The 107,819-nt window shown below is 31.1% G+C and overlaps 9 protein-coding genes across 13 annotated transcripts; 6 read left to right on the plus strand and 3 right to left on the minus strand.

Moving 5' to 3' along the window:
* Positions 1 to 14,299: 14,299 nt before the first annotated feature.
* Positions 14,300 to 16,610, plus strand: LOC114195950 (early nodulin-93). Its single transcript, XM_028086404.2, has 4 exons — positions 14,300 to 14,498; positions 15,075 to 15,136; positions 15,454 to 15,529; positions 16,455 to 16,610. The coding sequence occupies exons 1-4, from the start codon at positions 14,414 to 14,416 to the stop codon at positions 16,535 to 16,537; spliced, it is 306 nt and encodes a 101-aa protein (XP_027942205.1). The 5' UTR covers positions 14,300 to 14,413; the 3' UTR covers positions 16,538 to 16,610.
* A 4,809-nt stretch (positions 16,611 to 21,419) lies between these two features.
* Positions 21,420 to 23,224, plus strand: LOC114164438 (uncharacterized). 3 transcript variants are annotated; one of them, XM_028049109.2, is made up of 4 exons: positions 21,420 to 21,549; positions 21,945 to 22,263; positions 22,860 to 22,930; positions 23,023 to 23,224. In XM_028049109.2, exons 2-4 carry the CDS (start codon positions 21,950 to 21,952, stop codon positions 23,034 to 23,036), a joined length of 399 nt encoding a protein of 132 aa, XP_027904910.1. In that variant the 5' UTR covers positions 21,420 to 21,549; positions 21,945 to 21,949; the 3' UTR covers positions 23,037 to 23,224. The 3 variants fall into 3 exon arrangements, with proteins under 3 accessions (XP_027904910.1, XP_027904911.1, XP_027904912.1); XM_028049110.2 differs by having other exon boundaries at positions 21,451 to 21,549; positions 21,935 to 22,263; XM_028049111.2 differs by having other exon boundaries at positions 21,455 to 21,549; positions 21,931 to 22,263.
* Positions 23,225 to 28,674: 5,450 nt separating this feature from the next.
* EMB3142 (nuclear pore complex protein (DUF3414)) lies at positions 28,675 to 57,258 on the plus strand. Of its 2 annotated transcripts, none has more exons than XM_028047290.2 (45): positions 28,675 to 28,986; positions 29,086 to 29,181; positions 31,957 to 32,031; positions 32,400 to 32,504; positions 32,601 to 32,711; positions 33,281 to 33,440; positions 33,569 to 33,654; positions 35,744 to 35,866; positions 35,961 to 36,188; positions 37,338 to 37,427; positions 38,192 to 38,341; positions 38,639 to 38,755; positions 38,846 to 39,052; positions 39,446 to 39,547; positions 39,681 to 39,824; positions 42,122 to 42,252; positions 42,351 to 42,470; positions 42,725 to 42,848; positions 43,511 to 43,708; positions 44,378 to 44,496; positions 44,605 to 44,755; positions 44,856 to 44,968; positions 45,047 to 45,128; positions 45,248 to 45,334; positions 45,421 to 45,498; positions 46,330 to 46,533; positions 49,379 to 49,471; positions 49,596 to 49,700; positions 49,831 to 50,001; positions 50,616 to 50,671; positions 50,774 to 50,846; positions 50,949 to 51,139; positions 51,226 to 51,352; positions 51,442 to 51,519; positions 52,314 to 52,478; positions 54,317 to 54,484; positions 54,556 to 54,693; positions 54,900 to 55,043; positions 55,327 to 55,449; positions 55,566 to 55,661; positions 55,784 to 55,921; positions 56,030 to 56,130; positions 56,245 to 56,364; positions 56,519 to 56,651; positions 56,789 to 57,258. In XM_028047290.2, exons 1-45 carry the CDS (start codon positions 28,846 to 28,848, stop codon positions 56,867 to 56,869), a joined length of 5,643 nt encoding a protein of 1,880 aa, XP_027903091.1. In that variant the 5' UTR covers positions 28,675 to 28,845; the 3' UTR covers positions 56,870 to 57,258. The 2 variants fall into 2 exon arrangements, with proteins under 2 accessions (XP_027903091.1, XP_085522595.1); XM_085666469.1 differs by lacking the exon at positions 28,675 to 28,986 and adding an exon at positions 30,388 to 30,490 and having other exon boundaries at positions 29,101 to 29,181.
* Positions 57,259 to 62,633: 5,375 nt separating this feature from the next.
* On the plus strand, positions 62,634 to 65,670 carry LOC114163333 (heme oxygenase 1, chloroplastic-like). Its single transcript, XM_028047579.2, has 4 exons — positions 62,634 to 63,351; positions 64,132 to 64,355; positions 65,162 to 65,269; positions 65,445 to 65,670. Exons 1-4 carry the CDS (start codon positions 62,940 to 62,942, stop codon positions 65,535 to 65,537), a joined length of 837 nt encoding a protein of 278 aa, XP_027903380.1. The 5' UTR covers positions 62,634 to 62,939; the 3' UTR covers positions 65,538 to 65,670.
* Positions 65,671 to 69,769: 4,099 nt separating this feature from the next.
* Positions 69,770 to 71,058, plus strand: LOC146883483 (uncharacterized). The gene is made up of 4 exons (XM_085666379.1): positions 69,770 to 70,282; positions 70,407 to 70,585; positions 70,661 to 70,918; positions 71,004 to 71,058. Exons 1-4 carry the CDS (start codon positions 69,770 to 69,772, stop codon positions 71,056 to 71,058), a joined length of 1,005 nt encoding a protein of 334 aa, XP_085522505.1.
* A 2,688-nt stretch (positions 71,059 to 73,746) lies between these two features.
* Positions 73,747 to 78,945, minus strand: LOC114162727 (protein BUNDLE SHEATH DEFECTIVE 2, chloroplastic-like). 2 transcript variants are annotated; one of them, XM_028046689.2, is made up of 5 exons: positions 78,785 to 78,945; positions 78,567 to 78,658; positions 78,373 to 78,436; positions 77,582 to 77,678; positions 73,747 to 74,111 (listed from the first exon to the last, which is right to left on the minus strand). In XM_028046689.2, exons 1-5 carry the CDS (start codon positions 78,840 to 78,842, stop codon positions 74,033 to 74,035), a joined length of 390 nt encoding a protein of 129 aa, XP_027902490.1. In that variant the 5' UTR covers positions 78,843 to 78,945; the 3' UTR covers positions 73,747 to 74,032. The 2 variants fall into 2 exon arrangements, with proteins under 2 accessions (XP_027902490.1, XP_027902489.1); XM_028046688.2 differs by having other exon boundaries at positions 78,567 to 78,661; positions 78,785 to 78,944.
* A 5,831-nt stretch (positions 78,946 to 84,776) lies between these two features.
* On the minus strand, positions 84,777 to 87,850 carry LOC114164353 (amino acid transporter AVT6A-like). Its single transcript, XM_028048991.2, has 4 exons — positions 87,220 to 87,850; positions 86,814 to 87,017; positions 85,452 to 85,917; positions 84,777 to 85,200 (listed from the first exon to the last, which is right to left on the minus strand). The coding sequence occupies exons 1-4, from the start codon at positions 87,791 to 87,793 to the stop codon at positions 85,062 to 85,064; spliced, it is 1,383 nt and encodes a 460-aa protein (XP_027904792.1). The 5' UTR covers positions 87,794 to 87,850; the 3' UTR covers positions 84,777 to 85,061.
* A 3,787-nt stretch (positions 87,851 to 91,637) lies between these two features.
* On the minus strand, positions 91,638 to 94,842 carry LOC114162878 (putative pentatricopeptide repeat-containing protein At1g68930). Its single transcript, XM_028046866.2, is given in 2 exon segments — positions 91,638 to 93,859; positions 93,861 to 94,842. Coding segments are annotated over 2 exon segments (2,223 nt in total). The 5' UTR covers positions 94,781 to 94,842; the 3' UTR covers positions 91,638 to 92,556.
* A 9,126-nt stretch (positions 94,843 to 103,968) lies between these two features.
* LOC114162469 (2-alkenal reductase (NADP(+)-dependent)-like) lies at positions 103,969 to 106,851 on the plus strand. The gene is made up of 5 exons (XM_028046377.2): positions 103,969 to 104,281; positions 104,750 to 104,927; positions 105,667 to 105,833; positions 105,914 to 105,996; positions 106,116 to 106,851. Exons 1-5 carry the CDS (start codon positions 104,048 to 104,050, stop codon positions 106,492 to 106,494), a joined length of 1,041 nt encoding a protein of 346 aa, XP_027902178.1. The 5' UTR covers positions 103,969 to 104,047; the 3' UTR covers positions 106,495 to 106,851.
* Positions 106,852 to 107,819: the final 968 nt, after the last annotated feature.

Consider the following 107,819-nt stretch of genomic DNA (forward strand, 5'->3'; position numbering starts at 1 on the left):
GTTAAAATAGTTGAGATATGGAAAGTGCATTGGTTAGAGTCATGATGAGGAAAGAGAAAGAAACAAAAATGATGTAGAAGTGTAGGTTGTGTGGACCATTATGAATGCAGTGATGATAGCAATGGGTTTTATATTGTATAAAAAAAAACGAAAGTAAATGGATGAAAATGTAAGAGGAATATGCTTTCATCGAAGCCATCAACTATATGAATCACACCCAAAGTTTTAATTCTGTCTTCAATTTGAGTCAGAATAACTGTGAACAGTCACATTTAGCATTTGCCAACTCTTGTCTCTTTGTGCCTGCGTATTAAAAAGAAGAGTCCCGTGTTACACTTTTCAAGAAAAACTGTTTCTGTTTTGAAAAAAGAAATTATTACTAAATTTTTAGGATATTTTCTTATAATCTTAAGTGTATTTTTTAAATGGTTTTTCATTTTTTTATTTTCAATATTTTAAAATTATTTAGAAAATGTCACCTTATATCATAAGAAAAAGTTATCAAAATTTAATACTCAAAATATCATAGATTTTTCTAATTTTCTTCTTCGTCGCAAAATATTGAAATGGTGGAATGGTTTATACAAAGGTTGATGCTAAGATGAACTAGTATTGACACTCGTGTTGCAAGCATATTAACTACCGAAAGATCGGTTTTGACATCAACCATGAATCACAAATGTATATATAGGATTTCTTTTTGTAAATAATTTGAAAGAAAAAATAAAATAATGTGTTAAGAAATGTAAGATTTAATGGTTAATATACAAAAGATAGTACAATTAATATAAAATGATTTTATCGTTTTTTGTTAAATATATTGGATAATAAAATTGTCATGTTTTCTAATAACATTCCTATCAAGTATTTAAATGATTGTTCCATCACTACTAATGATTAGACTGTTATTATTATTCAACAAAAATATTAAAAGTTTTTTTGTTATTTTACATTAATTGTAATATCATTTTTATATTAATTACAAAATCTTATAGTTAAGAAAAAAAAATTAAATGTTAGAATTGAAAAATGTAAAAATTTGAATGAATATCAATAGACTAACAGGAATGGGACGAAGGTATCCAAATTTAAACTTAATTATACATTAATTTTATATTGAAACTAATTAAAACTTATTGATAAGTTTATTTTATTTTTATTTTAGAAATATTTAGAAAAACTTATAAAAAGCATGTCCCATTTGTCTCCAGAATACAAATATTGAAAAATGGAGTTAACCCTTTATTATTGATATGGTATATATGGTAGATGAAAGTTATTCTCAACTATATATATTGCATTGTTGATTAATGGAAGAGTTGATTTTTCACAAATCATGCGCTTCCTTTTCCTTCATAATTGCATACCCTATTTTCCTCTCACTGAAAGAAAAAAAGAAGTTTGATGTGGTTTTGACTCACTCCATAAAGGGGAGGATCTAATTTTAGACCTTATCCTGTGTACTCAAATGTGTAACTTTTGTCCTATTAAAATAAAAGGAAAATAGCATAAATACGAACTTGGTTTTTTATTCTCACAGAGGATAGTACAGCATTAATGGAATAGCATCAGCTTTTATCATAACTTTCATACACCTCTTTAAACATCATGAGCTGTAAAATGCTCAATGCATGTGTTCAAATAAATGGTCAACTTATCCCTCATTTTATTTATGCTATTTTTTCAACTTAGTTTCGAGGGACATAGGGCACACATTTTGAAGTTAAATGAATTTAATTTTCAGACATTTATATGATTTGGAGTTATATGTTTTAATTTCGTGTGGTGTTTGCATATTTTGTTGAAGAAACAAAAAAAAAAGTTTTGAGGTTTTAGTTGAAGGTGTATTAAAGTCTTCTCTTATGTACCTTCATTATAGAAGCATTAATGTCAACCATAATGTTGAAGTTGAAATGTGTGCAACGAAGGTGAAAAGTTATAATCTTTTATGTTCCGAACAGTGAGCAAGAAATGATGATGTTAGGTCACTTTCATGGATAAATTTTTAAGACATACCTGTCTACATAGTATTAACTAAATATTGGGAAGTGAAACTTGGTGTTTCGTTGCAATAATTTCCAATTCAAAAATCATTCCTCAAAATAAATAAATATATATATATATATATATATATATATATATAAGTATAAAGAAAGGTGTCTTTACATACGCACGCGAGCTTGTTGAGTAGTACATTGTTAAATATAAAGAATAAAGAAAGGGACAGGCACAAGAAAGATGCATATGATGAACACAAACACATATATAGGACAATTTCACCCTCCTCAAAAAAATCTAATAAATCATTGCTTCATGGAACACAAACATATCAAACTCTCAACTTTCACCAAATAATAACCAACAACATTCTAATCATGCAAATAATGTCTAACATTTCATGCTTTTTTTTTTCTTCATTTGATTGGATTGCCCCCTTCCTTTTATAGTGATAAAAATAATAATATTTTTGTAACAATTACTTAATAATTAATTAATTAAACAAAGTTCTGTACTTAAATAAATTTCTTAATGTATCATTGATCACTCATGTGATGTGATCTAATTCTTCAATCTATGTATTTGGGATAAAGTTTCGGGTAACCAGATGATAATAATGATTAATAATAACTTTTATATGTGAAAAGAAAAAAAGGTGGAAGTACTTTTCAATTGTTGATTGAGTAATGGTTGTTAAAATGCTTTTAATGAGAATGTTTTTTATATAATTAATACTTATAAACATGTATATCATATAAAGTTTTAGCATGTTAATATTTCTCACTATTACAACTGTTTTCCAATATCTAATACTTTGTTCTCTCAATAGTTTATTAACTATACTATTTGTTCCAGTTTGAATTTTACAATTATTTCCCCGTCTTTTCACGACTATTATTAGTAATCTTTTTAATTAAAAAATATGTCATTTGTAACAAATTTAAACTGATAATAAAAATATATACAACATGTATTTTTCTTACCTAAAGTAGAGAAAGAGTGGTAATATCAATATATTGAGTAAATTTGGGTTAAAAATATTTTTATTAATAATACCAATTATTAATAATTATTTCCATTTTGATCATATTTTAAAATTTGGGTTACTTAATATATCCTATCCCACGAAATATTTTAAAATGTTAGTTTTAATTTAAATAAAAGTTAATTACATTATTTTTAATAAAATTAACAATTTGAAATGTTTTTGAGAAACTAAAAAATACTGCATGTTTTTGTTCAATATTAGGACAATCAACTACCAAGCTTCGTACCATATGAAGAAGAAAGCGAAGAGAAGATATTGCCTTCCAAAAATATAATATAAATTAATTACTTGAGTCAAAGATATGTTTATTAAAAGAATAGGTAAATTTAAATATATAGATTTCTAATTATTAAAATGTAAACAATATAAAAAACAATCTTCACCTCTAAATAGCTAAATAGCATAACTAATCATGATCAAACGAAACACAAAAATATTTTTGAGTTAGAGTAATATATAAGCAGTTAAAAATAGTTAAAAAAAACTTATATTTAAAAAAAATATCAAAATAAAATTAGATTATTCCAATCACAATCTTAACTCATCCCAAACTTCATTAAATTTAATTTTAATCTGAAACTCGTTAAAATTAACTTTTAATTCAAATGTGAGATTACGAACTTGGAACTCGGTTTGCATAAATTACTATTTATATGATAATAAATAAAGAAATATGTTATTGGAAAAAAAATTAGATAAGAAAATTAAATTGTAATTACTTATTTCAATACATTTGACTTAATCCATAATAAAAAACAAATAACTTTAGTTCAACTCAAATTATCAGGTTTTATTCTAATTTAGTTCAAAATGACTTGTCAAAAAATTATATTATAAAAGGAAAATATTCACATATGTTAAAAAAATTATATTAATACGTAATATATATTTAAAAAAATAAATTATAAATTATATAATGTAATAAAAATAAATAAATATAGACAAAATTAAAATATATGCATATATCATAAATTAATGAGTGATGTGAAATTAAAAGCATGTGAAATGAATATTGGGAGTCCCATAATTCCCTTCCTTGGGATATTCGATTGTGATTAAACTAACGAATATGTTATGTAAGAGAATCTTAGGACAGAGTTGAAAGAGACCAAACTAAGTAGATTTGTTGCACGTAGCTGCTAGCTGGAATTTAACACATCCGACATTGATACCTCCTACCTCGGACAAACCAAACCATATAAATAACAGTTCATATTCAGAATATTACAACATGTGCTATGCAAAATTCTTAATGCAACCTGTCATCAATCATGAGGTAGTATTAATTTCATATTAGATGCATGCAACAAATATTTATGTTTTTGCTGGCATTGAAAAGAGGAAAAAGAAAGACTAAATTTGAAATTGTTTGTACACAGAGAAAGAAAACACAATCTGAAATTAAGTATATAATTCAATAGTTTATTTTTTTATTTCATCAAATCTAAAATAATTAAATTAGTTTAAGGTTAAGTTAAATTACCAAAATGTCTTTGACTATAATTAAATAAGAATTAGTAAGAATTAAAATTGAAAGAAAATTAATTATAAAATACTTATTTTATAAAATTAAAAGTAATAGTAAAAAGTATTTAAGATGTAAAAATTTATTTATTTAAGTAATTTATTGCATATTGTGTCTAGTTTTTGTTTCACATATTAATTTTAAAAAAATTAGAATATAGTAAAATTAATTCACAAGTTAAGTAATTAAGTTTAAAAATTATTATAAAATGAATTACTAAATTCTAAAATAATTAACTCCGTATAAATAAAATAATTTAATAATTTATTATTTATTATTGTAATGTTTTTATGTTAATTTTATTTATATTATTATAATAGAATATAAAGATTTTATTATACATAAGTATAATGAATTATCCCTTTTAACACAATTAGTTATATGTGTAAATATAATATTCATGAAATAATTTATCATGTTAAAAATACAGTTAATTATCATAAATATTTTATTAATATTTATAATATAATTAATTAAATTGTAAAATATAATCAATTATATATTTTTTCATAAATCTTTGAAAGAAGGTAAAATATTAAATTACATGTTAATATTTTAATGTTCTTCATAATTTGTAAAGAAGAACTAGTCATAGCCCAAATTTGGACTATTATTATTTATTACACAAGCTTTTTTAATCTAAATATTTGTAAAAATTGTTAAAACTTATTTCAAAAATTATCAAATGAAGTATAAGTTATTGTTTTCATTATTATTGTTTATTACATAAGTTTTTATATTTGTGAAAATTGTTGAAACTTATTTTTAAAAAAAAACTATGTCTACCACAGGACTTATTGCAAAAAAGAATTCCAAGTTTTTAAATTTCTACTCAAATTTTTTCCTTTTAGATGTAACCTATTATTTCACATATTTGTGGAAAAAAATATCTTTTAATGAATTAGTGTTTATTAAGATATAGGATACCAATTTATTTATAATAAAAATTACAATAAATAATTGCTTTAAAATGTATAAATTATATTTTCAATATGTGATAAATAATTTGATTAGAAACAAGATTTTTTTTTTTAATATTGATAATCTAAAAACTATTTGAATTAAAATTGAAATAAGAAGGAGACGAATATATTAAAAGAAATACAAAGTTATAAAAATTCATAAAACTTTTCTTTTAAAATGAGATAATAAAATGATCTCATTGAAAGAAGACAAAGTGAAAGTGAAAGGTAGTAAATACTCAAGTCTGTTCACAATATATTAATGCACTATTTAATAGGTTCGTAGTTCAAATTTTCACATAAATGAGTTCTTCATAAATTTATTTGCTCGCATGCAAAGTCCTTTCATACTAGATATGAAGAATCGTTTGTATGGATGTACCAAATGTCAAATATTTATAAAATATTTTAAGTAAGCATATCTTTTTCAAAAGCTCATTTGTATGAAATTTTTAATTAAGAAACTATTAACTACTACACTCATCTTTTAGCAACCAATTTAGATAATCATCTCTTAAAAATCTCTTTCATTCAAAATTTGGTTGACTATTTAAGAAATATGTAAACAAAGTAAACATACTCATACTAAAAAAGAATTTATAATTATGATATAGAATATGTATAAGGGTTTTTAATCTTTAGATGTGTAGTTAGACTTTTATAAAAGTAGTTTTCTTAAACATATTTTAATATTTTAAGGAATTGACCCACTTTGAAAAAAAAATCCTTTAATTTTGAAAGTACTAATTAAATTTGACATAAAAAATTGTGTTTCTTTTCTGTAATAATATATATATTTTTTAAAGAAGAGTGATGGAGATCTCATTAAAATTATGTGTTTTTTTTAATAATATTATGTTTTTTGTTGGAAAAAGACTGATGGAGATCTCATTAGAGGAAGTTTTTTATACTTAAAAAGAATAAGAATGATAGTATAGTTTTTTTTTAAAATCAATTGTATAATTTCTTTTATTTTAAAATATTTTGTTTTATAATAAAATGAATTATAACTATCATGACTTTAATTATAAAAAAATACAATATATCTTTCTTATTAGAGAGTCTAAAATGGATAAAGATATTTTAAGAGGATTAACATTTATATATGTTTCAGAACAAAAAACCATCAAAGGAGGACATGGGACCCGGATGAGCCAAAACCATGGGTTGAACCTATTTTTCACAAAAAATCATCAAAGGTACATGATTCATTGACCCAAATGGTTTAATCTTAAAAAATAGTATTTTAAAATAAAAAAAAATGAAATACACATTTAATTAATAAAAAAATAAAATCTACCTTTTGAAATAAATAAATTAATGTTCAGTCTATATTAATATAATTATAACCCCCGTAATTTTTTTATTTATGGTTTTTGAGGTGGGCCAAGAGGCACTGAACATAAAGTCCATGGTTTTTTTTTCACCTTTGGGCTAAGAGACAGCTGAGTTCACTTCTGTATCGAGGAATTTCTTCCTCCCACACCCCCATATTTTTTTAAATTCTAACTATATCTCTATTTTAATTATAGCTTTGAATTGAGCAATCCATAGATGTTCCCAAATGTATAATTCGTAATGTAAAATAACAATTCGGATTATATAATCCTAATGCAAATTTATATTTCAAAGTATATAAAGTCTTTAATGCTCATTTACATTTTAGAATGTACATTTATAATGTATAATTACATTTTTTATTGTATAATTTGAAATATAAATTTGCATTACAGATTGTGAAATCTGAAATTTATATTTCACGATTTTTATTGTTTATTCTCATTTTTTTCTTTATATTTCATATTATTATAATATTTATATTTGTTCTAATGGATACTAATGAATGTTTTTTAGGGTGGAGGTGAAAAAAGATGATGGGGGTGGAGATGGAGGTGTAGGTGGAAGAAGATAAGATGGATGTGAAAGAGGAAAAATAGGGTGGAGGTGAAGGAAAATATGGAGGTCTTGTGAAAGAGGAAGAAGAAAAAAGAAGACAAAATTGACTTTTTAACTCTTATGGGTGCAATAAGAAAAAATGGGGTGCAGGAAGAAATTCTTGTATATTGAACATATTATGGCCATAGTTGGGCATATTCTTCCTACAACCCCTTATCAATAATAGGTTGGGGTGATTTACAGTAGTGGAGGAAAGAGGTAAGAAGGTTGTTTGATTTGCAAAGACAAATTTAAGAGATTAAGGTTTCTTTGCATGAATGAAGAAAATGAAGAGAAAATGGCATCAACACATCTTAAATTACAAAGATACCCCTTCTCTTTTGTACCATACCTTTTGCTTTTTCACATTTTAATTTAATCTAACTCTTAATAACTCACATTTCTTAATAATAATAATAATAATAATAATAATAATTTTATTTAAATTAATCACTCACCCACGTTATATATGAACTTAATTCTCTACCCATCTAATTTATATAATTTTTTTATTTTAATTTTTTATTTATTTTAAATAATAACTCATACTTCATTCTAAAATAATTTACAGTCATTATATTTTATTTTAACTTATTTTTATGATAAGGATAAAATAGCAAAATTTTAAATTTAACAATTAAAATATTATTTTAATCTATCAAACCTATCATATTAGTCACAACATTTTACAAATTTTCTTTCCAAAACCCTTCATTTCTTATTATATATATATATATATATATATATAATTAGATTTAGACTTTTTTAATATAATTTAAATTGGGTTAAATGTATATTGAATTCATTTTGTCATTAGATTAAATCAAATGAAATCAATATATTATGTTTAACTTATCGATATATTTTTTTACCTAGATCGACTCAACTCAACACAACCTTCAATATGGGTCGACTAAACTCGATCTTGGATCCAGACGGAGACAACTCAACCTTTGACCTGGAGTGAGTCAACTTGATTTTTTAATCTAAGCCAACTCAACTTGATTCTTTAGTTCAAATCGACTCGACTTGATTCTTCGATCCAGGTCGTCTCCTCTTAACCTTCATATTTAACAAATTCAGCTCGACCTTCAGTTAGGACCAATTTAACTCAACCTTCGATCGAGACCTCTTTATTCCTATTCTAGCATAGAATAAGTTATTTTAGGAATTCGTAGCATATGCTTCTTTTCAAAATTACTTTTTTTTCATAAACCCATGATTGGTGACTCTTAATTCTCCTTTGTCATGCCATTCCTTCTATAAATAAGTGTTAAGCCTATCATAAAAATTACTTTTTAATATTGGATGAAATTCTCGTTGGTGAAACAATTTCGATGAAATTTTCATTTGTGAAACAATCTCAGAGAATGTTTTACTCTTATTTTGATTCTTATTTTGAAAGCATTTTCAAGTCGCGAATCTTTTTAGCACCTATTCTTTGGGAGTCTCCTTCAAAGGCAATATGTTCTCTATACTTTTTTTTTTCTAGTTGATTTTTCTATCTCTTTTTTCAAATTATTGTTATTTGCCATTTTTTTTATTGAGTTGTAGATTTGAAACCCATGGAATTCTATGTTTTTACGATCTTCTTTTGTTCTTCCATTATTATTTGGTTCTCTAGCACTCGTCAAGTTAATGATTAAATATATTTTTAGTTATTTAACTTTGATGCGAAATTGGAATTCATCTATATATCAAACTTTGATGCAATTTGATTTTAGAACTTTAATAATGGATAAATGTAGTACTCCTAACCCAATTGAGTATTTTTTTTTCTTTGTCAAAAGAAGTTTCAGATTAACATTTAAGTTGTTTACACCGTTTGACACATATTTTAACTCAAATATTAGTTTAAAACATCGATTAACATATAAAAATAATTTAACAATGTTGAATGACATTTATTCAATTTTAAAATTAAAATTCAAATGTATTAATATTTAAAACAAAGAGGAATTAAATTTTTATGTCCATATTTAAGTTGTACAACCATATTTACACCTTCAGTTAATTAAGATCTTCTTATCTTTCCAAGTACATAAGCTTGACCGAAAAGTTGAATAACTTGTCATGAGTTTGGATGACTTCCAAATACTCATTACTTCCTAGTCTTTTGACCGAGTTTATTGAGAAAAATACAAAAATTACTATTTGCAAATATTTTATAAATAAAAGAAAGTACAATGAAAATAAAGTTTAATTTGAAAAACTATAAGTATTTTTTACTCTACAAAAAGCATTTTAATTTATTCACAAGCTATTAAAGATCATCTCCATTAACACATTCATCACCCTGATGTGAAACCTTAGAAAATGATATTTTAGTAGTGATAGAGGTTTAAAAATAGTGAGACTCGATTATTTTAATATTAAAAGGTTCTAATATAAATAGAATCGTTTTAAAAGAGTTTCATTATTTTAAAACACACTATTTTTCTAAAAACCACTTTTTTAAAGCTCTCTAACTTCTCTCTATGATTTTTGTCTCTCTGGTCATCTGATTGAAGAACCAAGATCGTAGGATTGATCCTCTCGGCGAGCTCTTCAAGTTGGACCAATCAGTTTCTCTGTTCGCATAAGTTGAGTTTTTGCCCTCTTTTTGGTCTAATTATGTTTTCTCTCGCATGTGAGCCATCGTTCGCTTGCATGCCTTGTTTTAATCATTAGTACGAGTCTTTGTTGACCAGTGATCATAATGGTAGGTCCTGATCGTTCTTGTGATGTTTCTATGTGTAGATAAAGCATCCTGTAGAGTTATATGCATTTTGGTGTTCTTTGAGCGGTTTGGGTTTGCATAGTCGCTTTGTGAGGTAAGGGAAGCTAATAGCTTTTAGAGTGAGTGAGTCACATCTTGTATGATTGTGAAGTATTTGATATGCTATGATGAATTATTGATGCTTATGATTATGATATGTTGATATTTTAAATGATTGAATTGAAATCGATTGTATTGTTTGAATTGAGAGTATTTGAGAAAGATGGAGTTGTTGGATCATTGATCTAATTTGTGCGACCTAATATAATTTAAAACTCTTTTTGGCAAAAACTGCCTATAGTAGAAGTACCAATTGGAGTAATGAAACAGGTCCAGATTTGTTAAAAAACCTTAATTTGATGTTGTTGATATTTGATACAAGGCTAAGCCTCATGTGGCAGCGCTGAGCGCTCGTTTTTACGAATCGATTGGCGCTAAGCGCTGGCCAGGTGGCATTGAGTGTTCATTTTTGTGAATTGATCAGTGTTGGGCGCCACTTTCTGGCACTCAACGCTACCCAGTTTTTAGCTCTGCGTCTTATTGGTAAAATGAAGATTTCTGCTTCGTTAACCGTCAGATTAAGCTGAAATTTTGATAGCTGATCCTAGACATGTGAGTCTGCATTTTGACTGATGCGATCTTTGTTTTGTAGTATGTGGTTAGAGAAATGATTTTCACCATTTGGGTGTATTTCATGTATAGCGCCAATTCTCTATTTTCTTGTTTTTGTTGTTTTGGTTACTATGGATGTTCTGTGTATACTTAAACTGGATTCTATAGTCCTTATTGATATGAATTGAGATAAAAATGTCATTGTGGGTATATAAGATGACAATTGGTATGAAATGTTGTGTGAGCATGCAAAGTTATGATGTTTAAGGAATTTCAAGGAGAAGTTCCTAGTGGTGATGGTTGTGGTGGTATTTTAGTGTATGCAATGACATAAAGACTTGGTATTGGTTGGTATCATGATGCTCTAATAATCATTAATGCTCAAATAGAGTAGAATGAGTTGTGTCATGAGGAGTAGCAGGAGATCCTAGTCACTGGACTTGATCAAGTCCTAGGCGCGAAGGGGATTTACCTTGTGAGTGGTTGGGTGATAATCCCTTGAGGCCAAACTTTGCAAAGTTTGGGAACCACACACAGGTGCAAGCCACCGAGACATTTGATGTCATTAGCATGTATCCGGATAATTGAGTTTAGTGTCAAATGTATCTCTATTTATATGTATGCATATGTGTGTTATGTTGGTAAACTGAGTTAAGTTTTCACATGAATATTTCTTTGTTTACATTAGCTTACCCTTCTTTTGTGTTTCTGTGTTACTTGTCTTTCTTTTGTGATGATCACCTATTCGGTGGGAGCAGATGTAGTTGCAGTGTCAAAGGCACCTGTAAAGGTTGATGAGTCATCTTTTAAGTTGATAGAATGTTTAAGTGGGAGTTGTTGTAAGTGAGTAGTTTGTGCTTAGAATTAGAATTGGTCTTTTTAGTTGGTTTGTATAAATGTTATGCTTTTATAGTCCTATCTGTTCTAGGGTTGTATTAATATACTTTATACATTGGATTTTCTATTTTGACTACTATGGTGAAACAATCATATTTTATTAGTTTTTATGAAGCTGCTAAAATTGGAATGTTACACCTGACACTAGGGATGGCAACGGGGCGGGGCGGGGACGGGTTTCGCTATCCCATACCCATCCCCGTAAAAGAAATTCATCCCCATCCCCACCGGGTAACGGGTATAATCTCGTACCCATACCCATACCCATACCTATTTTCTTACTACTTTAATATTAATTTTAATTAATTTTAATAAAATAAAAAAAAAATTACGGTAAAGGAAACATAATATTTTCAAATATTTAATATTAGGAGGATGGTTGTTTCTTCAATATCAAATACTTTGAAATAAATTATAATTGTTTACATTTTAGATTATAATACCAAATAAAATTTCATGAGAACATAAATATTTATTAAATTTGCAAACATTAATGAAACCTAGTTGATAAAATTTAAAATTATTTTAAAAAATATAAAAGGAAAAATATTCAAATTAAAATATATTTTAAATGTTTATTTACTTCAATTTTTTAAATTATAATGAATCTTTTTTTTATACACTAATAAAAGTTATAATACATCACTTTATCAAAATAACGCAAAGAACAAACAATAACCATAATAATAAAATTTTAACATAGATCTTGTATCTTTTGAACTCCAATATATGTTGGATGATGATAAAAAAATATTCATAGCAATTACATTAAATTTTTATATTGTAGTAAATAAAAATTATGTATACAATTACAGTGAAAAAATTAAAGTATGATTGTAATGAGTTAGAAAATAAAAAATAATTAGATAAAATATATCGAAATAGTATTCTACATTATGCAAATAAACAAAAAATAAAAATATTAAAAAATTAACAAATGTGTATCTTATAAATAATTTGGAGACTATTGAAAGGAATCGCACAAAGGAAAACAAATATATAATTAAGGGTATGATAAGATGAAAATCTTAGAGATCTAAGAAAACTTTTCAAATATCAACATATATACTCAATAGTTGAGAAATAACAAAAATTGTTTTAGCGAAACAAAAAAGTTCTTCAAATGAAACAAAAATTAATAATAATAAGTAATTTTTTATATATATTACTTAGTAAATAAAATGTTTATGTTATTAAACACTTAAATTGAGAGTATTAAACATTCTCATGTGAAAGGAAAATGCAATAAATAAAAATATTAAAAAATAATAAAAATATTCAAATGTTAGAAATAATTTTTTTTAATTGATATACATCATTCTAACATAATTACACACACACACACACACACACACACACACACATATATATATATATATATATATATATATATATATATATATATATATATATATATATATAAGATAAAAAATATATTGGAGATGCGAATGAGTTTCATAATAAACTAAATAATTAAAAGAAATAAAATATAAAATATAAATATATATATATATATACATATATATATATATATATATATATATATATATGTATATATATATATATAAATATATATGTATATATAAATATATATATATATATATATATATATATTTATATATATATATATACATATATAAAATATAAAATATATAAATATAAATATAAATATATACATATATATATATACATATATATTTATATATGGTTACTTAATTAATTGTAAATATTTTAATAATTTAAACGAGGATAGAAATATGACGGAAACGGGTATTATGGCGGGGATATGTATATCCCCATCCTCATACCCAATTGAAAAAATCGGGGATTCTCTATACCCATACCCATACTCATATCCAGTCAATGTGGGAATTCCCCGTCAAAATGGAGACAGGTTCGGATAATACCCACGAAGACGGGCTTATTTGCCATCTCTACTTAACACTTCCATTAGACTTTATTTAATGTTGTAACATCAATCTTATTATTTGAGGAGGTAGTATAATAATCTTGTCTACTTTATCTTTGTATATAAAGCATTTATATCTTCAACAAAAAACTTACTCCCGATCATAATTAAATTTATTGTACACTAAATAAATACATATACCAACGAATATTTAAAAAAATTATCTTATATTACCTTAACTCAATTTTATCTTAATCCAACCAATTAAAACTAAATTTAGACATCGAAAAGTCCTTATCCATTCTTTTAATACCAAATTTATGCTTTTTATTAAAAATAAATAAATTTAATTTAATCTTATCAAATTAACTTATCAAATTTCCATTCACTTGTATATTGTAAATCGAATTTACTGTTATTTTACATCACAAATGCATTCTCAAGTATATTTACATATCTCATAAGAATGATAGCTATATAAAAATGCAAGTGTAATATGTGAAACTACAGGTAAGATTAATAGTAATTTAATCTTAATTTCTTAAGTTGAATTTTGTAAATGATTAAAGTGTATTATGAATTAGCACGTATCTGTCATAAAAATGAAGTGTTGTGAAAACAATGGTCTAAAGACGTTGGATTGTTATGAAACCATGAACTCCAACCCCTCGCACCAAATATTCCTATAAGTATCCAACCAAAATTCTAACCTTTCCTCTCACAAAAACTTACTTCAATTCCTTCATTCTTTAACAATTTTTCTTTCAAGATGGCCAAAGGAAATTATCCATTAGTGAGGCCTACCTTCGCTTCAATCGATCAAAAATTGGCCTTCGCCAAGCGATGTTCTCATGGTACATCTAAACCTTTCATGTCTTTTTTTTTTTTTTTCTTTTTCTTTACAATTCTGCATATGCTGCAAATTCTGTGATTGCATATTCACGTACTTTTATTTTTCTTTTTACTAAGCAAAAGCTATGTTCTTTAAACAATCTTTTCTGACTATCATTTTTAAGACCGATATGTAATATACAATCATATAAGAAGTCACATCGATTAAAGATAAGATAATTTTATAATATATAAGTAGATATAAATTTCACTTTACAAAAAAGGTTTGTAGATTTTGTGGGATTGAGTTAGACTTAAAGTCCATTTCTAAAATACTATCAGAACCATAATTAAAGTCTATTCTAGTAAAATTTATGTTTCTTTATATAATTTTACTTCTTATTGAACCACTCGTTAATGTCTAGTCTCCAAATATAAGTAATGTTAAGAAAGAAAACTCACTTAACATTTTAATTAAATTTTAAAGTGAGGTAATTCTAAGCATTATTTTATTAATTATCTTGAAAATAGTAATCCATGACAAAATTTAAAATTAGCTCACAATATGTACTTACCATTTTATGAATATATGTGAACAGAGAGTGTGTTAGCCGGAGCAAAGGCAGCAGTTGTTGCATGTGTTGCCACCGCCATTCCAACTGTATGTATTCTTCCACGAATTCAAATTTTTTACCGAATTTTTTTTGTGTTATTTTTTTTATGTATTTTTAAAATGCACTGATGTTATTATTTAAAATTTTTTTGAATATATTTTAAACATCAAAATCAATAGTGGTCAATATATTTTGAAAATACAGTAAAGTAAAAAAACTCAGTAGAATCCAAATTCATTCTTTCACCCATTGACTCATACAATATAGGTTTAATTAAATATTAATTATTTTATAAATTTAAATATTTTTTATCAAAAAATATTTTGGGTAAGAATTGATGAGAATTGTGGTTGGTGTTGTGCAGGTGGCTAGTGTGAGGATGCTGCCATGGGCAAGAGCCAATCTCAATCACACAGCTCAAGCTCTCATAATCTCCACAGGTTTCATTTATCATAACCACCATCTTCTATTTCAAAAAATGCCTGAAATATAAGAAAATGCATAATTTCTTTTAGTTTTTATGTTCACATATGTTTTACTCTGCATTTAGAATGCCTAAGCATTTTCGATAAACGCTAGACATCCTCTAATATTTTTTAATTTGATTTTGGGTTAAGGGTGATTTTACTTCTTGAAATTTAACGTGAAATAATTTTTTTTTTTGAAATTTGTATATATTTTAATTGTCAAATTTTAAAAATAAATAAATATAATATTTTTTATCTTAATGATAAATTTTGTTAACGTGTTAAAATCATTTCATACCAGAATATTTTAAATTATTTACACTTGACATATGTTTTAATAGTTTTATAAAAAGTATATTTGATAAGTCAAACAAAATTTAACGTAAAAGAACTACATTTACTAATTTTAAAATTTAAATACTAAAATATATCGAAATTTCAAATATAATAAATTTTAATTTTATATCAAATTTCAGAAACTAAAACTAAAAACATAATTCACCGTGTGATTTTTGTCATTCTTTAATAAGATTCTCTAAAGATTATCACTAAAGATGATCTAGATTTTTTATAATAGTTTGGAGAAAAATATATATTTAATTCAAACAATTTTAAATGTGATTTATTTTAAGTTAATAGTTTATAGTTCAAATATGACTTTAACTTTAAATTAAATAAAGATAAATCTGAAAAGCAGTATATAAGAAGAAAAAAAGTACACATATCACCATTTTAAGATTTCACACTAAAAATAATATACTATTATTTTTTATATATAAAATATTCATTGCTTTGTGTGAAATCTTCTAATCTTTTGTTTATTCAACGAAACCCAATATTTTACAAACCGAAAATTATTCTCATCAATCCTAATATTTCCTTCTTCTTTTTTTTTTAGCGACGGCAGCGGCATATTTCATAGTAGCTGACAAGACAGTTTTAGCAACTGCAAGAAAGAACTCCTTCAACCCTCAACCATGAATTCTCTTCCATTTTATGTAAATCAAATCACATTGCACTTATTTATCCAAATAAACATATTTAATTTTCATCACTAAGACTTTATGTACCACACTTTCATAATATTATTTATTTTCCGTCACTTATAATATAAAGTCAATTGTTTGTCAAAAATCAAATATTTATTTTAGTCTTTAAATATGCAAAAATATCCACAATTAAGTTCCATAGTTAAATTCTACAAATATTTATAATCATTATAATGTTATTTTAGAGACCAGACACATTTTATATTATATGCATATCTAACTCGTAATATTCTTAATTTAAATAAAATTAACATACTTATTAAAGCGTGGTATCCATCTACGTACATAAAATGTTATTAATTAGGTTATATATTAATTTAGGACCCAATTAAATGAATTGGAAAAATGAAAATACATAATTAGCGTTGTGGTACCTTGATTCTCAAAAGTAATATTAATTAAATTAGAAAGTGATGCCCTTTGGAAATAGTGAAACAGTTCTACGAGATAATTATGTAAGATAATAATCAACATCATCGTTGAATCTGATGAGATAATTATAAACCATATTTTAATTTTATAATATCGTTTCAATTAGTTTAGTGTTACACTTTATTCGAATATGTTAAACAAATAAATTCTAAATCTAATTTTATGTATTTGAAGATAAAGCGAATTATAAGTCTAATTTAACTTTATACATTTCGATTTGTAATATGATAAAATTATGTATATATTATAAATATAATTTTAATTTGATATTATATTAAGAATTAAATTATAATTTAATTTAATGTAGTAAAACTAACTTATAATATAAAGTTTGTAATTATTTATATTATAAATGATTCTTTTTCTCTAGAGGAACTTCTAACAAAACAAATAAATAATTAATAACATAATATGCAAAAATGTGTAAAACTTATTATTGTTATGGCAAAATATTGAACTCCTAACTCGTGGTTACATCTATAGCTAAGGTTGGTATACATCTTTATATTAAATAACAACAATTACTAAAATATAAATATAAATCAAACTATATTTTAAAAAGTTAAGTTGAAGCATTAGTTAAGATATATGCTTCCTTAAAAATCTATATGTATTATATATTTAGAAAGGTTATAAACATAAAGAGTGAGATTGTTTGGTGGAAAACATATAGTATTATGGTTTTTTTCTGAAAAAATATAAAATGAAAAAGCGAGTTATTTAATTATTGTTGATGGAATATTCATTCCTGTCTCTTGAAGATTGATGATTAGGATTCTTCCTTATCGAACCTAGCTAGGCAAACGTAAGCAAGAAAATATTGATATTTGATGCCACTATGAATTTGACATAGAGATGTCAATTTAACTAATGTGGCTGCGTATTTTAATATACTTTTAGTTTTTTTTATTATTATTATTATTATTATTAAAACAATGAACGAAAGGTTGGGAAAACTTTAATTCTCAAACCCTCAACATAAAATAAGTGAGTTTTTTTTTTAATATTTTTTAAAGTGCGTATTTTTTAAAATATTTAAAATGATTTATGTATATTTTATATTAGATATAAATAGTATTTTATTATTTCCAATTTAATTAGAAGTTGAAGATACAACTTAATTTGTCCAACTAGGTTGATCCAATTCTACTTATGTTCTGTCTGGCTTAACTTGGCAAAAGTATAATTTTTGTATTGTTTGTATAAGTTTGATCATGGTAACCTTGCCTCAACTTGATCTAGCTTGGTTTAAACTTAGTTTGAAGGAGGTTTGATTTTACTCAATTTGTTGTAAGCCTCACTCTAGGTAAATTTGACACAATTCGATCTAACCTAAATTTGATACAAGTTGACTTAACGTGGGACCGAATCAAATATTTTAATGTGAGTCTCACTCGATTTGACCTAACATGGACCCAACTCAACCCAACTTGACACAGACCTCTGACTTAATTCAGCTCAAAATTTGCTTGACTTTACTTTCTATAACATCAACCTCATTTGACTCAACCCAAGGTGAGTCTAATTTGACTTGCTTAAACTTGAGCCCATCTCGACTTAGTTTGAAGCGAGCCCAAGTCAACTCGACCCAACATGGATCTAACTCGATTAGACCTGACATGAACTTGATTTACCAAACCTAACATGGACCCAACCCAATAGAGTTTAACATAGGTTTGACTTTACTTGACCTACCATGACTCAACTTGACTGACCTGATATGGTCCAACATGACTCAACTTGATGTGGATTTGACACTTAACATGGGTTTGACTCAACTAAACACACCATAAATCAGATTCGGCAAAGCTTGACTTTATCCTAACTCAACTTCAAGTAACGTAAGTAGTATAATTATTAAGATATATGTGTATTAGATATTTATATTTGTTATCATCAAAACTCTTAAAACAGTAAGTATCTAATACAACTGAATGACTAAACATTAATGTATATGTCTTAGTTTAAGGGGTGTCTTAGTGATCTCACATCAACAAAAAATAAAACTGATTTACAATATATAAATGGGTCTAAACGTAATTTTAGAGTTGAGTTAAACTTAAAATCTATCTCTTAAGATTTAGGATAAAAAATATACAAATATAAAATATTTTGCTTTCATCTTGAAAAAGGTATAGAATAAAAAGATACAAATTAAAAATATTATTTTATCATTTTGAAAATAGTGTAAAAAAAAAGTTAGAGTTAAAAACCAAATTACGAGTTAAAAGTCTCAAATCGATAGAAAAAAAAATAGAAAGTTAAGTAAAAAGGAAAAAAAAAGCTCACAAACACTAATCCTTTAAATTTTATGTGAAAGATGATATTTAGTCTTTTATAGGTAGTTCATTTGTTACTAGAAGAAGTAGTGAATCTTCTTAATTATTCTCTAAAAAAAATCATAACAAGTTAAGAGTTTATACATTTTTTTAATATTTAGTATGAAAAATAAATTCTGTCCATTGAGAACGGCGTCTGGTCGCCGCGATCCTTATTCTAAAACATATTAATACCAATCTCACTTTACAAATTAAAAAAAAAAAAGAAAAAGGGAAAGAACTAACAAGTAAGGCATGGTTGTATTCTTTGAATGGTGGCATGTGACGATGTGGCAGTGCGTGAGGAACCACCACATTGAGAATCATGTCCTGAGCCTATAATTTTCAACACACATTAGGATTCATCATAGTTGTTGCATGTGAATCTTCGAATGGCATTTCTATTATTGGCATAAAGTAATTCATAATGGATGTGCATGAAACATGAATCAATTCTCCATCATTTTTTCACACTGTGCGATGCATAAGCCTACCCAGTGAAGGTTTATTTGAAACTAACACATTTTTTATAACATTTTTTCATCCTACTATTACTTAAAATCGATCAATGTTTCATTAGTTTCACATCAAATTATGAATAAGGTAAATATGTTTAGTATTACCATGAAATTTTTTTCAATATGAATAGTTTCTTCGAAACCAAGTATCTTTAGTTTTTATTTTTCATACTCTTAGTCGGTTAGAAATAGAATTTAAATTTAATTATGTAAGATGAGATTTAAACTCCAATTATATATTATACAATTTATCTTATCTATAATCAACGTGAAACGTCCAAAATAGTCTTCCTACAAAATATATTTCAATTATAATAAATACCACTTTATTTTACCTTAATAACTTATTTATACTATTAATCGTTGACTTTTATCTTTATGGAACCTAACTGAGGTTCAATGACTTCTTAATTGCTTTTATCTCAGATTAGTTGCATAATGATTTTACTAATAATTTATATTGATCTTCTCAATATCGTACCAAACAGAAACATATTATTAAAAAGTCAAAGTTAAAAAAATTATGTTTATTTATTTATTTTTTTAATTTTTCTATATTTCTCTTAATAACAAAATTAAGATGAAATTCTAAATTTTAAAATGAAGTATTTGTTAAATATTCCGATTGACTAGAATGAATTTTGGTGTATCGGTTCGTTAATAATAATATTTTGGTGAAGGCAATTGGATTCGGTTGCAGTCTCTCACATAACAGCTTCCCCTCATAAAGCCTCAGTGCCATGGATATGTTCTGCAATAATGCATTGGAATAATGTAAAGAAGGGTATTGTAGGGAAAAAAAATATATATAGAGGAAAGTGTGGACATCTATGCATTATTACAGTTTCTTGATGTAGTTAATCAATTTAATTAATTCTGACTTTCCATTTTATTTAATATTTGAAGAGAAAATTTTAACTACTATAGCATTTTTATCTGACTACATTAATGTTATTTCTAATAAAAGATATTTAGGGTTTATTAAAAATTTTATTATAGTTGACCTACAATCATAAGTCCGCTTCCCTTCTCTCTATGATGCAAATTTAATCCACAGGAAGCAATAGAGTGATGAAAAAAATTTATATATGCATGCTCAATATAATATATTCTTAGTAAAATTAACATTTCTCTTAAAGGATACTCATGTTATCTTTTGGTGTTGGAATTAAATTGTGAGTTTAAGTCTTATACTGAGTATAAATTAAAAAGTAAAATATTATATAAAATGAAGAACATAAACTTATTGTCTTAAGATTTTCGATTAAAGTTGTGTCAATCCCTTATATGATTGGAATCATGTCTCATTGAAATTCAGTAAAAATTTTCCTTCTCAATAGACCTAACATGATAATAGACTACAAAAATAATACAATAAAATTAAAATTTCAATATTGAAAGAAAAAAAGAAACAACATATTTTATGATAAAAACAGAATAACATCTAAAAAAGTTTTCTATGCAAAAGGTTAAGCTTTAACAAGGATAGTTGTTTGATATCTAGATTACTAGATAACTCATAAATGATGTCCCTACCCACAATATCTTATCCTAGGCCAATATATATAGCCCTTCACCAAAGCATTCAATTCACCATCTCTTTCACAACCAGCTTCTTTGAAAACAACAAACCTTTGCTTCTGTCATATTTCTATAATCGTTTACTCTCCAACAAGGTAAACTTTTCGTATGTGCATTTACAATTCATACCACAAATAATTTATCAATCATATCATATACAAATTTCTTCCATATATATATATAAATAAGACTTAATTGCATGGCTCAACCTAAGGTTTTAAATTGTAGACCCCATTACATATATAGCACCAACATCAACTATGAGCTGCAATGACAGAGTACGCTATCAATTGCATGATAAAACATAGGAGAAAAACTACTAACAAAATTGTCAAATACACCCTCTGTAACATATGTTCTATTATTAGTAAAATTTGTTTTCTTGTTAGGACGTGATAGTTGAACGCATGCACATGAAGTTGTGGTGTGTCTTTTTTCTGACTTAAACAATCATCATTAAAACTAAGAATACATAGATAGATTTGAACAGGAAACATGAGCTGGTCTGGAGGAGATTGGATGTGTGGTGCTTGTCAGCACATAAATTTCAAGAAGAGAGATTCATGCCAAAGTTGTGGATACCCTAAATTTGGAGGTCCTGACCCAGCAACTTACAGATACAACTGGACTGAAACCTTGGCAGGGGACTGGTATTGCACTTCTATCAACTGTGGAGCTCACAACTATGCCAGCAGATCAAGCTGCTACAGATGTGGTGCATTCAAATTTGGGGGAAACATGGATCCCTGTGGAGGATATGCTTCTGATTCTCCTCCTGGTTGGAAAACTGGTGACTGGATTTGCAGTAGGTTAGTTCACATTATCATCATCATCATCTAATTTTCTTATAACTCAATATATCGATGAAATTTATCTAAGTACGAGTCTAATTCAGAAAAAATATAAAGTTGAGTATTATATAAGGATAAAGTTTTATAACCTCATTGTTTAAGGTTTTGAATGAGAGGTAATATTGATACTTTATGTGTATATTAAACTTATGTCTCATCAGTGTTGTGTTTCTTGAATCTGACTCAAAAGACACATCACTGATAACCTGCATTTTTGTTCTAATTATAAGAAAGTGAGGAGTGCAGTTTAAAACATGCAAGTTTACACATTAAAGCTACATTTCATGAATTGAATGCTCTTTTCTTCCACTCAGAGATATAAAGATTTATTCTTTGACTTGCATGTGACTCATGTACAACAGCAACTTTAGTAGGTAAAACATTAAAAAAGAGAGTATTTGGACCATAAGCCCATAACAATAATTGAGAAAGAATAATACAAATGGTGGTCATAGTTCAAAATGAAATGACATATTTTCTTATATATTACACAAAAAGAAACATGAAAGAATCGAAAAAAGAAATTCGTTGACCTCTATTTTCTTGTGTATCAGAATTGGGTGTGGAGTCCATAACTATGCCAGCAGAACAGAGTGTTTCAAGTGCAAAACACCCAGAAATTTTGGTGAGTATAATAAGTTTAACTCTAATGAAGTTTTGTTTGTAATTATTTGAAAGCTTTAGCTCCATGTGACACGTTTATTACTTCTATTTCAGGTGACGCCGACTGAGAGGGGAAATTTGAACCACCGCTAACTTCACAAATCTTTGTTCTGAAAACTTGTTTTCCCCAATTAAGGTCTAGAGTAATCATGGACAAAGGTCCTTTGATAGAACGACGACCAAGCTTTTGAAAGGGTTTCCTTTCGTTGTTGTTTACTGCTAGATGTTTTGACATGAAACTTATATTTTCCTTCAATATCTTGTTTCCACAACTTTTATTTTTAATCGATATCATATGACTGAGCTTTAAATTCTATGAAGCTCGTAGACCGATACAAACACAAAAATGACACCGACATGGACAATATACCACTAAATTAAAAAATATAGAATACGAAATACGTCGTGTATATATATATATATATATATATATATATATATATAATATGAGGATTACGCAGATACAATACTAACGAGATACAACTCACACATACACATAAATAATTGATATCACCTTAACTCAAAATATTTATGTTGTATTCCTTTGAACGGATAACACTGTAGTTGCGAGACGGAAATAAGATGATTTGTCTTGTTTGCATCCACTTATTTGAAGGTGAGACGTCGGACAAATTTGCGAGATTATCCATAATTTGCATCTTTCTAATGAGAAGAGATTTGTAAGGGTATTACCATATTCTCTTTGCATTTAATGTTAATTTCAAGTGAAGAGAAGGATTGTACATCTCCAATGATGACTAAATGGCTACATAAAGAAGGGTCGTAACCCATTACATAGTCGGTTATCACCTTCACCCCACCACATAACTAATTAGGTAATCAGTGCCCTCCCACCACACCACATATTAACCCAAACCCCTTACCTTAACCAATTAAGTAATGGAAAATGATTTTTTAACAACAAAATTTATACAACTTTCTCTTACAACCAGAGGTGGTATCTTCTTAGTGGTTTCCCATCTTTCTATTTTCTTATTTCTCTATATTTCAAAATTATTTAGAAGATGTCACCTCAAGTTGTAAGAAAAAGTTGTTAAAATTTAATTGTCAAAATATCATTGTCCTTAAGTAATCGGTGCACCCCCAAACCCACACACACACACACATATATATATATATATATATATATATATGTGTGTGTGTATATATATATAATATTAATAATTATTGATATTATTAAGTTTTTTATTATAATTTATTAAATAATTTTCAGAATTTAATATTTTTAACTCATTCAAAAATTATTTCATTTTAATTTTACCATTAAAGATAATTTAGTAATCTTTATATTCTAACTATTAATTTCTTAATCTATCATATTAGTCAAATTATTCACTAATTATCTTCAAATTCATCTTCAAATCCACTCATTTAATTAAAGACACATTTAAATGTCATGTAGCTTGTAATTTTCAAATCAATAGACTATAATTGTAATGTTACTCCAAAATTTATGAGAAATTGAGCTTGTATGTGAGTGGTCATATACTATGGATCTATTCTTAAGCACTTAAGGCATCTCCATATTCAAGTTTTACTCTTCTATTTTTATAAGTCTCTTCCACCTTTAACTTCTTTTCTTTTGTTCTTAATAGTCTTTTTTGTTTGTTCTTATTTTTACCTTCTCATTTTTTTGCCAATTAATTGTTATTCCTCACATCTTTTGAATTATGTACACACACTTTTTTAAATATTAGTCATCTCTTGGAATCAAACATGCACACTTATATAATTCTCTTGGGTTTTGAGTTAAATGATTTTTGACATGCAATAAGGAAAGTTGAAGAAAAAAAAATCAAATGGTGTCTGGTGAATTATATGCTAATTTAATTATTTGACATGTTTTACCATTCAAATTTGTTAAGTATTGAGTACTTAGGACTTGGATAAGTTATTTGAATCTTGACGTGACTATAATTTTTGAAAATACTATCAAGAGTGACATATTTATAATATTTATGAAAGAAAAAAAAAACATGGTGAAAGAAGAGTTGAATAACTTTACAAATAGGATTTGTTTAACTCTTGATTTATGGACATCTTGCACTACTGAGGGTTATATAAATTTGACAATGAATCATATTGATTCAAGTTGGAAGTTAAGTGGTAAAATTATTTTTGTCATATACCTCAACATCATACTGGATTTTGAGTTGTCTGAGAAGATAAATGATTTTTTGTCATATATCCTCTTTGATGTGAAGTAAAGTCGGTGAAAATAAAGAAAAAATTGTGCATGTTTTTCTCTCAATATAATCCCAAGTGTTCAGCTTCAAATGTTCTAAAGTTCACCATCTTTTTGCTAGAAAATATGGAAGCAATTATTTGTAATACCAATTGGAAACATGGTTTTTGTGATGGTAATTTGTTTATTTTAAATATAGATTTTATAGTTTTTCTTACAAACAAATTTTGTGTCTTTATTTATTTTTTTAATTTCATGTGATGTTGAAGATGATAAAAAAAGTGACATAGATGAGAGAGTGGAGCAAACTTGTTCCAAGAAGTTGATTAATGATTTGAATTTCAACAAATGTTTTGTCTTATCGTGGTTTGTGATTATTTTTTTTATGTTGAGTTGTTGATAACTTTAACTTTACTTTGATTTATGTTTATTGTGGTTAAACTATTTTATGTTCAATTATTGATGACTAAACATTGCTATGATTTATGTGCGAATTTAACTAAGGACAGTTGAATTTGTGATACTTATTGTTTTTTTTTTGTTGTTGTTGTATTTGTTATGCATTCCCATTATATATGATGTTTTTGGACATGAATGTCGAGCTTTTGGAATAAAAGTCAATTGTTGTCAATATTTTATATGAAACATTATATACATTAATTTCTTTATATATCATTTGATTTACAAGAGTATTGTTCATTTTGACCTTGTTTTGTTAGGCATTAAACCTTGTTTGATTAGAATAATCAACTTTGATTCAATTTTATTGGTGTCATTTGCATTTTGACTCTCCAAAAAGTGATATAAACGCCTACAAGCAAATAAATAGGACCAAAAGCAAAAAAAAAAAAAAAAGAGTTGAAAAATGGTAGGCTATCCCATTAGCCTATCCATAGGGAGCCAACTCTCCTTTACCTATTTTTGGTCGACCAATGTTACACTTACTTTTGACAAAAACAATTGCTACACCTTTTAATTTTGGACATGTTTGTAAAATTTACAAAAGAGTTTGAAAGTTTCATCTTTATGGTTCAAGAACTTTATCCATGTTTATTCATATAATTCATCTATGATAACTATATAATATACTTTACCATTGAAAAGATGTAGTTTTGTTGGATTGAATAAGTCTATCAACTTAAATGGTTTTTATGCATAAACTTCATTTATTTGGTTTTAACCTGCTTGGCTTTTATACATGTTTTAAAATAAAATTATCATTTAAAGACATTCTGGCAAACTTCTTATAAGGTTGTGATGTTGCAGAGTAAGTTAATCTTGCATGATAATACTATGTCAAATCCAATTATCTTCCTTCATAACTACGCGGCATAAAACTTTTTTAGACAATAACTTGTTTATCTCGACATTGTACAAGTTAACTAGTACATTAGCAATAGATAATTGAGTCTCATAAAAGTTTATGACTACACATTAGTCTTCATTGAACCTATCATTACACTACTATCACATAATTAGCTTATGTAGTAAATTGTATTTCAAACATGTATTGAAAATTTTTGGTTCTTATATTGAAAATCTTCCTTGAGTGGCATTTCTAAGGTTGCATATTCTATCTATCTTGTTACCTTTAATCCATTTTGTAATTTTTTGGCAAGTTTTTCTTCTTCTTGCCTTGTTTTCTCCATTGCCACAAGCATCCATATGAAATTCCACAAAGATTACTTTTTCTTCAACACCTATTTGAACTTAACCACAAAAATACAAGAAGTTGAGAGGATAAGCTTTTAAAGAAAACAAAGTGGAAGGAACAACGAAAAAGGCTAAATAGAGAAAATCAAGATCAAACTTAAAGCCAAAGTTGACAAAGAAGGTGCTACTACCTATTTGGTCAAGACTTCAAACCATTAAGTCGCTTTTAGCACCACTTTCACCAAATTCTTAGAGAACCATCTAAGTGGCCCCTCCGAGTGTTGCATCTCCAACTGCGAACATTAAGGACTCCATCCACAAATGGTCAATGATGCCTTTCAACAACATTGAGTAAAGACATAAACACAACTCTTAGAAGTTTAACATTAAAACAAAAGGATTAACATTGCAACATCTATTCAAATGACATAATTGCAAACATATATGACAAATGTTTTTGACAACAATAACAAATACTTCAATAATGATTAATCTTGTACTTTAAGGCTTAATTAATAATTTGGTTCCTTTATCTAGGTTTATGATTCATTTTGGTCTCTATATTATTTTTATTCAATTGAGTTCCAATATTTGTTAAATAATATGAATTTGGTCCTTTTTGTTAATTTAGAGTTAATGCCATTTGCAAGTGTCACTTGTCAAAGTCTGATTCATCTCCTACATTGGAACTCTTGTGTTTTTTTTTTTGTGTTTTTTTTTTCTCCTATCTTGTAATTCCTATGTGTTTTTTTTGTGTGCGTGTTTTGTTTTTTTTTTTCCCTTATTCTTACTAAATTGAGTCTCAAAATTTATTAAATAATATGAATTTGGTCCCTTCTCTTAAATTAGTGTTAATGCCATTAGCAAATATCATGTATCAAAATCTAATTCATCTCGCACTTTGGAACCCTATGTGTTTTTTTTTTTTGTGTTTTGTTTTTTCTTCTTCTTTTACCTTCTTCCACCTCCTTCCGTCTCCCCCACCTTTCTCTCATCACCTTCATCTAATGAATGTAGTCACAAAAACAAAAATGAGATTTCACGGAATGTAGTTAAGAAAACAAAATTAAGATTTTAAACAAAATTGAGATTCCACCATTAAGTAAGAATGTTGTTTTTGGAATTGTATAAATAAGGTTAGCTTTTTGATACGATGGTGTTTTATCATCTAAAAATGGTGCAAAATGAATATTTAGTGAGAGGTGGAGGGAGAAAAAAAGAACTAAAAAAAAGAACCAGAGAGATTATAGGATAGAAGAGATTGATCTTGACACATGAAATTTATAAATTATGTTATTGTTAACTTAATGTGAGAAACCAAATTAATTCTATTTAAGAAACGATGGAACTTAATTGAGTAGAAAACATATATAATCAAAATGAATATCAAATATAAATATAAAAAGTAAATTACTAGTCAAGCCTATCCTTTACTTACCCTGTGTACACTTCAATTTTAGAGTGATTTCACATAGAATTAATGATTCCAAACACTTATTTTATATTGCTTCTGACTTATAATAAATCCTTTGAATCTCAAATGAAGAAGGAAATTCCCAAATATTCTTTAATACTCTTATTCTTGAATTTCAAAAATAAAATGTTGTGTATTTTCTTATAAATTATTACATACGATAGATTTATTAATTTTATTTATCTTAAAAATCATACCAAAGCTCAATCTTTATTAAATGAATAAAACTATTTTAAATATTAGTTGTGTATGCATTCCATTATTTTCTTTAACCAATTTGAGAAGAAAAAAAATTGTTTCCTTCCTTTCAATTTTTTCATGGCTTAAAAGATGATGGTTTGAATTTTAGTTTAGTTTTCTCAAATTTTCAAACAAGAGGGGGTTTATAGGGTTTAAAGCTGGCATAAGAGCGCAAACCCGGATCTTCAATCTTCACTGAAACCCCACTGCTTCATTTCCCGCTCTAGTGGCCCTAAGGGAACGCACCTCTCTCTTTCCGCGTTCTTCTTCCAGCGTTAGGGTTTCACCGGCGACTGGTGAAAAAATGGTGTCTCCGAAGCAGCTCCTAGGCACCATCGAATCCGCGCTTCTCGGCGCTTCCTCTCCAACGGCGGCGCAACGCGTAGAACTCTTGCACGCTCTTCGCACTTCCGTCACCTCCTTCCAGTCCCTTCTCTCATATCCAGTACGCTATTAACTTCCATTTGTGTTTTCTTGTTTTCAATTTCAAACTAAAATCAAAACTCTTTTGTTATACTTTTATTTTCTTGTGTCTGTTCTTTAGCCCCCAAAGCCCTCTGATCGAAGCCAAGTTCAGTCAAAGTCCGTTAGGCTTCCCGATTCTCCTCCTATTTCACTTGACGACCAGGATGTGCACATTGTAAGTTCCCATTCTGCACTTTTTCTGCGCTGCTCGCATTTAACATGGTTTGTGTTCAGTGATAGTCCGGGACTTGGATACAGTTTCGTTGCTTATGTTTTTCTATGAAGAAAATGTATATCTCGTTTATTCTATGAATAGAACGTTTTGGTTTGACCAAAATGCGAGGTGACTGAAACGGGAAGATAGTCAATTTCGTTACTTTAGTGGTGAAACTTTGATTGGGAAAACCAAATAAAAGACGTTAGAGCTAGGGATCATAGTGAAACCCCTTTGTCCACTTGTAATCTATACCTATTATGTTTGACCCTTGGCTTGCACAATGCTCACATTTGTGTTAAATATGATAAGTGATAATGGAAATCGAGCAATGGAAATTTTTACTGGCTTATGTTCCTGTGTAATGGAAATCGAACTACATATGTATGCGTGCATATATGAGCAGAAGACACCTCTGATTCCTTGGGGTAACATCATGGAGATTGATTTTCATTGGTGATAGAAAAATGATGACACAAATGAAATAGGAGTTGAATGATTGGAATCCCTTAGTGCTTTGGGTTTCTTGGATTTTGTCTATTTGAGCTTTTCATTGTTCTTAAATATCCCCTCTTGAAGCACTTGTTTGGTTCAAAGTTATTTCCTTCAAAATACTCGTTTTTTTTCTTGAATTTACTGGATTTTGGTAAGAAAATCAATTATTTCTATAAATACGTTGAATGAAATATGCACTAATTCTTTGGCAAGTCAAATTGGATTTTGAATGTCTATATTGATGAGGTCAATATAAAATTATTAAGGGAAGCGCTGTTCTTAAAGTCTAATATTTTCTACCAGCAACATGCAGCAATTTTTCTGATCTTATGCTTGAAGGTTCCAAGTAATTTTACTCTTTATGTTGATATCATGAGAAATTGTGTGCCATGACGAATCATGTTAAAAGGCAATAACACTTAGACCAAGTGGTGCCAAAACAAAAGAAAAAGAACCACGCCACAAGTAAGCCAACTTTTCAAATTGTAAGAAAAAGAAAAGTTTAATATGCTGAAAAATGCTAAAACGCTTACCTCAGAATAGAAGCGCAAATCAAAACTAAGAAAGTGCCTATTAGTTCAACTGATGGCTGATGTGTTTTTCTCCTCTGTTTTACTTAGCTTGAATTGTTGAATGACTCCTGCAGCCACTGTCTTTTAAATTTAATCATAGGGCTTTTATTCGCTTGGCCTTGCCAAATCCACCAGGAAGGTACCAATGGGGGCAGTGCATCTTCTATTATGAGGCACAACTGCACAAGCGCCTTGAATGAAAGGTGCGTGCCTCACCTAAGGGGAAGTACCTTAACCAGAAGAAGGGGCTGGACCCTTTTTTTGTCCTGACTTAGTGTATTAGGCTAACTTCACTGGATGTATTTATAATTACACATAGTTTTTTTATCTTTGTTGTATGGTATGTGTTTTGGTACTTTTCTCTTTTTAAGATCACTTTTTTGTATATTTAATTATTTAAAGTTCTGACTTGTTTTCTCTTTAAATTGCTAGTTGGGTACAATTCTATTATTTTCGGGATTTGTTGATGAAGTTTTACGATTTTATTAATATGATTCTTGCCACTAATGAGTAGCAATTCTGTTTATCTTGGTCATATGTAGAGGTGTCAATTTGGCCAATGGTCCATGGGCCAGTCCTAGCCCACTCCTTGCTAAGCTGCCTTTTGAAGGGGGCCCCAATGAGAAGGCCAAAAAAAAGCCCAAACCTCCAAAGTCCCCTCTCAAGTGGGTTAGGGCCAGGGTCATGGTGAGTTTGGCCCACTAAAATACTTTAACTAATTCTTAACAACAATATTTTGAGTTTGAGTCATAGATGGAGTCAAGTCATCTCGGCTTGACCCGGACAAAAGGTCGAGACTAGCTGATCGGGCTAGGCCGAAGCAAAGACCGAGACAAGCTGGCTTGGGCCGAAGGCCGAAATGTACCTTCCTGGGCCAATGGCCAAGACGAGCCAGAACAGTTTGGATAAACAGTGGAGAAAGGCCCGGTCGGGGTGACGAAAGACACGGGCCAACTCAGGTCAACGAATGAGACATGCCAGGCTAGGCCCACAGTTGATACGGACTGGCTCGAGTCGACGATTGAGACAGGCCGATAGTTGAGATAGGTCAGGCGGACAATCAAGACGGGGCAACTCGGGACCAGGGTTGAGATAGACTAGCTTGAGCCCATGATCAAGAAGGGCCAGTCTAGGCCCATGATCGTGACGAACCAGGATGACGACTCGCGACTGAGACGGGTTGGGCCAACGATCGAGATGGTTTGTACCGGGTCAACAGTCGAGACAGGCTGACAATTGAGACGGGTTGGCCTAGGTTCATGGTAGAGATGGGTTGGTTCAGGCCCACGCTTGAGACCGACCGATCTGACGACCAATATTTGTCGAGTCGGGCCGATTTACGAGACTAATGGTGCAAGGTCGATTCTTGAGACAGACAGGCCAACCCAATCCAAAATTTTAATAATATATTTAAGAAAATAATATATTTTTCATGTTTAAAAAGGAAGCCCATGGGCTGGCCCTATGGGCTTTTTGGCCCTATGGGTTTATTAATTGGGAGCTTTTTGGCCTTGTGGGTTTTTTTGGCCCCAACCCATGTGGGCTAGGACCAAGCCCTGTGGGCTGGGTCAAATTGACATCTCTAGTCATATGTGTGCACATTTTGTTTGGGGTCTTATTGCGGTTTTTATCTTTCCTTTTTCCTAACGACAGCTTATATGACATGTAGGCGCTCAAGTTGAGTGATGATCTCCATCTCAATGAAGTAGATTCTGTTCGTTTGCTTGTATCAGCTAATCAAGAGGTAGACTTCAACTTTTTATTTGCTTTATATACATTAACAGAGTTAATGGCACAAACAATGGATGGCCATATGATTTGGGTACATAAATTTTTTATTTTTATTGTTACCTGATTCATCATCATTTGCTATTGATTTTAAATTGTGGTTTTAGTAAAGAAAATAATTCATATAATTTTATTAAAATTAAGAACTGAGTGGAAATGTTGAAGGTGGTTTAGTTTAGAGATGAGTTAGTTTTAGTTGTGGTTATTTAGTGCATTTAATTTTCCTGGTTTTATGTTGGACTGAGAAACCATGATCCCATGAATGATATTGTCAATACATGTGCATCTTTTTTATTTAATTCTTTGCTTTGGTTTTATCTGTAGTGGGGCTTAATGGGAAGGGAACCACTGGAAATTTTACGGCTTGCGGCAGGACTCTGGTACACAGAGAGAAGAGATTTGATAACAGCCCTCCATTTGCTCTTAAGGGTATTTTTTTTCTGTTTAAGGAATCATTCAAGTTCATTTGGCCATTATTTAATTATTTATCTTGTGGTTAATACCTCTGTATTGTTTTCTTGGCAGGCTGTGGTGCTAGATCAGGGACTGCAAGATGATATATTGGTAGACATTCAGAAGTATCTAGAAGATCTTATCAGTTCTGGACTTAGGCAGCGGTTAATTTCTCTTATCAAGGTTTGATTTGTAATGAGTATTATTTAATGTTTTGTTCTGTAACTTCCAAGATTATATTCTGATTTATGGTAAAGCCTCTTAGAAGGTGGGTATTGTTTATTGCCACTTTCAAGGAGAGGCAAGCTATTGTCAGAGTTGACCAGATGTTCTTCATATAGTGGCTTTAACAGACTTTGCCTGAGTTGTGGCTTACATCTGTTAAAGCACTTAAAATTTAACATAATTGGTCGTAATAATTAATATTTATACATTTGTAGTGATTTGGTTTAAAAATACTTAAACATACTTTTTCATACTGTAACTAATTGAAGACATTTTTTGATGCACAAGTATGTGTCAGGTACGCTGGGGTTGATTACTATGTTAATTGTCTCTTGAAAGAAACATGATCGATAAACTATCTAATCTTATAAGCATAATAGGATTGCCAAGTTAACAACCAATGTGGTGGTTTATTTTCTTAATCTTGACTAGAGTATCTTATATATGATGCTATGTGAATATGTAACTTTTGGATTAACCTTAATTGTAAACATAGTTTTATATAAGAATTTGCTTTCTGAATGTAGGAACTCAATAGAGAAGAACCTTCTGGTTTGGGTGGTCTTCAGTGTGAGCGCTTTATTCTTGATTCAAGAGGTTCTCTTGTGGAGAGGCAGGCAGTGGTCTCTAGAGAGAGACTTATTCTTGGGCATTGCCTTGTCCTTTCTATTCTAGTTGTTCGGACAAGTATGTTTAGTGGTCTTTCTTGTCTGCTGAGGCTTTACTTGGTTTATTGTATTTTTGTGACAGATTATACTTCTTGAATACTTGATTAATATCATGAAAGAAAGTTCATCGACAATCTCTGTTTTCAGGTCCAAAGGATATAAAAGATATTTTTTCTGTTTTGAAAGATAATGCTTCTGAAGTTAGTGAGATCAATACCATTGTCAAACATCAGGTGCATTTCTATACTAGCCGAGCTCAATTTTATATGTTTGTTTTTTGGTAGAAGATTAGAGTTATGTTTTTAACTCATAATTTCTTTGGCATTAAAACTATCCAACCAATTTCTCATGGTAAGAAGTTGTTATTCAGGGTACAAATTTCATTCGTCTTCTTTTTGAGTTCTGTGCTGTATGATTAGGTTCACTGTCTGGCATGCTAGACCTCATATTGTTTGTTAGTGTTAACTTTATTTTGTCATTTCCAAGAATCATTTCCTTAGATGAAAGGTATAAATAGAGGCATGCTTTTTGCAGTTTTTCCAATATCCGTTACTAAAATGATGATAAATGTATTCAATGGTTGTTATCTTCATCTCTAAATCTATTTGGTGAAACTAATGATCTGAAAATGAAGAAATTTGTCAGCTTTTACTATAATTGAAAAAAAATTGATGCAGAGTTGAAAAAAGGATAGAAGGAAGAGAGGATATATGTAACTGAAGAAATCTAATCCAATGCTATTAAAATTTTTGTAAAGATCACATACTCATATGATACAATGGTTTTCTTGCCTAATCATGTTCAAGATTTGTTGCGGGACTGTTTTTCTGTAAGATTCTTAATGTGATCTACCTGATCCAAGGTCATGCAATCTCCGCGGACTTGATCTTCCTCTGGATTTTAAGTGAATCCCATTTAACCTGACCCTGTTTCTCATCTCAGCCTTAACTATTGCTTGATTTGTCTCTATCATAATATAACAGGGATCTTCTTATTGTCGTCTTTGTCTAACACTCTTGAAGCTTTTGCTTGCTTATTCTGACATAAGTACTACTCCTAGTTTCTTCTTATTGTCTTCTGCTGTCGCACTTTTATCTTTGTTGTGGATTATGAACATATTATCTGTCTGATTTTGTCTCTCATTCTTTGTGATAGGAAACTCCTTTTATGCTTTGATTTATCGTGGTTGTAACTTGAATTCATCCATTTTTTGCCTAGAGGCTGTTATGAAATACCAGCATAATTTGTAAAATACAAGCTTACTTTCCTACAATTACATACACTAGTTTTACTTATTTGTATTTATTACATTATGTTATATGATATATATATATATCACGTATGCATATATAGGGATAGATAAATAGATAGATAAAGGGCATATGAGGTTTGGTGTAGATATTTTTGAGAACTATTTTTCCCCTAAAACTTCCTCTAAAATTTTTATATTATTTCTGTGAATAAACTAGTCAAACCACCAATACCCTAACTGCATTCTCAAAACCAACCACGTTTATTAACCTTTTAAATATATATATATATATATATATATATATATATATATATATATATATATATATATGTTAAAATACTTGAATGGTGTATTTTAATATTATTTATTCATGGTTATGAAATTAACATATAGTTATCAAGAATCCCTGATCTGCAGTGTCTTAACTCATAATATCAAGTTATGCATAAGTCACGGTTGGAAAATTAAGTAGTTATACATATTAATGAGTACAAGGAAACTTACCCATATAAATCCATGGATTTTTTTTTTTTTGGTTTTACTTTAGTTCAGTTTGTCTTTTGCGTTATTTATATCACCTTTTCACATGCATATCTGTATGTATAATTTTCCTATTTCAGTCTTATTGTTATCCTTAAAATTATGATCTTTCATCCGATCCTGTGTAAGATCTTTATTTTGACAACATTGATTTCAAAATATACTAATTGAGCCAGCAGATTGCTTAACTTGGTACAAACTTTTTTCCCCTTAAATTAAAAAACAAAAAAATGCCCTTGCTATGTGTCTAATTCATCATTCAAATATTTTGTATTTTGTTCAGAATCAGCAGTTAGATTGGTGATGTAAAAATGAGTAACTTTTTTTTTTGTGTATTTTTATTTCATAATTTTTATGAGAATGATAAGTTTGATTTTTGAAAAGGTTAAAATTGAATATTTTGAGAGATACATGCTTGTACTTCAGTTGCAAGATGCACTTTTTTTTCTATTCTGTCCGACTTGACTCTCTTTGCTCATAAACTTTTCCTCATGTGTTTCTCTCTTATAATTTTCACTTTGTTATTGCAGATTACCTTCTGTCTTCTGTTTGCCCTTGTCATTGCGTTTGTTTCAGATGGTTTGAGTACAGTGCCCGATAAAGCATCTGTCCTTTCTTCTAATACTTCCTTCAAGCACGAATTTCATGAGCTTGTAAGATAAAAGATAATTGCTGTTTTCTCTGTACTAATTGTTTACAATATCTAATATGAAAATGGAATAATTTGAAGTTTTTTAATGCTTTAAGCTAATGGCTGCTGGAAATGATCCAATTGTTGAGGGATTTGTTGGTGGCGTAAGGCTTGCTTGGGCGGTACATTTAATGTTGATACAAGATGGTGCTGTAACAAGAGAGACAATTTCAAGTGGGTCATCAAACGAACTGGGTTATCTTAGTCAATGCTTGGAAGTCATTTTCTCAAATAATGTTTTTCAGTTTTTACTTGATAAAGTTCTTCGTACTGCTGCCTACCAGGTATATTTCTATGCTATTTTTTATTTTTGTTTTCACTTTTTGATACAAAATATATTCATTGAGAGGGCAAGGTATTCTTCATGTGGTAAAAAGGGAAAATAAAACAACACGTGAAAAGTGAAGAGAAGAATGGAGCAAAGCTTTTTCTCAATCTTTCTGTATATTTGTTAATAAAATACTTATAAAAGTAAATTTGCTTTAATTTCCAAAAGACTAGCACTTCAATTATCTAAATGGAAAGTCTTTTTCTCCACTGTATATTATCTTGAGTTATACGTAGTTTTTTTTTTCTTTTAGGAAAAAAATGTTCACTCTTTCCTCAAGCACATAATAATATTTTTTTTTCAGTTTTCAAATTTCAATGTTATTATAGTATTTTTATTTCTACTATTTTTTTTTTGGAGGGAGGAGAAAAAAATCAGAACTGCAAAATGTTATTGATTCTTTTGTCAAGGATATGTTGCAAAAGACATCAATTCCTATTCTTTTACTGGTTGTTAATCCTAATTAACTTATGGAACATATCAAAGAGAAACATGAGGAAATATCAAAATCTATTCTTAGAGTTCATTTGAGATACTCCAAAATATTTTTAAGACGCTGTTTATATTATGAGCTATTTGACGGAGTTGTTGAAAATAATAGACTCAAGATTAAGAGAAATATATGTTTTTGGAGGTCTTGAAAGATCCCTCTTATGATCTTCTATTTATATTGATAGAAATCTGATACAATGAGAAGATGAAAGATCAAAAGACTGCATTAGACTACTAGGTACGATACTAGGTACAACTCATAGTTACAACAGGAAGTAATTCCCAACACAACTGCTTCCTACTCTAAATTTGAATACTTGTTCTAACAAATACTTATGTGTCAATATTATAATATATGTGCCAATATTGATTATTCATATTGTGATCTTTGTGAGGGTGTAGATCACCCTTTGGAAAGTTATCCCGGATGAGATTGTTTCTTTGAATTCTTTTTTGTTTTGTCTTCTATGCACCAAAATGTTAAGGTTCTCTAGGAGTATACTACAAGTCATTCTAGCTTTTGGAATTTCTGCAATATCACTTAATTGGATTTCTGTATTTATTGTAACTTTTCATGGATCATGAATATTAAAGTCTGCTTGTTATCTTACAGACGGAAGATGAAGATATGGTCTACATGTACAATGCTTATCTGCACAAACTGATTACCTGCTTTTTGTCTAACCCTCTAGCAAGAGACAAGGTCAATTAATTTTTCTATCTGTACTTATGAACCAGCATATTTTTGGTTGACTGAGTACACAAATTTTTGTAGGATTTCGTTTTGGTTCTCAAGCCACTTGATCATTGTTAACTACTGTTTTTAAGCCTCTTATCTCTTGTATAGCAGTTGAATCATGAAATTATTGTCTGATATGTCATGATTATAGGTTTTGTTATTTCTAACTTCATTATTTATATTTGCCTTGTTCTTTTTGTACCCGTGTATATACTTACAATATTTTGGTTGTATTTTAGTTCCATTAAAAATAAGTTGAATTTGACATTTAAAGTTGTTTTTTCTTTTCTCATTTTTCTTTGGATGATTCCTCATTTTTTTTACCTAGTTTCGATATAATGACAATGTAAGGTCCCATAGATCACTTTCCAATTCTTTTCAGGTTTTGAATGTGATGGTTAGGAAATCCGGATGGTGACTGTATATGTTCTCTTGGCCTGAATATTACTGGACAGCACCTGCATCTTTTAGCTCTTTCATATTTTTTTCTCTCTTTCCAATCATAGTTTAATTTACTCTTTCCTTTCATATTTTTTTCTCTCTATCTTTGTCTAGTTCTTTTTGTGCATTGAATTTGTTTTAAATTTTTTCAATTGTAAATACATGTGGCTGAAGATTTTGTTTGGATAGTTATTGCAAAATATATTTTTATCCACACTGGTGTATCTTTTTATATTCAGAATATTTAGTTCTGTACTTATCTTTTTGAATATTATACATTTTTGCAGATAAAAGAAACGAAGGAGCGATCTATGAGTGTGCTTAGTCCATACCGAGTTGTTGGATCTCATGATTTTGCACAAGACACTAATTCTAGTTCTCTTAATGGCCCTTTGCCATTTAATTCAATCTTGGACTTTGTGAGCGATATTTATCAGGTCAGTTTGACCAAATGGTAACAAAACATGAAATTTTTCTTTTCCTGTGAGCAATCAGTGCAGGTTTGTAATAGATCTGGCGATTTATTTTTGTTGATGACAGTTTAGATGTTCCTTTTCCCTGATAACACTACTATATATTTCTTTAGAAAAAAAGTCTGTTCAAGCTGTGGTTGTATGTTTATATAGGGTTTGGATGCATTGTTGTATTAGGCTTATCAGATTAAAGTAATGTGCTTGTCTGATTTTTAAGGCTTTTCTTTTCAATCATGACCTTTAATGTTGTCAAGTTATCAGAAAGAACCAGAACTCTTGTCTGGCAATGATGTATTGTGGACATTTGCAAATTTTGCTGGAGAGGACCATACAAATTTCCAAACGCTTGTGGCATTCCTGAATATGCTGAGCACCTTGGTGAGGATAAAGTTTTTTACTATCTATGGTGTCTTAGGTTTTCTTTTCAACCATTCTTATATGACATAATTTTGGGAAACTGCTTTCTAGGCTTGCAGTCAAGAAGGTGCTTCAAAGGTTTATGAGTTGCTGCAAGGTAAAGCATTTCGCTCAATTGGATGGAGCACTTTATTTGAATGCTTAACAATTTATGACGAGAAATTCAAACAGTCTCTTCAAACTGCTGGAGCTATGTGGCCTGAAATTCAGGAGGGGGATGCTAAAGCGCTTGTGGCATACTTAAATGTTCTGAAGAAGGTTCAAGTTTATCTATTTTCTTGTGTCAGCTTAGCTTATATTGAATCCCTTAGACGCCCAAACTTGTCCTTGCCAAAATAGAAGTTAATAAATTATGTTTTTGTCCAAATGTTATGTATGATAATGAATTGTTTGTTATTCTGTTAGTGGTAAGTTAGTTAATAGACAGCTGTAAATGTATCTTTTTATTGAATTTGTTATCTCTAGCACAGTATATAAGTGTTCTTCTCTGTAAATCCTAGTAAGAAGGGAAAAGTATTCAATAAAAGGTCCTTGGTTCAAGTTATTTTATGTGCCGTGTCTAACATTTCATTGTTGCATGGGACTTTCCCCTTGTAGTTTTATTCAATTGAAAGGACCAACATCTTTACTATGCGTTTGTTGTATATACAGGTTGTAGAAAATGGGAATCCAACAGAAAGGAGAACCTGGTTTCCTGATATTGAACCACTATTTAAGCTTCTTAGTTACGAAAATGTGCCTCCTTATCTTAAGGTAAATGGCTGTATCATGATGTTCTTACAAGAAAATTAAAATATAATTAGGTTCTTGATTTTGTTTAGAGCTTGTACTTCCAATGGAAGTGTTTGAACGGTTTATTTTCTAAAGAGAATACTTTTTGATGTAGGGTGCTCTGAGGAATGCAATAGCCACATTTATTCAGGTTTCTCCAATACTGAAAGATAGCATCTGGACCTACCTTGAACAATATGATCTGCCAGTAGTTGTTGGGCCTGATATCCAGAACAGTTCACAATCTATGGGTACTCAGGTTGGTATATCTGATTGATGAAGAATTAATCTCTAATCACCATCTTAGAATTTTTTCCTTCTAAACTATGAGAACCAACTGTTCTAGAAAGTATGGGTTTGTTTGAAATGTTAGTTTGGATAAAAATGTTCTTTTTCTATTCAGTATTCTTACAAATTTTTTTAAGATATTTAGATGTTACATTTTTTTTGCTGGCTTCCTCATAGATTAAGTTTGTTAATATCTGTTAGTTATTATGTTAGTAAGTTAGTTATAGATATTAGATTCTTTGTTGGGCTTAGATATAGAAATATTGAGGCAGATCGTCTGTAATAATAATTAGGGAATATTAGGGAAATTGAGAGATGGATAACCTTTTCATTTCTTAGAAAATTTGGGTCTTTGGGCACTGGTGGGTGTAGTTCCATGATGTTCCTGCCACGTGTTCTATTCCATACATGATGGGCCGTCAGGCCCAACTTCCACCAAACCCAAATGGGCCATATTGAATCCTTATTGAACTAAAGACTGTTATGCATGAGGCACCGAGCTTTTAGCCCTTCTTCCAGTACTATGCAGTTTGTTCTCCAAAATGGCCCGGCTGTTCTGTGAGTGGATGCCTTATTTATGTTTAAGGCTATAGTTTCAATGGCATAATGAAGTTCTATTCTGTCTCTTTAAAATTTTCTCTATTGTTATTCATTGGATAACCACGGATAATTTTAGTAGACCTTGCTGCACCATCAGTTCTTTTTAAGGTCTTGATGCTTTCATTGCGCAATGTCTGCCTCCTAAGAATAGAACTAAAGATATGGAAGAACCCTCCAGCCAGTTAGGAATGAACTCACAGGTACAATACAACTAATGATATGGAAGAAGCACTCTGACCAATTAAGAATAAACTGACCGAACTTCAAACTCAACTTGAATATGAACAGCTTAGTGATAGCTGTCATGCTAGGATACAACAATCAACATATTCTTGCCATGAAGCCTTTCAGTCTGTCCTAAGATTTTCATGGCCACCTCACTGAATCCAAACCCTTTCTACCACAGGACTCATCACTTTGGGACCCGCATCCATGGAACCCTTAACCACGCAAACCATGCCTTTCTCCACCCTTTCCACCACTACTTCCCTCTACAACCAACACTCTGCCCCCATTTCCCACCATCAACACCAATAATCACCACATGGTGACACCTATACTTTTCTGGGCCCCACAACCTTTTCCTTGTTCTCCATTAACACAGTAATCAAACGACACTCTTGAAAATGCTACAATTAGATAGTTGTAGGATAATCTATATTAAGTTTTTTTTTAGTACTTATTTTGAAATTTTCCGACATCGATAACACTGTTTCTAAGATGATCAAGTTCCTTCGTATAGTCTTTTGTTCGATGCATTGATAAATAACACAAAACAAAGACAATATGTTTGGCAAAAGAATCAAGAAACACAAATCGAATTCAAATGGGATGTGAGTGGGCTCTGTTAGAGCTAGGCAGGTAGGCTACGTCTGTTGATACTAGAGGTGGCATGTTGACCTTGTTTCTGTGATTATGACTGGACTAAAGTCTATTATGCATGAGAGGTAATGTGCATAACCCTTTTTTTGGTACACTGTAGTGAGTTTCCCTAAATGAGCCAGTTGATTTCGGAGTGGATGCCCTATTCATGGTTAAGGCTACCATTTGAAGGACACGTTGAAGTTATATCTCTTTAAAAAAAATATGTTGTTATTCATAGGGTAACCCTAGTGTATGTACCCAGTGCGATAGTCAGTTATTCCTATCTGCACATTTGAGAGTTCCTCTAAATTGTTTATAGTAAAGATACCAAGTTTTTATCAAAAGAGCTCGACAAAGAGAACAGTTTGTTTCATAGGAAATAAACTTTTCCAAACAAGTGTCAAAAGTTTAAAATGGTAAGGGTTTGTATGCTAAGAAGCACCTATAAAAAAGTATTGTAAAACAAGGAATGGTTTTTCTTATATTTGTTAACCGGGATGACCTAGTGGGTCTTGAGGTTTATTGGTATATTGAAAAGCCAGAATTGTTTTGTACTCTTATTCTTTTACTGTTTTGCTTTACATTTTTGTTTGAACTGTAGTTCTGTAAACTAACCACAAAATATATTGAAAAATTAATTATATACTAGGCTCATCCTTTTCTTTTAATTTTATCTGACTTGTTATCGCTATCATTTTATTCATATGTTTCTTCCATTTCCCCTTATATTTCTCCTGTTTTTTGTCATCACAATCATGTACTTTCTCTTTCTCTCATGAGAAAATGAACTTGTGAATATGACAGGTTTATGACATGCGATTTGAATTGAATGAAATTGAAGCAAGGAGAGAACAATATCCTTCAACAATATCTTTCCTTAATTTGATAAATGCTCTTATTGCAGAAGAAAGTGATTTGTCTGACAGAGGGCGGAGGTACTGTATACACTGTGTATTTCAAATTTGAGTGAATTTTATATTCATGTTTTTTTCTTGGTCGTGCACTTGATGTCTGAAAACTATTTGTTTTTCAGATTTATTGGAATCTTTAGGTTCATCTATGATCATGTTTTTGGACCATTTCCTCAAAGAGCCTATGCAGATCCTTGTGAAAAGTGGCAGTTGGTTGGTGCCTGCCTTAAACATTTTCACATGTGAGTGATTCTGTTTTCTTGTTTCTAGAAATAATTGGAATATATCTCTTTTGTTTATTTGATATGGTTGTATTGATTGTTGGATCTATTGGTTTTTGTTACTCAGTTATTTGAGTTGTATTGAGACGCCAACATAACTTTTTTGTCTTTAATTTGTTTGAAACTGATCTCTGTAATGAAAAACTATGAGCAAGCTATGGTATATACTCTTGATTATAGATTTAGAATGTTATTTGATGAACACAAATTGGCAGGGTATTGAGCATGTATGGCATCAAGGATGAGGATTATGAGGGTGTAGTTGATCAGTCACGACTTACAGCAACTAAAGAATCATCATCACTTCAGACACAGCTCCCAGTCCTTGAGTTGCTCAAAGTATGTGCTCTTCGTTCTCTTGTTATGGCGTGTTAAACATATGGGCAATGTCTGTAATGTTTTTATTCTAATGTATCAGAATATTGTATATTGCATTGCATGATCTGTACAATAGAAATTGAAAAAATGAGAGAAAATAGATTGATGAAAAAGAATTATTACTTTTAAATTTATGTTATATTATAAGTGGTATAGAAAATACCCATTATATTGGGTGAGATATCTAACCAACTATCTAACTAACTGAAAGACATTTTTCTTACAGCTGTTACACTAACAAATTTAGAGCAGTTATAGCTAACTAATACAAAACTCAACATACATATTGGCTATCTAAGATTACTAAAAAGGAAGAAAATAAGGAATACAAATTTAAAACTGAAGAATGACTGAATAATATCTCAAGACTGATGATTATCATCCTGGATTTTGGATTTGTTAGCTGTATGTTATATTATAACGAGTCTCATGATAGATCAATACTTGTGTAGTTATGATTTTTGAGCAACTATCAGCCGTGCAAATTTACTGGCTATTGGGAGTTTTATAGCTTTCAATATTAAAAATTCAGCAAATGTAGTATTGATACAAATTATTGTGCTGTTGGGAATTTCATGCCTTTAATTTTACCAGTTGATATGGAATAATTTGATATGTTTCAGGATTTCATGAGTGGAAAAACTGCCTTTCGGAACATAATGAGTATTCTTCTTCCAGGGGTGAATTCCGTTATTGCTGAACGTAGCAGTCAATTATATGGGAAGCTTTTAGAGAATGCAGTGCAGCTTTCCCTTGAAATTATAATCCTTGTCTTTGATAAAGATTTACTTCTTTCTGATTATTGGCTTCCTCTATACCAGGTAACTCAATTTTCTAAATAGTACCCATCAAATTGTTTTCACAAGTGTGTGCATGAGTAAGAGAAAGAGAGAAGAATTGAATTTTTAAAGCTCTTGGATCAAGTTTTTCCCTGTTTTTACTATGAATAAGAACAAATGAGACACACTGAAAGATCCATGGTGCAAGAGATAATTAGTTGTAGGAAAGTTGTGATAGAAAGAGGAAGTAACATCCGTAGGACTTACAACACCTGCATTCTAACACTTGCGGTAGCTGGTTACTCAGATACAGCTTCTCAACAAGAGGCTTTCCTTTCTAACAACACACACAAACACTCGTGCGGGAGTTGTATGTATGTATTGATAGATTGATTTAAAGTTGCATGTTTCATCGTCTTCTCTTGTTTGAGTTTCTCAATTTACTGATAGTGTGTGGAGTCAAGGTGATCTGGTTCACTATCTATACATGATTTTGTATTTTTCTATTGAATTATTAACATTCTTTTTGTGGTGTCAATAGCTTTTAAAGGTTTGGTTGGGACATTGGTCCTATAGGATGCTGTTATTTCGAAGTGATACTAACCGTTTACTTTGTTTAAATGTAAATCAAATATCTTTTCTACTGGTAAGCTATGTATGTAGCTTCATAGTTTAAATATATCTTATCCTTTATTGATAATCTTTATGCAGCCATTGGATATTATACTCTCCCATGATCATAATCAAATAGTGGCCTTGTTGGAGTATGTCAGATATGATTTTCAGCCAAAAGTTCAGCAATCCTCCATTAAAATCATGAGTATTTTAAGGCATTTGAATACCTTTCCATTTTCTTTTTTTCAATTTGTAATTTTTTATGTTCTTCTGCTGTTCTGAATATCATTACTTAATCTGTATTTTGTTTTTTTGAGTGACAGCTCCCGCATGGTTGGGCTTGTTCAACTATTGCTAAAATGCAATGCTTCAAACAGCTTGATAGAAGACTATGCAGCGTGCCTTGAGTTACGGTCAGAAGAGTTTCAAAATCTTGAAAATAGCAGTGATGATCCAGGCATTCTTATTATGCAAGTTAGTCCTCATTACTATCAACTTTTTGTTTTGTTTCCTCTTTCCTAGTGTATAATCTTCCTAAAATGGTTTTTGTTTGCATCTGCCTTCTATGTTTCAGCTTCTAATTGACAATATCAGCCGGCCAGCTCCAAATATCACTCATTTGCTACTTAAATTTGATCTAGATACACCTATTGAACGAACAGTTTTACAGCCTAAATTTTATTACAGGTTTTTGTCTACTATTTCATGGTGCTTAATATCTTGATTGTGGAGAATGTAACTTTTCCCTTATAATATTATTTGCAGTTGCTTGAAGGTTATTCTTGATATTCTGGAAGAGCTTTTGAAGCCCAATGTTAATGCATTACTTCACGAGTTTTGTTTTCAGGTCAGATGTTATTTATCTAATGCACTATATATCTAATATAAGGGAGAGTTGGAATTTTTACATCTTCCCCAGTATTTGTGATTTTTTCTAAAAGGATTCTGACTTTTTGATTGATGCAGCTCCTTTATGAACTGTGTGTAGATCCGGTAACATGTGTACCAACAATGGATCTGTTGTCAAATAAAAAGTACCAATTCTTTGTTAAGGTTAACATTCTGTTTGATTTATTTGATTACCTTTTTTCGCTCTAGTTGTTTATGATTATTGCTCAAACTTCCTTGCTAAAATGCAGCACCTTGATACAATTGGGATAGCTCCGCTTCCTAAAAGGAATAATAACCAGTCACTTCGTAACAGTTCACTTCATCAGGTTTTCCATTGTACTTTCTCCTTCAAATCATCTGTAAATTTAGAATTCTCTCAAAACTTATAGGATGCTGCCAATTGTTGTAAAAAAGTTTCAAACTGTGTGTTCAAACAAAAAGTGGCTGTTGTGTAGTAGTGAGAATAACAAGTGAGTTTTTCAAAACTAGATCAGCACAAGACAAACTCATTTGAACAGAACTATATGTGCTGGACATACCTTTTGGATTCTATGTTATAATTCATACATTGATAAACACTTTCAATCTATTTATAGAATTGTATATGTTTTGAATGTATTGTGTGTCTAATGCAGACCACACAATATGTATTTTATATTATTGAATAGAATCAATTACAATAAAGACACTTAATAATTAGGAATCAATCGTACTAATTTCCAAGATTATATAACGATTGATTTTCTAGAAATATGTAATAGCTGATTATATTCTAACCCTCCCCCTCAAGCTGGGGCATATATGTCATAGGCCACAAGCTTATAACAACTGATTATATTCTTTCATCGAAGACCGGGTTTGATGCAATGTGAACTGGAACTTGATTGTCACAAATAAGCTTTGTCTCATGGATGTCCCCTATTTTTAGTTGTAGTAGTAGTTGCCTAAGTCACAAGCTCACAAATGGCTGCTGTGATGCATCTTCATTGAACACATTATGCACTTGTTGTTTCTTATTGACATTTCTGTTGTCTATTTAATATTTTTTTTTAATGATATTAATTTCTGGGAAGGAATAGAATTGAAGTATGTCAATTGTACAGTGTGCCTGTAAAGGTTGGATTTGATATAGGTGTTTTGTTTCATTGCGTTCCCAGAGAGCGTGGCTCTTGAAACTCTTAGCTGTTGAACTACACGCTGGTGATGTTAGTAGCTCCAATCATAGAGAAGCGTGTCAGACAATCCTCTCTTATCTTTTTTCACATGGTATCAAGGACATTGGTGGGGGCCAGGCCATGTATCCATTTTTGCATCATGATACTTCTCAAAATGCTGCTCTAGGAACTGTCAGCAAGAGTAAGGTACTGATAGTTACATGCTTCATTGTTCCCTTGATATTATGTGCTAACATATCACATCACATGCATGTCTTGGATTCTTTATTGTTTATTACAATTCGCTTGATTTTATGGGCTAACATATCTGTGAACTTTATTGTTGGGTTCTTCAGTTTTTGTGATAGGCTCATAAGATTATTTTTCTTGTTGCTGGTGGATGTAGGGAATCATATTGACAAATTCGTGAAATTCAATTATGTCAATTATGGCATAACTTGAGAAGAATTATGAGAGTTAAATGGTGAATGAGCGGGGCAGAACAGAGGATAATCGAAACATCTTGGCTTAGTGATAGTTAAAGGGTCATCATGGCTCGATATAGATGAATTTAATGATATAGAAAATAGGGAGGGTCAAATTAGACTATTGAAAACCAATGTAAAATTCATGTACAGCCCAAACATGGATCATTTGCGACAAATTGTATGTATGAACATGGTAGGTTGTTACATGAATATAACACCTTTTATGTCTTGAGAATAATGTTAAATAAGCTAGATCCATTAAGCCAATGCTTGGATGTAGTGTTAAATGGGCTTGGTACGTCACGTTTTTCTTGGATAGTTTGGGTAAATAAGCTAGATCAAATGTTCTCGATTAAGTTTGATACATGGAGTATTGGTTTTTTGACGGGGAAGCCATTAGATGTGGTGAACATGATTCAGAACGGGATTAACATCACTTGTCTTTGCCAAACTAAATTAGGTTGGAGAAAAAACTAATGTGCTTGACTCTATTATTTAAACTTTGGTTTACAGGAAAAGTTACATCAAAGAATGCATGAGTATTATTTCGGTTAAGAATTTGAAATGGAGTATTGTGAATTTAAAATGGATCGGGGACAAAGTTGTAAATGTGTTGGAGAGAAAACTAATGTCCTCACACTGCAGGATCTAAACATTGGTACACAGGAAAAGATGGATGGCAGAAGAACGTGAGTGTTATTGTGGATACGAATTGAAAGGAAAGGATGGTCATTGTAAAAGGATCAAGGACAAAATTGTGTCTTGAAAGTTAATTAGTGCAGGGATATTATCAATATTCATCCGTGCATATATGCATCACAGGTAGGATGAAAACCACTTTTGAAAGGCATGCTTTGGGAAGGTTTTGAGGGTTTGCTCAAAGTATTCTAAATTAGGAGGGATAGTATTGATTTCAAAATGTGACATGATTTTATGATTATGAATACTTAGAGAGAGGAGAACATTCAAGAAGGATTCTGCTAAAAGAAGTAAATTCTGATTTATTGATGGGTCTATAACAAAAAGGTCTTTATCTTTTACAAGATTGACGAAAAAGTATTGACGATTAGATTGAAACTTGCTGGTGTTTTTTTATTGATTGGAATAACATATAATTGAGTGTCTTGAAAAGTGTGGTGGAATGGAAGGGTGGTCGCATATCTTATATTTAGGTTTTACATGAAGACATGTATAAGTGGATAGTTAGTAGGGTGAGAACTACTAGTGGAAAGGTTAACTTGCCTACCTGGATAGGTTTATGTTCTCAGCCTTGAGTGTGTCTTTATATAAGTATTTGTTGAATGAACAAATCAAAGACAGATACAAGATTGTATCTTTATCGCTGAGGTGGAACTTTGTGAAAAAACATTAGGATCTAAAGATTTTGGCTTTAGTACTGTAGTAGTAGCACAGAGTCGGTGTATTACTATTTAAGAAAGAAATAAGGTGAGTTGGAGGTAAAGATTTGAAAAAAATTGTCATGTTAGGTTATATTTATAAATTAATATTTTTTCTTACGATGTAAATTCTTACAAGTTTACAGAGTTCCCATGAGTTTTATAATCTTGGTTGATGTTGGACTTTGAAGGGTCATAAATGGGAAAAGAAAGTAGTGTTGGGGAGTCTCAAATTGCTTACCTTAAGTCTTGGAGTGTGGAATGTTTGTTGGGCATCTTCACTTAATACCAATTGGTTTTAAGTTGAATTCTAACATGGTATCATATCCATTCAGGTTCTATCCTAATCAACTTTGTTGGGTCTGTTGTCACCCATTATCACCCATTATCAGGTTCCCCCTAGTCTCAAGCTTGAGATGTCTATTCCTTGGCAGGAGGAGGTATGATGAAGAGCTCACACAGATTAGAGTCAAGGCCAAATTATTGTATAAGTGGATGCAAATTCTACTTTCTAAGATATATTAAATCCTATAACTTATCTGGTAATCACCTACTAGTAGGCTCGCTTGATTCGACAGGTATTTGTGGAGGATGAGTGTTAGAAAGTCTCATATTAGTTTTGTGAGGTTGACTAGGACTTAAATTCTATTTCCTAAGATGGTATTAGATTCTATAACTTATTTGGTAATTACATACTAGTAGGTTTGCTTGATTCGACGGTGTCAACAACCAAAATTGTCAACAGGTATCTGTCTTACGTAGAAACTGCTGAGACCTGGCTGCTAACCAATTGTCACATAGTTTACTGATAGAAATTGAATGTAACGAGTTCCACATGGTTTGTGTGAATGCATTCTACCAGTTCTAATTGACACATCTTTATAATGACCCAAATTACCAAAGTCTTGTCACTTTTTTATCAGTCTTCTAAGTCCCCTAATCAAATTGACAAGACATAGTATTTAGGAAGTTGCACTAATTTACTCCTAACCTTGGCGATATTTCCCACGTAGTCTATTACGAGTCTGTGTACATATTGTGCATTCTACATTGTAAGGAATGAGAGATTATTTTCATTAAGAAATTCTTTGTAAATTATACTATTCTTCATTTTAAACTCCATCTTATACTTTCTTGCTAAATTCAGCGATTTTCTTTGAAATTCAGGTATTTGAATTGCTTGAAATCATCCAGTTTAGATGTCCAGATTCCACTACTAAGCTCTCAGATATTGTGGCTGGTATGAAATATGACTTGCCGGTGAGATACTAGTTCTTAAAACACAGTAAATCTATATTTTATGTATTTTAAGTATGGTAAGAATCCAGATGATATTTTACATTTTCATCTCGTTCTTGCCTGCCTTTGGGTGAACATTATTTAGGCAGAAGACATACTTGGAAATTCTGGAAATGATGGTGTGTACTATTATTCTGAGAGAGGTGACCGGCTAATTGACCTGGCTGCTTTCCACGACAAACTTTGGCAGGTTGATCTATTGTCCACTTATTAAATATTGATAATTTGTTATTGAAAATATTATCTTTAATCTTTATCCTGGGATTGTAGTTTTTCTTTAATAATTTTTTTATGAAGTTTAATTTGTTTTCTTGTTGCAGAAATACAATTCAGCTTACACCCAGGCAAGCAACATTGGAAATGAAGTTGAGCTAAGTAATGTTCGTGAGACAATTCAACAGTTGCTGAGATGGGGGTGGAAATACAATAAAAATCTTGAGGAACAAGCTGCACAACTTCATATGTTGACAGCCTGGTCTCAGATTGTTGAGGTCAGATCTTTCCATTTCGATTTCTCCATTTTTATTTTCCAATTTGCTCGTGCTTCCTTCTGTCTCAGTGCTCTTCTTTCCCTCTTCCACATCCTCAAACTGTTGCCTACAAACCCTTCTTCTTTTGCATCCTTCATAAAACCCATCTTTCTCTTGCCTGCAAATACTTCCACTTTTTTCAACAGCAGCAATCTGTGCCATGCTCACCTTCAACTGGATGACATTCAGCCCAAGTGAATTAGCATCTCTACCATTACATGTAGCCCAAGCCAATTGGCACCACAAACTGTAACGAACCCCACCATTGATCCTCCTTTCCTCTCTGGCTTTGTTTTATCTTTTCTCTCTCATGTTGCGGCTAGGACATGTGGTGGTGGGCATTGTGGAGGAGTGTGAGGAACAATGACAAAGTAAGGCAGTTGAGGGGGAACATAAGCTGACTAGGACAAATTAGAAAAAACTGAAGAAAATGAATGAAAATTTTTGGCCATTGAATTTTTAATGAGTTAATCAATAGCTATAAATTGCTTTCAAACAGTGGGAGTCCTAATTCACATTTCCAACCTCGGTAGTCTTATTATGTACATTCTCTAACATTGTGCTATTTTGTTAAGGTGTCTGCTTCTAGAAGATTAATAATGATTGAAGATCGAACTGAAATTCTTTTTCAGTGAGTTGCTACACTTTAGTGAAAAAGCAAAAGCTTTAACTTGTCATTGTTGATTTTCTCATTATTGGTGCAATTTATGTAACTGCTAAATTGTATTGGCAGAGTCCTTGATGCGTCTCTTAGTGCTTCTGCTTCTCAGGACTGTTCATTGAAGATGGCATTCATACTCTCACAGGTAATGTTGATGTGTTTATCAACAATTTGAGTCATTCTGTTTTTATTTGTAAGCTTTTCAGACAGACTGATTTATGTTTATATAATGTGAAATTTCTCTCAGGTAGCATTGACATGCATGGCTAAGCTGCGAGATGAAAGATTTTTGTTCCCTGGCAGTATAAGTTCTGATAATATTACATGTCTTGATCTCATTGTCGTTAAGCAATTATCCAATGGTGCCTGTCTGACTATATTGTTTAAGCTTATTATGGCAATTCTTAGAAATGAATCTTCTGAAGCACTTAGGAGACGGTATGTTTCGTGTTCAGTAACTATTTCTGGTTTTGTGGCTGTATACGATTTTGATTTGCAAACTTACACTTGCATGTCTTGTACAGTCAATATGCTTTCCTTCTTAGCTATTTCCAGTATTGTCAAAATGTGGTTGATCCTGATGTTCCATCAACAGTTCTTCAATTCTTGCTCCTTAATGAACAAGACAATGAATATATTGATCTTCCAAAGGTATAATTTCTTGAATTGTTTCCAAAATCAATATTATAATTTGATGGCAGATTAAAACTTCACTGCAACTTTTACTTTTTTTTTCCCAGATTGACAATGAACAAGCAGAACTGGCTCATGCAAACTTTTCAACTTTGAGGAAAGAAGCTCAGAGCATTTTAAATTTGGTTATTTTCTACCCTTACTAAGCTTTTCTTTTCTAAACGCATTATTAAGAACACAATTTGTTTTAGGGCTTCGAACTAGTTTTCTTTAATTTTGACATGGAATAGAGAAAGGATCGTGCTTATGCTTGTTGGAGATTATGTTGGGAAGTCCTTAAACCAATTAATTTTAGCTGAAATAATTGGACAGCTTCTATTCTTAAAGTGTGCCTTATATATATCTGTTAGACAAGGAGATGGACCTTGTTAAGACGGTCTTTTGAGGTTGAGTTAAACTTAAAGTCCATTTTCAAAATATTGTACAATATATATTACAAGGAGATGGACCTAGGACTTATATTGAATCTACTTTTGGCATTGATATAATACATTTTTTCTTCCAAAATGTCTATTGAAAACTATTATTTCTTTAAAATAGAATGAAACAAGGGCACATTTAAACATAATAAAAAGAGGTATGTGTTTTTATTATCTGTAGACAACTGAGTTTTAGTTAAGATTCCATCCTCACATTAGACTGCTGAAATATCAATTCCTTTTGCTTCCCCAACAAGATATGGTGTTATAGGGTTCTTTTGTCCATGTGCTATTATTGAATATAGAGAAAGTAGGGATTGAGATTAATTCCCTTGTGTAGAAAATACACATAGGTGCTGTATTTATAAATAAGATATTAAAGATATCTTAACAGCTATCATTCTCAAGTTCTGGTCTGTTTAGCATTAATTTTCAGAGTCTGTTTCTATTCATTTTTCTTATGTCAATTATTTATGACTTCAGTTAATTTAAAATTTTAGGTCATAAAAGATGCTACGCATGGTAGTGAACCTGGAAAGACAATATCACTTTATGTTCTTGACGCATTGATTAGCATAGATCACGAGCGCTATTTTCTGAGCCAACTTCAGAGCATGGGATTTTTAAGGTCTTGCTTTACAGCCATAAGCAATGTTTGCAATCAGGTGTTTGTTCTTTCCACCATAAACTGTTGCCTCTATTTTGAAACTTGACAGCTTTTGGTTCGGCATTTGTAGACTTTTAATTCCTGCAACTAACACATAATTCTTTTAATGGTTGTTTTGGTTCTCGGAATATCGTTATACTTTTTGTTTTATTTAAGTGGTTTCATCCATTTGGTACTGAGGGGAAATTTCTGATTTGAAAATTTAATAATCAATAGGATATCTTTTTATCTTTGTACTACATGATGTAGCAATTCATTGTATGTGTTGTGTAGTTATTACTGGTGTGCTTGGCAACTTGTATTACAATGTATGCTTTCATTTTTTTCTCATTGATATTGTATTTAGGTTTTAGTTAGAATTCATATTTTAAATGTATCTAATGTACATGAGCCAAGGCTGAAAGCTGGCATGTTTGGCAATTGTTTTTAATAAACAATGGAACTGTTTGTTTCATGTCATCCCTATTTCCCAGGAATCTGAGAATAAGAATAATTATTCTCGTCTTGAAGATTTCTTTTTAAATCAAAGGAATGAGTGCTATAATCACTATACAAGTTGCAAACTAACTAGGTTAGCTCTACAACTTGATCAATTATATGCTACATTCTTAGGAATATTATTAAAGGGAAAAGAAATAAAAAGTGGTGGTGGTGGCAAACTAAACCCACTAAGAGAAATGAAAGTGTGGAAGATCACACCTATCCAAACAAAAGTCAGAAACAATACAAGTAGGTTCACAAACAGATCTCAATCCGTAAGTTGCCAAACCATCATCATACCTATTTCTCTCCCTGAAAGTATGGGAAATTCTGAAGTGTATACTCGTCATGGACTCAAACATTAAGGCATTTGTTAGCTTCCAAGGCACAACGTTTCACATTAAGCAAGTAATGAGTCTCAATCCAAAGAACTCCATCCTTTATGTATAATTTCCATAAACTGATCAATGCCCATGATTAGAGTATGCCCCATCCGTATCACATTTGATCCATCCTCCAATCCACCTGAATAATATGTGATTTCCTTGGCCTGCAAAAGAAAGAAAGGGCCTTTATAATTTTGAATTCATCAATAATGGAATACATATTACCCTGTTTCCAAAGAACCAGAAAGACTAAATTCTGTTCTTACTATGCCAAATCTGTGCTATTAATAATAGCAGAAATCATCATTCTCACTACCAAATTACTCCAATTTCAATGAAGTTGCATAATTGTCTTAATGCTTTGAAGCCATTTCCTCAACCAATTGCAAATGGACAGGTGAGAAACAAATTATTGGCAGTTTTGAATATATATTTTTCAGAAAAATTACACGCAGGTTTTAAGTAGTTTGTGCTCCCATGGCAAGGGAGTGAGTGTTTCATTCTCGTGGGAACGAAAGTTATCGTCTACAAGAACCACTTATTCCCATGACATTCTTCTAACTTTCATTTTATTTTTAAAAATATTTTTCTAATAAAATTACTACGGAACAAGCATGTCTTTGGGATCCACCGAGAATTTTCCTTTAAGAAACAATGGAGAAAATCAATTGCAAGAAGATGAAAAATCCTCAAGAACTAAAGAGCAAAGTTAAAGAAAAGGAACTAAAGAACAAAATTAAAGAAAAGGAACTAAAGAACAAAGTTAAAGAAACGGAACTAAGAGCATGAAACATTTGCATATTGTGCCAATCATTCTGAAATTGCCATACCACTGTTTGGATTCAGTTATGAGGTATGGGACTTGTCCCACAATGGAAGTATGGTATTTTTGTGTGGATTCATACAAGGCCGTGTGCTCTTGAACTACGGTGGAAAAAATAATACTGATTTATTTTATGTCTGGTTCAAGGATGGCGGCAATCTTTCACTGGACTCTTTACAGAGGGCATGCACTTTTGAGGCTGAACTTGCTTTACTACTAAGAATCAGTCACAAGTATGGGAAGTCTGGAGCACAGGTACTGTTTTCCATGGGCATATTGGAGCATTTTTCATCTGGCAAGGCAATCAATTTACAGGTGAGGGAAATTTTCCTTGTTAATGCCACATCTACTTTAATTCGACTTACTGAACAGTAAAGAATCTGCAGGGAAGTTTAAGGTGGGTTGAGACAAGACTTAGAAGAGATGTGGCTGTGGATTTTGATAGGCAACGGATGATTATAACTCCAGTCATGAGATTAGTGTTTTCACTGACATCCTTGGTTGATACATCTGACTTTTTGGAGGTTGGCTTTTGTGTTCCATTTACAATATTTTTAATATGATATGAATTTTCCCTGCTACCCTGTTAGGGAACCAATCATTTTACTACATTCCCTGCCAGGGAAGTTTTATGATTATTTCAATTGTGATTGAATTTTATTTAAAAGGGAATCCAATTTTCGTTGCATTGATGAAGATGATGTTTCATTCCACCTCGTGTATGATATAGGTGAAGAATAAAATTGTTCGTGAGGTAATAGATTTTGTCAAAGGGCACCAATCACTCTTTGATCAGGTTCTCCGTTTAGACATTGCTGAAGCAGATGAACTAAGAATGGAGCAGATCAATTTAGTTGTTGGTATTCTTAGCAAGGTATTGTTCAATTATTTCTCTATATTTAAGAACCTTTTACAACAAGTGTGATGGTAGCTTGTCAGATTTAGTGTAGGTGAAGCCACAATATTATATTTACGTAAGTTACAGTATAATTGAATTCATTGAGAACTTTACCTTTTACATATCAGGTAAAGCGTGATCTTTTATTCCATGCACAATGGTGACATCATCGTAGTTCTAGCTGCAAGAGGCTTCAGAATTCTACTTATGTAGCTATGGTCGTTTCTTTTTGTTGCTTTACATTTTTTATTTTTATTAGGTTTGGCCTTACGAAGAGAGTGACGAGTATGGTTTTGTTCAAGGGCTCTTTGGTATGATGCGTGCTCTTTTCTCACGTGATTCAAAGATTCCTAGTTTTGCTCAATCAAGAGTATCGCCTGAGGTGAGTTTGTAGTTTTCTTAATTAATGTTAGGTTATGGGAAATAATATATGACATTATGCATACATAGTATTATTGATCCTAATCTTATGGTGATATTGCCTTCATGAATTATCAGAATCAGAGGAATTCAGAACTACGGATGTTTAATTTGTGCTACAGCCTGAGCTCTTACTTATATTTTCTAGTCATAAAGAAATCCCTGAGATTGCAGGTATATTATACATTCAACAGGCAGTTTTTTATTGACCTTGAACTATTTTCCCCATTCAGCTAGTGTATGTGCATTCTTTCCCTCTAAACAGCTTTGTTTTCTCTTGTAATTTTCTGTCTCAGCCTTCAGATGCCTCGTCCAGTTACCCTACTTCTGTTGAACTTCAACAACCTACATTGAGCTTGCTCAATTCTCTTCTTTCTTCTGTTACAACTGCTCTTGAAAGGGCAGCTGAGGAGAAATCCGTATTACTGAATAAGGTGCAAATGCAAAAAAGCTTGTCTCTTTATCTTCTACACTTGATTTTGTCTACGTGATTGCCTTTTTAATATGGATGTATAAAAAACACCTTATTCGCACATCTGCAGATCCGAGACATAAATGAACTGTCAAGGCAGGAAGTGGATGAAATCATCAGTATGTGTGTCCGGCAGGACACTGTTTCATCTTCAGATAACATACAGAAAAGGTAAGTCATTTGACTGAGGTCTTTAATTTTACTTCATTGTCATGTTCTCTTAATTTCTAGTATCTTTCTCTTTTATGCATTACATTCTTTGTATGGTTTTAAAATTTTGTACAGGAGATACATCGCAATGGTAGAAATGTGTCGAGTTGTTGCTAATAGGGATCAGCTAATCATTTTGTTGCTTCCACTCTCTGAACATGTGCTAAATATCATCCTTGTCCATCTACAAGAAAGGTGAGGCTTTAAGTTGGAAAGGTGATAAGAATGTTAATGTTAACTGAAATTAGATAAAATGTTGGGTACGTGAAGATTAATGTTATATGGCCGAACTTTGGAGAAAATGATCTCTAATTCTGTAGGCTAATCTTTCTTTTTAATCTTCTGGTAGTTCTGCTGCGCTTGATTCAACCTTGACAACAAAAACAATTACATATGGTGCCAAGTATGATGCACAACAGGACGTTTCTTTGTTATGTGGAAAGTTAGTCCCAACCCTTGAGCGACTTGAGTTGCTGGGAGAGGTATGGATATAGTTCTTCTTAATGTTTCGATGGTTTTAAGTCAACCTCTTGAATATGGCCTTATCTGCTAGATTGTCTGTATTTAGTGGAAATCGGGTTTCCCCTAATTGACCAATTCTAGTATGCTTTCTTTTCAGGATAAAGTAGGGCACAATCTCAAAGTATTCCGTAGATTGGCAACTTCTGCCAAAGAGCTTGCAATTCAAAAATTGATATAAAATGTATTTAAAAAATTGCTTCACTGATATTAATTGCTTGGGCGCTGTAAATTATTTAAGTTCAAAGTAGTTTCACAGAATTCAGTTCAAGCTGTAACAAATCAACTTCACACTTTTTTGTTGTGTAGATGCTATTTCTGAATTTTTGTATTCAAGCTTGGATGAAATTTAAAAGTCGTCTAGGAATGGCAAAGCGACAAATTTAAAAGACGTCTTGCAGCAATATTTGCGCTTTGGTCTTTAGGTTTTAGGGATAAATTTGATTTATCCTTTTATAGGGTCACAAATTAGTTTTAGATCTGGTCTCCACTATATTTTGTATTTTTGTTGTGATAAGATTGAATGTTATTTACGATATCAATATATAACTTGGATGATAAACAACATAATCATGTTTTAGCATTCTTGTTTTTGTAAAAATGAAAAGCTAAATTTATGCTTTGGTAGCTATACATTTTTGTAATATACAGAAACTTGAATAATTCTATTATAACGATTTAATTATGGTTTTTAAAATTAATTTGCTAATAATGGAGTTCTGTAATTAGAAAATATTTGTATCTTCTAAGTTAGAAAATTTAAACTAGCTTGTTGGTAGTTATATAAATCCATTCAATCGGAAAATCCACTTTTTAAGTTGACCGACTTGACATTGTCCGGCTCCTTGTTTTTAATAAATAAATGATTTCATTAGTTATTAGCATAATTAGTATAATTCAGACGTTATCCAATGTTTCTCTGAACATTGTCATTATTCGAAGCTATTAACAGTTGGGGGTAACAATACATGTAGGATGACAACGTGGATTGGTCAGTTAAATATAGACTAATTTTTTTTAGTTTGTTCAACATAATGTTTTATTTGCTGTTTGCATAAGAATTTTAATAATTTTATTTTTATTTAACTAAATTAATAAAAATAATAATATATATTGGTATAATTTTAAAATTAAAATTATATTTATAATTTTTAAGTGCAAGTTATTAAAAATAGAAATGATTTAAAGTGGATTGAAATAAAGGAATAAATGTGAATAAATAAATTACTTTTGGAATATGATATTTAAATGACCAAATTATTTTTGAATAAGTGAGAAACCCGAATGAGCAAGTTATTAAGTAAAATTATGAACTACATGTGCTAGAGTGGCTAGATTTTAGAAGTTTAAGCAATGCCGGTTAATTTGTAGTTGATTTACACAGGCTGCAAGTTATGATGTCCTGAATATCAGAAATAATATCTTGAATATCGTTATTTATGATGTACACGATGGAACCCAAAAAAAAGCGGTTTTAAGATTTTTATTTCATAAAATTATTTGTAGATTTATTTAATTTGATTCGGATGTAATTACCTGTGAGTAACGATTTGGAAAATGATTATAAAATATACTTTTATATTTTTAAAAATATCAACACTATCGAACTTCATGCTAAAAATTATACATCTTAATATTATATATATATATATATATATATATATATATATATATATATATAAATATATATATATATATATATATATATATATATATATATAATATTAAATGGCTAGTAATAGTCTTTTAAGGTCGTTGGAATTAAGTACCTAGATTATCCTTCCATAATATGTTGGGTGGGCAATTTTCTTGTGCAAATAGACCAAAAATATAAGAAGTGAATTAAATTATGTTTTTAAATCTTCTTAAAACTTTGCAGATATGATAATATGCTTTCAGACGATAATTTAAGTTAACAAATAATCTGATTTTTTATGTTCTAAAATTTAGTTTATAAAACTTTCCTATTCATTATTGTACCATAATATTATATAATATATAATTGGTAAAGATTAGTCGAGTTTTAAAATAGACAATGATGACTAACCTATTGTTTAAGTATTATTTAAAATTTTGTATTCTTGTCTAAAATTTAACTTGATTTGTTCATGACTAACCTATTGAATATTATTTAAAATATAATTATTTTTTATTAAGATAGAGTATTTTTTAAATCACCGTCATTTTTGACTAAGATAGAATATCGTTTAAACATCGATTACTTGTAACTAAACAAATTATAATTTAAGAGATTGTAGAGTTTTCTCACTAAAAAAGATCAATGTCTTACAATGTATACAAAGTATAAAGATTCTAGTATACCGCTAAATGAACACAATAGTGTTTTTGAAAGCTTTTATGAGCACATAAAGATTTTAGGAGTGTTTTAGCACTTATTAAATAATCTCTTTTTCTTTTCCTTCAGATGATAACTTTATATAAAACTTGGAAGACAAAGTTGTTACAAATGATTTTCTAGTAATTGAGAGCTTTGAACTTATAGATCTTCATCTTCTAGCATTTCACAAAGTTGAATGTGGAGATGCATTAAATGCTAATATCCTCTTAAGCATCATTCCTAGAGATAACAATACTTTTCAACACTAGGTTAGAAGACCTTTTACTCAAAATTAAGTAAAAGCAAAGACCGTACAAGGCTTATAGTTAGATTTGAGTTGACATAAGCTTATGTGGGGAGATTGTTTAAACAAAAACAACTTTAGCCTATATTTACAAACATCTTGATGTTGACTTTTGCTAGCAGAAATTATCTTGGAAATTATCTTGGTAGACAAAAGAAAAATATTTCATGAAACACAAGATAAGCTTCGAGAACACTTTTGTTAAGGTACACTATAAGCTTATAAACTATATATGGCTATCATTTGATGAAGTCTTCACTTATCAGATAAACCAAAGATTGTAAGGTGTTGTATTGTTTATTAGATGAAAAACTTGTGTCTTAGATGATTTGTTGTTTTTCAAAGACATTATCTTACAAACAAAGCATCTTCATGTTTTACATTTTATTGTGGCAAGCACTTAATCAAAACATGAGAGTTTTCATAATGACACAACAATAGGTAAAGTTTTCACAAAAAAATAATTACCATAAACTTGTAGATATAATATAAAGCATAAGTTTGATGGATTGTCAATCTTTTCAATAACACTAAATTTCATTAGTTAAATTACACTAGTGAAATATAATTCTTAATTAATATGAGTACATTTTACAATGTTTGAAAAGATGAAAACAAATTTCAACATAGAATTAGATTGTTGGTTACATATATAAAGCAAAACAAAAATTACCAAAAAAGTCTTTCACTTATTACTTTGAAGTACTCTATTTGAGCTTGTGCATATCAAAATTTACCCCTTAACTTGTGCTCTCTCTTATTAAAGCATAAAAAAAAAGACTCTACCTACTTTCATCCACGGACCTTAGAAGGTCATTAGGAGGGCGATGGTACCCCCAAAATTTGTAACTTTTTTTTTTATATTTTTTTTATAGAATATAATATTTAATGTTAATAAATAATAAAATATAAAATTAAATATAATGAAAAATAATAAAATTTATTTAGATATTTTTTTGGTTCTTTTTCATTTTAAGTTTATCATCTTTTGTATTCATTTACTGCTTTTACATATCTTCTTTTATTTTTTATTTTAAAAAATATAAAGTTAGACACAAATTTATTATTCTCACCTTCATTCCTCATCAATTCTCTTTCCTCTTCTAAGATAAAAAAGGTAACTCTCTTTTATCTTTTGATAGTGAAATATTAGTTTGATATTTTTAGTATTTTTTCTCTTATGAGTTTTTTGTATATTTATTTTTTTATGAATAAAGAGAAGTTATGTACTGTATGTTTTTACATAACTATTTCTTATATGTGACTTGATTAACATATATTTTTTTTTAATAATTACGTCTCTCAATTTTTTATTAGATTTTGATAAATTAATTCTTAGTCTTAATTTTAAAAAAAAGGTATATCGATAAAGAATACAATAATAGATTTATTTTTTAAGTGATAAAAAGGAAAGATACACGTGAAGATGAAAACAATACAAATTTACTTCTTCACCTATTTTCATCGATAATACTAAGGATTCAATTGTTGAATTAGATAACCCTTTCTTAAAATTCAAGGAATTATAGGTGAAAAATTTCATATTAATTATTTGGAATTATAAGTTGGAAAGTTCATATTAATTTTTTGGAATATCTAATATCGAAGGAAAAAGATGAAATTAGAAAAACTTATTTAAAATGGGTTCCATATCAAATAAAACTTCAAAACTATAATTTTTATAAAGGAAAAATATACAACAAGATCTCAATATACTAAATTATATATACTTTTGTTATATTAGTGACAATGATTAAATATATAAAATTTGAGTATATTATTTTGGTCCCTTCAAAATTTTCTATCAAGATCCGCCACTGCCTACTATTTAGGCAGCAACAACAAAGAGGTGGTAGGACAGAGTTTGGACCAAATCAACAAATTTATTCAACCACTTCCCTCTCTTAATAATCAAAGGATAAGAATAAGACGATTAGCACAGTCGAAGATGTTCGTATTTGTTATCCCTTGACTTTGACGTGAATTTAAAAATTTACGTGATCAAAAACAATTCTTTTATATGTGATTTTCTATTTGGCATAAATTTAAAAATTTACATCCAATGTAAATTTTTACGTCCAAAGTAATTTAAAATTTACGCCGGACCTAGGACGTCTCACAAAAATGTCTTTATAATGTCTATGATCACTTTCTTTTTGTGATTTTGATATTTTCATTCTCTTTTCAAGTGACAATTATAGGAAACTTGTTTCTCCCTACATTGGTGACCTCAAAGGCAATTTTTTTCATCTTTGTGAGTGCTTTTATGTTAGGGAGAGTTATGCTCGATTGGATTGTGGTTAAATGTTGTAATTGAGGTTAGAGGTTTAAACCTTCATTTTGCTTTTTAATTTCATACCATGATTATTCAAGTTATATAGTATAGTGGGCAACCTTTCTTTTCCGACTTGTATATAATATTTTAGATTTTTTCTTGTTTTGCTTACTTTTATGTTAGATTGTACTTTTTTTTATTAAAATTTTAGTTGAAAGTTATATTGTATAAGGAGATTTCTCTTATTTGAGGTAAAATCAAATGATTTGTTTTAAAGTCTAAAATTTATGTCAAACATATACATAAATTTATGTCCCCTGATCAAATATTGGTTTTTGATGTTCATCATCTTCACGACACCCAGGTGGAGTGTTTCCTACACGTTCTTTTAATATCTTATATTTTAAAAATCAAAAACTAAATTACATAATGAAACCAATTTGACCTATATTTACACAACATAATACATAATGAAAACAAAAATTAAACTATTTATCCACAGTGAAAAAAATTAAATATAATAGATGAATATTGAGATAAGAAAAGCAATTAAGCATAAGATTAAAACAAATACGTGTGTTTGCGTGTTTATACGAAAAATCTCAGTGAAATTCTTTGTACAACTAGAGTCCATTTCAAACGGACAACCAACCAACCTCTCCTTCACTCAAATATTCATATATATAATTTTAAAGACATTATTATGGCTTCATAAATTATTTCACTAATTTTTCATCAAAATATTATCATTTCATAAAAAAAAAAATCAATATATATATTTTATCTAAGTGACGCTAAATTTAATATAATTAGAAAAAGTTTCGGTTAATTAAGTTTTATCGCAAAGAGTTAGTTGTTATTATCGTTATTTATTTATACTATTTTGGTCATTGCTTTCTTTTACAAAGAAAATAATAACAGATATTAGTTTAAGATTGTTACGAGAGAAATTGAAAGTAATATAATTAAGAAATTAGAAACAGTAATTAGTTTGAGATGTTTTAAAAGAAAAACAATGGATAACTACAGAGTCCAACACATAGAAGAAGGAACATAGAAAGTTTCGCTGTTTGTTCAAATCTCCAGACTTCTCCGACAATCGTCCTTCACTCTATCTTCGCACCAATCAACACCTATTATTTTATCATATTCTTTATATTTTATTATAATTCTTATTCCCGATCCATCGCTTTTTCTTGAAGATTACTGCATCATCCACTCCTCTTATTTTAATCTCTGTATCGCACGCACACACACACTCACTCACACAAGTACCGTGCCCGTTCTTCTGCTGCGCCTTCACATCAACGTTTTCGTGCACTCAACTATCTCCAATGGCGTCACTAATAGCTGTGTCGCAGACCCAATTGCTGTATATTAAGCCCCGTTTGGTGTCGCCGCCTCATCAATCTCGCTCCGTTTTCTTGCCAACGGGGTTACCAGCGGGGGTTCGAGGGCTCCGGGCTACCATGCCGAGAAAGGCGGTTATTGTGTCGGCGGCGACGGCCGAGACGCCGAAGAAGAAGGGGGAGTCGAAGGGGTTCGTGGAGGAGATGAGGTTCGTGGCGATGAGGTTGCACACCAGGGACCAGGCCAGGGAGGGTGAGAAGGAGGTGAAACAACCCGAAGAGAAAGCCGTTACCAAGTGGGACCCAACTGTTGAAGGGTACCTCAAGTTTCTTGTGGATAGTAAGGTCGTTTACGACACGTTAGAAGACATCGTTCGAGAGGCTCCTCATCCTTCTTGTCAGTGTCGCTTTTCTCCCTCGATATTTTACTGAAATGCTTTTGTTTTTTGCGTTTGCGTTTTAATGAAATATTTGAGGTTCGGGTTTTTTTTGGATGTGGTGGTGATTGTGAGGTCGTCATTCTTGGGGCTGATGTGTGTCTTTGCGTTGTGGTTTTCTGTTCTACGAGTTGCATGAGTTTTATGTGATGCTTGTTTTAACTCCAACTAATCATGAGTTGCAATTAATAATTGTTGCTATATTTTATAGCCAAATGCTAACCAGTGTCTCTTATTAAGAAATTAAAAGGAGAATTTTGTTTCTTCTTTCAATTTGTTAACCAGTGTTAGCAAGTGAGTTGTGGTGAATCTTAGCCCTTTTTGTTGTTTAATTCAAGAGTCTACTTATGGTGTTTGAGTCTCTGCTCCTGTCTTTGGCTATTTCGTTTCATTGATTTCTAATTTTTGCTTTTGTGTGCCCATATTGTGATCTTCGTAAGGTCTCCCATTTTTTTTATTGCTAATGTTTTGTGCAAACGATCATCCATAGTATTTTGGGAATGAAGGTCATTCGAATCGCCTGATTCGTTCACGTTTGACTTGATGATGCTGAAGATAAATTGATTGTAACCAATTTTTGTGAGCATGATTTTTCTACTTCAGTGAGTGTTTCTTGTTGTGATCCATACAGGTTCTACTATTCTATTACATCTACCATAGCTTCAACTAACATGTTGATGTCTGTATATATGTTCAAATCCAATTGTTAAATGTCCCATGCATTTCTCTTTCTTGTGTAGATGCTGAATTCAGAAATACTGGATTGGAAAGGTCTGAAAGTTTGAAAGAAGATTTGGAGTGGTTCAAGGAGAAAGGTTATACTATTCCTGAACCTTCTTCTCCAGGACTTAGCTATGCACAATATCTCAAGGAATTATCCGTGAATGATCCTCAAGCATTCATTTGCCACTTTTACAACATCTACTTTGCTCATTCAGCTGGTGGTCGAATGATCGGGAGAAAGGTAAACATTTACATGCATGCTTAACGAGGTTCAATTATGTTGTCACAATTTTTTAGAACATCTTTGGTTGAGTGCTATTTACGGGCTGGAACATCAGTTTTATATGATTTATAGACGCATTCATATCTGGGGATATATTCTCATTTGTCCTCTCTTATGGATTGTTTACCACTCTATATTTCTCCTCCAAGATTGTGAGAACATAATGAAGTTTTTAATAAAGTGGGAATATCTCATCTTTCTTTTACGTCTGCAAAGTTTTATGTCTGAAACCAGTAGAAGGTATATATCAACTGGCATGTGGCTATTTCCATACAGATATTTGCATAATGTTGCACATATGTACCGTGTGTTCTATTTTATTAATATGTCGGTGTTATTTAATCAATAAAACTAGAGAGTGCATACACATATAATTACCATATCACTTAAAAGAACAATAGACATCTCAGCCCAAAGCCCTTTCTGAAGCATTTTGATTATAAGCTTTTCAAAAGTAAAATACGCAATACACCTGAACCTGAAAAGCAATGCAACAGTAAGGATTAAATTTATGCTTTTTTGAATTTATTACAAAGCATCAAAGAAAAAGAAGTGATAACAAGCTTCTTACAAATCTGGGTTCCTACTTCTTTTGTTTTGGATGAAATTTGTTTATCTCCAAATGTAAATTGTTCTTACAACACTAGACATCCATCCTTTAGGCTTCACTATGTTCTAAATATTTTGCTTTCATTATGACCTGACGAGATAAAGGCTAATACTTATCCTTTCTATAATCAGTAAATTCTTCCTGCATCTTACAGGTTGCTGAACAGTTACTTGACAACAAGGCATTAAAGTTCTACAAATGGGACGGTGACCTTCCCCAGTTGTTGCAGAACGTGAGGGACAAATTGAATAAAGTTGCTGAAGTAAGTTTCTTGACTTTCTTAATTATTTGCATTTCTTTCCAATTGTCTAAGGAATCATCAATAGGTTTATTTCTGTTGCGGTCTTATACCTAATTAGCAAAGGATACAATGATAGCTTCCAAATTTTCTTAGTTAGGGTGTTGAATTTACCTTTTTGTTATTCCTTTTTTAACAGGGTTGGACTAGGGAAGAAAAGAACCACTGTCTGGAAGAAACAGAAAAGTCGTTCAAGTTATCGGGAGAGATTCTCCGACTGATTCTATCTTGATATTAAAGTTCCCTGCTGTATGTGCTATATCTGTAAAATTATGGTTATTAAAGTGCATGGCGGAAGCCAAGAACCTTATATGTGAATTATTTAATTTCCAATGCAAAGGAATAACAGGACTGATGTTGATTAACTTGCATTTGTCTAATGGGGCTTTGATGAGTCCTTTGTTGTTGTGAATAGGACCTTTTAAAAAAAAAAGGCTTCCATGATATTGATAGAAGCTGACTTTTATTGATAAAAGTAGCAAGAGACCAACTCGAGTTACTTGATCAGAAAATTCAGAAATGTAAAGATAAATTTAGAAGTCAGTATCTACTTTGAATTTCTATCCTAAATCTACTTCCTTCACGGATTTTTCTGTCAATTCAGGCTCCACTTGCTTTATCTATCTTTTCCTTAAATTCTTGTTCCCTCTAAATCGTATATCCCTTGCCCACAACACCACCTTTATTTCCTCTCTAATGGGCTAGATTCACCGTGTCATGAGGGTGAAGGAGAAGGTCAAGATCCTATCAGAGTGCAAGAGAAACATCCAATTATTTAGATTGCAGTCACTTTTGTCTAAAATTAAGTATTGATTGGACGTTTACTATTAACTAAACTGGTTTTCATGGAAAGGTTAGTTTTAGTATACTATAGTTAAATAGTTGGTTATAGTTGATAGTTTATTATGTAGTTTTCTTTGTATTTGTACAAGTGTTTTCTCGTAAATGACTCCTAAATAAGTCAGTGTACTTGTGATTATGCATGTAATGTGAATAATACACATATTTGTTCATAATTATTTTCTCTCTTCTCTTTCTTCATTTTCACTAAGATGGTATTCAGATCAAGTTTTCGATGATCTTAGTTCTGCTTCTCGTCTCAGTTCGTGCACCTCTTTATTGTCTTCTTCCTTCTTGTTCGTTCGTTATTGTTTTTCATTTCTCTCTGTTCTTGTTTGTGACAATGGTTGACATGTTTGTTCCTCTTCGCATTTTTCAATTTGGCTTCGTTCTCGTTCGTGACAACTAATTGAAGTGTTTGTGTTTTTTTTTTGTTCTTCGACCAATTGCTTCCTTCTAGTGCTTCACCGTGTTCCTTGGTGTTATTGTCTTGGTTTCGCAATTCGCGATCTGAAATCATTCTTGTTTATGACAAGTAATTGAAGTGTATGCGTTCGATTTTGTTGTTTCTTTGGCCAATTACTTCCTTACAATGTTTCGATGTGTTCGTCAATGGTACTGTGTTTGGTTTTCGGTGCTTGTTCCGCTTTCATTAACGCTTACTGTTCAATACATTGTTTGCTCTTTCTCAGTTCTCTTGCTCAGTGTTATGGCTACATATTCCTTTTCGACTTCTATTGCAGAAAAACTAGACGATTCCAATTATTTACAAAGGTGTTAATATGTTGAACCAGCCATTAAGTCACACAAGTTGTAGCAGTTTGTTGTCAACTCAATGGTTCTAGCTATATATCTTACTGAACTTGATCGTGCTAATGACATCGTCAACATGCTATTCTTGAAGGTTTGCTTGCTGATTATGCTATTGCTGTATGTTATTGAGAGTAAAAAACACACACCATCAATTGTAGAGATAAGCGTTAAAAGATATGTTACGGAGACAAAAACATTAGTTCGACCGTTGCTGAATTATACACAAGGTTCGTTTTCCAAAGGTAATTCTTCCAGAGGTAGCTTTTGTGGATCCTCTCGTGGTGGTGGTCCGTCCATTTAGAGGACATGGTGGCAAATTTGCTAATTTCTTGTGTCAAATCTGTCTGAAGTTTGCACATACAGCTTATGCTTGTCATTTTAAATTTGATGCTTCCTTTCATCCTCTTGATTATTGGTGCTTCATTGATCAAGCACAAATTAAAACCAACTTCTCTAACTCACTTAATTTAATCTTCACATGTTAGAAAGATATCATGAGTTGGAAAATTAGAGGTATAATTTTGTTCGCATATGTCATGAATGAAAGAAGACAAGTCTAATACGAGACTAGAATTTATTTAGAATCTAAGAAACTTAAATAACTCAAATATAATCTTCCAAAATTATAATCACCTAAAATTAATTAAAAAAAGGGAATTTCTAAATAATAGTACTGCATCATGATCAATAAGCCAAAAGAAAATAGGTTGCGCATGTGGATATCCGCAACACGAAAATGACATCCATTTCAGCATTATTGTGGATGTCTACATCTGGTATTCAATTTTTCATAAAAATAATTTTTAAATTTTATAAAATTAAATTAGTTTCATTAATTGAAAATAAATTAAAAAAATACTATATTAATGTTTATAAATTTACTACATCAAATGGATCAAGAATGAAAGCAAAAAAAATTTCAAAATGAAAATTAAAGAAAAAATTAGGTTTCGAATGTGGATATCCACAACACAGAAATGACATTCGTTTCAGTATTAGTGCGGATGTCCACATCCGATTATATAATATATATATATATATATATATATATATATATATATATATATATATATATATATATATATATATATATATATATATATATCAGAAACAAATAACAACATTCAACCAACAACATTTATCAGTCTCAACCAAGAATATTTGTCAGCATTTAAAATAAGATGCAATGATACAAATATGAACACTTACTTGGTTGTGTAAATGACAAGAACTTTGGAAGAAGGAACAATGAGAGGTTGGAACAGGGACCACCGAGAAGTTGCATTGAGAGCTTCGAATAGGGACCACAGGCACAATTGCTGAGAGCTTGGAACAAGGATCACAGGCACATGCAGTTAGAAGAGGGAACACACGATACAAGGACCATGATCAGCGAAAAAACGTTTAGAGCAAAACGTTACTATGGAGAACACACGACGCGTAACGAAATAAATTTGGAGGTGTAGGGAACTATTAGGAACAAAAGAAGTTTGAAGGTGCATTCTTTCGTTAAAAACAAAAGGCATAGTAACTTTTTTTAATTACCTCCAACAACCAAAATAGGTGAGTTTATTATGGTTATAAATTCTGACATTTGGGATACCGAAGAAAGTTTTAGGGAGAAGTCTCCTTAAACCATTCTTCATCAACTTGGGCTTATTCCTTAGTACGTGATGCTTCATTATTCATTTATAAAAGGCTAAAATACTCCCTTGGTCAATGTTTTCGCTCGAAAATCTCAAATAGGTCCATAGATTTTTTTTAATCTCAATTTGGTCCATAATTCTGCAAAATTGATTCAATTATGCCCAAATCATTAACAACGTTAAGTTGAGTAATGATTTTTTGTATAATACTGTATACGTTTCAATGGATGGCTGATGTGGATTTAATTTTTAATGTGAACAGTACAAGGTGGAATTAATTTTTGAATTAAGCAGACATGTTTTTCAAGGTCGTCGTTTTGTTTATTCATTTCATAATTATAACGTCGTTTTGGGATGATTTTAAAACTAGGGATTAAGAGAAATAAGGATTGCGACAAGGGATTGGGATTGCGAGGTGGAGGAACGCAAGGCGGAGGAAGGCGCTGCCATTTTTCAAGGTTGATTGCAATCTCCTGGCTTTATCGTGACTTCATTGTTGAGCGAAGGTCATCTACATTGAAGGTTAGAAGTTGGATTTGGGAATTTTTTTTGTTATTTTCGTTGATTGGGGTTTAGGGTTTTTTCGACTTTGGTTTTTTATTTGCTTTGTTTTCATGGATGGAAGTGTGGGAGTGTTGTCTGATTGGGGTTTAAGCAATTTCATTTTCCATTTTGTGCATGGGTTTGTGGTACTCCAGAAGACATTGGAGGAGCAGGTTCTTCCAGTCAACCATTCAAGTGAGGATGAGGTTGGAGGAGTAGGATCTGGTGATGAATTTTCAGATATTGAGTGGCACTCAAATGAATTCTTTACTGCAACCGACAGTGATGAGGAAGACAATGATAAAGAGAGTTATGGAAGCTTTCCAACCTTCTCAATGCCAAAAAGTATGGAGCAATACAAATGGGAAGTTGGTACTTATTTCACAGAGAAAAAGGAATTTACAAATGCTATTTGAACATATGCATTGGCAAATGGAAAGAATTTAAGATTTGATCGAAATGACAGGAGTAGAGTAACTGTCAACTATTTCGGTGCCGAAGGAAAGTGCAATTGGTATGCTTACTGTGCATATATGTCTGCAGTGAAGTCTTGGCAACTTAGGAAAATAATTGATGAGCACAGTTGCAATAGAGACTTTAATGTGAAGTTAATGAATGCAAAATGGATATCCCGCATATGAAGGTCATGGATATCCGTGACAAGGTATCTAGGAAGTGGAATGTCTGTATATCTAGAAATATGGCTTTCAGATCAAAAGCTATTGCAAGAGATGCTGTTGATGGTTTATTCACAGAGCAATATAGAAGAATATACGATTATGCACATGAGCTTTTGAGAGGAAATTTGGGTTCTACAATGAAGGTTAAAGTGGAAAACATTGATGGTGAAGTCATATTTAGTAGGTTTTATGCATGCCTAAAGGGATGCAAAGATAGTTTTGCCGCGTGTAGACCTATTATTGGAGTGGATGGCTGCTTTTTGAAGGGCAAGTATGGTGGAGAGTTATTGACAGCAGTTGGAAGAGATGGCAATGACCAAATTTTGCCAATAGCATATGCGGTTGTAGAAGTGGAGAACAAGGACTCATGGAGATGGTTCATGGAGCTTCTAATAAATGATTTGGGTGGGGATACAGTCGGTGCATCATGCACCTTTATATCAGATCAGCAGAAGGTGAAATTATTATAATATTATACTATAATGCTACTTTATGTCACTGTATGTTGATCACTAAAGTTTCTGTACTTCACAGGGTCTGCTTCAAGCTATCCAAGAACTTCTTCCTGGACTGGATTAGAGATATTGTGTCCGACATCTCTATGCCAATTTTCGCAAGCAATTTCCAGGAAAAAACTTCAAGCGTCTCATGTGGATGGCTGCATATTCCACATATCCACAAGGTTGGGAGAAAGAAATGCTGAAAATTAAGGAGCTGAATGAGGACACATTCAAATACTTAATTGCGATTCCCCCAAGGTAAGTCAAATATTCAAAGTTAGTTACTTGATTTTAGTATTTAATGACTTAATTTTTTGTATACTGTTATGTTAGGTTCTGGTCAAGATCACGGTTCACTATAAGACCTCAATGTGACACTGTGGTCAACAACATGTGTGAGTCATTCAATAGTGTGCTACTTCAAACTCGGACCAAGCCCATCATAAGCATGTTAGAGGATATTCGAGTGTACATCATGAAGAAATGGGCCAGCAACAGAAAGAAAATTGTAGCTTATAAGGGGTTAATCATGCAAAAAATGTTGGATAAACTTAAACACGAATCAAAATTAGTGAGGCATTGGTTACCAAGGTACATTGACACTTTGATCCTTTTTTTCTCCTTTTCAGTTTGTCCCCTGTCATTACAAAATATTTGTATTTTTTATTGTAATTAGGTGGGCAGGAGATAAGTTGTTTGAAGTCCGCCACACCTCAGCACTTGGAGAATAATTTGTGGTAAACATTGATAAAAGGGAGTGCACGTGCAGGAAATGGAGTGTCAGTGGAATTCCATGCTGTCACGCCCTAAGTGCAATCAAGTTTTTGAACATTAATGCAGAAGATTTCATTCTAGATTGCTTTAAAAAGTGTACTTATGAACAAACATATGCATCGATTGTTTACCCTATCAATGGTGAATAAGTGTGGGAAGTAACTTTTTATCCAGATGTCATGCCTCCAAAAAAATGGATCTTGCCTGGAAGACCTAAGAAGAAGAGAAGATTGGAGCCATGGGACTTAAAGAAAGATGATACTCAAATGTCTAATGGAGGGTTTCGTAAGAGGTGTAGTGTATGCAGGCAACTTGGACACAATAGGAACTATTGTCCTATTCGACCATAGCAGACTAAATCACAACCTGCACCACACTGGCCCAATAGTTGGTCCATCACAACCTGGCCCAACTGGTGCTTCATCACAATCTGCACCACCACAATCTGGGCCAGCAGCAGTTGCTCCACCGCAATGTGCTTCATCACAATCTGCTTCATCACAATCTGGGCCAGCAACAGTTGCTCCACCACAATCTGCTTCATCATATTCTGCTCCATCACAATCTGGGCCAGTACTTGCTCCTCCACAATCTGCTCCACGAAGCCAACAAACAGCAGGGCCACCAAATACGCGCCCAACAGGTGCAGTCCAACCAATGAGGACCAAGCTAAAAGCTAGAAGGGGACGTGTTTGGAAGTCATGAATTTGAAGGGGACGTGTTTGGAAGACATGTTTTAAAAGTGTTGATCCCATTTTGATTTTCTGCATCTGTTGTAATGATCAAACCAATGCCATTATTCTGTGCTGTTATTTTGTTCATTTTATGCATGTGCTGTAATGGTGAAACGAATTGATATTTTGTGGTTTTTTTTGGCTTTGTTATGAGCATGGGTCTGTCATGTAACTCTGCAGTACATTTGTGATCAACATCTATATAACAGTTTGGATATTATGTTATCAAATTGGGTCTGATATAGCAATTTCTTTATTCAGTTATGATATGGTATATGAGGCCAAAAGTTTGGGTCTGTTATATCAACACCAAAATGATATGCTTAAATCAAACTTTTTCATTCAATACACAATCAAAATTTTACAATGCATTATGGATTTTTCATCAACAACGAAAATAAGATTACATTCAATACACAAACAAAACAAACCTCCCAAAATAACACCCTTATCCTATTTTCCAAAATCATGACAGATTTTTCTAAACTAAGAATTTTCATCCTTTACCCGTACATTTCTTCCATATTCAGCACACTAACATCCCTTTCTTCATTCTTCGTGACTGGACCAACAATTTCTTCATTTTCCTCTCCACTGAACCAACTAAAGTAATTGCAGCCAACCCATTGTTCAGAACCCCTCTGTCCAAAAAACATACATACACTCGTCAAAGATCTCCTGCTTAACTTAAACGAAAAAAAATCAAAGTTCCATGGATCTTACCTTATACTTAGGACATCCCCAGAATTGTTTTCCCCTATTTTTAGGGGTTCTAGCAGTTCTCAAGACAACTTTCTCACCACAATAGCAAACAGGCATTGAACCCAACCTCTTTGACCCACCTCCATGACAAGAATCACTTCGATTTTGCACCCCCAACCCATTGCAAGAGCACGTCGACCATGAATGAGAAGAAACCATAAACAAACTATTCTCTTCTCTCCTTTCAGTTCCTGCCACCTAAAATGCTAGGGCAAACTACTAAATGTTACTAAATAGGAGAACATCACGTCATTTGCACTGCTTCTCACAATTAATTGACAGCAAAGCATGTACAAAACTCCAGGTCATCAGCAGTAAACGCCGTTTATGAAGAAATAACGGAATGGGCATAATTGAATCAATTTTGCAGAATTGTGGACCAAATTGAGATTAAAAAAAAATCTATGGACCTATTTGAGATTTTCGAGCGAAAACATGGACCAAGGGAGTATTTTAGCCTTTATAAAAAGGGTTCTGAGGTGATCTACGTTTTGGTTGATGTTGATGATATTTGTATTAGAAGGAGTTATCAATCTCATACAACATATTATTGCCTAGCTTCATGCCACTTTTTCTCTAAAACAACTTGCTCGGTTAGATTATTTTCTTAGTCTTGAGTTCAAGTAGTTATCTGATAAGTCCATTCTTATGACTCAGACCAAGTACATTCGAGATCTTCTTCATAAAACTCACATGGCTAAGCTCATGCTATATCTTCTCCTCTGGTCTTTAACTATAAATTGTCCAAACATGGTGCTGATGTTTTTTCCAGATCCTACACTGTACAAATCTATTGTTGGTGCTTTATAGTACGCTGAGTAGACCAGAAATCAGTTTTCTTGTTAATAGAGTGCCAATTTATGGCCAATCCTATTTATTCTCATTGTGCAGTAGTTAAGCGCATCTTAAGGTATCTTAAGAGAGTTTGGTCTTCATTTTTAACGTGCTTTGGCTGCATCAACATGTATCTTAAACAACTTTTTGTGATGCTAATTTGGCGTTTGACATTGATGATAAACACTCTATTTGGTTCAACCATTTTCTTTGGCCCTAATCTAGTCTCCTGATGGTTTAGAAAACAAGTTATTGCACGTTGCATCTCTGAAGCTGAATATAAAAGCCTTGCTCCTGATGCTTAAAAACACAATATTACTCTGTAAACAAGTTGGGTTTTGCACACTTAAGATTTTAATTGTATAGACATTTATCTCGATTGTCATTGTATGTGTTGTGAACACTTTTGGAAGACAATTTTTCAAAAGTATTCCAAAACAAGCTTTGTGAAATCTCTGAAATAAGATTACTTAAACCTCATTTAAGTATAACATTACTCAACTATACCAACAGAAGAACATGCATGTTGCTTCGTAGTCTCCACTCATTTCTTTGGCTATAACTATAAAAATTTCTTGAAATATCGATTCTGGGCAATTTTCTAATCATCAAACGTGCTCATGAATCCACCAAGAAAGCCAGCTCCATTACAGCTTCCACACAATATGTCTCTTTTTCCCCTGCCAGAAACATTCATAGGATACGAATTAGATTGCAGCCAAACCAAAGAGAAACTTCAATCAAATGAGTATAATACAACTCCCAAACCCTACTCATATTTGAAGTTCAATTCAAGGAATGGAGTTCAAAATCACACAAATGATATAAATAGTGGTAACAAGTCATGCTTAGTCTATGAACAATTACAGCTCAACCATTGAACTGCAGAGAACCACGTGAAATCCTTGCATTCTGATCACCAACTTTTCCACATCCAGAAATAAGGTGGCTTAAAGAAACAAACTAAACATTCATGACGATATTTAAAAAGGGTAAATCATGACGGCATTGTTTTTTTTTTTTTTGCTTTTTTTTTTTTCCTGAATGGCTTTGCAAAACCAAAACCTTTGTTAGAGGGCTGCAATAAGCATACCTCCCCTCTTTTTGTGGTAAAAATTATCTCTTCTGAAAAGTGAAAATGCAAATCTCCTTGGAATTTGTTGATAGAGGTATATGGAATGCTATAATAAATGAATCATATATTCTTATGCATGTAATTAATAATGTGCACAAAGAGAGATTTTTCCTTTGGACAGCTGATGAAACAAAAGAATCTCAATATGATGTCAAAACCTGAACATCATATTTTATGAGTGTGGTAAGGCTGGGCGCATAAAACCTGAAATTCCCTTATTAGAAATTAATCTTGTACCAACCAAAGAACCAAAAGTTTTTAGAAATTTTAGAAAACCATCTTATACATCTCATGTCACTTGTTTCTATCGTAATGTCAAAACTGTGCTGCTTTTATGTATTTTAGAAAGTTTTTTATTTTTTCCTTGATGTAACTTTATTTACGGGTGTATCTTGGTATTAAAACTAGGATTATGTATTTGAAAACAGTATCATAATTACAGGGATTTGTTAATTTAGAATTAGCTCTCTATATTTTAGTATGACTCACAATGAGACAATTCATTTAGTATTTTACTGTCATTCGAATGTTGGGTGTATCTATCTAATAGTATATGCTGATGACATTATTCTTACAGGTAGTGACCACCATGACATCTTACAGGAGAAACAACACTTATGTCACCATTTTTTGACCAAAGACTTTGGCAAACTCAAATGTTTCTTAGGGATTGAGATAGCACAATCCAACAATCAAAGTGTTGTTTCTCAAATGGATATTTGAAGGTCACTGGGCTAATGAATTCAAAGTCTGTTGACACACCACCTGTGGATCCCAATGTCAAACTCTTACCTAATTAATGGGAGCCCTTCTCAGATCCTAAGAAGTAAATAAGATTAGTTGGAAAGTTGAACTATCTTACAATTACTAGTCTTGACATCTCTTTTGCAATCAGTTTGTCAAGTCAATATCTTAATTCTCCATAGATCATCAAAATGTCGTTCTATATTGAAATACATTAAAGTTTTCCAGGAAAAATTTTGATATATGGACATAATAACCACACTAAATTTGTATGTTGTTCAGATGTCGATTGGACAAACTCTCCTTTTGATAGAAGATCAACTTTTGGATATTGTGTCTGGATTGGTGATAATTTGATCTCTTGGAAGAGCAAGAAACAAAATGTTGTAGTAAGATCTAGTGGGGAAGCATAATATAGAGTTATGGTCTCGATCACCATTTGACTTAAACAGTTACTTAAATAAGTGCAATTTTTAGATATAATTCAAATGACACTTATATGTGACAATCAGGCCGCTCTTCATATTAATTTTCATATCGTCTTTCATGAAAGGACCAAACATATTGAGATTGATTGTCTTTTTATTCGAGAAAAGATTGTACCATGAGACATTAAGACTAAGTTTGTTAACTCAAATGATTAATTAGCACATATTTTTCTGAGTTTTTATGAAACTTAGAATTGATTATATTTTTAACAAATTGGTACTTACGATTTATATTCACCTGGAGAATGTTAGGTATTTTTAGATATTATTAGATATAATTCCATTCGTACTAATAATCATGAAATGGGCTTAGCCCATATTTTGTATATGATTTTTTTATTATAAATACATTACCATGTGTGTATTTTACCTAAGGGATTCAATCTATGCCTCTCTCTCTTATTTCAACAAGAATCAACTTATGAAATAGCTTGAAATAGCCCAAGACAACTAAAGAAACGTCAAAAAAAAAGAAAAAAAAAAAGTAAATTCCAAAGTAAAATAGAAAAGTTTGTTAAGAGAGCACAAAACTTAGATCTACTTAAGTTGAATTCGAACATGATAACACCACCCTTTGGGGTGGATTTAGGGGCCACTACAATCCTGTTTGTGGCGGAAACAGTGGGCCTGTGGGCACATGGCATTTCTATAGGTGACCTGATTGCTGGTGTTTTGATCACCAACGTGAGACACACCATTTTATCCCACCACTCTCTTCAAGGACAGTGGTAGCCAACGGCTGATAGATGACAGCATGGCAGTGGAAACAGAGGCCCTAAGGTCAGGATTGCTAAAACCTCCTTGAATAATAAGAGGCCATAAAGAAATATTTTACTAATTAAATCATGCTAATTACATTCTCCACTCTATTTGTAACAATCATATTCTCCGAAAAAATGAAATAAAATGTATTGGAATGAATGTGTAGATTCTAGGAATACTTTTCTTAATTACTTTTAAAATATTATCTTGACAAAAGAAGAAGATGGACATTTTGCTTCAATAAAGAGTTTTGATGATGACGTCTTATGGAAAAGTGTGGAATAAATTATGGAAAAATGTTGAAGACTTGAATGCTTGGGTTTTGTTAGAAGTCTCACATTGACTAGAGATAAGGCGATTTCATAGTATATAAGGGGGTGCAAACTCACCTTACAAACTGGTTTTGTGGGGTTGAGTTCGGTTTAAAATTCAATCCTTAACATGGTTCAAAGCCATAGTTTAAAGCCTATCCTAGCGAGATTATGGAGTTGAGTTAGCGAGATTATGTTGTGTCAATCTTCTCTTTCCTAGTGTGGTTAGCACTAATGCATATGCACTTGTTTCCTATGAATTTGAGGCAAGTTCTGATTGCTATGATGAAAATGATCATGTGCTTGGTTAATTGAAACAAGGGGACATCTTTTATACAACTCTTTCTAAAATCTAATTATGATTATTGGAATCTAGTATCATTAATACCAAATTCTGGGAAACAATTGGCCACTACCCGGTCATTATTAGTTTCAATTTGTTGGTAGTGATGATCTTACCTTCAAAATTATTGTTATTGATCACTGGAAAGGAGAAACAACTTTGCAGTGATGACTTGACCAAAAGCATGATAACAAAAACCCTACTTCCATTATGTATTCTTTAGAACTAAAGATTTAGTATTACAGATTTCAGTCTTGAGTTGTATTGGCTCAAATATTAACCCTATCTGTTCTTTGATGAAAAGCATGGTGTGGAATAAGAGTATATTAAGGAACAGAACCAGAAATGTAGGATCTAATGCCCTTACCTGCATAGCCAACATAATCCACCAGCTTTAAATTGTCCATTGAAGTGATCTACAGAATTAACTCCAGCACCTTTGCATTGAGTGCATGATATTGCACCTTGCAGTTCAGTAGAAAGATAGCTCAGTGAATTAAATGCCCCGAGATTTCTTATGGAAGGAAAAAATAAATAAATATCTGATAGCTTTTGAAATAATTAGCAAAAGCAACAGGCCAAGTCCATCCTCAGGAATTATTTGTATTCCAAACACACAAAAATTAGCATAACGGGGAATAAGACATTAATACTAATTAACGAATGAGTAACACTTTGTCACTATATCTGAAGGTGATATCAGTACAAAATATACTCAACTAAGTGATCGAGTTAACAGAGTTTTAAAACATGGCTTTTTTCATTACTGGCAGACAATTTTCAAGGAAAAGGTCTAAAATTTCTCAACAAGACAAGAAAGCACTGAGCAATCTATATTTTTACAAAGTCCATTTTCATCTTCTTGTACCAAAGTAACATTTCTCATTTGACATGCCATAGAGTTATCAATCACGTTGGGAAAATTCAAATTTTCATTTTCAAATCTTAATGATACTACTTAGATTTGAAGATATTATTTCTATACTGTGATGTTCTTCGTGTTCTCTTATCATTGTGCATAAAGAAGGATTAGTGTTCACAAAAAAGAAAAAAAAAAGAAAAAAACTCAACCCACTTAAAGAAAGAAAGAAAGAAAGAATAAGAAAAAGACCACCAAACGGAAGTGCTTACGAAATAGCAATCCACATTTTCACTAACCATTTCCTTCACAGTCAGGACAAACGATACTCTTTGCTTTGGTTTGTTTATTATCATCCGTAGCCTGCATTAAATCAGCATTAGAGAAGGTTTCAACTCAGGATACATGAATTTTTCAACACTCTAGAGTCTTGACATAATAACTGGATAACAAAAAACATGTTATTCAAATGGGACACAAAAATCAACCTCACCTTAACCTTCAAAGATTGAAAGTTCCGAACTTTAGAATTGTGGCAGGCTTCGTTTATCCAAAAAACCTTTGGGGCAACCGAATTACCAGTAACTGCTTTTAAAGTGACAGCAAAAGTAGGAAAAACCAGATTCAGTTATTGAACTCTTGCAAAATAGAAGACGCATGAGAACGCAGAGAGAGAGAGAGAGAGAGAGAGAGAGAGAGAGAGATAGTTACCTGGTGTGGTGGAGTCTTTGAAGGAAGAAATAGGAGCAAAACTGAGAGAGTGTGCCATTGATTCAGAACCTCAAGTGATCTGAATACACTCTGTTTAACTTGCTGCTAACCAACCAACCGAACACTTGATGAATGGGATAGGAGGAACCTGAGTCTGTGGGAGGATTAAATAAAACAATATTAGTAGGTTCTTTACTGCTGTTAACATTTACTAAAAATTCATAAAAAATTTAATGACTTAAATATTTAAGTTAACAATAACGTTTTTAGGTTCTGAAAATTTAAAATAATTTTTGGAAAAATTAGATGTATACATTTTTTATCAAATTAAATATTTAATTAGAAAATATAATTATTTTGTTGTAAAAAAATATAACTATTGAAAAAAAAAATTGTCATTTTATTTTCACAGCAATCTAATCCGATCAACTAGAGCACTCTAAGGGTGTGTGTTTTTGAGAGTAATGATTGGAGAGAGATGGAGTAGATTGATTTGGTTGAATTTGATGATGAAGACTGTGTTGTTTTTTTAAGGATTTGGAAGTGATGATGAACTCGATTTGAGAATAAAGTTTGTGAAAGTTTATTAGGGATCAGATTGCTGTAACTAATTAAAAATAAGTTGATTACTAAATTGTCATTGGTGTTAAGTAATATAAAATAATATTTATATGGGTTATTATTATTTTTGAAATTTTTTATGATGAATAAAATTAATAAAAATATTTTTTTATTGAAATAAATAAAAATTAAAATATATTTGATGTAAAAAATAAAATATTTTAATTTTTAACACTAAAGCTAAACAAAACTAAAGAAAACCAAAAGTTATTGCAAGACACAATCAAAAGTTTCAAAAGGAGGAATAGGTTCCAAAATAAAGAGAATCGGTTCCATTTCTGGTACGAAAACGCTGATTCGGTTCCAAAACACTTTGGATTTGATTTCGTTTTTGCTCCATGCACCAATGTCGTTCTGAACCACTGTTTTCATCATTTTCTTTGCACCACATACCTCACCTGTGTTGTTTCAGGAATATCACACACCTCTCTTGTGTTGCTTCAGTTAAGCATCTCCCTTGTGCTGCTTCAGGAATCTTATTGTGTCTGGAAAAAAGGGGACAACGTGAAGCTCAAAGAAAAAGTGGGAATGTGTAAGGCTTTTTACAAGGATAATTTAGTAAAATATCATCCTTCTCCTACAAATCTCTTCGTGGAAGTAGGATAGGAAAAAAGGCCTTATCACACGGTTATGCACCTTCACTTTCCTTTCAATACGCACAAAAGAACAGGAAAAATCATTGCTAATCATAGCTCGCAAATATGTTCTATGTGTTCATCCACACAAACGAACACGGTGTAAATGTCTTGCATTCTCCTCCCTTGAGGTCCTCTTATATGTTTATTTTTCTGATCCCTTGGATTCTCTTCCTATTCAATGTGCATCAAATTTCTCTATTTAATTCACATCTTTTGTCATGTCTTGGATAGTTACCTAAGTTATCAACATTAAAATCCTCATTTATTATGTCATACTCTTGTCCTAACAATCTCACTTGTATTGGTCTAACAACTAGATCGACCTTGGACCTAGTAACTAGATTGGCCTTTCGACAGACCATATTGACCTTTTGGCAGTTATAGACCACATCTACCTTTAGGCAGTTAAAGACCCTAACACTACATAGACCCTAGCCTTAGCTTTTATAAAGTTTAAGGCTAAATAAAAATATTTACCATCACACTTATACGTATTTATACTTGTTCTAGCTAAAAAGTACTAAGATTGATTAGCTAGAAGCAATCAATAGTGATCTCCCAATTTTTTATCTTTTCCTTCTATATAATGAAGTCTTTTTCATATCTTCCTCACTTCTGACCTAATCTTTCTCACTCATCGGTACCAGACCCAATGACCAAGTCAGCTTTTGCCCTAATGATCCAATCGATATTGGACCTAACAATACATAAACCCCTAGCCTTTGGTCGAAAAGACTAAAAAGGCTATAAAATGTGAAGAAATGACTTCTTTATCAATTAATATTGGTGTTAATGATGTGATCGGTATGTGGCCTATCACCACATATCACCCTTCAAAAAACGTTGTATATTATTTACTTTCTAAGCGCTTACGTATGATGACCAAGTATCTATTTCGTGTAAATATTACCATTGCCTTTTTTTGAATGGGCACCTTGGTCAATTGGTGATCGGTGTAAAATTATATTAAGATATTGAACACTTACCTTAATGTTTCTAAATCAAAACTTTTCCAAGGTGCCTTAAATTTACACTAAACTTGTTTGATCAAATGATGTTCAATTACATTAATTGTAGCTTAATTAGATGCATTATCATTTTAAATTGATTGGACGATACTTGATGGATGATACCTTGATCAAATGATACTTGATCATCATCTTACCAATCAAAGGATTCTTGATCATCATTTTATCAATGGATGATTCTTGATCATCAGTTGGAATAATATTTGATCATATTTCTTCTTTAGGATAATACCTAATCATCTTGATCATCTTTCTTCTTTAGGATAATATCTGATCATCTTTCTACCGACCAGATGATGCTTGATCATCATTTAACCAATCAAATTATTCTTTATCATTATTTAGGATGATACTTGATCATCTTTCTCCTTTTACTATCTTAGGTTGCCTTTTACCTTTGTTTAGTAGTCAAATCGTCTTATGTCACCTTTTTTTTATGGGCACCTTAACAGGTCGTCTTTCATCTTCTTTTTGCTTTTTGAAAAGTTGTCATTTTTTCTTGGGCACCTTGAAAGGTCGCCAATATTTTTAGTGCCTTAATAGGCCATTAGGTGTCTTGAAAGGTCACCTTAATTTTTGGGTTTAGTGCCTTGAAAGATCACTAAGCGCCTTGAAAGGTCACCTTAATTGTTGGTTCAGTGTCTTGAAAGGTCACTAGGTGCCCTGAAAGGTCACCTCATTTTTTATTAAATGCCTTGAAAGATCCATGGGCGCCTTAAAAGGTCACCTTAGTTTTTTAAACACCTTCATAAATCGCCTTTACTTCTTTGTGGGATGCCTTGATTCATTACCTTTTAAAATTGGCTTTTTCAACCTCTGATTGATATAGGTTGTCGATTTGAATTTATCTTCATATATGATTGCAAAATCCAAGTTAGAAACTCGTATATAACTAAAAAAATATACAAAAAAGTAAAATAATTGCATCATTTATAATTTTCTTGCATTTTACATGAGTGGTCGACATTTTCCCTATTTGCATTTAGAGATAAGATCTTCAGTTTTCTTCTTACCTCCATTTTATAAGTAAGGGATTGACATTAGACTTATTGACCCAACCAACATTGAACCTAACATCAACTAGCCATCATCACATGGAAACAAAATTCTTCAACATGCTTGACAAGATAAATGACAAAACATCCTTTAAATATCACTGCAAAAAACATATAACAATTGAGGATCATATTTGGTGAACAAATCTTGAGAAATCAAATAGAAGAAAAAGGAGAGATTAGAAAATAGGAGAATTCAGGTATAAGTTTTAATGCAACAAAATTTCTTTTGCAAACCATTCTTTTAAACAATTAATTCATGGCCGATCCCTTAAAGTCAATTGTTCTAAGGCTGATCTTCTTAAAGATAAGTATTAAGGTCGATCTTCCCATGGTTGACCTCTGTAGCTAATCTTTCTAAAGACGGTCTCCTTAAGACTAAGTACTAAAGGCTGACCTTCTTATGATCAACCTTTGTGTGTAACCTTGAGGTCGTCCTCTTTGAGGCTGAGCTCCTTTTGGTTGAGCTCTATGGTCAACCTCCTTAAGGTTGAGAATTGATTACGGTTGATCTCTCCAAAGTTGAACTAAGGAAAGTGGAGTGCATGATGATTTTTGCGAATAAAGAAAATGTATGAATCAACACGAAACTCTTCTAAGATAGGTAGTGAATCGAAGGCATAGCCTTACAAGATGGAAAAGCGGTTGACATCGAAGTAATCATGGTTGGTGGTATCGGCCCCCATATTTATCTCTAATAGGGAGAAATGGTGGCATAAATCGAATGCAAAAAGGAGTTCGGGATAGTTGTTTGGTTGTTGAAAGCCATATTTCTCTTCTAGAAAATCTTGCCAAATCTCAACATGGTGCATCCATGGAAAACAAAAGTGTGAAAGGCGTCGAACGCATTAATTGAAATCTATGTAGTATTTTTACATTAATTCAAATAATTTGGAATAAGAATAATTTAAAGAACATGTAAAAATACATTATTGAATTACCATATAACTTGATTACGGTGATAAAAACTCATTACTTGTTTCTGCGTGATGCAATACAACTAATATATATATATATATATATATATATATATATATATATATATATATATATATATATATATATGATGTCAAAATTTCAATAATACTTTATTCTGAATACATTTTTTTTATTTATTTAACATGACAAATGTTAATTTTGCATAACAGATTTGACGTATATTATTTGACATCATTTAAAATAAAGATAATATTTTTTTTTTTCACATTAGGAACTACTAAGAATGTAAAATAATTGAAGAAGTATATGTTGTCAAATTTTACAATTGAACAAAATTTACATTACAACACTATACAAAATTGTAAAGGAAGTACAAAATGTGTATGATACGATTATTAAAAATGTATGGCAATAAAGGAGAAGTAGATATAAATCATTAAAACAATATAAATAAAAGTTTGATGATAAAAGTGTATAGTTAGTTATTGGCATGCATAGTATTTGATACGGCTTCATTATCAGTAAATAGTTAGAAACTTAGTAATATAAAATTATAACTTGTAATGTTAACTAAATAAATAAAATCATATTTTTTTTAGTATACCCAATAGTCTCATCTTGTTTAAAAGTGTGAAACACTTAACGTTGTCTCGATGAATTTGAATCAGAACACTGACTTTTTTTTACATATAAAGACTATAAAAAAATTGATCAATTTTCTTGAAAATTTTTTTAATTGAACAAATTTCATATTACAACACTTAAGAAACTTAAAAAAATAAAAGAAAATCATTAAAATAGATAAAAAAAAATACTTGGAATGTGTGTTACTTGGTCTTGTTTTATTACCATTGGATCCTAAATATTTATGGTACAAAACTATAACTTGTTTTGTAATTATTTTTACTGTATATATTTCGTTGTCAATTATACTTTTATCAATATAATTTATTTCAAAATTATTTTTTATGACCATACTTTTTATAAAATTCAATAAAAAAACTTTATTTTAACAACAAAGATAACTTTATTATTATTATTATTATTATTATTATTATTATTATATATTACTTATAATAAAGTTATAGGAATTATTTATTTTTATAATTATTTATTTAATATACCTTCTTATTAATTATCAATTATCCTTGTTTACGATAAGGATATTAAATTATAAATGTTATCGGAAAATTTGGATTAATTAAAAAATAAAAATAAAAAGCGAATGTGCCATCTTATATGATCGTCGTCTAAAGACATCTAAATGACTCATTTTGTATTATTGAGTAGGAATATTTGTTATCATTAGCGCAGATTTGTTAGGTTACAAAGTTTTATAATTATGTAAATTATCTTCACAGTTTGTTAGGAAAGCTAAACGACAGCATTTATCCAAAAAGAATTGTATCATCACTGTTTAAAGGATAATTCTGGAGGGGGACATAGTTTTGGTCGGCACCTTTTCTAAGTCTAATAATATTATAAGTCACATGTATATTATAACTCATTTAAACATGGCTTTACAAGTGTCAAAAACAGAGATGATTCAATAATGGAAGGTTTTATTTATAATATGATTTCTGAAAAAGTTGACGTATTTCATGGTAGGTAACTAGGTATGCTATTATTAAAATTTATTATCCAAGAATAACTTGAAAAAAAAAAAAAAAGACAGAAAAGAAGCCAAAGTAGATTGGTTTAGAGACAGTGCTTTGAGAAAGATGGAAAATATTAAAGTTCTAATAAATATCCTTATTTGAGATAGTCTTCCATTCCTGTTTGCAATTCTATCAAATCTTCCAAATTCAGTCGTATTTCCAAAACATTTCCAAAGGTGAACCTTGAAAAGTTCAGTGGTTTTTCAAACCAACTCTGAAATAATCCACACATTCAATTTGACCTACTGAACTATCAAGGATTGGTGCATTTTCCATGGTTAAGAATGTGTAGTTCAACTTGATGAGTTGGGTTACCGATAAAATAGGCAACACATAACTCACTGGTGAGGATCCACATGTTTTCTGAACAAAGCTTCAGCATTACTGTATAGAGCCACAAGATTTGAGAACACAGCAAGAAAAATCATGACGATGGATAAAACCTTGTCCTTCTTTGTTGCTATCCCATGAGGATCCCTGAAAAAAGAAAAAATATAGATCAGTTAAGAAAATGGATCTAAGTAGCTTTGAAGTTCAAACCAATTTAAGTAATGATAGTTTTGTGTCAATTAAAAATTACATTCATTTAGCAAAAAGTGTGATTTCTTTTTGATAGAATATAATAGGTCAAAACATAAGTCATAAAGATTCACCCAACAAACACTTCAGTAAAATGAACACAACAATATGATGTGCTCACTACATTTAGATAAAGTAAGAAAACCCACCTGATAGAAATTGCAGCAGGGAAAATAAACCCAAGGCAAACTGTGGCAGTAGCTCCAGTGAATTGAAACACATCCCAGATAGAAGGTAAAAAATTTGCAGCCACATAGATTGAAGTGATGAGTCCAATGGTGATCAAGACAAACCTACGATGATCTAAATCCAAGGACCTAGCTGAAGGAAAGATGAGATCGTCCAAATTGAAGCGTAGTGAGAAGAAGATAACTGGGAAAACAAGCATGAGGTGGAGGGCGTAGCTGATACGAACAATGTCATTGAGTAGACTGCTATAAGGGATACCCAGATCAGAATCAAAGTTGGCCAGCACATCATCAAGTGTTGACTCACCAAATAGGAGAAATCCAAATAATGCTGTAAGAATATAAATACTAGAACACAGAACCAGTGATGCACGTATAACCGGTTGCATCAGGGAAGGCTCTCCTAATTCATTTTCGATTGTATGCACTGCATGCACACAGGACAGAACTTTGCTGAAAAATAGTCTACCAGTGCTTAACAATTCTTCTTTGTTGCATTAAAAATCTGAGCATAACAGAAAGCATAAACAAAAAATCGTGATAACTGATAGAACACCTAAATGGAAGACTCACACTAGAGCCTCCAGTTCTTAATTAGGTAAACTGGCAAGCCAGAATTGTAACTCACTCGTTCCCACTGGCCAATTTATTCTATAAACCCTTAAGTTCATAAGTTCTTTAAGCTTGGATCCCACAATTGATTTTCAGCCCTATATCAGACATAGTGCCAAAAGTCGGTATAGGATCAATATCACAGAGCATTAATATTTGAATGATAAATGTTGACAAACTGTCATCTTATTCCAAATTTAAAGAAATGTGATTGTTCCAACAAGCATGAGTGATCAAGCAGAATAAATAGAAAACCTGTTGAAAAGTAAGATTTGTGATTGTAACAATACAAAGCAGTGAGTGAAAGGAACTATCATTGCCATTAACATTTTTTAGTGAATTGTATCTTTCTTTCCTTACAGAAGGGTAAAATGTTGTTCTTGTCATTTCTCAACTTCTATTTCTTTTGGAACCAAGCTCCTCCAGAGCAAAGAGACACGTATTGCACCAAGTCAAGAGTCAAGACAATAAACAGAAGGGTTCCATTACACTGCTTCAGATAAGTTCCATGACTCACGGATTGACGATTTTTTTTTTTTTTTACTGATTTGGCATAAAAATATGTACTTTTATTTTAACAGAAAGTATTACAAACATAACAGTATTTGAGTCATTTGTTAATCTCTCTAATTCCATTGAAGTGGGGAGAATTAATAAAATTATCATCCGAAGCATTAGCAAATGAAAATTTTAAACAATATGGCAGCTTACCATTGTAGTGACAAACAAATGCTGTCACAAGAACTGGAACTGCTGTAAAGAGATTCCATATGGATGAAACATCAGTAATATTAGGAAGCATCCTAGGACTGGTTATGCTGCCATTGAACAATTTGAAGAACGTGATTCCCGCAGTTATGAGTAGAAAAACAATGGCCAGAGCCACTGCTAAAGCAGAACTATGTCTCAACGAATCTGCAGGCACAAAAATAGTCCACACACCAAAGGAAAATCACTAGTGAAGCATATCTAATCATTAATACCACAACTACAAAATTGAATTGTATACAATCAAATTCATCCCTGTTAATTACTTCTGAGACAAAATAAACCATGATTGAATATTTTAATAATTTCATTACAGAAAAAAAAAATCATTTGTATTGTAGTTAGTTACCTATCCTCTTAAAGAAGGCCAATGGAGCAAATACGAAGAGAGTTGCGAGAAGCAGAACGAAAGTGCGGTCAGTCCAGAAGCACTGACCGAACCAGCCTTCAAGCACCCCAAAATGATGGACTCCACTGGAAGATGTTCCCGACAAGACATCACCGATTATGATGACGTAAACAACAAGTATTCCGAAGTTGTTGAGAAGCACCGCCACGTGAAAGAGCAGGGCGCCGGAGCTCCCAAAAGCATCGCCCATGAGGTGGGCGTAGGTGGTGGCCTTGGCGGCTCTGCTGAATCGGAGAAGAATCTCGAGAGAGGTGTGCGTGAGGAAGGCCAGGAAGACGATGGAAGCAACGCCCACACTCACACCCACAACTTTCATGGCCGCCGGCAAGGCCATGATCCCTGCACCGATGATCGTCGTAGATAAATTGAACACAGAACCACTAAGCGATGCCTTTGACCCAGACCCTGACCCTGACCCTGACCCTGACTTTGACCCGGACCCGGACCCGTCATCTCTTTCGCTACTTCGAAGCAGCGGCAACGCCGACGGCGATTCCTCCTTCCGGTGGCTCATTCTGTTATTTCTAACTATTACTATTCAATCTTCTATATCTTTTTCTTTCTCTCTCTCACTGATATCACAATATATATATATATATATATATATATATATATATATATATATATATATATATATATATATATATATATAAATGCGATGTACGAAAGTGCCAACGAGGAACACGTTGATGGCAAAAGATACATTCATTCTACTCAGTATTATCTTACCTTCCCATTTTTGGTATGAACGTAAATGGGAAAAAAACAAAAAGGAAAGGATAAAGAAATTAAAAAAAAATAATCCATTAGTTCTTTAATTAATAAATATAAAGTAATTAATGTCTTTTCTAACTATAGAATTGGCAAATGTGCATAAGTCGGGTTAATTAACTAATGAATGTTTTGTCACATAAGCAAATCAAACGAACTTATACGAGGAAAATATTTAATTTCTAATGTTTAATCTAGCTTGTATTCGCAAGTAATATTTTTATTTTTATTTTTAATATCTACAATTAAGTTTATATAAAATAATAATTCTTTAGTTTTTTTCCTTAATTCATGTTAATTATTAATTTATAATTTTATCAGCAATTGCAAAACAAAATTTATTTGAGTTTCTAAATGTCTTAATTTTAATTTGTTAGTTAAAATTGATCCAATATATTCAATTCAAATTAAAATTGGGGATTAAATTTAAGAGAAGCAATTGCATTATCCTAATTATATATCAAGAATATTAAATCTAAACATTTAGTATCATATATAATTAGAGGAGTGTTCAAAGAAATGTTATTATCCCAAAGTACAATATTTGATTGTATGCTTCAAATAATAGAAAAATAATTGAACCAAAACACTTAGGATAAGAAAGAAGAGAAAGACAAAGAAAGAAGACAAAACATACAGTTTTTTTTAAGATAAGATAGACTAGAAGTATCGTAACAAGAAACAAAGTTTAACCAAAATAGTAAATATACAAGACAAAACTATAATTTAAATAAAGATAAAAAAACATTTTAAAATGACGAGAGTAATCTACCTATAGAAAATATAATTACTTAATTCAAAGCTACCTATAATTACTACTAATCACTTAATTCAATGTTTAACCATATGGAAATATAATTACTACTAGAAATCACTTAAAAATGCAAAAGATATCATTTAATTCAAAGCTACCTATAGAAAATATATATATATATATATATATATATATATATATATATATATATATATATATATATATATATATATATATATATATATTAAAACTACCATAAAGTTAGAATTAATTTGTCATAGAAAAGATAATCAACAATTACTATTGTATCTAAGTTTAAAACATATATTTCTAACTTTTCTTCTTTTGATTGTTTATCCATTTTTCTTTTGCAAATACACGTAACCCTTGACAATTTGACTTTAATTTCTTCTACTTGATTTTGAGTTATAAATTTAAGCACAACATGAATATATGATTCAACACATAGTATGAACATTTAAAGTCAATCAAACAATTCAAGCTACAGATAAAATCAAACTAAGAATTAACTAAGACTTTTGTTGAAAATAACTCCTTCAATATGTGATTGCAAAATTACTATGTACCTTTGCAACATATATATTGAAATAATTAGCAACTGAAAACTACAAAAAGTATAGATGATCACACGATTCAAAAAAAAAAAAAAAAATAGACACACCAGAGACAACCTAAATCACTGAAGAACATCGTGTTATATAATATTTCAACATAGGTTTAAACTATTGTTCGTTGATCAAACCAACCTAGAATTAAAAAATAAAAACTAAAAATTGAATTAGGAATGGACTGACAGCGGAAAAACACCACTACCAATGAAAAAAAAAATTAGCTATGAAAATGAATTTATCAAGGAAATTAACAATTTAACTAGTAATGGAGTATAAAGTTTGTTACAAGTTTCTCATTTAATCATACAAAATTCAATTCAATTCAATGTTTCATGGTCTTAAATTGGGTGTTGATTGGTTTCCATGTGCTTCTTGTTAGCTTGTCTTCAAAATGTTGCACCTCTTAGCTTTTTTGAGCTTGATAGGCTGAAATACAAAAAAAAAAAAAACAAAATTACTATTTATACTATTTTACAAGTGAAAGAAATTCGATGAAAATAAATGAAATTACAATAAAAATAAATTCTACTCTACAACCATTAATTTTTATTTATTTAAATGTGATAAGATTATTATCATCTATGAACTTATCAACTAGTCATGAATTGTGTGTCAAGTTAATAAATGAAGTATGCAAGCAGATGCTTGAACCAACACAACGTCATTTGTTGGAGTGGCATGAGAAATACTTGGCAAAAAATGACGTCACTTTGAGATTTAGAGAGTAGCCATGACCCCATCAACAAATGAGTGTTAGGGACACCTTTCTATGTTAGAGAAAAGGTGTGGTTTTTTGATCAATTTTTTTAGCTAACATCGTCTTCCCTTCTCCTATCTTTAAGCAACTTGATGCTTCTCATTCTTCTTCACTTTGTTCCAAGTTTTAACCAACTCATCCTTATGAAATCATATTATAAAATGATGTTTACAAGTGTACTTTATTTTAATCATATTTCTAGAAAATATAGAATTTTCAACAAACTCATCACATGGAGAACTATATATTTCAAGCATAGAACTAGATATCCGCATATGGTCGTCATTAAATCTTGCTTGAAAATACTTTACGTTTATCATTACTAGTCGTTGTATCTCTAACATTAATGTGGACATCATTAATGATGCTGAAACCCTTAACAATCATGAAGTCTATACTCAAGATCAAAGAAAAATGCAAGATTCAATACAAGGCTTAGGAAAGCCCATGACAAGAGTAAGAACTAAATTAGCTCAACAAACTTTGCAAAGATGGTAGTTAATTTAATAGAGGTGCAACTACATGATGAGGCCCAACATGTGAAGGTGTTACTCACATGTATTATTTGTTTGGAATGAAAGCAGAAGACTCAATTGTTAGACTTTAAATAAAAGACTTAAAAATTTGTTTATGTTGCTTTTTTTATTATGTAAAAAAGGGTATAAACAATTTTATGAAGGAAGGGAATAAGAGAATGTTTTAGTTATTATTTGAAGTGAGAGGCATTCTTTGCTAGGATTCTTCCCTAAACCATTTTAATAACTGTGACACCTATTTTTATTATGTATTTTTCCGTCTATTATCACTTTTATAAGTCAGAATTTGTATTTCCTAATTCTTCGAGGGTTAAGGTCAATCCGTAATAATATTATTCTGTAAATCTCATATTTGTTCATATATTATTATTGAATCATGAGTGACTTTCGAACCTCAATTAGATCCACAATTCATTGAAACCAAGAATAATCCTCATCAAACATACCCCTACCCCTTATATTAAAGATAGGTGATTATACATTCATCTAACTGCGGATGACATAAGAAATCTAATAAATCTCACCTTAACATACTTTGATATCATTAATAAAGTTGATTTAAATCTAATTCAAACCTGGAAATATAACTTAAAAGGTGATACTTATGCTCATTATATACTTTATTTTAGTCATATGTTAGACAATGTGAAATCTCTCATAAATATATATATATATATATATATATATATATATATATATATATATATATATATATATATATATATATATATATATAATAATTGTCATGATATTAAACCAGGGAGGATGAAAATCACATAATTATTGTTATAACCAGCAACATTAACTAAAACAAGAGAACATAAAATTAACTTTCAATTTTCAGTGACTGAATGCCTTCATCCACTAGGTAAAAATGAGAGAATAATTCATTATGATTAACAGTGTCTTGAATTACAGACAGAAGAAAAAGATAAATTAATGATTCATGACGTAAATAATGACAATAACTTAAAACAAACAATTGACTCTATCAAAGTCTCTCACCTCATTCATGAAGAACAATTATGAGTAATACAGATCTCAGATTTCACATCATTTTTACAAACTTATCCAGAATCCAAAATTTTAAATACTCTGAAAGCTGAAGTAAGAAAAAATGTACCCACTCCTTTAAGAGGCTAAAGATTCAGCAGAAACTTGATACGAAAAGCATTTGAAATGATATGATAGCTGTCTAAATTGTAAGTTTCAAGGATTGGATTGAAGGACTTGGGCAGTACGCATGAGGTCATAGTGTAATGTGTATAAGTTGTGGAATCCAAATGAATGAAGGAAGTGGATGAAAAAAATCAGATTCAGCGTATGAGGAAATCTCTTTATTCAGTATTACCCGGTCCTAAGAAACATTTCCATTACCTTCTCCTCCACTAATTGTATTTGTTACTCATAGCTTCTAACCTTGTTGCCACCATTATAACCAAATAAAAGGTTCAAATTGACAAAACTGTCCCACAAATACTGCCCACATAACACTGATTTACAGGGGATAGTGAAAATTTTCAACAGCTATGATGGAAGATGCGCCTACGTCAAAATACGTCAAAACGTTGTCAAACATTAATCAGCCTATAAGAATGTTCCTCTCTCAAATTAAGACAAAAATGATGGTAAGTCAACAGGAATGGTCACCATATTCTGTAATTTCGTTCAAGTCCATACAACTGCACAACTGCATTGCACACGCGGTAATGATACTCGCCTTCTGAATAAAGAGGTATCATAGGTATCTTCATACTGAAGAACCCTGCAATTAGTAGTCACTTTTGAAATTGCTTTATATTTCAGAGAATATAACAACTGGGCCTGTCACCAAAAGTCTCCGCATGAACACGTTCCATCTTTAAACAAGTGGAATCGGGCAGCATCTCTAACAAGAATCTCCCTTTGGGTGATCTTAGATATATACTTAGTTGCATTGTGGCAATCCCCACAAACCCTTAAATTTTTAACTACTCGAATGGGCAAACCAGGAGGAATAAATATTAACCCAAAAGCAATTGCAAGCTTTTCACTATGGTGATTAAGCATCTTTATTTTCTCTGTATCCTCAACATCTATTTTCTCTGTATCCTCAACATCATGCAAAACAGAATTCATATCAGGCACATATCCCTCTTGTACCATTTTATAGTTCAATTTTTCAAGCTCAGAATATATCTGATCAGAAAAAGGGTTTGACCGATCATCAGCGGAAAAAATGTGTACTTGGTTCTTATATTTGATCCAGCTACATCCTGGTTCTTTTCTCAGACCCTTATCTCTCATTCCTTTTCTTAATATGGAAACTTCTTCCCATTTTCCTTTAGCAGCATAGATGCTCGAAAGTAAGATGTAACTAGCAGTGTTATGTGGTTCTAATTTTATTAGAGATTCAGCAGCCCACTTACCAATTTCCATGTTTTTATAGAATCTACAAGCACTTAACAGGGATGCCCAACCAATTGCGTCAGGGCCGAAAGGCATCTTATTTATAAAATTCCTTGCCTCTTCTAACCTCCCAGCACGACTGAAGAGGTCAATCATGCATGTGTAGTGATCGTGAATTGGTATAATCCTATGTTCCTTAATCATTGACTCAAATATCTGATTTCCTTTCTCTACTAGTCCTGCTCTGCTGCAAGCTGAAAGAACCCCAATAAAAGTAACCTTGTCGGGTTTGAAACCATGAGCTAACATGCTTTCAAACAACCTTATCGTTTCATTGGCTTTACCAAATTGTGCATATCCAGAAACAAGTGCAGTCCATGAGACTTCATCCAGGAAGATCATTTCACTAAAAAGTCTATGAGAGTCTTCAATGCTTCCACATTTACCATATAATGTAACTAGAGCATTGGAAACAGTGATAAAAGAAATTAATCCAGAAACCAGAGCTTTGCCATGAAACTGAGCTCCCTCTTCTAGGCTAGCAAGGTTTGCACATGAGCTAATTACACTCCCAAGGGTGAAATCATCTGGTTCAATCCCATATTTTTGCATATCACAAAATATTTTAACAGCTTCTTCACAGTAACCATTCTGCCCATAACCCACCAGCATGGCAGTCCAAGATACAACATTCTTGCAAGTCATCTTCCTAAAAAATGATTCTGCTGATTTTATACTCTTAATCCTGGTAATCCGTCCTAATTATGTAAGCATGAACTTGCTTGCCTTCTTGCAAAGCCGCAACACCACCACAAGCAGTTAACACGCTTCCAAAAGTGTACTGATCCATCTCAAGATTTTCTAATCTCATCTCTCTCAATAAATCAATAGCTTCAATTTCGAAGCCATTCTGAGTAAATCCCGCAATCATTGCTGTCCAGGAAATAGAATCCTTTTCCCGCATTTCATAAAACAACTGCCTTGAATCTTCAATTCTACCACATCGCATAAGCCCTGCAATAAGTGTATTATACATAACCACATTCTTCTGGGGCATCTCATCAAAAACCTGTCTTGCACAAAATATAAGCCCCGTTTTGGAGTACATATCCACTAAAGGACTCCCAACAAAAACATACGACTGGAAACCAAATTTCACCACATGCCCATGAATCTGCCTACCCAAACGAACATTATCCTGATTGGAGGCAAGTATGAGCATAGTGGATAACGCAATCCGTGTCAAATTAAACGACCCATCATATAACATCATGTTATAAGCCTTCACGGATTGACCAAGGAAACCACGACCAGCATAGCCGGAAATAAGGGAATTCCACGACACCATATCTCGGTTTGGCATTGCATCAAACACGCGTTTCATCTCAGGAAGACGACCCAGTTTTGAATAGGTGGAGAGAAGTGTGTTCCAAGAGTATAGATTCCGTTGAGGCATTTGATCGAACACCAGGCGGGCATAAATGATGTTTCCATTCTTAGCATAGGCATTGACTAAGTTGTTTAGCAGAAATGTTTCTGGATTTCGGAAGGCCTTGATTATGTTGCAGTGAACCTTCTTTGTGTCACTGCAATGTTTGAGCAACTCGCAATAGTGATTAGACAAACGCATGGAACTAAATTGTTTTGAGACATGCAATGACATTTACTTGGTCTTGATTGTCTCCTTTCGCTTCAACATTAAACTAAACCCAACTGAGAAATAAAAGTGAATATGCCACACAGTCTTGCATGTTAAAAATGTTCCAATTTTATTCTTTTGAATTTTATTTAATTATATATATATATATATATATATATTATTAATAAAGATATCATTTTTCTCAGTTTTATTTTTCATATTTTCTTACTTTTGCTTTGCACTATAAGTTTATTATTTAAAAGTAACACTTATAGTGCAAATGTTTTAAAATTTAAATAGTTTTAAACCTATGGTAACGGAAGCTTCGATGTTTATTTCTGTTTTTACTAAAATATATTTAAATGTTGAGAAAAAATAATAAATTTATATAAATTTATAATTAAATTTTGAATAAAATTCATGTGAAAAATATTTATAGGTTTATAAAATTAATATGTAAAAATATATAATAGACTTTGTAAAAATACAAAAAATAAAACATATGCAAAAAATAGAATAAACTCTTTAAAAATATAAAGAATATGTAGAGTAGACTTCCTAAAAATACAAATTAGTAAATGGACATATTAGTCTAATGTTTATTGTTATATTCTTCTAATTCATGCATTGATAAATTTGTCTAATAGTATTGTTATATTCATCTAATCAATATGTGAATATACTCATGTAATGTATATTGTTAGACTCGTCTAATCAGTATATAGATAAACTTGTCTAATGTATATTACAAGATTCGTCTAATCAAATAATGAATATAGTCGTCTAATGTGTATTAATATATTTGTCTAATATGTGTATGAACATACTCGTTTAATATATATTGTTAGACTCGTCTAATTAGCGTATGAACAAACTCGTCTAATGTGTGTTGTAAGACTCGTCTAATCAGTAAATGGTTAGATTCGTTTAATGTGTATTATTAGTCTCATGTGATCGATGTATGGAATGACCCATCTAATGTTTTTTGTTATACTCGTATAATCAATGTATGATCAAACTCATTTAATGTGTATTGGTAAACCAGTCTAATGTTTTTTTCTATAGTCATATAATTAGTGTATGAACAAACTCGTCCAATGTGTATTGCAAAAGTTATCTAATCAGTGAATGGAAGAAGTTGTTTAATGCTTATTAATAGACTCGTTTAATTTATGTATGGAAATACTTGTCTAATGTATATTACTAGAGTCTTCTAATCAACATATGAATGACTCATCTAATATGTATTGTTAGACTCGTCTAACCAATACATCGATAAGCTTGTCTAATGATTTTTGTTATAGTTATTTAATTAATGTAGTCCTAGACTTGTTAATAATTTTTGTTATACTCATATAATCAATGTATGAAATTACTCGTCTAATATTTTTTGTTATACTTGTCTACTTAGTGTATGAACAATCTCGTCTAATCTATATTCATAGACTCGTCTAATCAATGTGTAAAATAATTCATCTAATGTTTTTTGCTATAGTTGTCTAGTGACTATATGGATAGATTCATCTAACGTATATTGTTATTAGTAGACTTGTCTAATTAGTGCATCAACAAACTTGTTTAATATTTTTTGTTATACCCCTATAATTAGTATATTCTTATACTTGTCTAATCAATGTATGGAATGACTAGTATAATTTTTTTGTTATACTAATCTAATTAATGTATGGACAAAGTCGTTTAAATTATATTGCAGGTTTAATTTAACAATTTTTGTTATACTCTTTTAATCATTACATGAACAGACTCGTCTAATATGTACCAATAGACTTAATAATATTTTTTTTTGTATATTTGTCCATGGTATATTACTAGACTTATCTAATCAATGTACATCTAATATATATATATTTATAGACTCATCCAATGACAATACAAACACAGTCGTATTATATTTTAAAACAATTAGCTTGTTAACTTTTATCTTTTATTTCGATCTTATTAAAGTCTTAAACTCTACATTATGAAGTTCAAAATAATAAAAAGTGAATTAAAAGAATATAAAAATTGATATAATATCAAAAAGTGTGATTTTGTTTTTACAAATATATATTTTAAATCTTTGAAATGAACTTTAAAGTACAATCTTTTAATTTATTTTGTTACAAATATTAAAACCTTAAAGCAAGTGTTATGTACAAATGATTAATGCTAATATTTTCATTAAATAATACCAGTTACATTTTTACATGTTAAAGATATAAAAAATACTAAACAACAATAATATGTGTATTATAATTTAGACTTAAATATACATTTGTTTCCTATTTTCGTTAAAATTATTTAATTTGGTCCATATTTTCGTTGTGTGGTCAATTTGGTCCTCATTTTTGTAAAACTGCATTCAATCAAGTCCTTTTAGCAAATGACGTTAAAATTGTTAACAACACAGTGACAACATGAAACTGTTTGGGGTACGTGTCAAATTTTGGCACTGACATTGACACTGTGTTCATTTTTATGGTCGTTGTAGGTTTAAAAGTAAATGAAATCCAACTGGGGAAGAAATTGAATTAGGATTTGCAAGAAATCTGTGGCCAGCAAGAACGTGTACACAATCCACTTGGTTAGTTTGAATTCGTGTTTGTGAGGTATGTCTCGTCATCATTCGTCTTCCTCTTCTTGTCGTAATAGTTGGGGCAACCAAGTTGCAGTGGGTCTCATATTCGTGGTTCCAAGGTTATGGGTTTAACCCCATTTGCAAATGTGGGGAACTTGCAATGGTTCGAATGGCAAGAACTTTGAAGAATAATGGTAGACAATTTTAGGGTTGTTCTAAGTAGAAGGTTAGATTTATGTGTCTTAAAAAACTCATTCCAATGGATCACACTACTTCAAGACGAACTTCACCCACGAACAAAGCATAATCTCGAAGCACAATCTCCAATCGTTCATGATTTTCCCCTTCCTCACAAACCCTAATTTTCCCCTTTCTCACGAACTCTAATTTTTCTCTTTCTCTCGAAGAGTTGAATGTCCAAGTTTAACGTATTCACTTCCACTTTCTCTCGCTGCATTTAATATTCAATTCCAGCTTTTTAATTTTTTTCACTTACACATTCTTTTACGCAATTAGTTTTAATTTTTTTTACCTAAATTATAACTAAATAAACACTGTGCCAACGTCACTACAAAAGACTGCCACATCCCCTAAACAATTCCACGTTGTCACTGTGTCGTTAACAATTTTAACATTGTTTGCTAAAAGGACTTGATTGAATGCAATTTTACAAAAATGAGGACCAAATTGACCACACAATGAAAATATGGACCAAATTGAATAATTTTGACGAAAATAGGGACCAAATGTATATTTAAGCCTATAATTTATATAAAAGAGATAAATGTAATTTTTTTTTTGTAACAAAATTATTGCATGACAATTTTTTATATGACAATATAAACAATTTGTATTAGATTCATTAGAAGAAAATATTTCATTAACAATCAATTGTAGTGACCAAAAGCTATTAGTCACTATATTGTTCAATTTAGATACCAATTTGCAAAATAAAAAATTATTGGTTATTAAAATAATCACTATTATGAATAAAAAATCATGCTTGGTACAACGATTAAACCGGTGCATTTGTTGGTGTGATTGCTCCCTCCACTAAGAGGTCATTAGTGCTTCTATCGAAGAAGTGCAATATTACTTAATGTAATGTTATGAATTGATTAGGGATCCTCATTGTGAAGTCATCCTAACTCTACTAGATTCACATACTCATATAGAGAATGAAGTTTAGGTGGTGAGAGTTGAAGAAGGTTCCTATAACGGGATTTGGGGTTGGGGACCCTTTTTTGGTGAGGTTATAAGTGAATTTATCTTGTCATGGGAGATTGAGACCAAGTGAATTAGATTCAATCATGAGATTTCATTTCATAATTACATGATAGGTGCATGACTTATAGGAATCGATTCAATGCATAAATCTGGATTTGAGTCTAGAATAATTATATCTTTGAGTCTTTAAAATGTGTTACTTGAGGATATGAATGTATAGTTGACTTGAATATTTGTAGAGTTTATATTATATAGAATTGTGATGTATGTTCAAAATTATCATTAGCTTACCTTTTTCTTTTTGTGTTAGTTGTTATGTTCTCTTTTGTTATGGCGTGAACACATGAGTTTGTAGATAGAAGTGAGACTAGACAAGTTGTTGGTCCAAGTGAAAGTCTTTAGTAATTGTTGATATCTCTCTCTCTCTCTCTCTCTCTATATATATATATATATATATATATATATATATATATATGTGTGTGTGTGTGTGTGTGTGTGTGTGTGTGTGTTAAATTATGTCTTTGGTTCCCATTTTTGTAATAAAATATTAATTTGGTCCTTTATTTTTTAGAAATCTCAATTAGCTCCTTATTTTTAAAAAATGATATCAATGAGGCCCCTAATAGGATAAATGTCGTTAAAGAAATAATGACTTAGCATACTTTTGAATGAATAAACAATGATTGGGCAAAGTAAACGATTTAGATGTGGATTTATGATCAAAGTGGAATAAGCATTTATAAATTCAGAACAGAAAAAAGACTTGTTTATCTTTCTATTTTAGTAAGTTGGACTTCTTAAATGTTAGCAAATCACTCAATTCAACTGAGTTATGTCATAACTATGTAACTTTATCTTAGGCCAATGGAAGAGTTCAGAAATTTTTTTATCATAATGTTGTTTTCAACTGCCCACACTTCTAAACTGAACTATGTAAGAGTTACATGGTGTAACATCCCCGTAGGATATTACTTTAAATTAAATAATTAAACAAGGCAAAAATAAATACCTCATTTATTTAAATAATCCATTTCCCAGAAACACGGGAAAATTCAAAACCTTTAAATTTAATATCCAACATAAACAGATAAAGTATTAATAAAATACTCAACTCCTCCTATTACAAATTTGAAGTCCAAAACCATAATGAAATTACAGAAAATTATTTAAAAGGCTTTATAAACAATCCCTCATTTATTTAAATAATCCATTTCCCAGAAACACGGGAAAATTCAAAACCTTTAAATTTAATATCCAACATAAACAGATAAAGTATTAATAAAATACTCAACTCCTCCTATTACAAATTTGAAGTCCAAAACCATAATGAAATTACAGAAAATTATTTAAAAGGCTTTATAAACAATCCCATGATACACAAACAGATAGGGTGAGCTATGCACACACACACACACACACACACACACACACACACACACACACACACACACACACACACACACACACACACACACACACACACACACACACACACACACACACACACACACACACACACACACACACACACACACACACACACACACACACACACACACACACACACACACACACACACACACACACACACACACACACACACACACACACACACACACACACACACACACACACACACACACACACACACACACACACACACACACACACACACACACACACACACACACACACACACACACACACACACACACACACACACACACACACACACACACACACACACACACACACACACACACACACACACACACACACACACACACACACACACACACACACACACACACACACACACACACACACACACACACACACACACACACACACACACACACACACACACACACACACACACACACACACACACACACACACACACACACACACACACACACACACACACACACACACACACACACACACACACACACACACACACACACACACACACACACACACACACATATATATATATAAATATAAAACATAACAGTTCCTTGGCGAACCAACACCCTCTCCTAGGTCGCTTGAGCGAGCAACGCGAACTAACACCACTCACAAAAGGCATACATAAGACTCAAACCCAAGTCCTCTCACATAATAAAGTACACTCAACCTCATGAACTAGTACTTTTCCACGTCATACCAATTAACATTTAATGTCATAAAAGTTTCATTCTCCCTCATTTATTAATTAATTAATTATTTAATTAATTGATTTTCCTAGTACTTTTTCACGTCATACCAATTAACATTTAATGTCATAAAAGTTTTATTCTCCCTCATTTATTAATTAATTAATTATTTAATTAATTGATTTTCCTACGCATGGCACTCTAGTCTGGATGGTCGTCATGACTATCATCTCATTTGAATCGTAAATCTGAATTTATACAGATTTACGATTAGTAAGTTGTATTTGCATGAAGCCTCTTAACTTCCTGATTTTATTTCTATTGTCTTTGAGATTTAGAATACTTTTGAATGCAGTGAACCTGCATCATGAAGTCTGACTCTCCGACAAAAACAGACTACTTTGTCGCTTTTATTGTAATATGTTTCTACTTTTATTTTTTTTTTGGAGAGTAATATATAACTATTCTCGCTTCCCCGAAATTTCAACACTCAAATAAGTTACAATATCTCTTTAAACTAAGAACTTACAAATATATATATATATATATATATATATATATATATATATATATATATATATATATATTTTGATATTGTAGTAACAATATCTTTTTTCATGTTAAATTATGAGTTAAATAAATTATTGATCCTTTAAGTTTTAATGAAAATTAAAATTAGTTAATTTTTAAAAATTTGATCTAATTTAATTTCCAACTTTAAAAATTAGAGGATTTAATTCTTTTAACCAAATTTTGTTAAGTTTATTCGATATTTCAAACGCGTTTTAGGATAGTAACTGAGTTGTTTACACTGTTTGACACAATTCTATTTCAATGTTTGTTGAAAAAATAAATTTGAAACATCAAATAAATTTTATAAAATTGGGTTAAAATGACTAAATTCATACATTTCTAAAATTAAGAGACTAAATTGGATCAAAATTTTGAAGAGAGACTAATTCTAATTTTCACTAAAAGTTTAGGAAAAAAAAATATTTAACTCTTAAATTATTGAGAAAGTAATTTATTTTGAAGAATGTTAACCAAAGGAAGTGTAATTATAGTTTACTTATATATTTATGTATGTCTTTTGCTTAATATCCATAACACATGAACTTTAGAAATTAAATTACTGGTTTTGTTGTTACAAAAATCACCATAAATCATAAAAGTATGTAGAATAATGATAAAAAAGAAGTAAGAAATAAAAAACTAAAAAAGTTAAAATAAAGAAAGATAATAATGTTTAAATATAATAAAAAAAAAACAGAATCTTTACTTTGGTTTTCATGGTTGATCTCCAGGTGTAAAATATTGGCAGAATTAGAGGCTAGAAATTGCATCTGGAATAATTGTTTTAGAATTTTAGAAAAGAATACAAAGAATCTAGAATGCTTAAAGATTGAACGTTTGCCTCTGATTCCAGTTTTGTCTAATAGGAGCCGTCTCCTTTGTCTGTTTATTGCAGGATAGATTCCTAACTCACGGGTTTCGGCGTTGGTATGACTCAGCAAGTTGAGGGGGGATAATTAACGACTTCATTTTCTCTCCAGTTGTACAATTACTGCTATTCAAATTGTTTTATTAAAAATACTACAAACCCAATATTTTTAAACTCAAATTATATTTGCTGCCATTATCCAGCTAAATATCGATGGAGAAAATCCTTATACATAATTAATTTTATGTGCAGCTCTTTCAGGTTCTTATTTGGTTTTAAAAAAATACTTCAATTTTCAAATTTAATTTATAATTATTTAAATTTATATTATTTCAAATCCATATTTTGGATTTTAAGTCTTGTTTATTTACTTAGATTTGAATTAGATATAAATTTGATAATTTTTATATTTTATAATAAGGTAAATTCATGTTAAATTATATAAGGTCAAATACGAATTAGATTGGTCTAAGCCGAATCCAAGCCAAGTTGGGCTAGGTCTGACTAATGTAAGTTTTGGTCAGATCAGTCTAAGGTAAGTTAGGTCAGTCAAACCATATCAAATTGGATCATGCTAGTCTAGGTCAAACAAAGTTGTATTAGGTGCATGTGAGGCCAAGTCAACTAGAGTTTATGTGAGGTTGATTAAGCACGAACCTAGTTAAGTAGTCTTAGATCCACTTAAAACAGAGTTGACATTTTCTACAACAGATTAAATTGTCCTATGCCAATTTCGGGTAGGATCAACTCAAGTGCACGTTAGAATGAACACAGTCTAGAACAAGTCAAGCTAAGTCGACTAGGGAAAGTCGAGCCGAAATAGGCTACGCCGAAATTCGGCTTTGGTTGGATCGGGTCAGTCTGAATATATGTAGGGCAAAATGAACCCTAATCCATGTTAGGTTGAATTGAGTCAAGGTTTGGTTGATCAAACCATACTTTTTTGGAATTTAAGAATGAGTTGAAAATCCCACATTCGATAAAAAAGAAAATGAAATTTGAATTGTATATATAAAAAAAAACTTACTTGAACCTTAATTTTTTTTTTTTTTAGAAATGACGTTAAATTTCTTATATGAAAACTCATTCTCAAAGGTGGTAAATAGGGATGGCAACGGATTAGGTCGGGCACGGATAGTGCCTACCCGCAACCCGACCCGCAAAAAAAAAAATTCGCCCGCTACCCGCTCGTTTACTCATCAGGTATATGCTTAAAAAATATCTGTGGATATTTTTAAAACCCGCAAATACCCGTGGATACTCGATACCCGCAAATATTTAAAAAATATATATTTTATAAATTTTTTAATATAAAATTATAAAAATAAAATATAAATAAAATAAAATTATAATTATAATTAGATTTGATATAATAAAATATACTGTTAATTTTAATTTTAATTAAATTTAACTTAATAAAATATAAATTAAATTTTATTTTTATTTTTATTTTGTAGGTAACGGATATCTGCGGGTACGGATAGTACAATACTCGACCCGTTTATAAGCGGATATTAAAATACCCGTTACCCGCTACTTGCGAGTAATAAATATCCACGGATAATAACTATCCACCGTAGATTTTATCCGCGGATATCCGCGAAGGTGGATATTTTTGCCATCCTAGTGATAAATTACAACTCATACATCAATATAGTCCATCCAATTCAATTTACCCCATTTAAAAAACTCCAACAAATTACATTTAATGTGGTAAGAAATAACCGGGAATATTATATCCTGATTGGATTTGGACTGTACCCTGTATTTCAGAAAAATCTAAAGTCTCTTATAAAAATGCATTCTCTCTGTTTTCTCGTCAGGCCTCTTCGTTCTATAAAGTTGGTCTAAAGAGTATCCATCCATCCACAACAGGAAAAAGAAAAATGGAAGTGAAGAATAAATACATAGTCACAAAGCATCACATTCAAGATGCACCCAAAGAAGCCAACTTTGAGCTTAAAACAGAGACAATTACTCTGTCCATTGCGCCAGGTTCTGATCATATCATAGTCAAGAATCTCTACATTTCCATCGACCCCTACCAGCTTAACCGCATGAAACTTTCTAGTCCCTCCCAAGCTACTATAAGCTTTGCAGCACCCATAAACCCAGGCCAGGTAATCGTTAACTATTTTTGGTAACTCAATGATTTTGATTATAACTATGATGCTCCGACACGTCTCATAAATGACGTGTTCTATGTTCGACACGTATCGGATACCGATACTCTGTACGATATTTATAAGATATACTATGTCTAATTTGAAAGATATTTTTTTATCTTTGACATCATTTTGATGATTAAAATAAGAAACAAATCTTATTCTATTACTAATTTTTGTATATTAGATATTAGATAGATAGATTGAATTATTTTTATATTAGTTGACAATGTGTTAGTTGACAATTTCAAACTTAACATGTATATATACGCCGTGTTTCATATTCTATATTTTTTTCAATTTAGTCGTATCTTTGTATCTATGTTCATGTCGTATCCATACCGGTGTCCATATATATGTCATAAACATTTATCTAAATTTATGTTAATAGTTATTGTGTTGTTCTGTTTTGACACATTACAGGCCATTGATGGTGCTGTTATTGGAAAAGTTGTGGCTTCTGGGAATGCTAAGTTTCAGAAAGATGATTTGGTGCTGGGAGTATTCACATGGGCACACTACAGTTTGGTGAAGGAAGGGAATATCTTGAAAAAATTAGAGTCCTCTGAATTTCCACTACCCTATTATCTTGGAGTTCTGGGTAATTACCATTTGCTGCATATCATTCATCACTTGTTGCATAGATTTTGATTCAAACCTTCTTCAGGGGAGAAGGAGAAAAAAAATAAGAAAAAGAAATTAAACTAAAATTACTTTGTAATGGTTAAACCCCTCTTGAAAAACACTGATATGACACTTTCTATAAAACTGTTCACAACAAAAAGAAAAAAAAAGAATAATAGCCTTGTAAGAATATCTTCTTGGAATTAGTGTCTCTGAAAAAGACTTTATTAGACGAGAGAAAACAAATACCATTTGATTCATACCTAGGCATTAACGAAATTAAACTCCAGCTGTCAAAGATTGGCTTCATATCGATAAGTTGGGAGCATTAAAAAAAAAAACCTTGTTAGATAATCACTAGGTAATTGTTGTTTTGAGGTCTAATAATTTTACATTTTTTAAAAGTTATAATTAAAAACAAATTAATTACTGGTTTAGTTCCTTCTAGGTTTTAAGGAAGATTTTTCCTGGAGTGGCACAACACTAATAAGACTTGAGTCCAATTACATAAGACATTGACATCACTCTCAACCAAAACCTTTAAGGTAATAAATTTGTGAATTTTTATCTTTATATAATGCTCTACTCTTTCATTTCTAACCAACGTGAGATTTAGACTCACAATTAAATTCCTAACTTCTATTTTGTATCAAAGTATCCGTTGATATTGTTGAAATTTGATTTTTTTATGTATTTATTTGCATTGTGTGGTGCAGGATTCAACGGACTGTCAGCTTATGCGGGGTTTTTTGAATTGTGTAAACCCCAAAAGGGTGAAAAGGTTTTTGTCTCAGCAGCTTGTGGAGCCGTTGGAAATTTAGTGGGTCAATACGCGAAGCTTTTAGGTTGCTATGTTGTTGGTTGTGCAGGTACTCACAAAAAGGTAGAGTAACTCAACTTTTCCATTTTATGCTTACTTGGATTTCAAGCTTAAAACCCTAATCTCATGCATTATTGTCATAGGTGGAATTGCTTAAGCAAGAGCTGGGTTTTGACGAAGCATTCAACTACAACCAAGAAAAAGATCTAAACTCTGCTCTTAAAAGGTTTGTAATGGAATATAATTTCATAACGGCTTAAATATATGTTTAGTTATTAAACTTTCACACCAAATTAAAAACTACAAACATATTTAACCTAATCATGAACCTATTTTATATTATAGGTATTTTCCGGATGGAATTGATGTATATTTTGACAATGTTGGGGGTGAGATGTTGGAAGCAGCTGTTGGTAACATGAAAATATTTGGAAGAGTGGCTGTTTGTGGGGTAATAGCTGAGTACACGAGTGGTGGAAGAAAAGCTGCACCAAACATGATGGACATTGTGTACAAGAGAATCAACATCAGAGGATTTTTGGCTGCTGATTTTCTGAATGTTTTCGAAGATTTTTATGCAAAAACTTCGGATTATCTTCGTACAGGAAAGTTAAAGATAATTGAAGACATTTCAGCAGGCGTGGAGAGCATCCCTTCTGCTTTTGTTGGACTCTTCAAAGGGGACAACATCGGAAAGAAAGTTATAAGTTTAGTAGAAGAGTGATGGAGGAACGAAGTGAAGGTTGAGTAAGAGATTAGAGAAAATGCTACTCATTTGATCTTTTAGAATAAGGTTGTTGTTTTTGTTTAACAGGAGATGATGGGTGGTTCCATCTTAGAAACAACATCACGTATTGAACAACGTTGTATCCAAAGTGTGATTTTTTATGCGGAAAACTGTCCCAAAATCTCCCACAAACAATGAAATGGTTCTCATGTGTGGTTGGAGTTATTAAGGTAAGTGTTCTCGTAAAAGGTACACATCAAAAGCTTGTTGGTCGTCTTCGACAATTTAATGCCTTATCATGGGCCACATGTATTGCCAAGTACAATGAAGTGTGGCAAGTGATTTGGTTTGCAATTTTGTGTCTGAGGTACCTTTACTCAATATTTATTAGCAACTTGGCCTAACTAACATTTTATGGTATTAATAAGGGTTAAGTATGTTTTTAGTCCCTTATCTTTGACTCAAAATTGAAATTTGTCCATGTCTGAAACTTTAATACATTTTGGTCCCTAAATTTTAAAAATCAATGAATATAGTCTTTTTAACTCAATTACGTTAACTTCTTTTGAGGTGTCGAACGCATTTCTCAGTAGATATTAAACTAAGAATGTATCAAACAATGTAAAAAGCTTTAATATTAACATGAAAAGTGTTGACACGTAAAAAAAAATTAACATAATTGAGTTAAAAGGACTATATTAATTCATTTTTAAAGTTTAGGGACCAAAATTTAATGAAGTTTCAAAGAAGGACAAATTCCAATTTTGTATCAAAGTTCAGGGACTAAAAATATACTTAACCCTATTAAAAACAAGGGTTAAATATGTTTTTTATGCCTTAAGTTTTAGTAAAATTTGAAATTAGTTCCTTAACTCAAATATTATCATAAGATGCGTCTAAAATGTTAAATAAACTTAACAAAATTTGATAAGAAAAATTAAATATACACATTTATAAAGACGAAAGATTAAATTGGCATAAAGCTTTAACGAGGGACTAGTTCCAAAATTCATCGAAACTTGAAGGACCAAAAACATATTTAACCCTAAAAATAAAAATGATAATAGTTGAAGAAGAAGATAATTAAGTAATCATTTCCGATAAATAAGATTATTGCTTCTACAAGTGAAAGTTATATATATCAATTTTAGACACCGCTTGTCAAAAAGTGAATGTTTTATGACAAGTGAATTCTTAACCATTTATACCAATTCTAATTATGGTTACACTTGGTTAAAAAACGTATTAAAAATATAAGTAATTTAAAAAATAATAATTCATATGTACTCTAATAAATTTAATTTAAACAAATAATGATGTAT

The sequence above is a fragment of the Vigna unguiculata genome, chromosome 9 (assembly GCF_037176805.1).
Source record: "Vigna unguiculata cultivar grain cowpea cultivar isolate G323 ecotype 2 chromosome 9, ASM3717680v1, whole genome shotgun sequence".
Classification (NCBI taxonomy): domain Eukaryota; kingdom Viridiplantae; phylum Streptophyta; class Magnoliopsida; order Fabales; family Fabaceae; genus Vigna; species Vigna unguiculata.

Excerpts from the sequence above, each read along its gene's own strand:
- LOC114163333 (XM_028047579.2), top strand. The coding sequence starts at position 62,940 with ATGGCGTCACTAATAGCTGTGTCGCAGACCCAATTGCTGTATATTAAG. Across the intron at positions 64,356-65,161 it reads GTCGAATGATCGGGAGAAAG|GTTGCTGAACAGTTACTTGA; the intron begins GTAAACATTTAC and ends TGCATCTTACAG. Across the intron at positions 65,270-65,444 it reads AATTGAATAAAGTTGCTGAA|GGTTGGACTAGGGAAGAAAA; the intron begins GTAAGTTTCTTG and ends CTTTTTTAACAG.
- LOC114164353 (XM_028048991.2), bottom strand. The coding sequence starts at position 87,793 with ATGAGCCACCGGAAGGAGGAATCGCCGTCGGCGTTGCCGCTGCTTCGA. Across the intron at positions 87,018-87,219 it reads GGCCTTCTTTAAGAGGATAG|ATTCGTTGAGACATAGTTCT; the intron begins GTAACTAACTAC and ends TTGTGCCTGCAG. Across the intron at positions 85,201-85,451 it reads CCTGCTGCAATTTCTATCAG|GGATCCTCATGGGATAGCAA; the intron begins GTGGGTTTTCTT and ends TTCTTTTTTCAG.
- LOC114164438 (XM_028049109.2), top strand. The coding sequence starts at position 21,950 with ATGAGCTGGTCTGGAGGAGATTGGATGTGTGGTGCTTGTCAGCACATA. Across the intron at positions 22,264-22,859 it reads GGTGACTGGATTTGCAGTAG|AATTGGGTGTGGAGTCCATA; the intron begins GTTAGTTCACAT and ends CTTGTGTATCAG.
- LOC114162469 (XM_028046377.2), top strand. The coding sequence starts at position 104,048 with ATGGAAGTGAAGAATAAATACATAGTCACAAAGCATCACATTCAAGAT. Across the intron at positions 104,928-105,666 it reads CTATTATCTTGGAGTTCTGG|GATTCAACGGACTGTCAGCT; the intron begins GTAATTACCATT and ends TGTGTGGTGCAG. Across the intron at positions 105,834-105,913 it reads GTGCAGGTACTCACAAAAAG|GTGGAATTGCTTAAGCAAGA; the intron begins GTAGAGTAACTC and ends TTATTGTCATAG.
- LOC114162727 (XM_028046688.2), bottom strand. The coding sequence starts at position 78,842 with ATGGCACACTCTCTCAGTTTTGCTCCTATTTCTTCCTTCAAAGACTCC. Across the intron at positions 77,679-78,372 it reads TCCTGACTGTGAAGGAAATG|GTGCAATATCATGCACTCAA; the intron begins GTTAGTGAAAAT and ends CTGAACTGCAAG. Across the intron at positions 74,112-77,581 it reads GGATTATGTTGGCTATGCAG|GGGAAAAAGAGACATATTGT; the intron begins GTAAGGGCATTA and ends TGTTTCTGGCAG.
- LOC146883483 (XM_085666379.1), top strand. The coding sequence starts at position 69,770 with ATGGATATCCCGCATATGAAGGTCATGGATATCCGTGACAAGGTATCT. Across the intron at positions 70,283-70,406 it reads TTATATCAGATCAGCAGAAG|AGATATTGTGTCCGACATCT; the intron begins GTGAAATTATTA and ends GGACTGGATTAG. Across the intron at positions 70,919-71,003 it reads GTGAGGCATTGGTTACCAAG|GTGGGCAGGAGATAAGTTGT; the intron begins GTACATTGACAC and ends TATTGTAATTAG.
- LOC114195950 (XM_028086404.2), top strand. The coding sequence starts at position 14,414 with ATGGCCAAAGGAAATTATCCATTAGTGAGGCCTACCTTCGCTTCAATC. Across the intron at positions 14,499-15,074 it reads CGCCAAGCGATGTTCTCATG|AGAGTGTGTTAGCCGGAGCA; the intron begins GTACATCTAAAC and ends ATATGTGAACAG. Across the intron at positions 15,137-15,453 it reads TTGCCACCGCCATTCCAACT|GTGGCTAGTGTGAGGATGCT; the intron begins GTATGTATTCTT and ends GGTGTTGTGCAG.
- EMB3142 (XM_028047290.2), top strand. The coding sequence starts at position 28,846 with ATGGTGTCTCCGAAGCAGCTCCTAGGCACCATCGAATCCGCGCTTCTC. Across the intron at positions 56,131-56,244 it reads TCAGATAACATACAGAAAAG|GAGATACATCGCAATGGTAG; the intron begins GTAAGTCATTTG and ends AATTTTGTACAG. Across the intron at positions 56,652-56,788 it reads GACTTGAGTTGCTGGGAGAG|GATAAAGTAGGGCACAATCT; the intron begins GTATGGATATAG and ends CTTTCTTTTCAG.